This window comes from Myodes glareolus, chromosome 2 (assembly GCF_982192425.1).
Source record: "Myodes glareolus chromosome 2, mMyoGla1.1, whole genome shotgun sequence".
In the NCBI taxonomy this organism is placed as follows: domain Eukaryota; kingdom Metazoa; phylum Chordata; class Mammalia; order Rodentia; family Cricetidae; genus Myodes; species Myodes glareolus.
In genome coordinates, this window is record NC_142027.1 from 77,346,852 (window position 1) to 77,491,030 (window position 144,179).

Sequence of the window (144,179 nt, forward strand, 5' to 3'; positions counted from 1 at the left end):
CCTCCCAAGAGTCCCGAACTTCCCTGGGTCAATGCACATCTTCTCTCCAATTAGCCCAATCTGCAAAGGAGGAGAACACTGTTTCTAAGAGGAAGAACTTTACACTGTGAAAAGAGAATTGAATCTAACATTGGAGATCTGAACTGAAAAGTCAAACCTATAGCCAACCAATTGTTGGGTTTGTCTCTTTGGGATTCCAAGAAACGCCCTGTCTTGAAGTTAGGAATAGTAACAGCAGACATGGAAAAAATAGTTATGGGCACCTAGTGAAAGATGAAAACGGAAGAATTATTTGGGTAGTGAAATGCTAGATATTTTTAAGAGAAAAAATAAGGAGGATGAGATGTAGGTGAAGAAAAAAAGACCCACGGGGGTCCTGGGATATCGTAGGGAATTAGGACTGAGCCACTTACAGATACATAGGAACTTAGTGCGGGATAGTCATGTAACTCTTCTCCGATGTCTGTCCTTCCAGTCTCTGTCCTTCTGCCTTGCCAATCCTTTGTCTCCCTCACAGCTTCAGATCCTGTATTTCTGCCACAGTGAGCTGAAAGCATACATGTTGAGCACCAGTGCCTAAGATTTGGATTCTGGTTCTGAACTTCAGAACACACTTTCTTTCTCTTTGTACCACCTCCCTCACCTGAAAGCTAGAGTAACTGTAAGATCCCACATGGGCTCTTCTCTTCCCTCTTTCTCATTTTATTTCTGAGCCATCAAAATGATTTTATTATATGCATTCCCAATTCCCTTGCCTCTTAGCTCCCATGAGCCGTATTCACTTTGTAAGATTCAAAATCTCTTTAATCATGATTCCCCTGCCTCTGTGCTGCTCAGTGAGGCTTGGAAACAATTTACTACTTGAGGCAATTCGAATGAAAAATGTTTCATGGAGGCTCACATGTTTGAACCCTTGGCTCACTGCTGGGGCTCCTTCGTGGTAGGGTTATGATCCTTTAGGTGGTGCAGCCTTGACACAGAAAACAGGTCACTGGGATCGGGCTTTGAGAGGTTACAGCTCTGCTTCCAGATTACAGCCCAACCTCCCCATCCCCTGCTTTCCATGTGCCGTTGGGATGCTCAGCTTCTTGCTTCTGTTGCTATGCTTCCCCCACCATGACAGACTCTTCCCTGAAACCATAAGCCGATGCAGATTCTTCCTTCTGGAAGTTGCTTTGAGTCATGGTGTTTAGCACAATCGGAGAGTGACTAATTCAGCGCCGCTTGTTCTCCTCCATTGTAAGACCAAGTGACATGGGTGTGGCCTTCAGGCTGCCTTGTTGCTGTATTGCAATTCCTTAGCTTGCCTACCCTCTCAACAAGTAGAAACAATTCCACCCACCACTTCCCTCTCTCAGTCCGCCATTGCTCACACCATCTATTCAGGGCCTTGCTTTCCATAGCTCAAAGAAAATTGAAGCAATCTAAAGAGCATTTTTAGATCCTCTCACAAATACGTTCATAAACCTGCCTGTGTTTTCAAACAAATGCTTGGCCTTGCCCTCTGTTGCCAACGATGGACTGTCCACTTCTTATCAAAAGGCTGTCCCAAGAGGGGAAATATATTTTCACATAGGCACCTGGGGAAAAGGCACAGGAAGACGAAGGCTCAGACCCAAGGATGTGCCTAAAAGCCAAAGACTGCCACCAAGCTGCCGGGAGCTGGGGAGAGAAGCTGCTCTGGCTCACAGTTCTGGGAGAAACCATCGCTGCCGATGGCTTGATCTGGACCTCTGGTCTCCAGATGTTCACATTTAGGCTGCTCCGTGTGTTGCTTTTGTTTTGACAGCTTAACAGCTTCCACATAAGCAAACCCTTCCGTCCCCAGAAGAGGCTAGCCCCCAATGCTCCCATCAAGCTGCTCCTGTTCTCACAGCACCGCGCCCTCCTTTCTCCTACAGGGCAGGGCTGCTCCTCTCTGTGGCCCTCATCAGAATCCACATGGGTCATTGTGTGCCCGTCATATCACTTTTAGCTCTCGTCCACCCCGCTTTCTGCCCCAGACTTCCTCTTTTCTCTGCAATATTTGGCAGCAATGATTCTTATACTCACGGTCTCCAGTTCCTCTCTATTTGCCCTCTGTGTGAAATGAGTTTGCCTGTCTTTGCTCAACATATAGGGTTCTACACAAGATCACCCAAGGTCTTCAGTTCTCAGCCTTGCTCCTACCTGAGCCTCTGAAGACATTCAGCATGGCAGTTCACTGCTTCCTCCTTAGGTCCCTTTCTTCCCTTGGTATTTGAGGTCCTCAGATAGACTTTCTCTTTCTCTGACTGAGTCTCTTGTACTTTGGGTGGCAGTCTATCTTTTCTAAGATTGTGAAGTTTGAAATTCTAGGGTCTCGAACTTGGCTTTTTGTTCCTAGATAATTCCTTGTTGAATTCAGCCAGGCTCAAGGTTTGACCTATCATCTATGCATGGCCTATGACCCTTCTAATTCAGAACTTAGGCTATCATCCAAAGAAACTCCCACTTTCCTCCAAAAGCCTGCTCGCCAACATTCACCAGCTCAGAAAAGAGCAATCCCATCTTCGAGGTTTTCAAGCCAGAATCGGGTATCATTTTAAATTCTACTTTCCCATTGCCTTGGACTCTCTAAGTGAAGGAGTCCCATTAACACTCATGTAAACATCTCTGTAATCTAATCCTTTCTCTCCCTCTCTACTAAGCTACCATTACAGTAGCCTCCTAACCAGGGCCCTTTCTCTTCCCCAGCACCGTGCAGTGTAACCTTGGCACAGCAGTCAGACACCATAGAAAACACAAGCAGCATCCCCAGGTCCCTGGAGCATCCTCTAGCAGCCTCCTGCTTGTTCCTTCTTGGTGCAGAGAGAAAGCCTAGACTTAGAGAACCTCTTAGCACCACCCCCTCCCATCTCGAACCCTTCTGTCCCTCCTCTCACCTGGCTTTCTCCTTCTCCCTCCCCTCCAGCCACAGGGCCTCGCCACCATCCTAGAGCGTCCAGGTTGTCCTCAAAGGTCCTTGCGCTGTCTGATCCCTGTGCCCCAAACACTATGCCGCAGGTGTCTCACGACAACTGACCTCTCGCCTCCATGCACATATCTCTTTTTCAATAAGATCTAAGGAACCAGCTACAGCCTCTGCTCACAGACACTTTTCCCCCTGCACATATATGTGTTTGTCCTCTCTGTTTTCCAGTCACTGTCTCCATGTGCCAGAATCAAGCTCTGGGTTTCTGCTTTGTTTCTCTGAGGATAAAATAAGTACGTCACACACACACACACTCACACACACACACACACACACACACACACACACACACACACGGAGAGGGAGAGAGAGAGAGAGAGAGAGAGAGAGAGAGAAAGAGAACAGGTGAATGGCTGTATAAAAATGTTGAGAAAATAGTTCATCAAATGAGCAATAATCATCTCTATTACCCAAATGGCTAATAATCATTAGCCACCATCAACATTTCCTCCATTCCTCAGATCAAACTTTGCAATGCAAATATCGACAAACTTGGCTAGCAGAGTGCTCCTTGAGAGAAGGCCAGGGGTGAAGGAGGACAGCGGGGGACACTTGCAGTTTAATGAAGCTCAGTCAAGACTCATTTATTTCCAGTTGACTTTGCGGAGGCTCTCTGAGCTTTCACCCAACTACTCTCTTGTGCCAGCCTTGGATGAATCCCTTGAACCAATTCTGCCAGGGCTCTGCTAAAACCACTGCTCTGTGCTGCTTGGGAGAACCACGGGCCTAATTTAGCCTGCAGGAAATAAAAATTAATAACCTCAGAGAAACCTCAGCCTGGTTTTGCTATTGCCTCATTTCTAGGGTTTTTCAGTCATTAAGACCATATAAGAAAATTAATTCCAAACCTGAGAGCTGGAAGTGGTGATCGCTTCAGAACGAGGAGAAGCAGGCTCAGGATCCTGAGCTAAATGCTAAAAATTACAAATCATTTTTAATATTTTGGGGTGGAAAATTGGCCTAATGATACTGCTGTTTTACATAACGTTTCTGTCTTTAGTTTTAAATCTGGGTTTAGGGATCAAGGGTAAAAGCGAGGAGGACTAAAGAGCAATGACAGTCACCCCAGAGGGGAAGGTGACAGCGGAGGTGAGAAGTGGCTGAAGTCTAGGTCTACCTGGAAGTAGAGAGTCCACTGAGATTTTCTGGTGTGAGAGAAAGATGTTCACATACAACAACACAGTCTGGGACTGAGCTTCTGTGTGTGTGGGTCCTTCTCTTTATGTGTTGCTTTCATTCGTTAATGAATAAAGAAACTGCATTGGCCTTTTGATAGGGCAGAACTTAGGTAGGCTGGGAAAACAGAACTGAATGCTGGGAGAAAAAAGGGCAGAGTGAGAGGCACATGGATCCTCCGTCTGAGATGGACACCTGTTAGAATCTTTCCCCGTAAGCCACTGCCATGTGGCGATACACAGATTAATAGAAATGGGTTAAATTAAGATGTAAGAATTAGCCAATAAGAAACTAGAGCTAATGGGCCAAGCATTGATTTAAATAATACAATTTCTGTGTGATTATTTCAGGTATAAACTAGCCAGGCAGCCAGGACAAACAAGTGGCCTTCTCCCTTCCAACACTTCTGGGAAAACAGAATGGCACTTAGATTAGAAGGAAATGGCATTCACTTGGCCTTGGGACCCTGTTGTTGTTTGGCTCTTGTGTGACTGTGGTAACATAGGCTGTCCTATATAGTTTTGTACACAAGTATGCCCATTTTTATTGTGTGTCCTTTGTCTGATTTACTGAAGACAAGAAAGGATCCAACCTCAGAATCCTTAACCACTAACTCCTCCCTACCTTGCTGCTGCCTGTCTCCAAAGGAAATGACATTTCCAAACCATTTCTGCGAAACAAAATTGCCCAAATCAGTCACACACATAACTTCTGCGTGAACACAAACCTTAAACATGAGCTTTTCTGAAGATGTTGGTATCCACTTGACAGCCCACAGCAGGAGGGAGGAGACAGTCGAGTCACAGAAAACATTTACTGTGGGCAATGTTTTATGCTTCTAAACACTTGAGGTGCGAGTGGAGCCCTTCGGAACAGAGGGATCCTGATGATCAGCAGTGGACTAGCCACTGAGGCATGCCCAACTTTGTAATACAAAGAAAAGAAAGAAGAAAAAGAGAGGGGATCAATAATAGGAACTATTAATTCAGGGTCTCCCAGAGCCTGTTACTATTGTTTTATAAATTCACTTAATATCTATAACCCATGGTGATGGACATTCAGGAGTGAAAGGCACAGCATGATCCAAAGGAAATTTCACCTAGGTTGTGTGGGAACCTCGGGGGCTCAGCACACTATAGAAAGGAATGTACACTATAGCAATGAATGTGGCCACATGGCTGATGTCAGTGCCCAGGAGGCTCCAGACAGTTCAGTGATGCCCAGGACATAGACAGAGGCTCTATGTGACCTCAGCCAGTGTCTCAAGAATGATCCCATGGCCAGTCTTACTAGGGAGTGGTGCTACAGGTTTCAAACAGCTGGCTGTTGTCTCTAGCCAGGGGCAGTCAAGGCTGTTGCTTTACTATTGGCACCATCATCCCTTCCTGTTTGCCTTCTTAAAAGAACAAAATTCACATTTCAAGCTAGAAGAGTTGGTGACCTAGGAATATCTGTGAGTTTGTTGGACACACAGGCCTCAGTGGAATCATTAAGGACAGCTGTGTCCAAACCCAGGCATCCACCTGCCTCTCAGAACAAGAGCCATTTAGCTGTCTGTCTCCAGCACACTCACAGGAAGAATCGGGGATGGGAGCCATGGTGAAGCAACCTTTTCCTAGAGGTGGCACTGGGGAACCCTGTCATCCTTGGTTGAAAGCAGCAGGCGAAACAGCCCAAGAAGACGGCGTACTCCTAGGGAATCACCCCAGTCATTCTTGATGCTTGAGGAGAAGCATTTGAACCTCGGGATGTTCTTCAGTGAAGAGGGAGTAGCTACTGTCTATCGGGAACCATGGTGCGAGAATGTAGAACACTGACCAGCTAGACTGCCACGCAGGGAGAGAACCTCCTACAGAATTTTGAGATGCCTTTTTTTCAGTTTGGGGCTGACAGGGGCCACCACTGAGTCTTTGGGACAGGTCACATCCCCTTTCTACATCTCGGTCCCTTCAACTATAAATGGCGAGCGCATTCTTCAACCACTTCAGTTTATAATTCAGGTTATTCTCACAGCAGGGCAGGGATTTAAATGGAAGACTGTATCTTTCAGGATAGCAGATATGCTGCAGTGGGTGACCCATAAATTACCATTACTGCGGTCTGGAGATGATCTTGGAGTGTCGCTGTTACACCAGTGAGAACCTGCTGCAGAACAAGTGACCTTATAGCTGGCCATTTATTACTTTTTTTCCCTAAGACTCTGCCTCAGCTGGGTGATTCTGCTGAACTCTGCACTGTGCTTACTTCATGTGTGTAGTTGGTCGGTTAGCAGATTTCTGGGAACTCTAAGGTCAGCTCTCTTCCATGTGTCCCTCAGATCTGTCCAGCGGCCTTACCCAACGCTGTCGGTATCAGTAGGGGGGTGGGTAGCAAATGCTCTGAAAGCTTTAGCTGGGGCGGAGTTTGATAGTGATCTGCTCTAAGCCTCCCAGTCAAACCCCAAATCACAGGTGAAAGTTAAAAGCCAGAAAGACATGGAGGACAGAGAGCTAATGTAGAGTCTTCTGCACAGTGGTTCCTGGGGAGAAAATGGGTCTGAGAATTAACAAGAAGGGAAAAAAGTCGGGAACTGAACGCAGCAAAGACTCGACCTGGGCAAGAGCATTTCAAGAAAAGAAAATGTCAAGTCCTGAGAATGTTAGAAATTGGTCTTGAATAGGACCAGACAGCCTGGGCCCGGGGGACCAGAAAGCAGGAAAAGGACCTGTGACCTCACTGTGCAGTCAGGTATGGGACTCGTGTGGACGACGCAGAGACACCTGGGTGGGTGGGAGGAGGTGGGGGACTCAGAGTTCTTCCTGCGTTTCTGTTGCTCAAAAGTCTTTCGAAGTCACTCCCATAATGCATAGCTGATTTTTTTTCTTACTTCCCCCCCCCCCCCCGTTTAGGATTAAGTTCTCTTTCCCAGTGTCCTAATTAACCAATTGTGCTAAAGAATATGAAGAAACTGTGGGGTCGTTAAAAAGGAACCAAATAAGACAAAAAAAAATAAGTTATTATCCCCATTTCCTGTTTGAGGCCAATCCCAGTTAATAAATGGTGGCCAGGACCACACTGAGACTTCTAATTTGAAGGTCATTGCTAGTCCCTTTGTCTTCTGCTGATTCTGGCTGGGGTGCACAGAGCCCCTCAGGCATGACTGTGTGGAGCAGCTATATAAAACAGAGAAGCAGGCACGGTGCCTGGGGCTTCCTGGCACAGGCAGAGATTACAAGACGGAGACACAGATGCATAGCTGGCAAGAAGCTGTGTCCTTCCCGTGCAGCCTGGGCACTGTCCCAGTAGGCAGGTACTGGCTGGGGACTGAGTCTTTGCCTCTGCTGCAGCCCAGTTCCAAACTTCAGCATCTTTTCAGGGTCTAAGTGCACCTATGAAAGCTCAAATCCAGTCGGTGGCCTACAGGATACCTAACGGAGGAGCCAACACAAAGGTGCAGTTCTTCACATCCACGCTTTTCCTTAGTACAATCTAGTTTTGATGCAAATCAAGCGGTGAGACCATCAGCCAGTAGGTATTTAAGACTGACAGAAATCATACGTGACTCTAGATTGGGTCTCCGGAGCTCCTAAAAGAGCATTCTGGGTGGGAAGGCCTGTGACAGTCACCAGACTGTCAGAGGGGGTTCTCAGACTTAGATTTGTAATGGTCTGGTGTTGTCCTCTTTCTAAACTGTTTACTCCGTGCTTGTCTAAATCAACAAATGCAACTCAGGCCACTATCAGCAGCAGTTAGGCTACAAGAGGCACTGACTCCTCCAAGCTAGGAAGGGAACTTATCTAAATCTCTGTGCCCTCTAAAAAAGGCAAGATTCAAGGTTAAGGTAGAATTCTGCTCCTCGGAGAGTCTGAAAGCAAGCAGCTCCCCTCCTCTGCTTCCCTCCAGAAGCCCTTGTGCTTCTCCTGACACCTCCCTACCACTTCCTGTCAGCTAGTTGCTGACTCAACCTCCCGGCTGCAGGCGAATTTTATTTAATCAAACGCATCTTTGCATCATCAAACAAATGTTCCAGAGCATAAACAAAAGTAGCACATCTTAAAATAATATTCAACAACGTTCTAGAATTCCCTCTCCGCGTCCCACCTTTGCTCGAAGTTCAGGGCGCAGATCTCTGCCAACAACCTATGCAATTTCCTGTGGTCCATACCCATCCTCTTGAATGAGGGGTACGCAGGATTTCCCACTTGGATCAAGACAGATCATGTTCTTGTCTGTGTCCAGGCCTGAGCCAAAGCTGCTGGGAAAAGTATGGCGATAACCTCTAAATGCTTTGAGACTAGTGGAAAGGCGCTGATTTTTTTAGTGTGCACATTCAAAGGCAACTAATGAATGATTTCATTGCATCCTCCAAAATGAATATTTTCTCCAAATCTCAGAAATGCCTTCTTTAGAGAGTAGGTGTGACAGCCAGCATGACACTTAGGATGAGGACCATAGACGAACCCTCTTTGTGCTGAAGGAAATCCTCTAGTGTCACCTGGTGGCGAACACATGTTACTGCACCTTTCACAACCAAGTTTTATCAAGTTTTATCCTAACTTATCTTCACTTACCTGTGTGTTAGCCCTCAAAGACTTCTAATACGATGTTAGTGACAGAACCAGATCTTCCTTCTCATTACCCAACTCTCTCCAGTTCTGATTAATTGTCTCCACGTAACTTCCCTGCCACTCAACCCTCACCCCATGACAGAACATCCCATCCAATGTAGACACCGGGACAAATGTGCAACCTCCTCGCTGCCATTCTTCTGGGGGTTTCCCTCTAAACAGACCCCTTTACTCAAATTGGTCCTTCTTGACTTTCTGGCATCCTTTTCTCTATAACAGACTCGAGAGGTTCCTGTTCACACTGTACCCAGGGCCCATCCTACACCTGTTCTCTGGAGACTGGAGCAGCAGGCTGGGACCCTGTGAGCTGAGCTCACACTCCGACCTGAGGGGAAACACTGGGCTCAATACAGGCTCTGAGAGGTGGAGGTGTTCTTGCTCAATCATTTTTTCCAAATGAGATTATTGAGCTAATATCTCACTGTATGGTCTAGGTTAAACTGAAACTTTGTGGCATTTCTCCCATCTTAGCCTACTAAGTGCTGGGGTTACAAGCGTGCACCACCAAGCACCAGACATGAAGGTGAGCTTTAAAAAAGGCTTTGGTGCAGGGCATTAGTGATAGGAAACTGACATGCCCAAAAGTGTAAGCCAATGTGTGTGTCCAGGGTGCACCTCAGGTCACAGAGCACACTGAGTGTCAGGAGTCAGCGGCCAACCCGAGAACTACACAAGGGTCCAATCACAACAAACTATCTGTGCCAGGATATCGAAGGATGTCAGGGTCTTGAGAGAACAGCCAGTGACGGGTAGGTAGAGAGCAGTGGGGCAGATGGTGGGCTGGAAAGCATTGAAGGGCATGATTCAGAGAAATGACACAGGACCCCAGGAGGGGCCGTCCATAGCACAGATCTCTGACCTGTCAGTTCAGCCAAAAGCAAGCCCTTTGGGTACTTCAACTACACATGGTTCCTGAGGCACACTGAAGAACCCTAGGAGACAGTGAAGAAGAGAGACAGACAGAAGCAGTATGGTGGGGATGGGGATGGGGAGGGGGAGGGGGAGGGGGAGAGCTGCCGATGGAAACACAAACAACTAAAGGAACAGTGTTCTTAAAAACACCCACAAATGCAAAGCCAGCAAGATGGCTAAGTGGGGCATGAGCAAAGGAAAGGCTGACCGGACATAGGCACTTGAGGACCTTCCACGTGTCTGGGACAGAAGTCAGACAGCAGAGGGTACTCATGAGCTAAGGGAAAGCTATCAGCACTTGGAAGAGGGCCTCTGTTAACAGTAGTGGTTCTCAACCGTGGGTCACGACCCCTTTGGGGCAGATGACCTTTTCACAGGGGTCACCTAAGATCATTGGAAAACACAAATATTTACATGATGATTCATAACAGTAGCAAGATAACAGTTATGAAGTAGCATGGCAGTGGTTTTGTTTGGGGGCTCACCACGGCATGAGGAACTGTATTAAAAGGGTCACAGCATTAGAGAAGTTGAGACCCACTCGTCTAGAGGCTCCACTGAGAAAGAGAGTGGAGGAGGCTGGAGGACAGCTGGAAGGGGAAAGACAGAGACAGAAGGATGCTACTTTTATGGTGGGAAGACTGGAGTCTCTGTGCTGTGCCGATGAGTAGCCACAGCAGTGTCTGCATGTAAGCTGAAAGCTGCTTGCAAGTTTCCCGGCCTCCCAGAGCCAAAATAATTACACAGAAACTGTATTATTTGTAATATTGTTTGGCCAATAGCTTGAGCATATTTTTTGCGAGCTCTTACATCTTAAATTGATCAATTTTTATTATTTTATATTTTACCATGACGCTCATGGTTTACTGGTAAAGTTCTGGGGCACGTCTGTTTCCTGAGCAGCTATATGACTTTCCCCTGATTCTGTCTTCTTTCCTCCTCTATCTGCTTGGAATTTCTGCCTTACCCTATTCTGCTAAGCCACTGACCAAAACAGCTTTACTTACTAACCAATAAAAACAACACATATACAGAAGGACTTCCCACACCATTTCCCCTTTTCTGTCTAAATGAAAAGAAAGGTTTTAGCTTTAACATAGTAAAATTACATATAACAAAACAGTTATCAACCAAGAGTTACAATTACAACATTTATATCTTCTTTATCTTTTATTATAACTAAGGAAAGTTTTAACTATTTATTCTTCAACTCCATCAAAGACCCCAAAAGGATATATTACCTAAGTAAACAGAAAGTGCATTGTAAGCAACTTCCAAACTCTAGAATTGGACAGAAACATCTTGCTGTCTAGATAGTGACCCAAAGTTCTTTTGTACTGTTAGGGCATCCATCTTTAGCCTACAGACCCATAGTATCCAGCAGATTTTCATAAAGTAGGAAATTTAAAGATATATTTTGCCTTGTAATGGCAAAGTTTATTTGATGCTTTCTTCTTCTGTGTTCTTCAAAATATCTGGCAGACTCTTTTATAAAGCAGGAACTCTGAAGGGTTATCTCACCTTTAGGCAAGTTCAGCAGCCATTTTTCTGGGGTCCTGCATGTCCAGTTCATACAGCATGACATCAAGCAGTCCATACAAGAGCAGTTTCTTGCCCAAATGACTAGCAAACTCCATAAGGAACTTCTTCAATGCTCATCTTCCTCTTGAAGTGGATTGGTGCTGCCAGGAGCAGATGTGTCTCATTGTTATGAGAAGTCCTACATTCTTAAAACATTCTAAATGTCATATTCTGTAGGTCTTTGAAAGTTTTAAAGTTTAGTTATCTAACTGAAATATATCTCTATATATCTAGAAAACCTAACAACATGAGTACAAGCTTGACTATTATAGATGACTATCTATTAACCTGTATTTCTTAATTATACATTACATTTTTAAATGGGCTGCACAAATACAATATCTTAATCAAGAACAGAAATATACATATAACAAAATTGACCTTAAATTTGTATCACTAGATCAAGATCCATACCAATGCAAAGTATTCGTCCCTATAGCATATCCCTTTTTAAATGTAAACATTTATAAATAATATTTGGAAATTTGGGCATAGTTTTCTTCAAACTGCTTCCTGTTTTTTGTTGGGTTAAGTAATTTTCTTTTGGGGGATTCATGGAGACATTTTTTGGGGGTCTTGATCCATCAAACCACATTAATCTGGAAGGAATCCACAGGTTCCCATCCTCTGTGGAAACAAAAGCAGAACCTCTTTTCCAAAGCAACATATCCTTAGACCCAAATTTTGAAGTCAAGATACCTTTAAAATACATACGTTTGTTTAACTTAGTAACATGTACAATGAAATGTCTCTCTGTACTTAGCTCATTCACAGTCAAAAATTCAAAGAAACAAATAATATACATAATCCAGACTTTCTGTGTATTTTTATCTTTATGTGACTTATCTTTTTTACTCCTTTAATCTATGACTCTCTGTACTCTCTTATATTTACTTTTGTTGTCTCTTTAAAGACTTCACTTCTTTTTATTACTGTCTTACTCTTTTTTTTTCTCTCCCAAGCCTATATACATTTATTCAATACTGTGGCTCATTCAGAGGTCTTTTCTATCTGAATTTTTTTTATTGCATATCTGTAATCTTTTTCTGACCAGGACCACTTCTTAAAATGCTAAGTGGTGTGGCTAGGACTAAGGCTGTTTTCCCTATTGACTCCACCCAGTCCAACATAGAGGAGGTCTGTTCATTGCCTCCGAGACTGCTGGGTGGAAGCTGTCCTCACCTTCTCAACTCTGGGTAGCATTGTGCATCATATAAACCTTTTTTATCTGAGAAAAAGCTAAATCTGCCATGTAGTGCACTGCACAGCCTGGTAATATCTCTGCGTAAGACTATGGGAAACTGCTATGCTTTCTTGCCTGTGCACACCTAGAGGACCCAATCCGGTTGCTTGCTCAGACAGGGGTGCTGAGCAGCAGGCATGTGTCAGCTACTTTCCTCCTAACCCTGAGCAGGCATACAATTACCCAAACCCGAAGTATGTGGCTGGCCACATAGGTAAGTCCCAGTCATTTGGGCACCTATGTGTAAGCAGAAAGCAGCTTATTCATTTCCTAGCCATCCAGACCCAAAATAATCATACAAAAACTATAGTATTTACAATATTGTTTGGCCAGTAACTTAAGCGTATTTCTTGCTAGCTCCTACATCTTAAATTAACCCATTTTTATTATTTTATATTTTACCATGAGGCTCGTGGTTTACCCGTAGAGTTCCAGGACACACCCCCTGACTCCACCTTCTTTCCTCCTCTATCTGCTTGGAATTTCCACCTTGCTCTATTCTGCTAAGTTACTGGCCAAAAAGCTTTATTCATTAACCAATAAAAGCAACACAGTTACAAAAGGACTTCCTACACCAACTGCAGGATGCTGGGCCAGGGCTGGAGAAGGAAGATGCTCTGGACTGGTGCTGCAAGAAGAGCCCTGAACCCAATGAAGAAGGTTAAGCTGGTGCAGAAGATGAAAACTGGGCAAAAGCTCACCAAGTAAAATTCGCATTGAGACACATCTTGGAGAAGCCATGGCATTTAGTCAGTAACTGAGTGGAGATTCGAAAAGACACTGGGAGTCTAGAGCAGAGAGCCACACACTGGCTTCAGCTATATACAAGTAAGTTGTGCTGTTGGGTTCACAGTCCATATACAAGAGGGTTGACTTGGATTCATGAATAGGGCCAAATGACTGTGGCATCCATGAAAGACAGTCTTTGTTTTGGTTTGAACATGAAAGAACCCCCACAGGTTCATGTTCTGGGCTCTGGGCTCCCAGATTATGGCACCGTTTTTGAAGCCTTTGGGAACCTGTCTGACAACAAAGCAGTCCCTCGGGTGGACCTTTGTTGTCCTCTCCATGACCGCCCACCCCCACCCCATGCTGTCCATTTCCTGGTCCCTGCCAGCCTTCCCACCTTGATGGATTGAGATTTCTTTGAAATTATGAGCCAAAGTAAACCTTTCTTCCCTGAAGTTGCTTATGGATGAATATCATCACAGCAACGCAATAACAGGTACATTTTTCATTTTACTGAAAGGGACTGAGAGACTTTAAAAGCTGAGGAATTGAGATGATCAATATTGAGTCCCTGTATTTTAGGTTTCTACCCTACCACCTACTTTTGCACGGCTATGAAGTGAGTGCTGTGGTTATTGAAACAAGGTTCTATTCTCTGATAATGTATTTTTTTTCACGTATTTACAAGGAAATGGCATTGCAGTCATAGATTGGACCCCGTTCTTTGGGATTCACTCTCAAAACTGAATAACCAAAAGGGGCCGTTACAAATAAGACTCATAAATATCCCAGATAGTTTGTATGAATAAAGCACAAAGACTCCTGGTAACGTTTTCTTCTGTAGGTCTGGGATGAAAGTCAGAGGACTATCTTCATGGAACTGGAGCAAGGCCGGAGCAGCAGAACTGCTTAGCGACCCAGGGAACTGGACTGCACATAGCTAGTCCCCATCCCAAACCCCAAAGAGAAATGGTCTTTTCCATGCTTCCCATGTGTCGGGGACCAGCCTCGACAAAAATACCTTTCTTCCAGAGTGGAGGCATGGGAATTTAGGAACACGGTAAAGAATATAAAGACACAAACAAAAATAATAAAACACAGAGACACATAGGATAGTATCGGGAGGGAATCTCAGTGAGTACTGAAAATTCATCCCTGTTTAATATCCAACAGCTTACTATACCCCTGATTTCAAAAGGTAGGCATCGAACAAAAGGACTTCATTGACGTACAAATTGAAAGTCATGGGTTACATTCACCGCTCATGCCCTTGACTCATGCCCTAGACCAAACACTCTGTAGGCAAACCACTCTCTGGGTAGACTCCCAAGTTATTTCCATAAAGGAAACTGGAACCTAGTTGGAACCTTAGACTCTTGTTTTAGGTAGGAACCAACTACTTAGCTATTTCAGGAGCACGAGGTCTGACAATTAGCCATACCTGTTTACAGTAGCCTTCAGAGAGCAGAACTCTGACTTACAACTAGGTAAATAGTTGTTTATCTCTGAGTTAGAAGCACAATAATCTCGAACTAAAAACAAGTCTCAAACACTCTGACCTTTGGCCTCTTTGGGCCTCCACACTCATGTAGTCAGAACTAGCCGTAAATATGACAAACACGTGTGCTTGAAGCTGCAGCTTGTTAGAGTCTGTTCACGGTATTTGTTGGTTATTGTATATAAGCATGTAGACAGCTGGTGTCACAGTATCAGCTCCCCAGGAAGCGGGGAGCAGAAAGACCACTTGAACACAAGCATTCAAAGCTATCCTGGACAACGCGGTGAGAAATTGCCCTTGAAAACATTACAAAAATACAGAAACCAAATCTAACAGTTGCTTGGATTTAGAAAACCCCATTGCTTATAAAAAGAATTTCGCTCCTGAGGTAAATCTAAGCAGCGTCCACCTATGCATGCGTACAGTTTTCCATGAGCTGTTTATAAACCACACGCACTCTAATGATGCTGTGGCTGTGGTATGAGGAGGCAATAAAATCCCGAGAGGTTTAGTCTGGACCCAGCATGGCCGAAGAACATAGTGCAAATAAACAAATTTGACTATCGTCCCCCTTCAGGCTTAGTGTCGTCAGTCCCCAGGCCTCCCGCAGCCTCAACCGAGTGTTTATACACTGTCGCTGTACAGTGTCCTTGTATACTAAGTGTATGCAGAGATGCCGTCATCATTGGCTTCGGAGCCCTCTCCTTTCCCCACACAGCCCTCTCCTCTGTGCATTCCTTTAGCCCAGCAAACCTCTGGCCTGCTTTCTGTCTCTCTATTGTTTGGCTTTTCTAGAAATTTCATATAAATGAAGCCATACAATACTTGTCTTTGATGTTTAGCTTCTTCTTCACTTAAAATACTGTCTGCGAAATGGCCCCAGTTTTACAAGTGTGTATAATTCATTCTTTATCTTTAGATCTTCACTTAGGGGGCAAGCCACTTTAAACCAATTCTGTCTACCAGGTAAAGTGTGGAAGTTTCCAGATTTGTTATTGGTGGGCTTAGAATTCCTCCACTACAGCTTACATGGACTGTCCTTCCCCCCCTCGGAACCTTGCAGTCTCTACAATCTTCTGTGTTGATTTATCTGTTCTGTGAAGGGTAAGTGTTGGTTCCTGAAACTTCCCTTGCCATTGTTCAGTGTACACAGTACTGAATGACTGTGTAAAATGGATTTCTCATTAGGATTAGAGTCAAAATATTTCTTAGAAGACATTTATTTAGGCAGTGCCAACTAGTATTTATAATAAGTCACTAAAGACTCCTACAATAAATTAATAGTCTATTTGGGTCCATAAATCCTGGGATCTAGTAAGACACTCAGCAGAAGACAAGGATGACACCCTGGGGAGAAAGTTAGCTTTCATGGCTGAACAGGAAGCAAGGCTGATGCTGGCCTAGTAACCCCCATTTTCCTCTGCACCAGAAACCCCCCAGCTCTATTGAAGCTTCTTATTCTTTCCAACTTTCCCAGGTCCTGCCAGCAGGCTTGGCAGATTTAGTGTAGCTCACGACCTCTCCCACTTCTTGCTGGACACTACACTGCTCTGGCAGACACTGCCTGTGGACACTGCGCCCTTTGCTCTTGCTCACCATCCAGTAATGGACCAGCTGGCTTTTCTTCAGGGACTGGGCTCCAAATGCAATAAAGACAGCAACAGCATCAATATCCAGTGGCACAAACATATCTTGTTGAAAATCCTTGAAATCGTCCAAGAACACATGAATTGAATTTCTCCCAGCTCACATAAGAAGGACTTTAGTAAGTCAGGGCACCAAGGACAGGTTGCCACAGGATCCTGACAATCACAACACTTGAAAGGGTTGTCATTGCCCCTGTTGCAAAGTCTTACTCTGATGTACTCCATCGACAACCAGATTTTAGGAGTTCCTTCCCTTAACAAGGCCCACATCACTTGGCTGTGTATTTGACTGGCTGGTCCTGGCTATTCCTATGTCCAGGCAACCATGGCTTTGACTGTAGAGTACCACTGCAACATTACCTGGCTTGGGGTTCATTCCTTTGTCCACTTACTCAGCTGCTGAAGCGAGTGGCTGCTGGGAGGGGGAGGAAAGCAGGGACCAAGGGAGCACCGTCAGAGAGCGTCCTGATGTTCAGCCCAGTCAAGTCTGAGGACAGGGTGAGTTTTCAGCACCAGGCATTCTGCAGAAATGGACTCTGAGCTCCGGATCCCTCTCTAGGGCAGTCTCAGCAAACTTTCCTTTGCCTACAACCCTGCACCCGTGAACCTCCCATCCGCTATCACCTGAGCAGTGGACAGCAGGGCCTTCGAAAGTCTTTCAGAGAGGTTCAAGTGTCTCCTCAAAGAAGGTCTGAGAACATTGTCCTGAATGAGGGTGAGCCTAAATAAGAAAAGAGAAAGAAAATGCTCAAACAAATATATAAATTCTGCATATGATATTCCTGTTAAACAAAATGCCCTTAAGGATACAGGGAGTATCTGTGATATATTTCTTTTGACTGATTGCAAATCTACAATGACTCAGAATGCACCCTCCGTGGTCTTCAGGATGGTAAGGTAGAAAGGCAGGGACAAGAGTAAGAGAATGTAAGAGAATGCTACTCTTTTGACAACTTTTCTATACATTCAAAAACATTTTAACATGCAGAGTTCAAAACTTATTTTAAAATGCAAGCAACTGTTTATTGATAAGGCTTCAGCGCACGTCCCTGGGCATTGGCAGACGTTGACTTTCTGCATGATCTTGGGCAAGTCCTTTTGCTTTTATAGCCCTGAGTTAGTCCTTCTGTGGCATAATAATTCAATAAATGAGCTCTCCCCCTACGTTATGAAGAGTCTGTGTCCTCCGAGGTCCTGCATCAGCTCCACTCCCTCTGTTCTCTCTCTTCTCAAAGCACAACTCCATATTTCTGTATCTATACAGATGAATTCACTTACTTTAGAGGATGTTAAAATAAAGATTAAATGAAATACTGAGTGCCAAGTACACAGTCCAAAGTAAGTCCTCCGGAAATAGCGGACTGGCTGCCTCTTTAGTCCCCTTCTGTCCCACAGAGCAGGAGTTAGCTACTTAACTAGTCCTCTCCACAAGTCCCAGGCCCCAGGCTGTGGAGCCAGCATATACAGCCTTTGACAAAAAACTGAAGGGTCAGCACAGTGCTTGGCAAGAATCAAAGCAGAATGCTTGGGTTCTGCTTTCTTTCACTTTTTTTCCCCCCTTTTAAAACTGTAGTTTTCAAATCTTAACACACACTAGAATAGCCTGCAGAATCCCTAAGAGCACAAACTGCTTCTTCGGCCCCTCAACCCCAGAGAATTTGTGTTCCTGCCAACTTCTCAGATGGTAAAGAGGCTGCCTGAGCCCGGAGGACGACTACTTCCCCAGGTCCCTGGGCAATGGCAACTCCGTGGGAGCTTGGCCAGGGTGAGAGAAGCGGAGTGAAGGAGTCAAACCCTAGAGAGGAGATCAGCTGCATCTCCCAGAGAGGGTACCACTTTTTTCTTTTCTGACGCCAAGCGACGCTGCCCCGCCCCCACAGTCACCTGACACCCCAGGAGGCTCCGGAGGAGCCAGGAGGCTGGAACTCAGGTACAGGAAACTGTGGCAAGACAAAGGGATGAAAATGTTGCCTCCAAGGACAGAGGGAGGGAAGGGAGAATATAGAAAAGTCCACAACGCACAAGATGGGAGAGAAGTGACCGTGTAGTCCAGACTGGGTTGCTAGGAGTGTGTTCCTGGGTGGCTTGGGGAAGTGCGTAAACTGGAAGATGCCTGTGGCTGTGCTTGTCAACACCCTTGTGCTCCAGCGGAAAATGAGGTGGAAGATGAAGAATAGTCAGCTTTTATAAGTGTCGGTGCCTAGCCATGTGCTAAACCCTTGGCATATCCTATCTCCGTGAAGTAGATCCGGCTGCCATTCATTCGCAGTGAGTGTGTGTAGTGTCGGAATCCGGACCGTCTAAGGTCTGGCCGCAGACCCTTGCCCCAAGCCCTGAGCCTGCATTGCTTCATAGCTTCCTGGGCTTTGTCATTTCCTGTGGGCATTGGGACTTAAAGCAAACAAACGTCTTTGATTCTCAGTTCCTCTGCCAGTAAAAGGAGTTATAGCAAAGATTCCCAAAGGAATTGTGAGGCTCAAACAATAGCAAGGGGGAACTGGTACACAATACATAAGCTGATCTATGTGTCTCAACCACCAACCTAATGACCACACTAACGGCCACGGCGTCTGGGTAGCTTTTTGAAGACATTCACTGGTCCTGAGAGACACAGAGTTAACACTTCATCTTATTTTAAATAAAGTTATTTCCCACCAGTGTAACTAATGCTTCATTACTACTAATTCTGGAGCCATTGTAGCATGGAGCCTGAGTTTAAAAAGAATTTATTTGAAGGCCAAAACATACTTAGTAGCAAATCCCTACTTTATAAATAATTTCTATTCCACATTCCAAGTTGGTATAAAAAGTTATTTTTGTTGTATTTGATTTTTCAGTGTTCGGTCTAAAATGTTTGGACTGTGGCTCTGTGTAGAGTCCTCTAACACTCATAAAACCCCAATAAGCACTCATTACTTTTGTGCCCTGCCAAACATTAGACTGGAGAGGGACTAGGCTCCCTTATTACAGATTAAAGAAACAAGACAAGACAAGTTACAAGAAATGCTCAGATCATTTTGTAGGATGAGGGCTGTGGCCACTCTTCAGGTAGCCTGAGTTTAGGCCTGGGTCTCTGTCCTCCACCAGAGGATGATATCCACAGGACATCTGAGGACAAACACCATCAACTTTCCCATGCCCCACCGCTGTCTCTTTTCTCATGTAAGTGTGTATTGGTGAGAAACTGAGAAATCCCCCCTTGAAAATGAAGGTGGTATCTGGGCTGGGAGGGGCCCTGCAAATCACCTAGGGATCCAAGGCATAGATTTTTCTGAGAAGCCAAAGCACCCACCAAAACCCAGAAGGGATTGGGGTCCTGAGTACCTCTCCCAAGTTCTAACGAGAAGTCTGTGTCTAGCCACGGAATCTCGGGCAGAAGAGACTGGAGGACCAAAAGGAAGACAGTTGTCAAGGGTTGGGAGGGATTTCTGAAATGGGGAAAACTCTATAGAATTTTTCTGATCAGTGCCATGTTTAAATGATAGTTCTTCATCCCTTGAATTATAACCAGGTCCTAGAATTATCAACTATTAGAGCTGAATGTGACAGTGGTCATTTGCTATATGGAGAAGTATAGTTTAGAGACAAATGTGATTTGAGAAAACCCACCTACATTTCACTGTGACAAAAACAGAGAGTAAGTAGCATATAATGGTATGTAGTGCTGAACAGAGCCTAGGTACCGTGACAGACTTTCCTAAGCTATCTCCCATAAAGCTCACAGTAGGTGAGGGCTGGGTTCAGTGAGGGAAGACTCTTCCTGAAGGCCAAATAGCTAAAAATGATAGACTCTCGATTTCCAACCAGATATGTTGGGCTTCAGGCTCATGTCTCCAACCAGCACTATCAGTTATTACATCTCAATATGAACTTAAGAAGGATTGCTGGTGGGAATAGTAGACTTATTAGGTGAGAGCCTAGGAGCAAAAACAAACACACACATACACACACACAATCCAGCCAGTTCAGACATCCTCACAAGGTTCCAGATGCACGATGAAGACATCAGCCATGACAGTGGCAGAAACGGGGTTCGTGGAGACACTAGCACATGTGTCCCATCCTCAACTAAGACTTAGCCTGGAGGCTAACATGAAGGCAAATGCCACCAGCCACAGGACGTCCTTGGCGCCCAAAGTTTATCTTCTAAAGAGAAGCCAACTGTGTGGAGAATGTTTAAGGATGTTCAAATACCGCTGTGGGCCAGAGAGACTGAACCGTGGTAACATTGACAGCTGTTTCTAAAAGACCCAGGATAGGCAAAAGTCATGTCACCTGCCAAGGGCATTTCAGTAACAATCTTCACCCGGGTCCAAGCGGGTCTTTCTAAAATGCTCAAGCCGTTGATTTCCCCCAGACAGTACTCAATCAGAGCCTCTTTAGTGACACATCGATTGTGACAGGCTCCAGAGAAGGGCCAAATGTGTGAAGTAGTGTGAATGTCACCAGGGTCCAGCAATGAGATAGTTAGAGGTGCATCCTTCAAAGCGCTGACAGCTGAGCAGAAGGTATAAGGCATAGGCAGCAGTGACTGTCATAAAGGCGAACAGATGGATAACTTCAAGAGAAAAGGCAGGGTGGGTCTGAAACTTCAAAACAGATACATCTAGCTGGAAAGGCGGAGGAAGAAGGAGTCCGGAAGTCTTCCCGGAGGGGATAACAGGCCACAAGGTGGTCTAGAGAGTATTCAGGGATGTTCACTGCACAGATCAGTGGCAAAGCAGAAGCGCAGGTTGGAAGGGTACCGTTGTCATCCTACAAAGGGAAGGGCACTCACGCTCAGGACCTGATTTCATTTGTAAAGCTCACGGCAGCACAGAGAAGCAAAGACCTATGCCCAGATCTTCTGCTCCGCCTTGTTATTGGCTACCCGACAGTGTCTATAATAGGAGTAGAAAAGGTACTCTTCACAGTTATTGGGGTGAATTGAGGCTGAGGAGCACATGAGTGTATATTAAAACTACATCAGTGAAACCAAGTACAAGAACTTATCAGAAGCACTAGACCAAGAAAAGGATATAACTCCCTCCCCTAGGCCCCATAAGAAGTGGACACTCATAGCAGCAATGACAATGGCCCCATCATCTTGTCATCTGACTCCTGGTGTGTGCTTCAAAGACCAACTGGCTTTGAACTCTGTCCTGTCCCTGGGAATTGACTCCTGCGCAGTTCACACTATTGACTCGGCCTACTCATGCTGTCTGTCTGTCTGTCAGTCTTCTTGTTTACCCATCTAGAGCCTGCCCTCTCCATGCCTGAACCTAGGCCTGCACTTCTGCCTTTTACCTGGAATCTTCTCAGTGCCATGTCCTCAACCCTATGATCCACAGCCTGACTCTACAGTGGTGGTTTCTTTTCTGCAGGGGGCTTGGACCCCCCATAACTTACCAATGCAGATTCTATTTACATTTCTATAGACTACTTCTGAGACCTCTTAATATACTACTTAGCCTCTTTAATCTCTTGTATCCACCATTCTATTACACAAATATGTATACATATATATACACATACGTATACATATTTGTGTGTATATATAGACATATGTGTGTATGTATATATACATATATAGAGAGATTTACTAAGTGATATGTCTGTCATATGAAAGTTTCAATCTTAGTAATTAAGACTGAAAATTTTTAAAAATGCTTTTGCCTCAGCCAAATTACCAAGGAAAGTGAGGTAATTTGGCCTTTGAAACTGCCATTTTTGTGAATTTATTGTTCTTCAACAGTCTCTGACACTGTGGAAAGCACTTCTGTCTGTTTCTGATGTAGAACAACCCCTCACGACATAGTAGATCTTTGTTGATCTCATTCCAAATATATCTGGAGAAAATGGATGAAATCACCAGGGCTCCAAAGCTCCTGGGCCAGGCAGTGCATAGCCCTTGCCTGTGATTCCAGCCCTGGGGAACTTGACGCAGTCTGAGTTCAAGGCCAGCTTGAGCTTCAAAATGAGACTATGACAAAGGAAGAAAAGGGGAAAGAGAAAAGAAACAGATAAAATTCAAGAATGACTGTAAAATTGCTGATGTTTCCCTCAGATACTAGCATGAAACATTTGCCGCAGTATAGTGAACTTGGTGTCTAGCCTAACTCAATGTGCAATCATCTAGGAGAGACGGAGCGGATGTGCCTGAGGCATTTGCAAACTCGTTTCACTGAGGGAACATCCAACCTACAGACTGGTCCTGGACTGAATAAAAGGAGGCACAGGGAGGGGAAAGGGAGAGGGGAGGGAGAGATGAGAGAAGGGGGAGAGGAGATGGAGAGAGGAAGAGGAAGGGGAAAGGAAAGGAGGGAGAGAGGAAATAGGAGGAGAGGAATGGAGGGGAATAGGAGGGGGGGAGAGGACAGAGGGAGGGTAGACGTACAGAAATCTGCTAAGTAGGACCCACACTTCTCCCTCTGTCACCTCCCTCTCTCCTCTTCCCCCCTCTCTCTCCTCTCCTTCTCACTTCCTCCTTTCCCTCTCTTCTTCTCCCTCCCTTCCCCTCCCTCTCTTTCCCTTCCCCTTTCCTTCCCAACTGTGGCTCCCATGTGATCACATGGTATCTTACACTCCTGAGTCCTTGACTTTCTACCATGACGTACGGAATTCCCTCTTGAACCATGAGCCAAAACACTTGCAGTAGGTATTTGGTTACAGTGACCAGAAAAGTGAATAGTATGGACTCCATTGTTGCATCTTCTATCCAAGCAGACAAGGGGACATTGTGGTGACAGTTCTAGGCCGCATAACTGCACACATATTATTATTTGGTGGGTGGATAGCATTGCACAACAACCACAGTACCAATGATACTTAGGTTTAACATGTGTAAACTGTTATTTTAATCATGTCTTTCCTAGTCCTCAAAATTACACAGAATCTTTTGCTTCTTGTAAAAATACCTTGGAAAAAAAAGTAAAGACTTCTTTATGTATAAAATTTTTTTTAAAAAAAGTTGCCTACCAGTAAACCCATGTTAAAAGAAATATTCAAGAAAGTGATTCAGACAGAGGAAAAATGACCGAAGGAAATGCAGAGCCCACAGAAGTAAAGGCACCTAAGGGGTAAATATCGAAGATTGCCTTCATCATTATTTCTGTTTTTAAAAATATGGATGGCTGCTTACTTAAATAAAACCAGTAGGATGTGGCATTATAATGAATACTTAAAGATAGTTAATGACCACAGTAATAAAAAGATGTAGAACAGGAAAATGGAAAAAAAAAATTGAGGTTGGATATTTATTCAGTGGGTTATGGAAGGGAAAGGGAATAAGGAGCCAAGAGCAGAGAGAGGGGGAGGGGGGAGAAGTGGGGAGAGACAGAAGGTGCCTCTTTGAGAGGGAGATAGAAAAGAAGGAAAATGAAAATTATCAATGTTTTTTTATAACACACAGGAAGAATGTAACATCAGTTGAGCTATATAAATATAAGTTAAACTGTAAAACAAACAGCAAAGCAACAAACCAATTACAGCTATAGATAGAAAGAAATGGCAACGGCTATGCTATTTCTAATTTAAATTAATCTAAAAAGGTCAAGAAAAAGAAAAACCAGAACAAAGTGAACAAAGAATAGGGCAAACAGAGCAAAAGGAACTCTCTGACACATCCAATCCAATTGCAGTCATACTCATCTGAAGTGTAAATGTCTGGGTTGGCAAGATGGAAGAATCGGAAGCCCGCTGCTTGGATTCCTGGAACTCTAAGAATTTGATAATCACACACAGGTGCTGTATCTTAACCAGGAACATTGCAACCCACAGACCTAGCTGCAGATTCAACAACTGTGTGACTCAGTTCCACTCAGCTGATCCTTGTGACTACCCAATAAACCCAGCAAGGAGCCAACAGAAAAGAACCTTTGGTTGCTGAAATCAGTCTGCAAAGAGAGAGGATGTATTCATTCTTTTTTTGTTTGTTTGTTTTGTTTTGTTTTTTCGAGACTGGGTTTCTCTGTATTGCTTTGGAGCCTGTCCTGGAACTAGCTCTTGTAGACCAGGCTGGCTTTGAACTCACAGAGATCCCCCCCCCCCCGTCTGCTTCTGCCTCCCCCGAGTGCTGGGATTAAAGGTGTGCCTTCCACCACCCTGCCAGCTGTATTCATTCTTTGATTGACAGGTATAATTCAAGGCTGTCAGGGTACTAAGGGCCCAGGCAAGCAAGATGCTACAGACACTGAGTTCAGGCAAACAATCTATAAACAAAACCAGAAGTTAAATTTAAAGCTAGAAACCATAGAAAGCTGAGAGCCAAAGACCAGAAAAACAGAACTAAAAGGCACAGAGCAAAGTATCAGAGCTGAGAGCAAGACTGTGCAGAAGAAATAGAAGAACATTTTTCAAATGTGTTCAAACAATTTCAGATGCAATTTATGTATTTAGGAAACCAAAAATGAAAAGTGAAAAACTCATAATGTATCTATAGGATGAGATTAAATAAACTATTATATGAATTATAGGAGATTTTGAAAGAGAAGAGGAGAAAGAGGTACTGTGGTTATATTTTAATTTTAAAAAATAATAATTTAAATTATTTAAATAATAATTTTATTTAAAAAATAAAATAATTAAAAGGAAGAATAGATTAAAATTTCTACACTGTGATAAAAATGTATAACCAGATCCTTGAAGCTTAAGTCTCTAACAAAGAAAAGTCAAATAATAAAATCATGTGACACAGCCAAACCGTTGAAAGAGAAAAGAAGGTGTTTTGAAAGTAGAAAGAGAGAACTGGGCATACATGGGTCTTAACTGACTTATCAGCTAAAACTTTAAAAGAGATAATGGGATGATACATTCAAGGTACTGAAAACCAAATTGAAAAAAGTATCTCACAAGAATTCTATACCCAGTAAATCTATCCTTTGAAATGAATGAAAGATGGTGGTAAAGATATACAAGACATTCACAGACTAACAAAATCCGGGCGGGCACCTCGTCTTTCTGTGTGACCCACGAGAAACGTATCTGACTTGACAGAAATTCTAAATGGATTCTTAGAGCTGCAATGGGATGTAACTAAGGAACAATATGAGAACTTCTGGAAGTGCAGACCTCACTGAGAGGGTGAATTGGTACCGATCAGCATACTAAAAGACAAGGTTCTGGATTTCATGACCCCTCAGATACTAAATCTTGAGCCCCAACACTTCAAAGATAAAAATCCTGGGTCATGGGAGCTGGAGAGGTTAAGAGCACTGGCTCTTCTTCCAGAGGTCCTGAGTTCAACTCCCAGCACCCACATGGAGGCTCACAGCCATCTGTATATAATGACATCTTGAGCCTTCTTATGGCATACAAACATTCGTGCAGGGAGAACACTGTATACATAATAAATAAAATCAATCTTTTTTAAAAAGTCTGGGTCATAATAACAAAATATTTAATGTCCCAAATGCTGAAATTCTGAAAGTCTCCAGCCTGATAACTGCCATTTCCACGAAAAACTTAAATACTGTGTGAAAGGGATAGAAAGCTGAATGCTGGGAAAGAGCTAATGCTCTCTGTGGCTGTGCCCAGAGCAGTTGTCGAATTATTCAATCATGTATCGTCTGTGCCCCTTTCGTGCATAGCGTGTCAGGGAGAGAAGCGAATTTGGCTCAAAGACATTTGCTGGGTTGGTTCTCCTGCCATATTACAAAGGAAACTGGGTAGTGAGCAGTCTTGATTAGGGATTTGGCTGTTGAAAGAGACAGATTTCTTATACTAACCACTAAATGTAGCATAAACTACTACAGCTGACCATTGCCCTTTCAAACTCTTCCCACAGCACGAAAGTCAGATACGCCCAACGTGTGCCCCACCAGGGAAAACAATAGAACCTCGCCATTTGTTTCTGTATTATAAAGCGGAAGTGAGGCATCCTGGATGGTACTGGAATGCTTTGCAAACTTTGAATGAGAAAAGAAATTTCATCCGAATCTGTGGTTATAATGACACACATGGAATTGGATATGAACAAAGAGTCTAAAGGTGAATTTCAATGTGTTACCAATCGGGTTTGGTTTCTTCCCATTCGACCCAGGGCGTTTGGTGGAAAATTTCAATGAGTGAATTGGTCACATGATAGAGTAATGACAAAAATTTTTATGTCAAAATGCGTCATTTGTCTGCATTGACATTCCTTCCAGCTGATGAAAATCCAGGAGCTCTTAATGAATTCAAGCCACATTTGCAAGAAGCCAGCAGAGTTACTGGCCAGTTTGAAAATAATTATGTGCAGGGTAGGGCGAGAAGGCACTTACGCAATGGTGTTTGATCACCAACATTGTTTCCATAAAATCTGAGGTCTGTATGTGAGTAAATGGGAAATGGATTTCTCTGTTCCCAAAACAGCACAGAAGGGTGGTCCTAACCATAGAAAAATTACAAAGGGAATATACACACTGGAGGATTTCAGTTCACAAAAAATATCAAGGAGAACAGCAGGGCAGAGTAAGGGAGAGTGAATATGGTCTTCAACGACAGCCATGGCCTGCAAAACAGTCAGCTATTTGCCATGGCGTGGAACTTGAAAATGCGGTTAATGACTCTGAAAGGTGGCCGTGCTAGTAGAAAGAACCACTTTAGTGAGCGGCTCATCGTCTATGACTTGCCATCCTTCTTCAACAAACATTTCTTCCTAGTTCTTTGTCTTGTTCTATAGTTTTTCAATTATTCTAGACTGTTTTCAATTATCAGCATTTCTTACCTTTCTCTGCTATTTATTGCACCAATCCATTTTTCTAATATGGAGGCTAGAGATTATAAAGACTTCTTCTAGAGAGTTTTAATCTAATTAACTTCATGCCTTTTGTCTCGTTCTTTTTTCTTTTCTTCCTTTCTTTTTCCTCTCTCTCTCTCTCTCTCTCTCTCTCTCTCTCTCTTTCTCTCTCTCTCTCTTTCTCTCACTGGTTTAACTCCATAAAAGTTGGCTTGATGTGTAAGAATTCTGCATGTTTACAAAAACATTGAACTCTCTTTAATAGATACAGAAAGGTCCTTTTTGTATATCTACATTTGTGAACCATAAAATTTGTAGGATCACATTTTGCCTGAGTACACATTCGGTGGTGACCAACCATGCATTCATTTCGGAGACTGGGGTTCCTTTTATTAGTTCCAGGCGGTTCTGCGGAAGAACACAATTCTGTGGAAGTGCCAACAGCCAAGTGAAGTTGTGTGGGCCCACTCACATCTCCAAAATGTGGCTGAACACCATGCCAAAAGAAGGGCTGGAACACCATGCCAAAACCAAGAGATACTCCAGAGATGCTGCAAACCTCAACACAATGCCACACGGAGGCAAGAGGAGCCATGGTTCAGAGACAGCAGCGGAACACAGAAAAAACCAGTTCCTGGACCGAAGCCCAAGCTCCCTCCAACAGCCTTGAAGGCTGTTGATGGCCACCCATTACCATTATCGGTGCAAACCATCTTACCCCAACCGCCAGCTCCTTTGGCCTTCAATGCGGTAACATCTACACTGTGTCCCTTGACCTGGGGAAGGGTCTGAGTGGGGCTCAGTACTATCTCTGCTGTAACTGCTCTCCAGGTATGCAGCAGCGGGATTCTGGGGAGAAACGAGAGGCTTGGAGTCCAGAGTGGGCTATCTTTCTTTTCTCTGGGGTGCCTGTGATAAACGTTGGTTGGCTTTGTGATCAAGAATGACTGCTTTCAACTGATCTCCATTAACACGTCACCACAGGTGACTGCACATAAAAAGTTGGTGAACACAGTTATCAGCCATGGTGATCTGTGTTTATAGAGTTCACGCCTGAGCTATTTTCTGCATGACTGTGATTTCATGCTGGTGACCGTTAGGCTTGTGATACTGTACTTGAACATGACAATTGTAAAACCACATCTTTCCTTGTTGCCCGTTTTATTGTGTAAGCTGGTATGTTTTCAGGGCTTCTCGAATCTTCTTCTAAGATGTAAATGAATGTCTGCTAACAACTTTGAAGTCCTACTTGGAGGACTTTGATCTTTAGGGGATTCCAATATTCATGATCATTGTTTTCAGAACTGCATATTTTGAAATTATGGTTTAACCTCTAAGACAAACATAAAATCAAGTTGAAACATGGATACTCAACAACTTGCAATAGTTTGGCTTCTGACCTTAAACGTTATGGTTGCATAAATTAATATCCTGCCATTAGGATTAAAAAAAAAACCTAAAGGGAGAAATAGTGAAATATAATAATGGTAGGTGATTTCTTTGCCTCCTTCCTAACAACGGATAGGCCATCTAGACAGAAAAAGAAGCAATGGGACAAGTCACTTGACTAATACCAGCATGAAAATAGGGCAGGCAGTCATATATATATATATATATATATATATATATATATATATAAGATGCTTCATTAAGGAACAAAATATATATTTGATTCAAGTTATTATGTTATGTTCTCTAGTATATTATAGAACTTAGAGAAGAAATAACTTTTTTTTCCCCTTTTCATTTGTTTATGTGTTTGTTTGTTTGAGGGAGATTGGGGAGACTGAAGCTATGGCTGAGCAGCGAAGAGCACTTACTGCTCTTGCAGAGACCAGGAGCTTAGTTTCACCAGCATCCACATCGGGCAGTCGACAACTACCTGTAAACACAGCTCCAGTAGATCTGATGATGTCTTCTGGCTTCCAGTGGCACCTAGGCATATGTAGTACCTATAAACCCCTCTACACACACTCGCACACATGCACATGAACACACACATGTGCACACACGCACAAGCATACAACACACACGTCCACACACATGCGCACAGACGCACATGCATGCACACACACGTGCACACACGCATGCATACACACACATACACACGCGCACAACACACACGTGCTTGCACATACACAACACACACATGTGCACATGTACACACATACACAAACACAAATGAAAATAAAAGAAATACTTTTTAAAAGAAGAAAGACATTATTGTCAGGCATTTTTTTTCAAACACAAATGAAACTATAAATCATAGCAGAAGTAACTTTTAAAAATTCAAAACATGTGGAAATGAAGCAGTGCCATCCTAAAAAACTCAATGAGTCGAACAAACCCGCAGGGGAGAAACATAAACATACTTAAAAAGTGAAAATTAAATCAAACCATCCCAAAAGCTATGACAAGCAACAAAGACAATCATGAAATGGAAATTTAAAGCAATAAATGCTGACCTTCAGATAAATACTGGGTATAATCATGCCTGCTTGTGCCCCTGGCGCTCAAGAGACTGAAATCGGAGGCTTAAGAGTTGGAAGCTAGTCTGAGCTGTACAGGGAGACTCTATCTCAAGACACCATAACTAAACAAAAGGAAGGTAAAAAAAGATCTCAAACAGATTAATAATGACACCAAGGAACCAAACCAGAGCAACAGTCATGGCAATAACAGTAATTTCAATGTCATCAGAAGGCAAGAAAAAGTAAATGTTGTTTTTTCTTTCCTTACAGTGGCCATGCTTTAGACTACTAGCTGGTGAAGGGTCCAAGAATAAGAGCATAGAAATGCAGAGTCCAGAAATAAGAATGTAGAAATAAAGAAATGAAGTTGTAAGCCTAGGAGAATGAGAGCAGGCTGCCAGAGGCTTAAGGATTAACTATTAACAGTGGATTACTTTGCTTTACAACCAACCCAGAGCTCTGTCTGCAAACTGAGGGTCACTCTGCAAACTGAAGGTCAGCTCTTAGAAAACACCTGGCCACTCATGATCCATAATTAATGTGAGTTAACTTCTAAATGATGGGATGTACCTGACTTTTTGGTTGTGCATTTTCCCATACCCTTCCTTGCTACACAAAACTGGCAGTAACAGGGATGTGTAGAGTTTTGGTAAACACCATCAGCAAGTACCAGAGAGAAACAACGGGCTAAGTACATACACTAGTTTAACTTAAAAACAAACAAAAAATCATTAATAGAAATTGCAAAAAAAAAAAAAAGGGCAATTTATATTTGAGTTTTACCTCAAGATTTTAAAAATTCTTTTGTTCATGCCTAATGCTTGCTTCTTGCTATAAAGAGGGAAGTTTGGAAACAGCCCATTGCCACTCTTACAAGTCCATCTCTGGCAGGGGTCTCAGCTAGCTGATAAGTCTTTTGTGCCCATGGAGATTTTTTTTTCTAATTTTTTTCCTGGAATAACATTTGCTTCTAGTTTAATAGAGTTTGGTGGTCTGTACCCTATCGTTGTATGACCCCCAGGGACTCAACAGCTGGGAACCCAGACAATGGCTCTGTTGCTGCTGCTAAAGATAGTTCTAACTAAAACTCTACTGTTCTGATAGAACTCAAGATTCAAAGGCTAATATGGAAACCTGTGAGCTCAGAGAGTTAGAATAACATCTGTCTAACTTTCTCTTTGCGCTGGCAACCAGGAAGTCACTCCCTTCCACACTGTTCCAACTAAGAAAAACAAAAACAAAAAACAAAACAAAGCATGCTAAGCTCCTCCCTGCTACTTCCTGTCAACCAGTTTGCTAACCCGGCCTTTTTGAACCCGGGTGAATTTTATTTAACTAATACGAATGCAACACATCTTTACATAGTTAACAAATGCAGCATGAGCAAATGTGACACATTTTTGCTCGGTTAAACAAATATTCCCCAACAAATAAATGTTAAACTAGAATAATTAAAATAAAGAATAGAAAGACCATGTGAAAATTACAAAAAAAAAGGAACCTAAAACCAACAATTGTCTTTCTGAAAAGACAAGTGAATAACTCTGTAAGTATCTATCCAGAGGCAAAAAAACTTTAAATAAAAAAAAGTTAGATGACAGATTATATCTGATACTATAGAAACACAAAGGATCATAAGACACAGCTTTGAAAAACTGTATACCAACAATTAAATAACATGAAATAAATAGGTAAAAAAAAAACTTACCAAGATTTAATGTGAAGAAATAGAAAATCCGAACACACACCAATAATATATCAAGAGATTTAACATAATTAAAAATTAACTTGGTAGTGGTGGCAGCACACACCTTTAATTCCAGCACTTGGAAGGCAGAGATTAGGCAGGACTCTGTGTTTCTGAGGCTAGCCTGATCTACAGAGTGAGTTCCAGGACAGCTTGGGCTACACAGAGAAACCCCGTCTAGAAGCCCCCCCCAAAATAATTGAAAACTTTCCAACAAATAAAAATCCAAAGACAGTGATTTGCGATGAAAACACTAAAATCTGTATTTCTCATGCTCTTCTAAATAGTTAAAAGGAAGAAAAACATTCAGACTTATTTTGTAGAGCCAGCACTACTTGTGATCAAAGTCAGACAATGATACTATAAGAAAAGAAATCTATATGCCAATGAAAGACCTGGATAAATCCAGACCCCTGTAGCAGAAAAAAATATAGAACCAAAAATCTAAGCAGGGAGAGAAGAATCAAAAAGCTAGATTAACCGGTTCAGTGGCTTTGTTTCAGGAACTAGCTGAAGATAAAGCTAGATTATAATCTTGAGAAACAGGAAGTTACCCCCTTGTGATTATCACTGGAATTTTTAGAATTTTCCAGTGGCACCCTCCCTACCCCCTTTGGATGGTTTCTTCCCTTAAATACTCCTTCTCCCAGCTACTCGGGGTCAAACTATCTACCCATGCATGGGAAATGAGTTTCAGCCCCAGTGCCCTGGTTCCTGTCCTGTCAATAAACCTCGTGTGATTGCAGCAAGGACGGTCTCTCGTGAGTTCCTGGAGGTCGTGTTATCCTGAGACTTGAGTGACAGTTTCCCTGCTCCAGAGGTCTTCTACCAATATTATTGATAGACATAGGAACTGACTCCTGAACAGGACTCTAACAAGCTAAATTCAACTGTTTGTTTGTTTGTTTCCATTTTTCTTTTGAGAGATCATTTAGCATGACAAAATGGAATTTCCTATTGGAATGTGTGGGTGGTACCATTTGAATGTGAAATGCTGCCTTAGGCTCAGGTAATCTGAACACTTGGGTCCCCAACTGTTGGTGCAGTTTGGAAAACTGAGAAACACTGGGAGATGTAGCTTCACAGGAGAACGTGTGTCACTGGAGGTGGGCCTTAAGGTTCTATAGCCCAGATTCCCTTCCTATTCTCTGCTGCCTAGTTGCAGATATAATGTGACCAGCTACCTCAGATCCTATGTCCTTACCTTTCTTGCCTCCATGGCTGTAACCTTCAAATTGTAAGCCAAAGCAAACTCTTCATCCTTTAAATTACTTCTTATAAGGTATTTGGTCACAGCAACAAGAAAAGTAACTTGTATAGAAGTTGGTATCAGGAGTGGGGTTGCTGCTGTGATAGACCTGACCATATGACTCTCTGGCCTTTGGAAATGGTTTGGGATAGCCAGGAAGGGCTTGGAGCTTCAGGCTGGAGGAGCTCTAGGACACCAGAAAGCAGAGCTTAAGGCGCCATTCTGATAAACATTTGAGAGATAAAAATTCTGAGAGAATTGTTGACAGTGTACTGGCTCTTGAGGCTCCAAAGAAGAATCAGGGGTTAATACGGAACTGGGCTAGAGATCATTAAAAGCGTTATTGTGACAAAGAATCTGGGTTCTTTTTAACCATGTCCTAAGGACTTAAGTGGGGCAGAATCCAAAAGTCACAGCTTAATCTGCTGTACACAAGTCAGTCTCAGGCTGTGACATAGTTACCACCCACCACTTTCCTCCTAAGTGAAAAAGAGCAACAGGGGGGACAGAAAAAAAATATGCAAACCATGCAATTTTATTAAGAAACGAGCATGAGCAAAGTTAGCGTGGCTGACAAGGCCGGGGCTGAGAATCAGTGAAGCTGTTGAAGAGGTTAACACCATAAAGAAAGAAAAAAAGAGTTCTGTCCCAGAACAATAAGAAAAGTGCCCTGAGGGTATGACCGCATCCTTCATACATTCCATCCTAAGATGATGTAAATACAATTGAAAGGAAAGACCTTGAACTGAAAATACAGCTAATTAGTTCCCTAATCTAAAACACTTGCCTAAAAGTGTGTTTTCCTGACCCAGAAACCAATACATACAGAGGCCACTACAATTTCGCTATTTCTTTAATCTGACAGCAGAACTTGATAGTGTCATCCATGAGGGACCAGTTTTGCAGCAAAATAAAACCCACCTTGCAATACAGATCATAGGATATTGAAGATACCAAAATTCTAAGATGTCCGTCGAGAAAAGTTGCAGTATAGGATGGAGCTGGGCCTCAAGAGAGGGCACACTTGCAGCAGGTGGCAGAAGGAGAGCTGCTCACTGCTGTTGCATTCCAAGTGATTTCAGCATGAGATCCCTGTGTCAGACACAGAGACGCCAAGTTTGCCGTTTACCTTCGTCTTTCCTTGTTAAGCCCCGATTCTCCCCTGTGGAACAATAATGTTGACTTTAGGTCAGGTGTTGGAAGCGTATACCTTGTTGTGGTTTGGGGAATTTTGTTTGTTTGTTTGTTTGTTTTTAATGTAACAGGGACACTCGCAGTGAAGAGTCTCAAGACTTGACCTTGAATAATCTTTGGACTATTAAAGACTACAGGGAATTTTAAGAAGGAAAAAAGACATTTTGAAGCATGAGATTGCCACGTGTCTAGGAGGGCCAAAGAAGAAATGCTATGGTTTAACTATACAAAGTCCTCCAGAGTTTCCCGTGTTGAAGCACTTGAGCCTCAGCTAATGATCATGTTTTAGGAGGCAGACTCTTGCTGTAGGAAGCTGGCCGCTATGGGAGGATGGTTTTATGTCCTTGTCTCATTTCTTGCCTGCTGTCTACTGCCTGCTGCCTACTCCAGATGCTCTGTGAACAGCTGCCTCCTTCTGCTGCTGCCCTCTGCTCTACCATTATAAACCAGACTAAACTTGTTCCTTCTTTTTCTTCCTTTTTCATTTCTTTTTTTCTTTCTTTCTTTTTTTTTTTTTTTTTTTTTTTTCTTTTTGAGACAGGACAACCTTAGCCGTTTTAAAATTCACTCGGTAGCCCAGGCTGGCCTCGAACTCACAGAAGTACACCCGCCTCTGCCTCTTGAATGCTGGAATTAAAGAGGTATGTTATGACCTCCCAGCCTAAACTTGCTCCCTCTTAAATTGTTTCCCACGGGGTATTTAGTCACATAAAAGTAATACAAATGGCTTAATACATGACAATCAATAAACATTATGTTATAACAAAACAGACAAAAACTGCATGATCACTTCAGTAGATGAAGAAAGGAGATGACAAAGCTGAACATCCTTTCATGATATTAGCAAAGTACAGAAGTAATGCATCTTTTGTTGTTGTTGTTTGGTTTTGTTTGTTTTTCGTAACAGGGTTTCTCTGTATAGCCCGGGCTGTCCTGGTACTCACTCTGTAGACCAGGCTGACCTCAAACTCAGAGATTTGCCTGCTTTGGCCTGGGATCAAAGGTATCCACTGCCACCACCACCTGGCTAAGTAACATATGTTAACCTAACAAAGGGCACATACAACATGCTTATAGCAACATCATATTCAACTGCTAAAAACCATGGAACTTTTGTTTTCCTCTTGCATCAGAACAATACAAGAATGTTCATTTGTGCTGGTACTGCTCAACATAGAGTTAACACTAGACAGAATAATAAGAGAAAATTAAATAATTAAATCAAAGATAAACAGGTTATAAAAAAATGTTAAATTGACATGATCTTATATATAGAAAGCTTTAAAAGTCTATTAAAAAATTTTTAAAATTAATTTTAAAAACTCACCTCAGGATACAGAGTCAACCCACAACTATCTGTAGCATTTCTATACATTAACATCAAACAAATAGAAAAGAAACTATGAAAACAATTCATTCACAATACCATAAAATTTAAACATTTGGGAATTAATTTAACTAAGGTGATAAAATATCAATATCCTGGAAACTGATGAAAGAAAGCAAATAGAATATGAACAAATAGGTGTACATCCTTCATCATGGATTTGAGAACTGATGTTAAAATTTCTTGGCAAGCAGGATTGCCCAGTGGGTAAAGATGATTGTATTAATCTGTCCTGTCCCTTTAAGAGGCAAGTCTCATCCACTCCCTCCCCCATTCACTGTGGCAGGCAAATCTTCCTTCCTGCTTGCAGCCTTAGTCTCTTCCTTTTTGGTCTCCCTCTTGAAGAGGCAGTTTCTCTGCCTCTCTCTCTCTCTCTCTCTCTCTCTCTCTCTCTCTCTCTCTCTCCTCTTCCCCCTTGTCTCTTTCTCTTCCATAACTCACTAAATGAATATTCAACCTCATGCTGCATGGTGTGCCTTTCCATGTCTCAGTCCCTGCCCAGGACCCCCTGCCTTCAGAGACTTGCAATGTGGTCTCATGGTGTGCCCATCCGTCTGTCTCTCTTTGTGGCCTGCTGCAGCCGCTTGGGGAACTGTGCTGTCCCTGCCTGGCACTGGCTGTTCTCGGGACCCGCTATTTGCTGCCTACCCACCACATGATCCATTGCCAACTGCCACCACTCTGGGGACCTGCAGTGTTTCTGCCACTGCAGCTGCCAGAGTACCTACGACATTTTTTATTTAATCCATTTCATTGGTGCTGTGAGACTCAGGGGGTTCTCCCACCCCTAACCCCTCTCCTGGAGATGGGATCCAGAACCAGGTATTTTTTTTTTCCCACAACAACCACGGGTTCCAGGCCCACTACCTGCTGCCACTGCTCAAGGACCCTGCAGCATTTTTAATTAATCCATTACAGTGATTGCTGCCAAGACTGAAGATCTAACTTCAATCCTGGTAATTGCAACTATAGAAAGAGAGAATCAGCTCCCACAAGGTGTCCTCAGACTTCCACATGTGCTCCATGACACATCTGCCTGTATGTATACACACAAAAATGAATATAAAAATATAAGTAAAATAAAATACCTATACTGCCCAAAGTTATATATAGATGCAATGATGTTGCTCTCAAAATTCTAAGGCATTTTTCACAGAAGTAGAAAAATATAAAAAATTTTATAGAACCACAAAATATTCCAAATAACTTCAACAAAACTTTACATAAAAGAACAAAGTTAAAAATGACATAAGTCTTGATTTTACAATATAGTGAGAGTAACATTTTTATCTAAAATCTACAACACTTAAATCAAAATAACTTGATAGTGGCACAAAAATAGATATGTGGACTAATGGCACATAATAGAGACCTCCATAAATAAGGTAATGCAGATGCAGTCATCAAACCTTTGCCAAAGGCATCAAAAATACCCCTGGGGAAAGACAGTCTCTTCAATAACTAGTATTAAGAAAACTATTCATGAAATGAATTAAATAAAAAATGCTGCAGGTCCCTGAGTGGTGGCAGTGGGCGTTGGGGCACGTGGCGAGCAGGCAGCAAACAGTGGGTCCTGAGAGCAGTCAGTCCCAGGCAGGGATAGCGCAGTTCCCCTAGTAGCTGCAGCAGGCCACGAGGAGAGAGAGATGGATGGGCACACCATGAGACTACGCCACTGGTCTCTAAAGGCGCCTGGTCCCAGGCAGGGAGCCACGCAGCAGGCGAGAGACAGAGACATGGATAGGCACTCCATGCAGAGTGAGGATGGATATTTATTTAGTGGGTTATGGAAGGGGAGGGGTAGAAGAAGAAGAAGAAGAAGAAGAAGAAGAAGAAGAAGAAGAAGAAGAAGAAGAGAGAGAGAGAGAAGAGGAGAGGAGAGAAGAAGAGAGGAGAGAGACAGAAGGGAAGGGAGAGAAAGGAGAAACAGAAGCTACCTCTTTGAGAGGGAGATGGAAAAGGAAGAAACTCAGGCTGCAAGTAGGAAGGAAGATCGGCCTGCCTCGGCAGATAGGGGAGGGAGTGGGTGTGGCTTGTCTCTTAAAGGGACAGAACAGATCATTGCATTCCCATCTCCTTTTCATAATAAAAAGTCGGGATGTTAGGCACCACAGGTAAAAAGAATTGGGGGTGGCAGATTCTCAAGACTGCTTCCTGTTTATTTGTGGGCATCATCTTGGGAAGGTGGGAACTTGAGACAGCTGGGTGCTGTCACATCCTGGCATAGCTGGTCTTTCTGTTCCTTTCCGTTGTTTGTAGTATTGAAATGTCTGATGTCTCTTATACCTGTTTAAGGTACTGGCAGAACAGAGGAAAACGTTAAGTTTAGGAAATAAAATTAGGACCATGGAATTGAGAGGGGTGTATCTAACCTATTTAAGGTGGATCCTTGGATTCGGCTCCCTGGAACTCACAAGAATTCTTTGTTCTTGTGAAAACAGAAGCTTCAGACATATACATTATATAAACAGTAGCACATTCATGTCAGAATGACTGTGACATATATTTTTGCACAATGAAAAGTATCTTTAAGACTATGGAAGGCAGCAGGAGAGAGAAATTTGATAGCATGCACTTGTCCTCACACCTTTATAGCTCGTAGGTCTTATATTTGTATTTTACTGAAATTTATTTGGTGAGGTTGTCCTTTTAAACTGACAAACCCTCTCAGTTGTCAAACTGCATCAGAGATCTTTGAGAAGGATAAAATTTTACTTGAGTTACTGACTAAAAACGACAGAGAACTTACTTGGTTGGCACCTAGAGCTACTCCTCAGGGTCCTCTATGGTCACTGAAGATCATATTTGCCTTCTGCTATTTAGCACAGGGCCTATCAGGCTTCAGAAGATTCTGTGGCTAAGAAATCTGTAGGAAGACAAGCCTACCTTGACCAGAGCAGCTAAGCTATCGATTCCAGAGATTCTGTCCACATCTGGAGATCTTCAGTTTATATAAAAGGCAGTTTTTCCCAGTGATCAGTGGTTGGCAACTGAAGCGAATTGCAGATGGACATTATTCTGTGCCCATTTATCTGTTGTCTTCTTTGGTGGAAGTAGAGTGCTGCTAGAAGCCAAACTGTCTCTTTTTGTTATGAAAAGTTTTTTAATAATAAATATTTAAATGGCATATTCTCCAGATCTCTGAGCAGTTGAAGGCTGTTTATCAGGTAAAACTACAGCATAGAATCTGTCTGGAGAGCTGGGTCTGAGCTTGACTGTACTGGCTCATAACTTAACAGGTAAGATTTATACTTGTAAAAAAAACAGAAAGAAGAAAAAACTACTTGCAATAGAAGGTTAACGGCAGAACTGGCAATAGTAGAGAACAGCTTAATATATCTTAAATGAGGGGTGGATTAAATATAAAGGTTTTTGCAAGAGACTTGAAAGTACATACCAGTTTAAAACATGAGACTTATTGTTTTTGTAGTCTGAAATGAGATGCAGGGAACAGACAATTATAACAGTAAACATAGGTGCATTTAGGTTACATGTATGAACACACACACATAGAGTGAACAGGAATTGGGTGAAGTGGATGCTTTTGGTGGGCCCTACCAAAGGCATGCCACTGCACAAAACACACATGCAACAGAGTCAGCAAGAAGAATTTAGAGACAAAAGCATAAGTAAACTGGGGGACCAGGTAGAGTATACTTCATTAAAGATGGTGGGACTATCATCTGAGCTGGCTCTCAGTTAAGATGGTGGTGAAGTTACCTGACTTCAGTTAAGATGGCAGTAAGGTCACCTGACCTTAGTCAAAATGGCAGTAGTCACATGTTGTATGGAAAAGCCACTGAGTTAAGATGGCGGTGAAGTCAACTGACCTCAGATAAGATGGCAGTAAGGTCACCTGACCTCAGTCAAAACGGCATCAGTAACATGCTGTTTGGAAAAGCCACAAGTTTTGAGCTGCAGGGATTTTAAGCTTAATAATAAGAGAGACCTAGAGGCATGATCTGCCCTGTGGCTGATCTGACATGCCACAAGCCGCAGAGGGGAGCAAAAGACTGGAATTGAAAATAAAAAACCGCCTCATGAATCCGACCAATCTTGTTGGCAGCAGTAGTGTTGACAGGGACAGTTTGAGGAAACTGCTTCCATTTGCCTGTGCACTGACAGTAGTTAGTTAGAAAGCTCCTGCTGACAGTAGTTAGAAAGCTCCCATAAAAGTAGAGCCAACAAGACACTGGTGGAGTGAGAGTAGGAGCTAAAGAAGTAGGGAATTAAGGCCTGGGGTTTTAGTGCATCTAAAAGGTATCCATCCTGGGGTGGACAGACATGGATGACTTGCTACCCATACCTTAAACTGTGAAAACCCACAAAAAACGGCAGGACCACAAGGTGCACAGGGAAGACGTCTCTCTACTGTGGGCAGGGTGTGAATGAGCACGTCACCATCACAGGACCCATGGGAGAGTGTTCCCTGTCCATGAGTGGGGTGCTAAAGCCTGACTGGATTAGGTTGGGGTGACTTGGAAGCCAGAGAAGCCAGAGGCCACTCTGAGCAGCCTTTCATGGCAGGGGAAGAAAGAAAAGAAAGAAAAAAGAAAGAAAGAAAGAAAGAAAAGAGAAAGAAAAACTGAGGGGCCCTGGGCCCCCAGTTGAATGCACCACACAGAGTGTGCAGTGCTAGCATGGGAGGAATGACCCCAGCTCAGTCTGGTCACAATTTTAGTTAAGGGAAGCAATTCAGAGATGAATGTCAGTGAAATGCTCAACTATCTGTGGTTGGGGGCTCTCCCCCATTTCTAGGAACTCCAGAAGATTGCTGGGAGCTCACGGGTCAATTCCTTGTATTCAGTGAAATGGTTAAGCTGACCAGAATAGGGAAAACTCACTAACTAAAGCTGGTGGTGTGTGTAGAAATCACACTGTAAAAATCACGCTCAGGCATATGGAACATGTGGTTATTGTGGAACAAAATACCTGGTTCCAGATCCCAATCCCGGGAGAGGGACTCAGGGCAGGAGAGCCTCCCAAATCTCATGGCACCAATGAAATGGATTAAATAAAAAATTGCTGCAGGTTCCCAAGCAGTGGCAGTGGGCAGCAGGCCATGTGGCAGGCAGGCATCAAACAGCAGGTCCCGAGAGCAGCCAGTCCCAGGCAGGGATAGCGCAGTTCCCTGAGGGGCTGCAGCAGGTCACGAGGAGAGACAGACAGATGGGCATGCCACAAGACTATGCCGCACATCTCTGAGGATGGCTGATCCAGGACAGGGAGCCATGCAGCAGGCAAGAGACAGAGACATGGATAGGCACACCATGCAGAATGAGGTTGGATATTTATTTAGTAGGTTATGGAAGGGAAGGGGGAGAAGGAGAAGAAAAGAGAGTGAGAGAGAGAGAGAGAGAGAGAGAGAGAGAGAGAGAGAGAAGGGAGAGACAGAAGCTGCCTCTTCAAGAGGGAGACAAAAAAGGAAGAAACTCAGCCTGCAGGCAGGAAGGAAGATCTGCCTACCTCAGTGGATGGGGGAGGGAGTGGGCGTGGTTTGTCTGTTAAAGGGACAAAACAGATCATTACAAACCACATGGAAAAAAAAGAAAAGAAATTAGGGACTTAGCTAATATTAAACAACAATATAAAAATAATTTAAAATAAATTAAATACAAACATGTTAGAAGAAAACACACTTGTGTGCTTGTTTGTTATATGGCATTACTGTTCTGGGAGATGGTGACACATCAGGAAATGGGGTTTCCCTGGAGGATGAGGGTTGCTATGAGGGTGAACCTACAGGTTTAGAGGTAGCCCCTCTTCCCTGTGTATGGCCATGTCACACACAAGCTGCCACCACTACAAAGCACCACCTCCCATGTGCCCCGGGAAACCAGAAACTAATTTGTACCTATCAGATATGTTCTTCTAGAAGAGATATATATTAATTTGTTGAATCTATACATTTCTCTTTATACATCTATTTTAAATCATATTGCATATCATAAACATATGAATTGTTGTACTGTGATGTAACAATTAAAGGTGTTTAATTTTTCATGATGATGGACATTCTGACTGAGCTGAGATTGAATCTCAATGTAGTTTTAATATGAATTTCCTTGATGGCTGGGGAAGCTGAGCATCTTTTTTGTAACATGAAGGAGCCTGCTTGTTGGGGTTTCTGTCCTGCCCAGTTCCCTACAGCCGGCAAGGTCCCAAAGAAAATCACACATAGGTCTCCATAAATTATAAGCTGATTGGCCCATTAGCTCTAGCCTCTCACTGACTAACTCTCACATCTTGATTAACCCATTTTTCTGATCTATGTTAGCCATGTGCTCAGTACCTTTTTCAGTGGGGCAGATCACATCCTGCTGCTTCGGTGATCTGGGCAGGAGTAGGAGGAATCAGCTTCCTCCTTCCCAGAATTCTCCTGTTTATTTAAAACGTGTTTATTTAAAACATGATTGACAGAATACAGACAAATCTCCCATACCACTTTTTACTTACTCATTGACTGTTTGCACTTCATCCTCTCTGTGAACTGTCTATTCATTTCACTTATTACTGTAGTTTTTTGACATTAGAGTATTTAGGGGTTTTAGTCCTTTATATAGCCTAGGCGTTAAACTTCTGCCAGACATGTAGCTGGCAAAGATTCCCTCTTGTCCCCTCTGTTGTCTCTCCGCTAGATTATTTTCTTTGCTGAGCAGAATCCTTTCAACTTCAGACGATCATTTGTCCATTCTTGATTTTGTTTCCTTAGCTGCCCCAGTCCTTCTCAGAAAATCTTTCCCATACCTCTCTCTTGACACACCGTCCCTGTGTTCTGTTCTGACAGAGTTGGGGCTCCAGGGTTTACATAAATAAAGTTCCTTTGACAACTTTGTATTGATTTTTGTGCAGTGTGAGAGATGGGGATCTAGTTCTGTTCCCTTGGCACGGATACCTAGTTTTCCCAGCACTGCTGTCGAAGAGGCTTTCTTTTCTTCAATGTGTATTTTTCACATATTTGTAACAAACAATGTCTTTCATGAATAAAAAGCCCTAGGGAGTGTGTCAAAAAACAAACCCTAAGAACTGATAAACATGTACAGCAAAGTAGCATGATGCAAAATCAACCCATGAAAATCAGTACCTTTCCTATACACTAAAAAGTAATACACTGAGAAAGAAATCAAGAAAACAACCCCATTTATGATAATGATAATAATATAGATAGGAATCAGCCCAATGGAGGGAATGGAAATCTCTACAGTGAAAACTGTAAGACACCAAAGAAAGAAATAGAAGAAGAGGCTAGAAAACTGAAAGACTGCCCATGAGCATGGGCTGGCAGAATTAATATTGAGAAAATGGCTATACTATCAAGTTTGATCTGTAGATTCAATGGAATTCCTATCATAATCTCAATGATAGTCTTCACATAAAGAGAAAAGAAATCCTAAAACTCATAGAAGCAAAAAAGAGCCCAGATAAGCCAAAGCCACCCTGAGCAAAAGGAACTATGCTGAAGGAGCAAAGAAAAAATTACACCAGACTTCAAGTTATACTACAGAGCCATAGTGACAGAAATGGCGGAGTACTAGCAAAGAAACGTATGTATAGCTCAGCAGAATAGATGACCCAGAAACACGCCCAGACAACTACCGCCGCCTGGATTTTGACAAGGTTTGTGTTATATATATCCAACTTTCCATATATATGCGATTTCCTCTTTCTCTCTCTCTCTTTTTTAAAATCTGTAATGTCATGAATATTCAAATTCAAGGAGCAGTATCTAGTCTACTAAGGGAAAGAATGGTCCCTGAGATTGAGGTCAGGCAGGCCTGAACTCCAGATGTTAATCATCGGCTTGCGGGCACTCAGAATTTCTCTAAACCACCATGCTTGCATCTGTGAAAACATGTGACTATTCCCTGCAATAACACATAGGCATTTCCACAGAAGCCTAAAGAGATCATAAAATCTAAGAAGACCAAGGTGCCCTATGCTGTGTGCATCAAAAAAAAAAAAAATGGTACAATCATGCCAGGCGGGGTTTCATGATTTCACACTCAACAGCCACGTTGTGATGAAGTGATTTGGGTCTCCCAGGACAAAGCATGAGAATTCTTTTAACGTCCCACATTATTGTAAAGACCTGGAGGCTCAGATGCCATGGTATTTGGCATCCTGTTGGTCGATATGCCGCATGACCTAATGTTTATTTTTTGTTTTGACTCGGGTGTCACTATGCAGCCTAGAGTAGCATTGAACTCGCTGTCCTCCTGCCTCTCTCCTGAGGACGGGGATTGCAGCTAGGCTCCGTCACAGCTCCTTCCACGCTCTAATTCCAAACTGCACTCTGCAGTTCTTGGTTCGTTTTTCAGATATTGAGCAGGAAGCCTGGATTACAGGCTTTGTACCCTCCCCCTCTTCCCCCCACCCGTCCCCTGTCGTCCCCCCTCCGTACCACCACCACCCCCAGAAGAAAAGTCCATTGACCAAATTCTTTACATTTTCTGACACATTGGTAGAGTTCCAGAAACTTCCACTCGGCCGCTACAAAATAAATACTTGGGTAGAAAATGTAAACCCCTGTGCTCCAGAGGAGGAATGTTGTAGGACTCATCCCCTTAGAAGCTGCCTTCCTGATCGGGTTTCCTGACTGTAATGAGAGGGCTCTGAGCCCACCCCTCTGGCCCCCGTTTCTTTGCTCAGAACTGAAGAGCTTTCGGTTCCTTGCGTACATTTTAAGCCACCCTTGTTAAACTTTTAAGGATACTAATTGAATCTTTCCAAACATGATTTTTCTTAATATCTGTGATAGGGTTCTGGGTAATGAGTGGAGACACTGTCCAAACCACAGATGCAGCAAGCAGCGCTGTTGTGAGGGCTGCTCTGGCCCGTCTCTGCCCAGACAATCAGCCCACCATCAGTGCCTCTCTTCAGGCCCATGTCATGCTCCGTGCGCTCACACTCGAAGAGATGCCATCCCTAAGAAAGCAGGTGATTTGTCTGAGGCCCCAAGAACTGGGGCTACCGAACGGTAACCCCGTTCTCTGAACCCCAGAGCAGTGTGGGCATCCTCCCACACCCAGATCCCATGAGGACAGCTCAAGGAGTCTTCGGGAGGTGTGAGTCACACCTTGAGCCTTCCCTGCACCTCAGTGAGTGCCTCCACTCCCGCAGCCCCTGCTGAGCCTTGGCTGACTCCTGGAGAAGGCGCATACCAGATCTGCCTCACGGTGCCAGGACTTCAGCTCAGAATATCCTTCAAACGTCTCCCATTGATCACTGGCAGCCTTAAAAAAGCACGGGCAGGAAGCTATTCCCGGAGGCCTAATTGCTCTATGTGACACTTTACAAGGGACAGCTTATGGCTCTCCCTCCCAAGCCCTTTGCTCCGTGCCCAGATCCAGAATAACCGCCTTCGCTAGCCTGTATGCTGAATCCAGGGAGGGCGGGCTAGGCTGCAGGGAAAACTGCGAGACTCCTCTCCCGGGCAAGGCCGCTGTGCGCTGTGTATGGCTTGCCAAGTTCTTTCTCCTTTGGTTTGAAAACCCTTGTGTATTCCAAAAGAAATGCAACCCATGTGTTTCTGATTCGTTTATACTTAAATCATTAAAATGTTGTTTTGTGAGAGTTATTTGATGTCTAAAGAGCCTGACAGTCTGCTTAATGGGAAATTTACAGACTTTTCTTTTTATCTGGCCTGAGACAGTGAACACTTCTCTCAGACAATGCCTGAGTCCAGACTCCCCCCCCCCCCCGCCGCCCCGTCTTGCACCTGCATTATCAACCGCAGCCCTGTAGCCACCATGCCAAGCACACAAGAGCTAAAAATAGAGAAACTGGAGAGAAAACGGGCAAGAATTAATTATAGGGAACGTCGTCGTCATTGCTCCCCCAAATATGTCCAAGGAGTGCTGTCTAGGGGGCGGGAAATGTGTGTTTGTCACCTTGGATGACTGAGGGCACCTGCCACCATCACAATTTCACTTGATCAGAAATGGTGTGATACCCCAAGTGGTCCGTCAGGGTGGATGGGAAAGACAGATCACAGCTAAGTTCTGGACTGGTGTCTAAAGCGCTTCTCAAATGACTCAAAATTGAGCATCTTCTCTCGTGGGTGTGTGCATTACACAAAGGCCACATGGCTTAGAGTATCCTACAGAGAGCCAGGGTCATAGAACGGGTAAGAGAAGGAATTCGTCCTCCCTTTCGAGCTATGTGACCAACTTCTCCGGGTAGTACCCTCGTTGGAAAGTGGAGACAATGCCACCACTGACCTGAACAAAGGTGCTTGAAGGGATGAGTGTGAAACGTGCCTAGCACAGTGCCTGTTCTGAGTAACAGCTGGCTTGCAGAGGTGGTACCCTCGGGAGTGATAATGGGTATCTGAGGTCAAGGCCAGTTGTATAATCTTGGCAAGTCACCACTCCTTCACCTGTAAAGTTGGAGCACAGAGACCCTCAGAAGCTTGTGAAAGTGATCTGGCTAGCGTTAGTGCCTGGCACAGAAACCATGCTCAGGGAGTCCCGCTTCGACTCTCTCTTCAGCGTTGCTGCCATTTTGTGGAGGGGATTATTGGTGTGGAGGGGGTTATGTCACACAGAAAGGTCAGAGTGCAGAGGTCACTCTGTGGTAGGAGTTATAGTTTAGGGGTTAACTATAGAGAGACTTCCATGCAGAGAGAGTCCCCCTTACTACTTGGCTTGGCATGGGGCCTCTACACTGTTTCTCCACAGACCTAGGACACTAACTTTTCACAGACACAGGTCTTTCAATACCCACAGGTCACCTGGTTCTCTGTCTATGCTGAAGCCCTTTCCCAAATGGGTAGGTTAGACCTCTACACACCCGCAGTTAAACTGTACCACAAAGTCAAGTGGGGAAGAGAAAGTAGCCAGGAGCAGAAACTGGTGCTCCCTCAGACCGGGCCAAGTGCTCAGTTCTGAGGAAAACCTGCAGATGTCCACAAACAGTCCGAGGCTTGGGATCTGCATTATTTTTATTTTTTTTTTATAATCTCCTAGAACTGCCTTTTGAGTTGGCTGTTTCTGTTTAATTGTTCTTTTGCTGGGGTCCTGAAGTAGAACTATTATAGCCAACAGCAAGGGAGGCTAAAGAAGAGAAATTAACCTCTCTCTCTCTCTCTCTCTCTCTCTCTCTCTCTCTCTCACACACACACACACACACACACACCCACCACACACTCACACACCCACCACACACTCACACACCCACCACACACACACACACACACACACACACACTCTTACACACACACACACACACCTCTGAGTCTCTCAGATTTTTTTTTCTCCTCAAGGGCTGCAGTCCCTCCCAAGGAGGGGACTGGCCAGCAGATCTCCCAAGGAAACAGTTCTGTCAGGTCCCTCTGCATGTGCAGAAGCTCAGTCAGAGAGAGGAGAGGGAGAGCCAGAGGGAGAGGGGGAGAGGGGATCTGTTGCAGGCAGGGGAAGGCGTGACCTGAATGGAGAATGCCAGCCAATTCCAGAGACAAACAGGGACCTCAGAACAAAGATAAGGCATCGTTAACACCACACCGGGGACTGGGACAGACTCACAGACAAGTCCAGCAGACGGGACCAAGGCCAGGAGCAGACAAGGCAGGAAAATGAGGTGAGTGAGGTTCCCTCTCTAAGACCAAGTGTAGAGCAGCCCTCTGGGTTTGACCTTGTCTCTAGGCAGACTCACCTGCTTGCCCTCTGGGTGGCTGGGGATGGGGGATTCTCACCAATCCTCAGGGTCCCCGCAAAGGGCGCCCTGTCTCTGGGGCACCTTCCCAGAGACTCCCGGAGTCTTGCAACTTGAAACCAGATAGTTTGTACAAAGCCGGATCGTGGCGCGGCGCGGCTGAGGCTCAGATTTCTCCCTCTGCCAGTACAGGGTGCTGCCTACTGGCCAATGTGATCCTCCTCCTCCTCCTCTTGCCCACAAGGCTTATTCTTCATTTTCCTACTCAGCATAGAGCAATGCTTTCTTTCTCGCAACACTTTGAGAGTTAGATAATGTGTTTGTGTGTTTATTTCTTCTAAACAGAAAAGAAACCAGTTCCCCACGGCTAGGCTCAGGGGTTTCTTGAGCCTTCCGAAGTTTGCCCATTAAACCTCAATTTAGAAAACTAAAAACCTGTCCCCATTTTACAGTTCCCTATAAATTCTTCATTTCTCACTGAAATCAGGGGCAGCTGGTGACATGAATCAGGCTATGAAATGCACCAAATGGCTCTTAAAGAGACACCACAGTTTTTCAAAGGAGCGTTTGGAATTCTGAAACCTACCACTTTAAATTCTAACAGGCTTGAAACTCTTCAACCTTTCTTGCTTCTTGTATTGCTTGAGGTTCCTCGCCAGGCATTTCTTATGAGCTTTCCCAGAGTCTGAAGCCCCAACTATTGTAATTATTTTTTTTTATCACTTGTAAGTGTCAAAGTGTCAAACATCTAAAGGGAGCAAGAAAAACCGCTTGGTGGGTGTGTCAAGTCCCCTCCTGCCTATTTCCCTCATCACTTTCCTTTTCAATTGGCAGTTTCTGTGTTTCTCTTCTTCGCTCACCTAGCACCTTTACTGAGTCCAGGGCCAATAAGGGGTTTCAGTCTCCGTGACTTTGAATTCTATGTACCTATGGCTCAGAGGAAGAGCAATCTCTAAAAGTTCATTTCATCGACCTGATCTTTGTAAAGTCATTTTTTAACCTGCCAGAAAAATTCATTTTCCTTTCTTCTAAAACAATGGCTTTTCTCCCTTTGTATTCTGGATAATAATCTGCTTTACCTGTATCTCAGCCGTTTCAAAGCACGCCCTTGCCTAGGCTTGACCTGGAGTTAGAACAACTCTCACTCATTTCCCACCTAGACTGGACTGGACAGGCTCGCCAGTGCTTCCTGGGTCCTAATCTCCACCCACCTCCAACCCCAGACATGGCCCCTCTTCCTTTGTTCGCATCTCTGGCTGTATCTCTTACCATCTCTGGAATGGCTGCTTATTTAAATGTCCACTTCCCCTTCCAAGAGATGCGATCAATGTCTTCATCTTTGTAGACTGTCTGCATGGTCATGTGACCAGCACCTAACAGAATGCCCCTTTCCTAGTAGAAATCCAATAGATGTGCTTGAGTTGAATTCAATAACTGAATATCAAAAAGACGTGCCAGGGCACCATTCTCCTGGCTCACTCTGCAGGGTCTGGACTCACAAGCATACGACTCTTCAGAGTTTGCAGGAGACTTTCACGAGCATTGTCTCATCCCCTGGCTTCAGATTTTGTGTGACATAAGGATTAATGGATACATAAGATAAAAGCAGTTAAGCAACTTGCCCAGAGCTACGCTGATGATCTTGAAAAAGGCCCAAACTCATTCTTGTGTCTTTGGGCTCCAAGCATTTTCCTGCTGTATCCTACCGGGCTCTCGATCCCAGCTGCAGATTACAATGGTCTATGGTACTTTAGGAATGCCAGTCCCTAGGCAGTAGAACAGAATTTCAAGCATAGGGAGGCAGTGGGGGACGGTTCAAACATTAGTAATTTCTTTAAAAAAAAATTTCACATAAAGCTATGGGTTTTTTAAATTATTTTTCACAGGATTAATTGCTTTGGCCAGATGCCTGGGCATGATACGGGCATGGGTCCCAACTTCTTCTGTGAGCTTTTGTTATTCTTTTCTGCTGTTGAAGTTAATTCGCCATATGGTATTTGGCATGATGTGCCATCTCTTAGGGTATACTTTTCATCGTCTGTCAAGTGAGGGTGTTGGGTAAAGGAGCAGTGTTGTCTCTCCCAACCCTGGATCGTAGAAATGGAGTGTTGGTGGTGTGTACACTGAATAGAGGAGTGAATGGAGGCGCTCAGACATGCCACTCATCCCGCCATCTGACACACGCAACTTCCTTATACAGCCCCGCTAGCCCGCTCTCCCCACAGAGACTAGTACATCCCGGCTCTCTGTATCACTTTTTGACATTTTAAGCAAATGTAACCCAACTTTTTGATCAACTGGAGGATAGATAACAGGTGTCAGGAATTGTACAGCCGGTGCCTGGTGCCTACGAAGCCAAAACACGAGTGTGACGAGAAACGAGAGCTGCCACGCATATCCTTTGATTCACAGCCCCTAAGGCAGGCAAGCAAGCAAGCATATGCTTCAGCCTCTTACATGAATGGAGACAGCGGCTTCATGTGTCTTAGTCTGACAGACCCTTCGTGCACACTCACCACATACAGCCCTGGGGCCTGGGCTGAGGGTTCGGTCAACTGCCAGCCTCAGCAGAACTGGCCTGAGGAAGCTTTCTCCTCTGTGTGTTCTCGGGAGGGGGGTGGAGAGGGGAAGATGTGGATAAAAGCAACCTTTCAGCCTTGTGTAATCCAGTTGTCACTATTGCAGGGAAGTCAGGGCTGGGAGCCAAAGCTTCTACTGTCAGGAAGTGGCATGATGGGCCATCAGAGCAAGCCTTTACCTAGGGCTTGATATTAAAGCTTATCCCAGTGCTCCTGAGCAGAGCAACCCTGTGGGAAGTCATCATTATTGTCATATATGAGATGAACTAGATGGGGAACTCTCCCAACACTTCCCTGAAGTGAGCAGGAGAAGTAAAGTCAGGGCCTGGAGTTGAAGCTGCTCTTCCAAGTCAGGCACAGCTGAACCTGTGCTCTCAGCCCTGGTGACGGTGACAAAAGGCCTGGACACTAGCCTGTAATTCCAGACCTGGGGAGGCAAAGACGAGAAGATCCCTGAATCTCATTGGCTAGCCAGCCTAACCTAATCAGCTAGCCCCAAGTCCCAGTGAGAGATGCTGTCTCCAAAAGCAAGGTTGATGGCTCCAGAGGAATAACACCTGAGGTTTATTTCTAGCCTCCACACTCATGCACACATGCGTGCACACTCGTGCACACACACACACACGCGCGCACACACACACACAAACACACTCGGGTGTATGTATGTGCGTATGCATGTGCATGTGCAGACAACAATATCAGAAGTGAGTCCAGGAACCTATTAGGAGCGTAGCTAAGGAGTCATGCTTGCGATGTTTGAGTTCAAGGTCCTTGGGTCTTGCTGGGAAAGCGCTACACCGTGATCTGACCATTAGGACTATGATCAGCCTTAGTTACCCCGCTTCGGTATTGCGTCATCCATGTTTGATACCGTGTTGTCCCTACCCCCTTTCTTAGCAGCCCATTACTTTCATTTCCAGAAATGAATTAGAAACTTTCAATTCCCACAGAACCAAGTCACCAAGACTTATTTTGTTCATTCTATCTTTATCAAGATTTTTTTTATAGTTTGACTGGTATGTGATAAACAATCTCTTTCAGAATAGTAAATGTGTTCCGTGTCTGTAGATTCCCCTACTAAGTTTGGGTTTTATCGCAATATTAGCTATTATTACTTGTATATTTAAAACTACATAATTTATGGCTTCTAAATGAGGTACAATTGAAGAAGCAATACCAATGATCATTTAATTATAGTAGTTATGTTCCCAAGAGTAGGTGAACATGGACCAGGGTCCCAAATGTACTACTTTATAGAAAACTTGAGTATGCATACCAGATTTACTAAAGACCAAAGCTAAAACCATCTTAGAAATTGTCTAGTTACTTTCTCCAAATGTCCTGCAGACCTGGTAAGCAAGACCCCCAAGGAGAAAAGCAGTAAGCGCAGCTATTTAGCTTGGGGGACCTGTAATCACTGATGTAAGGCAAACCTCACTCATGTCTTTCAGGTTGCTCCTTCTCTACCATGGACTGTGCCTTGCCCTGTTGGAGGTTTCTGCCCATACCGTGGAGCTAAATGAAATGTTTGGCCAGATCCAGTCCCCTGGCTATCCAGATTCCTATCCAAGTGACTCCGAAGTGACTTGGAATATTACTGTCCCGGAGGGGTTCCGGATCAAGCTTTACTTTATGCACTTCAACTTGGAATCCTCCTATCTTTGTGAATATGACTACGTGAAGGTAGGACCACCAGTGTTCTCTAACTGGGCGTAGATCAGGTACCATTCTTACCTTGGGGGGATGCAGCTAGTGAGGGGGACACGCAAGGCAACAGTGCCATGAAAGATGTGATGGGAGTGGTATGCCAAGTTCAGGTCTATGAAAGCTGGAGGGTGATTTGGCTTTTGGCTCGATACATCTTTCTCCCTACTCGATTCTCAATGTATCCAGTAGCTTCTGCTCCAACATACCAATAAAGGGATAGATCCAAGAACAAGCAGTAATCACAGAGAATCCTCGTTCTGTCTGACACTGAGGTATTAGAAAGACTGCCAAATGCCTTATATAATGACTGGATGTTTGGAACTATAGGCTGTGCAGCAGTCAATAGGGAAGAGGCAAAGTCTGGATGGAAGGTTAGTGTGGGATTCTGAGGACCTTAAATACCATGTCAAAAAGTTTATATTTTTATTAGCCAAGAGTATGGCCAGGAAGGGAAGGGACTTTTACTGGCAAATATTAAAATGGTTAATATCAAAATATTAAACATGTAGAGAGAGCAGGTGAGCACCACAATTTACAGACAGCATTCTCTGGAATTGCCATGGGTGGGACATTCTGGTTTCAAAGTGGGGCTAAAATGGGCGGGCGCGCATGCCTGCAGCTCCAGGATGTAGAGGTTAGGAATAGGGCAATGGTGAGTTAGCCTTGGAACAAACTCAAATTGTGTCTTCAAAAACAAAACAAAACAAAATTTTAATAATAATAACATGGACCTGGAAAGATTCAGCGCATTCTAAGAGATCAAATTTACTCAGGTTGTACCTACTTCAAAAGTTCTGAAAACTAAAAACCAACTTTCTCTTTTTAATGTGTTTATTTATCTATTTTTGTGTCTGAGTATTTTGCCGGCATGTATATAAGGGCACTACATGAGTGCAGTGCCCACGGAGCCCCAGACAGAGCATTGGCCTCCCTAGAACTGGACTTACAGGTGGTTATGAAGCACTGTGGGGAGTGCTGGTCCCAGAGCTGCTGGGAGATCAGCCTATGCTCTTCGCCACTGAGCCATCTCTCTGGCCCAGGAAGCCCCTCCTAACTTCTCTCCGACTCTTGGGAAAAAGGTTCCCCCCAAAGCTCTTGAGCAGCTTTCTCTACTTAACCACAAATCTACTTTTATTTTCCCTTCCCACAGTAACACTTAACCTTGTACTAACCAGAATGTTTGATCGACGGCATAGTAGTGAATTTACCAGGACCCTTTATACTGATCATCTCGTTCAAATTTCATTAAAGTTGTGTTGGGCGTGAGGGCCTATCCCATTTCACAGCAAACCAAACCCAGAAAGGTTAGGTGACTCAAGGTAATCCATCGGGAAGATGGCGGATCAAGATCCCAACCCATGTCGTGGGAATCTGAACCCCATGCTTGTTTGGCCATACTGAAGAGCTCACAAGCTGTGCTCCCCTGAGTCCCAGTGTGCAAAACAACACAAGAGGTGTAGGAGGAAATGCTAAGTGGAGCTATGCACCCCTCCCACCCCTGGCTCATTTTATATTCAGAGCCTGACTGCGGCATCAGGGTTTACACAAATTCCACGGCAGGGTTCTCCATCTCAGCATTGTAGACGTCTAGAGCCAGGTAACTCCCTGTTGAAGAAAGAGGTCTTCAGGACTGAAGGATTGTTTTGGCAGATTCCCTGGCCTCTGTTAGATGTCAGTGGCCGTTCCACCAGGTTGTTAACAATGTCTACAGTGTTGACACTCTCTCAGAACCATTGCTGTATGGAATGCTGCCATTGTCCAGATGCCTCATGCTATGGACAATAGGACAATCAGATGCAAAATATCTGACTCCCCAGAAGAAAGGTGAGCCGAGAGAACATGAGCTCTGGACACTTCAAAGTGTTTTTGACGCAACTGGTAGAATGAACCGCTGATCTGAAGTCCCTGTGAGTTAGACACATCTGTCCAATTCCTACAGGGAAAGGCATTCATATGCGGGAAAGAGTTTACATGGCTGACTCTCTAGAACACCATCCTTGCATCAGCACTAGCTCCCAGAAGAGGTTCTAGCAGCCGTGAGACAGGAACCGGCCTCCCACATCTACTGGCAACTGGCGATCACAGAGATAGCTTGTGTGCTTGTCCACACACGAATAATAGAGTCTCCCTTCAAGAGTCAAGAGCTCATAGACATTAAGCTTCAAGGCCTGTAGAGATCCGCACACTCCCATTTTACAGGATTATGCTAAATGTTACTGCATCTTAAGTCTTTTCCCCCTGATGAATACGTTCTAAATCCTTCAGTTTGGGCCAAAACAGAAAAAGACAGACGTGGAACAGTCTGGATTTAAGTGAGCCCTAAAACTCCTCAACGTGCCCATTGCCCATGTTCACCCCACCGCACTGTTAGCTTCCGCAATTTTCTGTGGATACCCAGACCTAATCCAGGAGCGCGCTTTCCTGAACCAGGGCCACGAGAATGGACGATTGTCCTAAGGGTTTAAGTAGACAAAGACACAAGAGACCTGCTCGCTTGCCAGAGAGTAAAAAAGCCGCTGTTTATTCAACTCAGGTCGGGTATATATACCAGGAGGCAAGAGGGTTCAAAAGGGCATGGCCCCCTCCCATCAGGAGCAGTAGAATAGATTGATACATTCCCAGAACTCAGGCAGGGTCAGCTATGGGGGAGGCAGGCGCAGCTGCAACCTTGTTTACAGGTGAAATTACCATAACAAAACAGCCAAATTCTTTCTAAGCTACCCTCAAGCCAGTGCTCGTGCAGAATCTCCAGGGGCCAGAGGTCAAACAGCCCTGCGAAATGCCAAGGAATAAAAGGGAAAAAGACCTGGGTACCTACACCGCACTTTGAGGCCCAGTGCTTGAATTTGCAGCTCCAGTCCAGTTCTCATTGACTGGAAGACTGAAGATCAGAGTTCAAGGAGAAAACTAACACTCTGCCTCTGAACTCACAAAGTCAGAAGTCTCACAGAGTTGAACCCGCTCTTCGTTCATAGGTGCCCTCAAGCCCTGGGTCCCAGGATAGCTACTAGGTTTTGCTTTTAATGAGAATTTTTTTCTTGTTCAAGCTGAATCTGAGCACAAACATGCCATGCAGCTCCAGGATAAGTCAACACCACTCTTGTAGACTCTGTTTGTGCATCTGTTCAATGAGGGATTGCGTCACTTTTCCTGGGGAAACATGAACAAATGCCTGCTCTCCCTGCTAGGAGCCCACAAATGATCAGAGGAATAATTCTACCAAAGTCCAAGCTGGTGAACCACTGAGTTCATTGGGGTTACTTACAGGAGGTTGGACGAGGGGTTACTTACAATGACTCAAAGGCAGTTGAACTACCCAAAAGCTACCTCAGAGTGTAACAACTCATGAAAGCCACACATCTGGAGCCCTGTGTGGCTTGTAGACTGTTGGAGACAGGCTGGAGAGACTCTTGCAGGTAGCTCAAAAGGTGGGAGGTTCTCTTCTACCTAGCAAGGCCAAGTGAATCTTGTTAGTTTCAGTAACTTCCTGGATCTTGCATAAGTGCTTGCTTTCTAAATCTGAAGGAGCTTTCTCTAGGAGAGTATGTTATAGCATGGAGGAAATTGATGGAACAAAACGTGGGATGAGATGACCCCTAAAGCACCTTAAATTCCGGCCCCCTCCTTGCAATCGTACTTGTCAGAATTTTCCAAATGAGTCCTCCAGTTCTTCATTATCTTACTTAGCCCGTTCTCAAAGGTCCACAGCCATTAGCACATTAGCACTCTAAGTAGGACCTATACTCTTCAGGGGAACACCTTAGCGACACACTATTTAAGTCAAACTTGTAAATGTAGCACATCACTGCTGTTCTTTACCAAGTAACTTAAAATATCATTAGACATCCTGGACTATTTTGAGGATTTTTTTTTTCTCCTTAGCTGAATTTTCCTTGGCGCCAAGGGGGTAGGTTTAAAGGATCACCCAGCTCACAGGAACTGTTTTCAGTCCAAGCCACATCCATGATCCTCCCTTCCCACTCAAGCCCGTCAGGGTGACCATATGGGAACTGCTGACACGGAGTATCGTCAGCCCAAATCAAAACAGGACCTCAAAGCTGTGGACCGGATGCTCATTTATGGGAATTCCTTGTCAGCCGGCTTTCCCGCAGCCCTCGGTCTTCAAAACACGTGCACATCGGCACAGCAGCATCTGCTTCCTTGGAATGTGCTGTCATTGTGGAGTCCTGCAGGGCACAGATGAGGCGTGTGCATCACAGCTGGTGGGTGCTGCAGATGGAGGGCCCAGCACAGATGCTAGGCATGGGAGCTGCAAGCCTCCGTTCTGCTGCTCAGTCCATGCTGGCCTTAAGCAAAGTTGTTTCCTCTAGAAGAAACCTCTCCTTCTCCATCTTCCCTTCCCCTGGCAGGCAGCGAGTTGATTTACATGGTCTATAAGGTCCATCCAAGGGCCTTAGAAATCAAGGTCTACCTGTATCACTGTCTTGTCATTGGCTTAAGTCAGGCCTAGAGCAGAATTTACATTTGAAAAGAGCCAGTCTTGTCTGGAGGGATGGTGCAAACCTTTGATCCCACCACTCGGAGAGCTGGGGTGGGGGCAGGAGCAGGTGGATCTCTGAGTTTGAGGCCTGCCTTGTATAGTCAGTTCCTGGCCAGTCAGGATTTGTCAGAGAGACCCTTTTGGAAAAGAACATCTATTTCTTTCTTCTTTTAAATCAATTAAGCTGTAGGAGAGCCCCATCCTGTGAAGGTCTAGATTTTAAGTTGCAATCGGTAGCAAATGCTGTCTGTAGTCAAATTGTTAAAACTCTCTTTGATTTGAATGCTGCCATATAGCCAGGAAATGCAAGATTTCCCCAGACAATGAAACAAATGACATTTAACTGAACGTCAGATCAAATGGCTGCTATTTAGAGGAGTCAGGAGGTGAGGGGTGTGGAAATACGGACCTCCAGGCACAGAAGTTCACACCTCCCATTTCAGGTTCACTTCATGCTATCTGCTTGTTCAAAAGAAGCATGCAACATTTCAGTTCATTAGCTCCTCTCTCACACCCACCCCGTTTCTCTCCCCATTGCTCTTCCTCTCGACTCCTGCCCCCGAAGCTCAGCTAGTACCTAGTAAGTGTCCAGAGGATATAGTGCCGCTGTTCTGTCAATCCCGCATCCCTTAGATAATGAACAATTCTCATAGAATTTCCACCATGAGCCCTTTAGCTCTGGTCCATAGTCAGCCAGCCTAATACATTGCATGACGGCCAGATACCAGCCTCTCACTATATATCCACCCTTTGTAGAACTGCCGAGGGATCATCTTCTAATAGCTCTTTGTTTGTGTTGTCCTCATAATCTTTCAAAAACCTGCCCACTTCCTAACGATGCCCAAGAATTCTGTAAGTAAGCTATCCTAAGATGAACACTACCCAAACTGGGTCCTCAAAGACAAACCAAAGACAAACATTACCATCCTGCCCTCTAGGAATTCACAATTTCAAAGAATACAAAAAGACGATTAAATAATTAAAATGTTAAAAAACTTACACAAGAAACATAAGTCAGTACACACACACACACACACACACACACACACACACACGTGTGAGTGGTCACTTCTGGGTGGTCGGAAAAGGCTTTGGGAAGTCCTTAGTGTTTGAGATAGTTCTTTAAGGGTGAGTGGAAGCCCAGCATTGCAGTTTCTGGAATGGAATGTGTCGGCACATAACCACGGTGTGAAGATTGAAAAGGACCCAGTGATGAGAGCAGAGAATAGTTAGGGTTGACATGTCTTAGGGAGGTACACGAAAAATGCCCAGAACAATTAACGTAGGGAGCGACTAAGAAAACGTCTAGTAAATTTGGGTTTGCAAATGGCATCCAAAGTGACAGACAAGTGATCGACTGGTTGAATTGATTTGGGGACTTAAGAGCGTATACCCATAATCATAAACAAGTGATCAGTAGATTCAATCAATTCTTCAATATATTTTGTTCACCAGTTTTATACGCACTTACTCTGTTTTAAAAAAGAAAATTAGTAACAATGACCAGGAAAAAAAAAACCAATAATATCAACACAAAACCTCTGATCTCACACAAAATCCTCATTTCCTTTAGAAAACCTGGCAGTACTGGGAGACAAACAGCTGGTACCCAGTAAAATTGACCATGTAGCTAGGGCTCCCCCACACTCCACGGACCCCTCCTCAGCCTAATGCCAAAGGTTTCTCACATCTTGCATCGTTGCTTCCCTTGTAGTGAGGAATGTGAAACTTTCCCCTTCAGTGTGTCTACCAAAATAGGAAACAGGAACGTGCCTCAGAAGGCGTATACTTCAAGGAAAATTATTTGAAAACATTCTTTGTGGAATGAAGCATCTCTGTCTGCATTTAATGTGTAAAATATGTTTCTGTCTAAAGAAAAGCCCCCTGCTTCAGTCCTTTATGCTGTCGGTGTGGCATCATGTGGCATTTGAGTCTAGGATTTCCAATGGGAAGAGGACATGGAGGTGGCACACTCAGTAGCAAGTTTGAGTAAGTTTGATCTTGACATTTAAATACAGGAGTTAGGCACAGAACATGACGGGAACTTATTGACTAGATTGAGTGTACATGGGCTGGTTGGCTAGGACACGTGTCTGGAGGAAGCTCACGGATCCCTGCAGCAAGCACAGACAGAGCACCACAGGAAACAGGTGTACAGGGGAGAGAGAGCATGAGAGCTTCCAGCCCAGGTTCCGAAAGCCGGGTCACTACTTTTCACATATGGAGATTGGGAGTAGGCAGCGACCAACAGGTTTAGAACGGGATGTGTGGAAGAGCGCTGAGCCTGGAACACAACCGGAAGCGCTAATCCAGATTTTAGGATGGAGCTTAAAGGGAAACAAGGATCAAATTAACTGAGTCACTCTGTATGAGACCCCTTGGCCAAGCTGCTTCATCATCTCCCTTAGCTTGGGCTTGTTGTCAGCTTTGTAAAACTCCAGAAGGGGCACAGTGTCTTTCTCACGGCTTGAGGCAGCGTAGTCTGCTGTGGAGTGCGCTGGAAACCGTAGTCGGATTCAGCGGTTTGGAAACTTTGAGACCTAAGGTCAGGTCCTGCAGCCGCCTCTCACGGGAGCAGCGCTTCCGCCTTGGTGTCCTTATAAAATGGAGAAAACAGAACCCCTTTCTCACGGGTTCATTGTGGATGTAAATGATGGGAAATGCTTGAAATACCTAGGTCCGATGCAGATCAGCTAAGAAAGGCCACTTGGCATGGTGCGAGCTGGAAAGCAAACCACTTGCCTGGCATCACCAGCCGGTCTGTGAGTGCCCACGGCCTCCTCTGTTCCCCCTCTCCTTGCTGAGTCACTCAGTGGTTTCAGGTAATTCCTACTAAGCGCTTTGAGAGGACTGTTTCAGGGCAGGAGGCAGTGTGTCCGGCATCACAGATTTTATGGCAGTTTCTAATCTGCTGCCACAGGCAACTCTTCTCATGGAACAGGAAACACCGGTATTATTATACTTACCGTACAGAGAAGGAAATTGAGGCACAGAGAGAACTGCCCAAGTCCCTCTGGAAAGACAGATCTCAATCTCTAGTCTTTGCAAAACCAAGACGAGATTCCATTTCCCCATGGTGCCCCTTCCATGCCAGTTCTAGTCTGGAAAGGTCCTTGAATTGTTTCTTAGCCAATGTACTTTTTTCTAAAGCAACAGTACGCCTGTCATGGTATTTTAGTGAAATTTGTAAAATGACTTGAAGGGTTTTGAGGGTTCCTGTTTTGTCTAGATTCTGCTAAGCAGCTTTCTCTTTTATCCTGACTTTGGGAGAAAACTTGTTTTAAAAATAATAAGGAATGAAACCTGATCCAAAGGTTGGGACATGCTCAACTGATACGTTTGCGATGCAAACGTTCCAAGTGACTCCCACTAGACTGCCAACCCCGGGAATCCAAGGCTGTGTCTGTGTTTTCTCTGGTAACAGGCACAAGCCTGGGTGGGACAGAAAGAGGCGCCATCCAGGCAGCTGTGCAGAAGAAAGAACACCATGCTTAGAAATCAGCCATTGGCTGAGGATGAGACCTCGGGCATGTCACCAGTGCCTTTTGGGCCGCAGTTTTCTCAGTGAGGGAAGTTCACTAGTGGGTTTTTCCAGGTCCAGTTTTCGTTGGTCTGAGATCCAGTCCAACGCCCTTTCCCCCACGCCACATGGGTTAGTCTGTATCCTGCTGCATAATTAAGATAGAAGTCTTCTGACCTCAACGCCTGATTCCATTACAGCTCTCTGTTTACTTAAGTCATACCCACGACCTTCAGGCCCTGCTGGCCCCAGCTACGGCAGTGGCTCTGCTCATTCTCTAGGAGGGGACAGGAGATCGTGACCTCAGAAGGAAATGAGAACTAGATGAAGGTTTTTCTCGAATGGGTAATTGTAGTCCTAGCACGATTCTTCCCTCTGGGATGCTGGGTCCCAAATACCAATTGCCACTAACTGAAGAGAGCGAGGAGGTGACAATGAGCTTCAGAAAAGTGTGACCAAGTCTTATTTTAAGCAGGAAATGCAAGCAGCACAGGCTCTGGAGTGATGAGAAGCAGAAGGAAGCGTTTCATGCTGGGGCCAGGAAAGTAAGCTAAAGTGGGGATGGACGAGCATGAGACAGATTTGCTCTGTGGGGTGTGGGTGTACAGTGGACACAGCTGTGCACTTCTGTAGCTGTGCACCTACAGAAAACTTCTGGGTCAATAGCAGAGCTGGAACTTACTGTCCTTACCGAAGAGAAGAGAAAGGGGGAAAGGTGTTCCTTCAAGACGTACCGTGTAGCTACAGTGTTGAAGGTACAGCCGCTAGGCCACATTGCAATGAGTAAGCAGGCAATACACAAGAATAATCACCATTGTATCTAGCGAGTAGAGAGCAGAAGACAGAGCCAGCATAGGGTCCTGTGGAAGCGGGGCCTGTGCTGTGGTTTGAATACGGCGCCCAGGGATGTCTTGCCGAGTTGGGAATATTTGAGCAAAGGAAACGATGAGGGTCTTAGTTGTGTGCTTCCTGGAGAAAAGGCACTCAGATAGGACAGCACATGGACCCTCAGGCAGAGAAAGGGCTGGTGTGTCTGAAGAAGGAAGTTAGAGATGGGGAATGGCAAGTTGAGACAGATCAGACCAGGGAGGGAGGCTGGGGAACAGGGCTCCTGCAAGGTGCTGCAGGGGATGCAGATCTTTTGGACAGTTGATCGCCTGGACACCTGATCCTTTGCCCTGGCTCCAGGTTGTATGCTTGGAAAGCTGAGGCCTAGAGACAGCGATATGTGCATTCAGAAAAGAAGGAAAGGAGAGAGCATAGGATGGGCAAGAGATGAATCTTCGTACATCATTCTTTGTTTGAATTCAAAAGACAATAAAGCCCCAGGAACAATAGTAGAACAATGCTAAAATAATTTAGAAATGATGAGTTTTCATAGAATTCATTTATTTCTAATATGGCTTGCTTAGTTGGTTATTTTTCTTTTTTTAAAAAAACTTAAGCTTTAAGGATTGCTGTAATAAATAAAAGCAAAACCCCAGAAAATTTGATAGCTGAGTCTTGGAAGCTAATACGCATTTTCAGATTCAACATAACACAACATGGCAGAATTAAAGTAACAAAAGTGTGACAGGGGTTATGGCAAGGACCCAGGGCCCCTGGCTCCATATCTCCAGCACCCCTGAGGATTTCTATGCAAAGATCTGAGGATATAAGGATGAGGTTTGGGAGGACAGGGTTCAGAGCTGTGGCAGTGCACACAATAGCTCACACATTCCTGGGCTGATCACTGTCTCCTCTCAGTCCAGACTGTGACATACCTTGAGTCTGGCAGCCCTGCTAGGGAACACAACCACCCTTTGTTTTTTTTCCTGTCCCCAAGCTATTTTCCTGCCCTGAGTTGTGGGGCCCAGGCTCCCAACACTAAAGGGATTTGCATGTGAATGAGCAGCCCCCAATCCTCGAAGAGGTGAGATGGAGAAGCCCAAGCCATTCATTCATTCACAGCTAGAGAGACTGTAAATCCACCCTGGCGCCCCTCCCCAGCTACAGTACCAGGAGCTCCCTTGCTGCCCCACTGCAGCCAGCTCCAGTTGAGAGTGGGGCACTGCTGGTTCCCACCTGCGGGATGCCTGGATGCCAATCCCCAGGCTCGGGGCCAGCCCCTCCCTTCCCTGTCAGTCCTTTCTTCTCTTTCTGCAAATGCTGATCTTTTCTGTTCACTATCCTTCCTGGCACCAGTGCTACCCACAGACTCTCAGGCCCCCTTGTTCTTTATGATTTCTGCCCTTTGCACAGAGGCAGGACCTTCCTAGGGTACTGTCAACCTCCATTAAGAGGTTTTCCTGTGATTAGCTAAACAAACAAACAAACAAACAAAAACAAAGCGACACCACTGTCCTGGGAAGATCGGCACACCTGGGCCATCATGATGTGACTTTGAGCAGGATTCAGCTTCCCTACCTAAGAAATAGAAGGTGTACACGTTTAAGGTCCTTGGCTATTTTTTCCAACTCTGACCATCTATAGAATTTTCTGATTCTAATTATTTGACCAGAGTTGGAAGTCAAGACGTGTGAATTTGATCTAGGTTTCCTATTCACAGGCTGTGTGGCCCTGGGAAATTCATACAACCTCTCTGGGCACTAAATTGTGATGTGTGCCTGAGGCACAGTCATCATGTGATCATTAGGAGAAAATAAAACAGAGATAAAGATGCCCCACTGGAATGAGGATGAATCAGCATCGGCATCTCATTTGCTGGCTGATTGATTGATTGGTTGAGACAGGGTCTTACTGTGTAGCTCTCATGGTCCTGGAACTCACAGAGATTTACCTGCATGAGCTACCCCTTCTGGATATTCATCATTTATTTTTTAAGGCCACATGATGTGGGCCAGGACTGAAGCATCAACCTCCCAGCACATCTATCTGGAGTCAACTGAAATCTTCCATCTGCCAGCTGGGTCAATTCACAGGCATGGCTTTCAAGAGTCTTTTCAATGTACTACTCATGCGGCAGCCTGCTACAATCTACCTCCTCTTTCTCCAGGCCCAGGTTCTTGTCTGGGGTCTGGTACTCTTCATCTGCTTCTACCCAGGCTCTTTGAATGAAATTTAAAGTCACAGACTAGAGTAGCAAGACCGGACTGTCAGCACTGGCCTGGCCGCTGAAGGTGAGGGTGGTCCCCTCCTTTTTAGCAAATACCCCTATTATACTTCTGTATATGTTAGGTTTTCTTTTTTAAAATCAAGATTCTGCATGTTAAGGAAAAATATTGAATAGTTGCCATTCAAGTTTGGCTTATTAGAGTGATGTGTTTTTAAGCTCAAGATTCTTTTTAAATCTAAAAACAAAGAACAACCTGTAGTTTGGCATTGATTCCTTCTACTTGGTGCTCCCAAAGCATGTGCTCAGTGTGTGTGTGATCGCATCATGTTAGATAGTCTCCCTTGTTAAGACTTTTCTAAGACTATTTCCTGGTCAGTCTACATTCTCCGTTAATGTGACCTCTTAATGGGAATTTGTACACACACATGTATTCACACACACACACAGCATGTTTATTATGTTTGAATCTTTCCCCCGAGGTTAAATTCCCATGGAAATTTGTAGACACACACACACACACACACACACACACACACACACATGTTTACTACATTTGACTCTTTCTCCCAAGGTTACATTCCCATGGGAATTTATAGAGACACACACACTCATACATACATATTACACACACATATCATATTTACCACGTTTGACTCTTCCTCCCAAGATTAGATTCCCATGGTAAGACCAGGGATAACTTTGCAAGTGTAATCCCAAATGGCCTGATCAGTCTTGAAAGGTACCAAGTTTCTCACTTCCTCGGATGCTAGTGTAGAGGTGGTAATTGCTCTTCTGGTTAAGGGTGTAGTAGGAAAAGCTCAGGACAAAGACCAGGAGATTTTTAAGACTCCAAGAACCCATCAAATTGTCATAATACAAATGTCCACTCACAAATATCAGACTCCCTCACTCTCCCCAAACACTTCTTTCACAAGTCTGTCTCCACAAGTTCTCTTCCACTGTGTGATGAATCCCTCCAGCCCATTATAGCTACACAGCATCGTGCTGCTTGTTCAAAATGCTATAGTTGGGAGGTTGACCTGGGACTGGTGGAATGGTCCTTTGGTGGGTTAGCTTAAAGTCAGCTGAGTGCTGACAATGGTCAGAGATTCACTGAAGCTCACAGCTGCCAAATGACCTCACATGCCCATCTGGTGGTTAAAGGTGAGGGTCAGTTGGATGGTCTAGAGACCCCATGTAGACAACGCTCTCTGTCCTTCATCACTCTGTACTCCAACAGGCCTCCGCAGACTTCTTCTCCTGGGGACTTCAGAATAGCAATCTACGTGTAAAACAGTGTTAAAGGGAAAGAGTTAATTATCAAACAAAACTGTGCAACAACATTAAAAGGCCAGCGTGCAAGCTGTACTTAACATCACTCCCGTCTAAGGACAGCAACAGCGGGATCTCCTCTCACTAAGACTTAGCTAGGACTATTTCCAGATCATTGCAACTTCTCCATTAACGTGACAGCTAACGGGTCCCTAGTGTTCACTGTTAGTACGAATTAACTATTGCTTATGGTTCTATTAGTACAGTCTGTGGTCCCTGTTCAAATACAGCCCAGGAAGGCAGGAATTCACAGAGTAGAAAAACAGTTCGTAGGAAACATTGGAGTTAACAGGTGTCACGGCTAAACTGATCTAACAAGCTACTTGGTGACATACCTGGGTGCTCAAACATCACCCTAGGAGTAGTGGATGCTGGGGAAACTTATCAGATACCTAGGGGGATGGGGCGGAGTCCTTTCAAGACTGCCCTAGCGGGGCTCCTTGCTAATAATCATGGGTGTGATTTTACACCCATGAGCCTAACAGAAAACTCGGAATCTTTACTAAAGCTGAGACAAGCAAGGAATCTTTGTCAATAGCTAGGACTGTGTGGCCTAAGCTCAGAGAAGCCACGCCGCCTGGGACACACAGCGTGCTTTTGTCAGCACAAGCTATCAGCTCAGTCCAGGAGCAGCAAGGTCACATAGCAGAGGGGCTATGGTCAGGAAGGAAAGAGACAGGTGCAGGTGCTTTCGGAAACACTATACCACACTCTCTGAAGGCGATCACTCATGCCCGCTCCACACACTGAACACAATTATTACCCTGGTACCTAATTTCATTAGGAGACTGGATTTGAAGTACAGGCCCCTCACAGACCCAACCCGGTACAGATGAAACCCTCACAGCAGACTCTTGAGTGCAGTTTCTTTTTGCCATACATCTCTGAACTGCAGGGACAATTATTTGACCCCCGCCACATGCCCAGGGTCTGATTCTCTTTGTGGTGTAAGAAGAGGAGGATCACAGGAGAGCCCTCACTGAAAAGTGGGGAAGGATGGAAATACCACAGCAATTACCTCTCCATAGTCATGACGAGATTCTTGGGTGGCCTTCTCAAGAACTTAGGCATGTTCTCTGGCTAGATCCCAGTCCACTGCTCTCTGTGGCTCTGGACTACTGACTTAATTCCGCTTCCAGCTTCATAACTTCATCTCCAGAGATGAAGACCAAGGCCCTGTTTGCAGTTAAGTGCTAGCGACCCATTCTCTGTACATGAAGCTTTGAACCCAAGACCCCATCTCTTTTGGAATTGTCTTGTCATTTCCAGTTGAGGGTGGCATGTGCCCTTGAAGTTCCTTTTGGGTCTTCTAAATGTGAGAATATAGTTCTTCATACAAAAGAACAACAGATAATAACTACAGCCAGAGTTCCTTTCTGGGTTGGCTTCTGTGCTTAGGAGAGCACTTCAGAGCCCCCAAGATTCATAGCTCACCTCTGGTTTGGATGATAAGGAGCTCCAGGCACCACCTTGAGGCCTCAGAGCTTAACACACAGGTCTCAACACTGTGCCTTTAACCTCATCCTTACCTTACAGCTCCTTTCTAGAGAAAGAACTGATTCCTGGCCTCGTCCTGACCTCTCAGAAGTGTAACTTCTCCCACTTCTGATTGCTCAGTGAACATTGCTTCTTCTTCTTGGTGGCTGTGTGGTGTATGGGTAGTGGCATGTCCCCACACGCAGTGCTCTGTCTGGATGTCTCCTGAGCCAGAACCAACAGCCAGCTGTGACGACGCCAGCTTCTAAGCCACCTCAGCTGGTTTCCCAATTAATTCACTACTAAAGAGCTCACGTGGTTTGCATGAGTGTGTGTGTGTGTGTGTGTGTATGAGGAAGAGAGAGAGAGAAAGAGACAGAGAGAGAAAGAGACAGAGAGAGAGAGAGAGATACTCCTATAGTGGTTTACTTAGAGTCTATTTGTGAGCCAATCCCTAACCACAAGCAATGGAAATAGTTTCCTGACACGCTAGTATTCTACTTCAGTCACATTAGGTCAGGAGAATTGAAACAGAGACCGAGCATTGGGAGATCACGAATGTTAGCGCTCATGCCACTGTAGGAAGAACTAGGGGAGTGAACGTTGGAAACAGAAAGTTAGAGGACCACAGCAGAAGCTACCAGGCAATTCTCCTGAAGGCTTGACTCCTGTGGAAAAGTTGACACCTACAAAGGAATCTATTAAAAAGGCCTTGAAGAACTCTTGGCTCAAAGAAGGCAGCACCTTTATGGGTCCACATTCCAGTATCGATGGTAGGCATGGACCATGGCTGGCCCTCAGAGCCTGGTGTGGAAGGGAGGACCAAGTGTATAGAGGAATAAGAAGAGAAGTTAGAACATACCAGGCTTTCTCCCATCTTTCCAAAACCACCTTGACAGAGTAATGGTTACTGCCTTCCAGATTTGCACAAGCTCTTTGGGCCAACCCTAGAATTACACAGGAAGGAAACCCTAGGGGCTCAGATCGGCTAAACTCTTAGTAAGGTATTCCAGCATTGATGCTGATGTCTGCCTACAGTAGGTTTGAAAAGTTATTCATGGGCCCAGAGTAGGTTTCAGAAGGGCCCTAGTAGAGCTTGGGAGTGTTGACGAGCCAAGTACAAGCGTCAGGACTTTGGGAAAGGCTTTCTCTGTCTACTGTTACTGTTCTCAAAGCAGCTCCAGCTTGGGGAATGAGCAATCCCAAGGGAGTCTGGAGAACTCAAGAGGAGTCAGAAGCATGTAGGAGAACCGTCACGTTATAATTCTGGGCCCGGACCCTGTGGCTCCCAACATTCATCTAACGCTAGAGCGTGCTTCACTCGCTGGTTCTTATTTGTGTTGCCCAATCCACGAAGCTTGTCCGCACATCACTTTCGTCTTTTGTGGAGCAAGAACCGTGTCTCCAGAGTTGCTGTCTCCAAGTGTTCTGAATGAAGCTAGTGTGATACATCCACACACATGTGAGCCCTAGCTGTCTTACCACAGTGATTCACCCGGCTTCCTGGTACCCACCTCAGCTTTTCCTGCAAGGTTTATGTCTAGAAAAGAATTATGGAAAACAAAAACTAGCTTCTCTCCAGAGACATGCTGTCCAGTTCCCTGTACAGCAGAGCCTCTCCTGGTACAGTAGGTGGCTGGGGTGTGAAGGTGTACACTTGATGGAGGCTCTACACACCCTAAGTCTTCACTCTGCCCTCCCTCACCTCTCTCAACTGCCCAAATCCTACTCACCTGCTGTTCGTTGGTTCTAAGGATAATCTCTTTCTTCTTGGGTGTTTTCTTTCTTTCTCTTCCTTTTTCTTTTTTTTTGGTGGTACAAGGGTATCAATCTCAGGGCCTTTCACAAGCTGGGCAAGTGCTCTACAACTATGAACTATGTCTCTAGCTCCCACACATTTTCTGGACCCTCTCAGCTGGAGATATTTGTTTTCCCTCTTAAAGCCCAAGGGGGCCTATCTTTCAAGGCAGTTACCTTAGCACACACATTTGAGCATTTCTATTATTCTTCTACTAAATTTCACTTCTCCAGAGGCAGGGGGCCATGCCTCTTAGCTCATGTCACAGAATAGTAATTTTGGACATCCTTCATGTTGTAGTCCAGACAGAATTCAGTCCATAAGTGTCTACTCAATGGAGTAAAAAGAAAGCAAACTGACGGCATGGAACCACACGCCGGTGGCCCACATAACAATAGCTTACAGCAATGTGGTTGCCGCCATCGGAGATGGGGAATGCAGAGTGTGTGACCCTCAGTCCCATGAGCCTCTAGTTATGAATTCCACGCTTGCACTCGACCACATTGATATGTTAACTCCAGATACAAGGGCAGTCAGGACAGAAGCCACAGCTCGATCTTGCGACACACAGAGGCAAACAGTCTTTGCAGGACTTTCTAATCCTGCCACGGAATAGAAATGTTTACCAGGGTCACTGAGCCTTCTATTTAGGTTCTGGCTGGAGCTGTCACTGAGCCACATTCTCTCTGGGAGAAAAATCCATGAACTTCAGATAAGGTTTCAAGAGGTTCTTGAGCCAGGGAGATTGTTTGACCAAGTGTCTGTCCTTTGTCACACTCTGTGTTTTACTTGCTGGGTTGGCGGCTTCTCCCCAGGTCACTGAATTGTTCCAAAAACACAGCTGATATCAGAGGAGCTCCTGTTATCTCTTTGTTCTTCTGGAAGGCACTTCCCGCTCAGGTCTTCAGCTTCCTCTGGAAGAAGGGAGATTAAATCTCTTGCAGGTCCCTCTCAACAGCAGGGTGCTCAGCTTCTATTCTGGGCCACGGGTTGAATTCTTTGGGTCTCAGACTGTCTCTTGTCTACTTCTAAAAGAGTCTATGACTCAGTTTTCTTGGCTCTCAGCTAGAGCGTGCATCCCTGTTCTCTAGACTGGTGTGGCTTGGTAGGTGATGGCCACTGAATCAGCACGAAAAGCTCCTCCATCCCAGAAGTAGCGAGATTGAGGATGATCATTAGAGGCGCTCAGTAGATCCTTCCCAGTGTTCTGTGGTTGATTTTCCATGAACAAGCCTGTGCTTCCCACACTGCAAAAACCAAGAGAGAGTGAGGCTGCCAGGCTATAGGAAGATTTCCATGCCCGAGCCCTTCTTGCTTAAGGTCTGACAGTTCATGGGTATAGTCAAATGTGTCAATGTGGTTCTTGAATGAGCTCAACTTCACCAGGTTGCCTAGATCTGTGTGATGAGATGGCTGCTCACCACTTTGCAGTGCATGCCTTCAGTGTTTGGAAGTGATGACATTTTCGGACAGCAGTTCTCATACCGATCAGCAAGTTAAAACACCTTCTCTACAGGTGAAGCATCACAAGGTGGAGATAGGGGAGCCGGAGCCGGAATAGGAAGCCTGGGTGAGGTCTGTGGTCCACACATCTTACAGCACTCCAAACCATGAACACTAAGCCAGAACACTGGCTTTGCAGTTACCTGTTGAATCTCTTCCCTAGTCCTTCTCCTCAATCTATTAAGTCTCCTTTCTGTTAAATTCCAACAAGAGCACTCTAAGTAGGTTCTAATTTAGTTTACAATATGTTAAAAATAAGCAGACAGAAACACATAGCCACTACACTGATTGAAAGATACAAAATAGAACACTTCATAATGAAGGCATAAAAGACTGCAAAGGCTGAGCAATGTGCCAGGCAGGCAGGGCAAACAGTGCTTGACTCAGTATCCCCGATGGTCCCACTTTAATGTAGTGTCGTGACATTTGACATTTGTGATGTTTGAGCTCAACAAGGAAAGCTTTGTGTGTTTAACTTCAGAAAATAGTGATTCAGATAAAATACTCCTTTGAAAGAAAGCACTCCGCTTAATAGAAAAGGCTTTTAAGGATTACTGATAGAAAGCCTTCAGTTATCTGGAACACCCCATTAACTGCAATAGTAAGGCAGCTGGGAGGCAGAGGAGTGGGGCTGGAGCTGGGTGAGGAAAGGCATAGTCTGCTGTCAGAGGCTGTGGGAGATCGCAACTCTCTGCAGAGAGAACAAATAGCAAAGCCATGAGCTCATCTCCTGTTTACACTTCAGTTTCCAACATTAGTGATTAATTGTCCCTGTGTTTTGTTGCCAGGGCAAATTGCTTTCCTTCTTATTTTAAATAAATAAACCATTAGTCTCAAAACAGAAGTGTCAAATGTCAAGATATTCTGCCATACTGTGCTAAGGATCAGAACAATGGGCTTATTAAAAGCCACTCGAGACAGACAGTCTTTGAGACCTTCCCTTTAGTGGCAGAAACCGCTCTCTGTAGGACTTTCTCCTGTAGCTTGGTTAAAACACCAATGCAGATGTTACAAACAGAAGCACAGGCTTAAAGGAATCAAGTGAACTTTCAAGCCACAGAACAGGAGTAAGGAAGTAGGTTAAATGTGCATAGTCAATGAACTACACCAACCAGCTGTTTCCCTGAACAAGACACAAAGTCTTGTTAAGCAACCAATAGATTACCTCTGCTTTGGTTTCCAAATATGCACAGGGTCCCTGGCTCTTCCAAAGGAAGGAATTCTTTAATCAAGTAGGGAAATTTTGCATCTGATCCCAACACATGTACATGCATGCAATTTCCGGATGCCTCCAAAAGACCGTTGTTAGCTTTTTTCAGGACTCCCTATTAAATATCATTACGAGTACATGAATTCTCATTTCAAAGTTTTCAGCGTCTTCCGTTCACAGCATTGACGTCATCAAAGGCCAACCACAACGAGCTGCAGTATCCTTCCCAGCACAGCGGCCTGCTCCAGTTTTCACTAACCCCCTGGCTCCTCACGGGCCTCACACTGTGTCTCGAAGCTTTAGTCCCTGTTAGCAAATATCGATTGGATAAACAACTATGTGCCAGGTTCTATTCCATGTGACGGTGAACCGGCTACTAAAACCCAAACACCCCTAAAACCCTGTAGCTTGTGTTTCACAGGGAACCCTTCACCGGCAACTGTTTCTGTGAATTCTCTTGTCACACTGTCACGGCTCCACGCGTGTCTGTTGGTCTGAACGCCGCCATCCCGTGAATAACACTGAGCCTTGTTCTCCTCTCATCGCCCCATCTCGCCGCGCCTCGTTCCGTGGCAGGCACACACTGGATGCTCTGTGAATGACCTTTTGTGTGTTGCTTCCTTTCCCTGGAAATGTGGTTAAATTCCTGCTGAGTATAGAACCCGTCTGTGAGGTTGTCTAGCTCTTTTTTTTTTTTTTAATTCTCATTGAATTGTTTCCAGTGAGCAACTCACCTGGCTGGCAATAACGACAAATGCCCCCATAGTTATTGCCAGCCAGGTGAGTTGAACTAACTGGAGCAGAGGAAGGCGATCAGATGGCCACATTCACTTACCCAAGCCCCATGTCTGCCTCCCATCCCAGAGTCTCTTGTTTCCCCTCTTTAATTTCCCAGCAGCTCAGCCCTCTGTCTTCTTGGAGATCTGGAGAGAGGCTGACATGGGAAGGATTCATCTTGTTCCTGTCCCCTTTGACCCCAAAGGTAGAAACAGAAGATCAGGTGCTGGCAACCTTCTGTGGCCGGGAGACCACTGACACGGAGCAGACCCCCGGCCAGGAAGAGGTTCTTTCCCCTGGCTCCTTCATGTCTGTCACTTTCCGCTCGGATTTCTCCAATGAGGAGCGATTCACCGGCTTTGATGCCCACTACATGGCTGTAGGTAAGTCGCCTCATCCTCATGTCTGCCTTCATCCCTGGAGATGGAAACTGCCTCGTGCTCGCTCCTCGACCGACACCTGTGCTCCCACCCCGTGATTTCTTGCTGCATTTATTCCCTGGACCACAGATCCATTCATCTAGCCACCATTCATTCAACAATTTACCTTTTTGGAGACATTCCAGGGTAGTGACAGGCATCACTATACCGCTTCCTAGTTCAATGCCTGCTAGCAATGTTTTGTTTGGCTGTAGAATGCACATATGATAAATTTACACATCTTAGCATGCATTTAACACACATTAACTTCACTATCTGCCAGAAAGTTCCTCGTGTTCTTGTCCAGTTAAACTCCTCGCCCCCAGATCCCTCACAGGAGACAATGGTCCTGACTTTCTACTTCTGTACATTAGTTTGGCCTCCAAAATGTTACATAAGTAAACACACAGAAAATATAGTGGGAACAAGATTGTCCCTTTGCTCAGCATAATATTTCTAAGATTCATTTATTTTGAGTTAGCTCCCTGACAGAACTGTGTTCCAATGTGTGAATACACTGTAATGTTTTGGGGTTTTTTTTTTTGGGCGGTGGGGGGGGGGATGACCATTTTCCCATTGAGAGACACATGGGTTTCACTTTGTTTTTTCACTCCTTAATAAAGGTTCCTTCAACCTTTTTATGAACATATGCTTTCCTATTTATTGGTTAACATCTAGACACAGAATTGCCAGTTTGAGCACAGCTGTGTTTAGTCTTCCAAGAAATTGTCAGATTTTCTCCAAATAATTATGTAATTTGTAAAACAGTGTGTGACATTTCTGATGGCTCCATGTCCTCCACGTTAAATGTTGTCAATCTTTTTTCTCTCATTTTTATTTACCCTTGTGAATATGTGTGGGTTAAACTGTAGCTCCTGGTGGCTAATAATGGCAGACATCTATTTGTATACGTATTGGCCATTTGTATGTTTCTATAGAAGAAATAGATGTGCAAGCCTCTAGGATAGGACTTGATCTATACGGGGACAGAGGATGTGGGGATGCGGTGGTGAGCCAAGCTCTCCAGGTCCCGAGTTTTCTGTCTCAGTTTCTTCATCAAGAGGATGGGGGTGGTAAGACTGGCATGGAGTGTGACAATTGTTGTAACCAACCTGTGGTGATCACCTCTACCAAGGCTGAGATGGCCTAGGTTCAGACCTAGCTCTCCGTGAACTTAGAAGTTGCCTAACTTCTCTGGATTCTGCTTACCTCATTTGACAAAGGGAGATAGACAATGGCCACCTCTGGGCTTTACACAGGATCAAATGAAAGACAAGCATGACCCTCCACAAACAACCAATGCCTTTAAGTGCTTTGTAAGTGTGGCTTCATTGTCACGTGTGCAGTGACTGATAAGAGGCTCTGCCTGCCCCACAGATGTGGACGAGTGTAAGGAGAGAGAGGATGAAGAACTTTCCTGCGACCACTACTGTCACAACTATATCGGCGGCTACTACTGCTCCTGCCGCTTTGGCTACATCCTCCACACAGACAACAGGACCTGCCGAGGTAGGGCCGAGTGTGATTCTGTGCTTTGCCATGATGTGTCACATGTTCCAGGAAGATCAGCTGAGATACAGACCCATAGTGCATACAATGAAAAAATAAGTCAGGGCTGGGGTGATGGCTCGGTGGGTAAAGAGCTTGCTGCGCACGCATGAAAACTTGCATTCAGAACCCCAGCACTCATTTGGAAGCTGGCCTTGGTGATGCATGCGTGTAGTCCGGTGTTCACGAGTAGATCTGAAGAGCTTGCTGGCCAGCTGGTCTAACAGAGATGAAACAGTGAGCTCCAGGTTCAGTGAGAGACATGCCCCCAAACTTAGGTGGAGCACCCCAGGAAGATCCCTGACGTTGAACTCTGGTATCTGGATCATATGCTTGGGTATTTACACATAGACACATACAACCAAAACCAGACACAGCCAGAGAGAGTCAGAGAGACAGAGAAACAGAGACAGAGAGAGTGACTGAGAAGAGAGAGAACACTAAAAAAATAAAGTCAGAGATACACACACACATACCACATGGCTATATGCTGAGGTGCTCACTCCACTAGGAGTCTGGGGTCTATTGTCAGAGGAGCATACAAGCAACTCTGAAGTCAGGCTGACCTTCCTGGGCACAAAGTCTGCTCCACGGGTTTCTGTTTTCTCTCCTACTACAAGTAACCAACCTGACCAAGCCATGGGAAACCTGGGTTTTCCAGTCCTTTCCCTATGAGCCATAAATTCAATTAAAGGTTCCATTTTCTCTTTGCTCTGGTAGCCCCTCTGTCACTCTCTGACAGGGCTTAAAGCCTCGGGTCGAACGACAAGAGAGGAAAGAGGGTAAAGATAGCACGGAAGTGACTCATTCCTACATTGCTGAATCATCATCGACCACCATGGCTTCTGTTTTACCGCTTCAGGTTGGGGCAGAGAGGGTGAGCGAGGAGTAGTCCCCAGGCTCTCTGGGCAACAGCTGCACACAGACACTCTGGTGTTTAGATAAAGTCAATGCTACACTTGCCATGCTTGCGTAAAGGAAGCATGGTCACAGCATCCCCAGACTTGCGCTGGCCTGGAAATGTGACAGCTGTGTCCCTTGACAGAAGTGAAGGAATATGGAGAAGTTCAGCCACACAGGGAGAACAGATTCTAGAATCATTTGGAGGTGCAGTAGAACTTAGAACAGTTTGGGAATTGCCTGTGAGTTAGTATGGCCCAAGGTAGGATCCCACTTGAAAAGAGCTCAGGGAAGGAAGCCAAACCTGGAGACAGGCATACTTCTTCCTTCAAAACTTGCTGAATAAACTGCCTCCTACATAAAATCATTAACAAAAGGCAATATTTTTCAAAAGCAATTTTCTCAAAGAGAATTATGAAATCTCAGGGTCAAGGTTTCTCACTTCTTTTCACCCTGACCCCGGGAACCTTTTAGAGAAAATACCACAGATACGCTGTCCACCTGTTAACAAACCACATGCCTACCTGTGCGCTGGGAATACAAAGAGAAAGATTTCCCCTCCTCCAAACCATCCCTAGTCCTCCCAGGGCTGAGACTGACCCATGAAGATGCGGGAGGGAGAAAGTGAAAACAGATGCGGACTGGGGAGGCCTCTTTCTGCCGCTCTTGTTGGAACTTTACGTTAGTCATGCTTGCCGTTCTGGGCTACTGTTTTCTCATTAGCAAAATGAGCACAAAGAACAAAGACTTACAAAGCACAGACATGCCAAGCCTGGGAGGGGCCGGCCCAAGGGGCCAAGGTTCAGCAGGCCTATAATGGGCTAAGTCATGGCGAGGCTCCCAGGGAGCTGGATGTTGGATAGCAGAAACAAACAAACAAACAAAAATCAAAATCCTGGGGATCACAGGACTCAGTTTAGTGGGCGGTGGGAGAGAGTAACTGAGTGTGTGACATGATGTCATCGAGTGTGTGATGTCAGAGAGGACAGACTGGGCAGTCAACAAAAGGAGGACAGGGACTGGACAGTGAGGGTGTGTTGTGGGAGGGGGAGGGGCTTTTCTTAGGTGAGGACCAAGAATGGCTTTGAGCAGAGACCCAAGAGACAGACAGGCAAAGGAGGGGGCACAAGCCAAAGAGGTCGAGATGCAGCACCCGCCCCTCCATCTCAAAGCCCTTCTTTCTCAGAGTAGCTGCCTGTCCCTGCCAGAGGATCCCATGGCAAGGGGCATCATCCAGGGAAGCCCCATCTAGAGAGAGACTTAGAAAGTCTACAGTTGAGTCCTTTTCCACAGGGGGCGGAGGAGGGACCATCACCCTCCGCAGAATTTCAGTTTCTCAGTAAAATGAGGATTCCTTCTTTGCCTACTTCCTGAGAACACCGTAAAGATTACACAGTGGCAGATGATAAAGGGCTGGCTGTGTCTGTGCCAATGGAGTGCCGTTTTCTCTGTTCTGTTTTCTACAGTGGAATGCAGTGGCAATCTCTTTACCCAGAGGACCGGCACCATCACTAGCCCTGATTACCCCAACCCTTACCCCAAGAGCTCTGAATGCTCTTATACCATTGATCTGGAGGACGGCTTCATGGTCAGCCTGCAGTTTGAGGACATTTTTGACATCGAGGACCATCCTGAGGTGCCCTGTCCATATGACTACATTAAGGTAACCCTGGCTCAATTGGGTGAAAAAAAACCCCAAAAATAAAAAGCAATGTTCTGGGCTTTTGGCTTTTCATCTTCCCTTTGGATAGGGAGCTGAGTCACTAGCTTCCCAGCATGTCATTGTTTAAAACATTATTTTGGCTTCGTCACCTCCAGGTTGGGGTCTCCTCTGATTCCAAACTGGCACCCTGGTCACTAGGGTGATAGGAGGTAGAGAATTACAAAGTCAAATCTATACTTTAGGAAGCCTGATTCAGCATTATGGAGTGCACCCTGTAGAGATGCATGGGGTTTTACACTCAGAAAGAACTCATGCTTGGTTTAATGCACTGTAGACACCTTGAGCTTCTTAATATATCCCGAACAAGGTGCTCGTACTTTTTGTTTGTGCTAGATCCCACACGTTATGACGGTGGTTCTGTTTGAGGGAAGAGACAATTACAAAGGCAATAATGAGGGAAGAAAATGTCCAAGGCCAATAGCTACTCCATTTGAGGTTATTCTATTCTATGTTATAAGTCTAATACAAGGTAACCGAATTTTGAACTTTGGCTGGTATAGTGGGAGGAATAGGTCTCAGATATGTAGGGGTTAAAATCAGAAGTACCTACAGTACTGTGTAAAGCATCTGAGTGAAGCCAAATATTGGGCTCTGATTTCAGCAGAGGTGCTGAGCCTGAGAAATAAAGGTGCCACCAAGTATATACACAGATGCTAATCTAAGCCATGAGAATACATGAGGATTCAACAAAACAAAAGCAGTAGGAACTGGAGCCCATGGCTTCTGAAAGCTATGCAGAGGGAGCAGGGCTCTCAATGAGCTCAGAAAGTAAAGTCTGAAAGAGAGATACCAGCAGCAACAAAGCCCAGAAGCCCAGGACCACCTGTGAGAAAGCACAAGAACTTCAAGCCTGGCTTGCCCCCTAGTGAGTCAGAAGCTAAGAGAGAGCTTGGCTGCAGGTGACACAGCAGGCATGTTTGTGACACAGGGCATGTTTGTGTTGCTGTGGAGTAAGTTGCTCCCAACACAATGGCTTGCAACAACTAGTATCACATATTGGGTAGACCAGAAGTCCCTAAGGGCTCTATTGGCTCTCTGCTTAGAATCTCAGGAGATTGAAACCAAGGTGTCCGTTTGATGAGGCTCTTACCTTTGGGCTCCTGGGGAATAAACCACTTCCAAGCTTGTCTAAGCTGGTGGCAGAATTTTATTCCTAACGTTTGCAGGACTTAAGTTCCACTGGTAAAAGAGCTGTCCTCACTTTCCTCCATATTGGTCCCTGAGGGGTCCCTCTTGTCCGTCTTCTGAAACCCAAAAGCTTCTGTACAGTAAAGGAAACCACAGATCTAGTAAAGAGGCCGCAACAGTATGAGAACAAATGCAATGCTGCTGCATGTCTGACCCAGGATTAATGTCTGGAATATACAAAGAACTATAAAAGCCAAACATAAAGGAAAGCAACAGCCCAACTTTTTAAAACTGGACCAGAACAGAGAACTCTGAAAGGAAAAAATACAAATGACTGAAACAAAATTTTTAAGTGTTCAACACCCTTAGCCGTTTGAGAAACACCAATTAAAATTACTTTGAGATTCTATCTTCCCACAGCCAGAAAGGCTAAGATCCAGAAAACAAATGGCAAAAAATTCTGTGAAGCTGTGAGGAAAGAGGAGCCCTTGTTCACTGTGGTGGGAATGTAAATCGATGCAGTCATTATGGAGATCAGCATAGAGGCTCCCCAAAAGCTAGACACCGAATGACTATAGGACCCAGCTATATCGCTCACTGGTATCTGTTCAAAGGATTCTATGTCCTGCTGTAGAGATAACTGCTCATCCATGAAACCCATGGATGCTGCTCTATTCACAACAGCTGGGAGGGACATGGGAAAAAGCCTAGATGTCCATCACCTGAAGAATGGATAATGAAAATGTGGTGCATATGTACCATGGAATTCTATTCAGCTCTAAAGAAAGATGAAATTATTGAATGGTAATGGATGGAACTGGGGAAAACCATTGAGTGAAGTAACCCAGGTCCTAGAAAGACAAGTATTACATGCTGTCTCTCAGATGGTGATGCTAACTTGAATCTTTAGATATGTGTGGTTCATTTGGAGTAACTATAGAGGCCAGGAAATTAGAAAGAAGCCATACCAGAGTGAGAAATAAGATCTTAAGGAAGGGTAGCTAGTAAAGGACAGACAGTATGGGGATTAAAGGAGATACTGGGAAGAAAGGTTAGGGTGGGAGAAAGGTTTAAGTGATTTAGTAGAGCAAGGCAGAGGAGGGATGGGGTGTGTGCTAGTTAATCTCATGTCAACTTGACACAGGATAGAGTCATCTGCAGGGAGGAAACCCCACCTGAGAAAATGCCTCCACTAAGATTGGGCGCTAGACAAGCCTGTAGAGCATTTTCTTAATTAGCGATCAATGGAGGAGGGCCCAGTCCATTGTGGGCGGTGCCATCCCTGGGCTGGTGGTCCTAGGTCATATAAGAAAGCAGGCTGAGCAAGCCCTGGGAGCAAGCCAGTAAGCAGCACCCCTCCGTGGCCTCTGCATCAGCTCCTGCCTCCAGGATCCTGCCCTGTTGGAATTCCTGTCCTGACTCTCTCTAAAGATGAACAGTGATGTGGCAGTGTAAGCCGAATAAAAACTTTCCTCTCTGGTTTATTGTTGTTTGTGGTGTTTCATCACCACATAATAACCCTAACTAAGACAGGAGGGGTAACTAACTAAAGATGCTTGGAAAAGCCATACGGAGACACACTAATTTAGAAACTTCATATTATCTGTCTGTCTGTCTGTCTACCCACCCACCCACCCATCCATCCATCCATCCATCCATCCATCTATCTATCTATCTATCTATCTGTTATATGCACAAGAGTTGAAATGAAATTACATAATATAGGGGAATAACACTCCTCCCAGAAGCCGTAGCTATCAAACAAAGAGCCCAATGGCAGGTGTAGGATGCCACCCTTCAGGCTGTTGGTCCAGAGAGATCCCATAGAACCCTGATGAACAAAACAGGCTACTTTCATTTGCTCTTCGCTCTCCATCAGAACTAAATGATAAGGCCCTGTTGCTGAAGACACCATAGACTTGTGTCACAAGGCATGGATAAGTCAAGTTGGTCCTGACCTAGAACTTTCTTCCTTGCTAGCTAGCTTTCATGGTGCCTATGGTGTCATCGAGGCTGCTGAGGAAGAATAGTTACCTACAGTCATACCCAAGCATGAGTTGTGTGAACTATGATGATAGCATGGCAAGATATGTCCTTGGGTGCAATAGTGGCATTAATGTTAGTGGGGTGGTCGATGGCTTTACGGTTGACTTTAAGACCCACACTACAGAACAGTCTTCATGCCTGGCCCTCTAAATTTGGCAAAGAGTCTATCACTCCCGGGAGACCTATGTGTGGTCAAGCCAGTCAAAAGCTCAGCACAGACAAAGGAGGGGTTCACAAAGCCCCATACCTTGCTGAAGAGCTTGGTCAGTTGAAGGTTACTAAGATAAAATGCATTTTCTTTAGGGAAGTGGCCCCTGGTAGGTTGCCTTTGCTCCAGCGGATGACCCCACTCCCATGTGCATAGGGACAGTACTGATTAGACTCAGTGGATTATGGAAAGAGGACATTCATTATGTTGGAAGGGAGATGTGGCGGTGGGCTCTGGGTAGAGTTGGTGGGGATGTGAGGGGCAAATATGATCAAAACACATTGTAAATATAGGAAATTCTCAAAGAATGAATAAGCCACTGTGTTTCAAGTGCTTCTGATCACAAAGGAACACACAGGGAGAAGGTCGTGCAGACCATGTGGCTTAACAATCACCGTGTCCCAGGAGCTCAGCCTGGGATCCACATGCAGATAGTCAATGTCTTCAAGTGTCACTTCTTCTGTCCTCAGCAACATGATGACATCACCCAGGAGTACAGACATTACCAAAAGCTAACAACGGAGTCCTGGTTCTCAGAGACAGGGGGAAAGGGTTACGTGCACTGGACTGGGACCTGGGGGGGGGGGGAGTCTGAATCAGCCAATGGCATTTAAGGCCACTTCTCTTCTTCTGCGGCCTCCAAATATAGTCCACACCCCATCACTTCTGCCCTTCTCATCTGCTGCTTCCCCAACTGATGTTCTTGCTTCATTCTTGCTCCTGCATCATCCCTTTTCCCACAGCATAGAGGGTTACAGCAAGGAGATAAAACCAAGGTTATGCATGAAATTAAGCTAAACTCCTCAACAAAATAAGACCCCTGTCAGTCTGTCCATCCTCGCCTCCTACCACTCCCCTGTTCCAACTTCTCCTGCTCTTCACACCTGCCAAGATCTTTCCCACCTGTGACCTTGATTTTTTACATTTTTTTTTTTGGTGCCTGGAAAATATGCTGTTTTTCTGCTTTCTTTTACTCATCCCATGTGTCAAACCTAATGTCATTTCATCATTGGGACTGCCTTATTTGTTACTATGCTTCTGTTACACAAATGGTGACATCTAGAAATTTTATATGCTCTAATACTGGAATTATAAAATATGGCAATGTTCCTATTACATATATATGTATATTTATACACACAATTATTTTGTTTAATTATCATTAGTCACTGTAGTAGACTACAGATTCCTTGAGAATGGGACCCTCCCCTATGCTGTGTACTGTACAAGACTGCCCACAAGATGTTCATTGGTAGTCACAGCAGCACTGACTTGCTTTGTTAACTCCAAAGGCCACTAAAATTACGACAGAAATGGACATAAAGCCATCTGGTAATTGCAAAGTCTACAAACAAGAGTGTATACTATGGATTTGCATTAGACTTTCCAGAAAATTCCAGCACTATTCTGCCTGAAGCATTCAGATATGATTTCCCTCTCTCTCTCTCTCTCTCTCTCTCTCTCTCTCTCTCTCTCTCTCATAGATTAAAGCTGGTTCAAAAGTCTGGGGGCCCTTCTGTGGAGAGACAGCCCCAGAGCCAATCAGCACCCAGAGTCACAGTGTCCAGATCCTATTCCGCAGCGACAACTCAGGAGAGAACAGAGGTTGGAGGCTCGCCTACAGAGCAGCAGGTAACCTTCCTCCTTTCCCAGGTCACCCCGAGCCACTGTGCTTCCTGCTTACAAAGAGGGTTCTTGAGGGAGGAGGGATGTAGTTCAAGCTAGAGGCCCACTCCTCTGAGGACTTTGAGAAACTGGGAACCGAGGCACAGGCTACCTCCTGGCTAAGCATCCCACCTACGAGTGGGGGATGGGCACTGGGAGAATGAGGTTATTCTCAAGACTGGTTACCCTTGAGTCCCCCAAGAGAGACTGAAAACACCACTTCTCTTTTCCCTCATGTGGAGATTCATCAAGCTGAGAGGACTTCCCAACCCTGGCCGTCTGTCTCCAAGTCGGGCACAGGAGTCTGTGGACCCGGAGCTCTGTAGAGATCGGGTTCTTTGTGGGTCCCTGGCTGGCACGGCCTGTAGCCCCGGTCCCTAGTGCTCCACAGCAGCTAGTCCTGATACAAGCCCGGAGGGAGGTCTGTGACTCACTAAGTCTGTAATAACTGAAGAAAAAGAGGGTAGACCCCAAGGAGGAGTAACTAATAACCACCATCATTGAACTATGGTCATCCTGAGTAGCTAGTAGTGAAAAAGGCCAGGACACAAATTTCAAACAAATAGGAAGCCCTTGCTTATTTAACCTGAGGTATCCATGGAGTACAGGCCTCAGGGGTGAGCTCCCTATTGCTATGGGACAATGGCCTTTAATGTTCCTCAGATCTCTGAGTGTCGATGAAATTGTTTGGTTGACTCCTTCACTTTACAAATGAAGAAATGAAAGACCGCCTTAGAGAGTGACTCACTCCTGCTTTCCAAAGTTTTGTCTCTAGACGTCCAATCCTGTCCTCTCTGCTTTCTTCAGGCCTTGCTTCCCAGGTGCTGGCCCTTGGCCGTCATTTTCCCTCATTTCTCACCTGATGTCTCTTCATTTGCTTCCTGCCAGGAAACGAGTGCCCAAAGCTACAGCCTCCCCTGTTCGGGAAAATCGAGCCCTCGCAAGCCGTGTACTCCTTCAAAGACCAAGTGCTCATCAGCTGTGACACGGGCTACAAAGTGCTGAAGGTGCAGAACCCTGCCTGGGAGGAGGAGTGAGCAGGCTGGAGAGTTCTCCGGAGCCCCCCATGGTGTAGGAGCTGCCATATGGCCAGCTCAGCTTGTCCTAGAATCCTACTGAGCTTCTCAAAACTCCAGAAATTCAAAACGATACATTCTAGCCACCTCTCGCTTCGGGAAACGGCACAAAAGTTGTACATTGGGGCATGAGTTGTCCTGTTTTTTTTTTTTTTTTTTTTTTTTTTAAAAATATGGGACCATATGGCTCTATATTTAGGGACAACAACATTAACAAATGTCATCAGAGGTGGAGGGGGTTGGTGCTGAAGGAGGAGCATGGGTTGTAAAGGTGGCCTTTGGGGACTCCTCTAATTCCTACCATCCAGCGTGGTGGTGCAGCTACCCTCCTTCCAGAACAACAGGAGTAAGGAAGAACAGTCCCGGTGTACAGAGGCTGGGGACTGGAGCCAGTGGTTGGGATCTTTGTGTTCCCCATGTGAGTTCACTGTACAGCCAGGCTAGAGGCCCACTGCTCTGGAGGAATCGCCCTCAGGAAGGGGCTGGATCAGTGGCGGCGGCGGCAGCAGCAGCAGCAGCAGCAGCAGCAGCCCCTAGGAGCTTGTTAGAACCGTGACTCCTTGGGTAGGTCAGCCAGACAGAAGTGGAATTTTGGTGGCAAGAAGCAGCAGTTTGCCTCCGCTGCCCCTCTCTAGGTGACGCTGTCTGCTAGCTCTAGCTGGAGAAGCATTGCTCTCAACCTAGAGTCAAAATTATAGCTTCTTCTCTAGTGGCAATTGCCTGTGCCCTGAGTATAAATGGGGGTGATAAGAAGAGCGACCATCTCTTAGGTTATAGGCAAGTTTGCCTTTGGGGCCCCCGGGTAGAATTCCCAGTTGAAGGTTTGAGGTCGGAGTTATCTTTGCTAGGAAATGTGTTCTAATCCACTCCTTCCTGCTTCCCATTCCCTTCTGGGTTTCTTTTCAGGACAGTGAGATAATGGATACGTTCCAGATTGAATGTCTGAAGGACGGAACATGGAGTAACAAGATCCCCACCTGTAAAAGTAAGAAAATTAAGCAGATGGGCTACAATGATGCATTGCCTTGTGGTGGGGTCAGAGTCATGACCATGCAGGATTGTAAGCCTTGCCAAGGCTCTCTAGGAAGGGTGTCATATAACAGCAGGACAAAGGAATGTGAGAGCCTATTTCAGAAATAAGATTTCAGACACACACACACACACACACACACACACACACACACACACACACAGGCTTTTTGAATGGTCTGCCTTACTTTCCAAACACAAAATTTCCTCCCCACCCGCAGACAGGGTACTGAATGCGGGGAAGGACTGTATTCTTCGAGGTCTGAAATGAGCCTGAGCTCGGGAATTGCTGATTAGAGAAACTAGTTTGGCTCCCATGTGCGGTGTCGGTCAAGAAATGACAAAAGTCTCCATGCCGGCCACTCCCCCTCTAAGTCTTCTGGGTCAGCTGGTGATGTAGGGCTGCCTAGGGAAGGCTGTGGCGTGAGCACAGAGGACCTGTATGAAGTAGAGGACACTTGCTCTGGTGACCCAGACTTCTGGCCTTGTGGCCCCCCTAACGTATTACATGACCATGAGCAAGCTCTTTTGCTGTAAGAGGGCTCAGACTTGCTCTGTTTCAGACTTGCTTTCATTCTAGAACATGTGCCAATGGGTCTAGAGAGGAATGATCCCTGTAAATTGTCTATTGAGTTTTAAAAAAGAATATAAATTTCTAATTACTACTCTGTTACTCCCATACCCTTGGGATTTCAAATGCGAAAGTTTGGACCATGATTTTTGCAACTATGTATAACTGTATGGCAGTCTGGGTGTGGGGAGAAAGCTTGGTACTTGCTTTAGAGGAAGAATGAGAAGTCCAGATATTATAGTCGGTCATATCGGTGCCCGTTTCACGACCTTCGGCTCTTTCCCCTTTCCTTTCTCCTAAAGAGCTGGCATTCAGACAGATCCCTTTCTTCTGTGCCCAAGGAATCCTGGCAGGAGGACTCCCTTGAGGGAAACCCCAGGCAGCACCTTAAAACCTGAATGGGCTTGTTTCCCTTTTCATGTGGTAAAGGGTGGTGGCCGGGCCCTATGAAGGGAAAAACCTGTCCTTTTATAATAAGGTCAGCACCTACTGAATGCCAATGCAGACTTCTCTAGAGAATTCAGGTGAAAAGGACAGGGTCCAGTCTGAGGACCTCAGATGCTCCTCCAGTAGGTGGCCCAGTGCATAGTATGACTGTGTTCTGAGCTAGGTCCCCAGCAGAGCAAAAGCAAGGATCATTCTAAAGATCAGTGGAGTGTCTGGTGCTCAGGACAGAACCGCACCCTGTAGTCAGGAAGTCGTGACTTTAAATGTAGATTCTAGCAGCTTTGGGTGGGCCTAGGTAATTTACTCTTACTCTTTTGGCCCCATCCTCCCTGACCAAGACTGAGGTGAGAACTAGCAAGGTTACCACACACACCACGCCTGTAGAGAGCCAGAAATACATTCAAATGCGAAGAGCACTTGGTTATATACACACCCCACCACCACTGGCAGGCAGGGGTTTCGTATTTCTGTCTCATATTTTTGGAAAGCAGAAAGTTCTATTAGTATGTTTCCCTGGCAGAACACATGGGTTACTAAGGTCATATCTGATACATCATTTTCTGTGACTTATGCTAGAAAGCCACGGAACATCCTATCATTTTATACATAAGAGTTGACTCAATTCATTCATGTTAAGCTACGTTAGCACTGTTACAGCTCTTGTTAGCACACAGTCAGAATCTTTGAGCATCTGAGGGTACCTTGTACTCTGCTAAGACCCAGGGAAGATGTACAGGTATGACAGGCGGGTTGAATCATTGGGAACGTGCAGGGAGAAGTTGGAGACAGACCAGAAGTACACATGGTGTGACCAAGGAGTGTGTAGCAGAGATACTGGGTATGTAGCTCAGGTGATAGCATGCTCGCCTAGGATGCACGGGGTGCTGGATCCATTCCCCAGCCTCCGCCAAGCATGGCAGCACATGCTTGCAACTCCAGCGCTCCAGAGATGGAGAATGGAGGCTGAAAGCTAGGACTGTAAGGTCATCTTCAGCTATATAGTGAGTTCAAGGCCAACCTAGGCCTCATGATATTCCGTCTAAAAGATAAAAAAGGAAAAATGATAAAAATGTACAGAAGAACAGGAAGTGGGAATTATGGGCTGTTGTCTTGGCCCTGCCTCCACTTTGTGCTGACAAGTCCCGCTCTCCTCCGAATGCCATCTGTCAAATAAGCATTGTGGCCAGATGAATGCAAAGCTCCCAGCCAGGGGCAGAATTTCATCTTCATCAGGAGCCAGGATGTAAGACTATGCAAATTCTCAGAGTGATACAAATTCAGCAATCCCAAACTGTCCTTCACACTGGCTGTGCCTAAACTGCATTCTTTATGTTCTGCTAGAGTGGTTTCTGTATTTCCTGCATGAACTATTTCTGCTTTGCTCGCTAACTTTTCTCTCTCTTCCTTTTCTCTCTCTCTTTCTCCCCTCTCTCTATGCTTTCCTCCCTTTGTCTCCTGATCCTACTATGACTTCACCATGGTGACAGAGAGCGAGATCGATTTGGAGAACGAATCCGAGTCAGAGCCAGTGACAGAGTGAATGACAATGACGGGAACCCCACACAGTGCAGACATCAAGGAATGGATTATTTACCAAGACCCCCTCCCAAAATCCCAGAGCTACCCCACCCAGCCTCACCCACTGACACTCCATTGCCCACTTCAGTGTGGATTAGAAGGGATGCTGAACATGGCAGCTGTGCCTCAGCAGAGGAAAGTGCACCTGCCTGAGAACAAATTCTCTCTTGATGATTTCCTCACCATTCAGACGAACTCCAAAAAGCAATGGAAAGACTTTGTTTTAATCTCTAAGAAAACTGTACTTGTCTCAACGGAAAATATGTCCTTGTGTCAAGAAACACAAATTTAATATACAATCATGTGTCCAAGATCAACATGGACCCTGGCTGCTGATCAACTCCTTACTATAAGTTTAAATGGGTCAGGATGCCCAACTACTTGATGACTTTCAAGTTTTGGGGTTCTACTATTGTCTTAACAACCACACATTTATAAAATCAATAATAACACCGAATGTGGATTTTTGAGAATCTGGATGTTTTCTCATTCAGAATATATATTTCCCATCCACACTGTTTCGGGCTGAAATTCTACTCTCTGAGGCTCTTTACTATTGGGGCTTACAGGTTTTGTGTTTCTTAAAGCTCGTTGATTAAAAACCTTAAAGAATGAGCATCAGTCGCATCTGGAGGCAGTGGTCCTCGGCTTGGGGTGATGGCCGTAGCTAGGACGTAAGCAGCAATGAAGGAACAGCAGAAGCACATAGCATGCATGCTGGGATCCACAAGGCAATGTCTGCCTGAGCGCACATATCAGAGAGGCCCTGCTTCTTCATCTATGACTACCCAATCTAATGATTAGACGGTCACGCAATGAGGGCAGGATTCTGCAAGTGTGGATGATGAGCAGTCTGGAGAGTGAGGTGCTGTCTTAGGGTAGAGGTGTCCTTGATAGAAGAGATGGGTTGGACTCTAAAGACAAGTGCCATCTGGGCAAATGTTTGCCAGGCCACAAAGTCTCGACAATCCTTATGTAAGAGAATGATTTGATATGTGTCCAAGTAATTGCAATAACAAACATGAGATGTGTTTCACATGAGAGATGTGAGTGATGATTTCAAGGACACAAGAACGTGACCTGTTCAGTTAGAAAGGCTACAATCCTTTTCGGAAGAAGCAGTGGTGGTATGGAAACCCAGTGCCCAGGTATCAGGAGTGGCACAGGCAATGCCTGTAATGAGGATATGGAATGCTGGAGAGTCTGAGGACACTGGAGCATAGGGTACTGAGGGAAAGAGATGAGGCTAGGAAGGTCGTACAGGGTCAGACGCTTATATAGGGTTTCTCTAAGAAGCCCGTGAACTACAGAAAAGCATATTTAGAGTTCAAGCCAAGAAAGATGTGTTGGAAGAAACATAATGGCAGCAAGAAACAATCAGAGAGACAAGATGTGAGACAACGCAGCTCATACCAAAGTGGTGAGCAAGGCAGGCTAAGGAAGAGGAGGAGAGAAGAATATTCTGACTCCCGTGTGTAGAAGTGGCCAAAGACAAAGAGAGGGTGTGTTCGTTTCCATAGCAAACAAGCTACCACAAAGATGGCGGCTAACACTGGTGTGCACTGACTGCTCCGGAAGTTAGGAGTCTCGATATCCCAGAGATTTGATCATTATCTCCAGGTTACATTGTAGCCTGTCAGGAATTGTGTCCTCTGGAGCTCAAGGCCCTCTGGAAAGTCCTCAGAGTGAGGACAGAGGCAAACACAGAACCAGGAGAAACCCTTATTAATCTTCTGGGGACGCTGTTTCACACACACACACACACACACACACACACACACACACACACACACACACACACACTGACTATGTCGGGCAAGAAGCCTTTGTGCTCTTGCGATGTTTGCCTCCTCTCAAAGACACAACACTTTCTCCCTGCCATGCTGCACTTGAGTAGAAGGCTGCTCCGTCATCCCTGACTACAGTCGAGCTGATATGGCCCTCTCTTTTCTGTTTGCCGTCCGCTCTCTCAGGCAGCTGCATCAGTGGGCAGAGTTACATACCTGGGGAAACATGAAAGGATGCCCTCTCCTCAGAAAATAACTCCTACTAATACCAACCACTCAAGCCAAGCACTCAGTTCCCCCATTAGGGACAGGAGAGTTGAACTTCCAGAAGGCTCAGGGAGGCAGCAGTAATATCAGGATCCAGGTACCAGCCTAAGGGATTTCCTAAAGGTAGAAGTTTGGCTTCAAGTCTCATCAGGAAAGTAAATTTTAATCTACTTAGGGTTTCAAATAGCAGTTTCTATCTCTTGCTATCCCGGTGCTAACCTTCATATGCTTACCTCACGAACTGCAAGAGCGTCTGGATTCCGGGTTATCAATGCAGAGGAAGTCATTTGTTTGGGGGGCTTGAAGGCCAGGACCCCTTTGGGTAAGAAATACCCACGTGAACTTCCTTCCCTCATTCCCTTTTATGGAATCTGGAAGGCCCTGTAATCAGACACATTGTAACTTAGGTAACTCCAGTCAATCTAAAAGTGAGTTCAAGTTTTACGGTTAAAACCCACAATGTCTGACTGACACTGTCTGACTGGTGCTCAGAGGTCAGCTGCCTCTCCCCAGTGGGTCAACTTGAGGGGGAGGTGGAATTTTGGAGATTCTTCCAGAACTCTGGCACTATTGACAGGTAATGTCCACATCAGCCAGCTCATGTTTGCTATTTAACTGAAAAGCAGATGTCCAGGAACAGCTAGTACCGCTCACTGGAACAACACCGAATCCAAGGGCAGGGCTAGTTCTCACTCCAATAATAATGGCCTCAGTGACTCTCCTTATCTCTAACACAAAGAGGAAGTTCTACGCGGTCTGCCTCAGTTCCTTTTCCAGCCGTGGAATCCCATGTTTTCCCAACTCTGACGAAGCCTATTATATGTAGAATTAGGGCTTCCTTAAAAACAGGCAGCATTCCCTAGATTGGGTCCTCAGACTCTGACGCAACCATGAAAAGATGCCCTGACCAGGCTGACTCATGCTGGGTTCCATCCATGTTAGCAACTCACCTAAAACGTGGCTAGACAAGCAAGCTTGCTAAAGACCATCCGGAGGTGGTCAAGTTCTATACTAAGAGGATAGCCAGCCCCAGTATCCAACCGCTATCAGAGGAGACAGCAAACAGGTGGAGATGGGAAGTTCATCCATCAGGACTCTCCCTGCGTTCTGTGACAGGAAGTCAGCAGGGTGGAGCTGTACATTCACATAGGAACTGGGTTTTTCTGTTTGTTTGTTTGGTTGGTTGGCTTTGTTATTTTAATACTAAGTTCCAATGTGAGCACATTAAATGTTCTTCTTCGGCCTGTGGTTGGGACTGGAAAAAAGGAAGATGACTTGGTCTAGGTCAGCCAGAATTTTCTCATTGAGCTGTGGGCTTCGTGCCTGGGCAATGGAAGCAGAGAAGATTGCAAAACAAACTGAAAGTCAATGAGGATATGGTGAGGGAGAATCTCTGGTCTCCATAAATCTCCACAGGCCTGCTCCTGCCCTCAAATTGACACCAGGGCAGGCGAGTTGACCGTAGATTAGGGCTGTAATGGAGAGATACCCAAAGTGGAGATGCCAGCTATATGGACGGTATACGGCACAGGTGCAGGGGTACCAGTCGGATAGGATACAATATTTCTCCCTGGAGATGGGTGTAATGTATAACCTGAATGTCTAGGGATGATAGATAGATGCCCTGGTGGCCCTGAGAGGAAGAACAAACAGCAGCTAAGGGGGGTCACACTTCTTCTCTCTCAGTTGTAGACTGTGGAGTCCCAGCAGGGTTGAAACATGGACTGGTGACCTTCTCCACAAGAAACAACCTCACGACGTACAAATCTGAGATAAGATACTCCTGCCAGCAGCCCTATTACAAGATGCTTCACAATGTCACCGGTAAGTCCTCCACACCGACAGTACCTCATTCTTTTTGGGCCTCAAGCTGAGGGTGAAACAGCTCTAGGAGGAATGGCTGCCGAGACGTGTGCAACGCCTTGAGATACAAAGTGTCCTGTCCCATAAGGCCTAGCATTTGGCCCTTGCTCCCCAGATGGTCAAGGTGGTAGGTCCATTTAGACACGCTTAAGTCATCCCAAGACCAAAGCCAAGGTGATTTTTTTTCTTTCACCTTGAAAGTCTTAAAATATTCTAGTATAAAATATGGAGCCTATGGGAGGAGCATGAAAGATGTATACATCACAAAACCCAGAACAGAGTTGGGCCTCTCAAGGAAGTCTGGACTTCCTGAATTAATTCCCTCATGTGTCTGAGCTAGAGCTAGACTATCTAAAAAATGGCCACTGTGGCTGACCCCACTGTTCTCTGCCTCCTTTTTGGATTGAGCAGACCAAAGCCACCCAGTAAAGCTGTAGTGCCCCTGTAGGGCTTCCTTCAGAGACATCCTGTTACGTCTCGCACAGAGGTCAGATGGACTGAGGGAATGAGAAGCAGTCGGTCCTTTTCAGCAGGAAATCCAATGTGTACCAGACCAGGACCCAAACACAGCCACAGTTGTTACTGTCCAGGTCTCTGCATGGTTTCTGGCCAAGGTTCTTGTATCCTCCTACCCTCCCACCCCCAGAGTCAGGAGGTAGCACATAGGCCAAAGGTCAAGGGTTAGCAGCAGCCAGTCCGTTAGTCACAGTGAAGGTGTGGGAGGATATAGAAGAAGAAATAATTAGACGCAGGCCCCACTTCTCTCGAGAGTGAGGTCTTGTGGACTCAAACCATCAATACCCTCAGAATCACTCGTGGGTCTCCACAGGGGAACAACCCTCATGGAGACGAGAAAGTCTGCCATCTGCGTGGGATTACTGAGGAAGCAGTCCCTTAGTTCCTCTACATCTCCAATGCTCACCTTTAAATCAGGGAGTGAGCCATAGCTCACAGAGTAATTGTCAGGCCCCAATTGAACAGTGCACATGGATACAGCTTATTAAAGAGCTTAAAGAAAGGCGAGAGAGACATGTGTGCAGCATTGAACTTGGTGAGCAGAGGTTCTGTGACCCATGAGATGGACACACGTGCCAGGGCCAGGAGCACGGAGGAGGGCACAGGCTACCCTCAGGTAGGCGGGGTTAGACCGTTAGAGCCTGTGGAGCCATGCTGAAGAGTGTGGTGTTTAATTCTGAGGGCAGTCATTCAGAGAGAAAGTTTCTTCACGGGGTGAAGGGGTGCAGAGATGTCCAGCTGCAGTGATCCACATTAGAGCAATTGAGAGAGCCCAGACCTATTTCCTGGACATTATGCTTAATTATTTTTCTCTCTCCGCTCTCACCTTTTCACCCACAAAGGTGTCTATACGTGTTCTGCACACGGCGCCTGGACAAACGAAGTACTCAAGAGAAGCCTCCCCACCTGCCTTCCAGGTACCTCCTCCACTGAGTTCTCGGTCTCATGGTTTCCTACGCCAGGTCTGTGAATGTGAAGCTGAGAAGGAAATGCTTTGGTTTTGAGGTGATGCCATCAGAAGGTTAAAGGTCAGAAAAATCTAGCCCCACCTCTTTTCAAACCAACCGGTGTCCGTATTCAGCCGACTTTAAAATCCCTCCTATCTCTTTGTTGTTCAACTCCAATCCTTTCCCACTAGGTGTTTTATCCAAAGCAATTCATGTGTGCACCCAGTGTGGCACCAGGGAACTGAAGAGAATGGACACTCTGTCCTTAGGCGTACACCAGGCCCCAAAGGAGATAATGAGAATGTGCTCTTGAACCCCCAAAGAGTCATATGCACAAATTATTCTGATTCTGTCTCCTTTGTGTTTCATCTAATGGCCCCACCTTAAAGTGGAAAGAGGGTTTCGAGGTAGCAAGAGGTGCCAGGATGAAGACAGATGTTGGGGAATTTGCTTTGGCATTAGAAGTATAGATGATTACTACCTTTGCATCACGCCTCACAATGCATCCATGCGCAATTAGAAAATTATAGCCCAAGATTACAACGCCATAGGGCTAAACACAACCCCCAGAAACTGACTTCAGTCTATGCAATGCTGTAACTTAGGCATTTTTAATTTCTAAAATTCAAGAACCACAGCAATTAAATGATAAGTGCTTAAGAAGGACACTGAGGAACGCTGGAAGGTCATTGTCCTTCCCAGCTCTGTGTGCACATTTCCGTGAACAGCAGCTTCGCCTCTGGTGGCCTCCATGGTTTACTGAAGGGAAATTTTGGGCAAGCTGAGATAGTGTACTGCACGGATGGCACAGGCTAGCAGCCCTTGGTGCTCAGTTAGTAGGTGTCTAAATATTGGGTTACCCATGAAAACAACAGGCTAGGGAGTTTTCTGAGATGAACCCTCATGACAGGAAGAGAACAGCAGCATTTGAGTCTGTTCCATCGCCGGGACACTGGACTCCTAAGAAGGGGAAGTAAAGGTCTATACTTGTGCAGGAATCTCCAGAGGGGAAAACACCAGGAAGGGACTGACGTCAGTTCCACTCACCTCAAGTTGTCTTGCATGCACATTCAAGGACTCAAAGTGGGGATGACTTTAAAAAGAGCAGAATAGTGGGTCTGTGGAAAGCCGGAGGTTCAGATGCTCCTAAAAGATTATGTGGCCAAGAAAACTAAGTTCACATACTAGAAAGCCACTGTGCGATGTCTAGTTGGGGAATACATACCGGGCTGGGTGCATGGCCACTGCAGCAGCTTCCCAGTGCGGGCTTTGGTAAGAAATCATGTTGTCTGGGACTGGAATTCCATACCTCAGAAATGAGTGACCAAGACCAAGAAATGGCTCACATTTTATGGTTCTCAGTGGTCATCGGCCTCACCCTTTAAAGAGCGCCTTGGATACACTGAGTCATGAAATTTTTTAACACGCAGAGTTTGGCAGAACCATAATGTATCATTGTACCATGCTAGAACTTTCCAAATTCTTTCCTTCTGAAAGCCTGGGTAGCAAGCCAGAACAGACAAAACCATTTCAGCCAGTGCCACAGCATCTACCCTTTTGGGGGTGGAGGGTCATAAACAGTCGGGAGTCACATTTTTTTTTCTGACATGAAAACTGAGGATCAGAAGGGTGTGGTGACTTTTGCAAGGCTACCTTTGGAGTTGGGGATGAACTACAGGATAACTCAGAACATTGTTGTCTACATAGGCAGGGCTGTGCTTTCCTTGATGGGTCATAGGTGCTTCATCCAAAGGAATTCAGAATCGCAGAGCATCACCTTTCTGTTTTAAGGAACCTGCTTCCTTTGGTACCCACTATTTTTATTTTCTGTTTCAATCTGACCTCAGCATCACCAAAGCTTTGAACATTCCAAGAACGTTCTCTGCCCAAGGGAAGACTTAGAAAGCCGAAGCAAAAGCAATAGAGGAGAAGGATGGGGAGGAGGAGGAGGGTCCTGTTTCAGTAAACTCCCCCTACAAATGACCTGTTGCATTATTTAACCCCTTAAACAAAGAATCAAAGGTACATCAGAAGTAAAACATTATAACGGGCAAATGAAGCTAGTCCCCCGGGACCCAGGTTGCATTTCCTTTTCTTAACACAATGACTCTCAGTAAACAATAACCTTTTCTGAAACTTTTTTTCTCTCTATATAAATTAGCTGTTCTCTAACACTCTTTGAGTTGTGGCCTTCTGTGACCTTGGGAAGGATTTGCACTTTGGTTTGGGAGAGGAACCCGTTCATTGCTGGTCATGAGTTCTGTTGTGACATGGACTGAGACCTCACCAGATTTTAGCCTTTGTCTGGTAGATGAGTTTTTAAGGCACAGCATGCCACAGACCTGCCTTGTAATATCACCTTGTTGTCTGCTGTTTGCGATGAGAGACTGGCCCTCAACCTCAAAGCCCAGGCCAGAAAAGCTTAGAAGGTCTGTTCACATTTGGCTCGGAATAAAAGACAGGATGGTCCAGGATTGTGGACGAAGCATTTGGCACTGGGAAGAAGAGCATCCGAAAAGCATTAGCCTGTTGAAAGTTTACCCTCCCAAAGTCACAAGAGAACCCAAATATTCCTCTGTCTCTAAAGAATTGTTAGAAGTGCTCAGGGCCAAAGAGGGTAGCTTGACCATTGCGACAGGAAGTGCACACCCACACCAGCCTCAAACACCCTTCCTGAAACGCCCATGTGCATCTGTTCATGGCCAGTGAGGGTTTGTTACTGTGCAGACCCTCTGCTCATAAGCCAGAAACGTTTGGCTGTGGGGCACTGGTGTGCGCACTCGGGGTGCGGCTCAGAGGAACGACGTTTTCTCTCTTAAAGGTACTAAAGGGCCCCTGGGGGCAATGATGGGTGGCCCTGAGCAGGGTTCACCCATCATTGCTTGTGGATTATGCCACCTCATCCTTACCCTGTGTGCACAGAGCCTGAATGCACAAACATCAGTGAGTTCTTTAGGCCAGAGAAATGATGAAGCCTATGACCATGGTCTTGATATTACTAAAGCAGTATAGGACACAGATGTAACCCGATCTGAGAGCCGTGTCACCCTGAGCTAACCTTGACCTCTAGAAAATGGCATTCGTGTATAGATTGCGGACACAGTAAACAAAGGAAAAAAATCCAAGAAATTTAAAATTGGAGATCGTCTTTCAGATGTTGAAATCCGGAGGTGACTCAGTTCATTTGGAAAGTGGACAAGTGGAGTCAAGAACCCATGCATCCCAGTCTGGCATGGTGAAATCTACGAAATTCTCACGGAACTGAGTAGTTGTTCCATACGCTGCAAAAGTCTTAAAATAAGAGCTAGTAACACACCCGTGCTACGGATGAGGGAACTGAGCTTCTGGAAGTTACACGACTTGCCTATAGCTCATAAAAAGGAGTTATGGAGTTAGAAGCTTGTCAGCTGATGACTGTAGTCTGATAGACGGCCATTTAGGCTCCCTCCGTTTCTCTGTGGACATCTTGAGAAAACACCAGGAGGTTCTCTGAGTACCTGCAGTGCAAATGGCTTCTGGGAGAGAAGGCATCTTTCTAGAGAAGAAGAGGTATAAGTGCCCCCCGCTAATGATGGCCTGCTTAAATATGGCCCAGTCCAAAAGTGGTTTGACAGAAGAGGCACAGGTTGGGCAAGGCCAAAGCATAAAGTGATCTGGTACGCGAATGGTTCTGGTTTTGGAGGTCCGCACTAGACATAGGCTAAACTCAGAGAGATTTAGCTAAGGCTGAATCACAGCTGAATCCTCCATATCTCGCAGAACTCAGGGAAGTGAGGGCTCCATGGCGGCATAATCCACAGTGGTTGAAATGCGAATTTCTCTTGATTCTTTTCACGTGGTTGACTCTGTCCCTGACTCTCGTTTCCCCTCCCTCCTTCTTACAGTGTGTGGGCAACCCTCCCGCCCCCTGCCAAACCTGGTCAAGAGGATAATCGGCGGTCGGAACGCTGAGCTTGGCCTCTTCCCGTGGCAGGCCCTGATTGTGGTGGAAGACACGTCGAGGGTACCGAATGACAAGTGGTTCGGGAGTGGGGCGCTGCTCTCCGAATCTTGGATACTCACAGCAGCCCACGTGCTACGCTCCCAGCGCAGAGACAACACGGTCATCCCTGTCTCCAAGGAACACGTCACCGTCTACTTGGGTCTACACGATGTGCGAGACAAATCAGGAGCTGTCAACAGCTCTGCTGCCCGGGTGGTACTGCATCCAGACTTCAACATCCAGAACTACAACCACGACATAGCTCTGGTACAGCTGCAGGAACCTGTGCCCTTGGGAGCCCACGTCATGCCCATCTGTCTGCCGAGACCTGAGCCTGAAGGTCCAGCCCCTCACATGTTAGGACTGGTGGCTGGCTGGGGCATCTCGAATCCTAACGTGACCGTGGATGAGATCATCAACAGTGGCACGCGGACCCTGTCAGATGTTCTCCAGTATGTCAAATTGCCCGTGGTGTCACACGCTGAATGCAAAGCCAGCTATGAGTCTCGGTCAGGCAACTACAGCGTCACAGAGAACATGTTCTGTGCTGGCTACTATGAGGGTGGCAAGGACACATGCCTCGGGGATAGCGGTGGTGCCTTTGTCATCTTCGATGAGCTGAGCCAGCACTGGGTAGCCCAAGGCCTGGTGTCCTGGGGAGGACCCGAAGAATGCGGCAGCAAGCAAGTATATGGCGTCTACACGAAGGTCTCCAACTATGTGGACTGGGTGTGGGAGGAGATGAACTCCCCGACGGCTGCGGGGGAGCTCCAGGTGGAACGGTGAAAGGGCTTACTTCCCCAGGGCCTGCCTCCCCTGCTCCAGATCGAGTGAGGTTACACTACACAATGCCAACAGCGTACTCCATGTTGCTTACCAGACCAAATAAACTGCCTCACACTGACTCCCCTCTGAGATAGTCGTCCACCCCCCGCCCCAGACCGGGGTTAGTGTGGTGCAGGGACAGCCTCTAGTCAAGAGAACTCAGCCCAAAGCTTCGAGCAGCCTCTTCCTCCCTCTTAGCCTCGCCTCTCCAGCAGTGCAGGGGAAGTTGTTCCAGAAGGCCTCAGTCCTAAGTGTCAATCACTCCTAATCCCTTGTTAGTCTTGCTTTCCGCTTGGACCTGATCATTAGGAACAGAGTCCTTCAACTCGAGTCTGTATGTGTGTGTTTGCCCAACTCTGGTTTCTGGGCCTGCCCTAGGCCTAGATCTTCATGTAGAAAAGAACTGTTCTGGATAGGGGGAGCAAGAGCAGAGCCCAAGTTAGCTCTCAGAGAATAGGACCTTGGAGAACTTTTCTTCCTGGAATTTCTCCGGAAAGCTTCCCGCAGTGCAAGGCTTACATGCTGTGCTCTCAGAGTTTCTAACGGCCGAGAGTATACTGCGAGGATTGTACTGACTAAGGGCAGGGAAGAGAAACAGCTCTCGTGAACCCCTTCAAACGCCTGCTGTCCACTCAGGATGCATTGGACATGTGTGTCACTCAAATACCAGCTGGCACCATAAGGCATCAACACCTGCCACTCCACACCAACACAAAGCAATCTTCCAGCTCTGGAATGTTGCGCCTAGAGATTCCCTGCCCCCAGGCACATGTATGGAGACCTGGCGACTGTTCGGAGAAAGAGAAGCCTGTGCCCCTGCTGTGCCCCATTGCTTCTCGGCAGGAAAACAGAAGAAAATATGGACTCGAGACGTGATAAATCACTCCAGTACTATCTATACTCAACCCTGAGCTCACTGGAGAAACTATCAAGTAGCACACTCCAAACCATCTACTCCTTGGTGGTCCAGGAACCGAGGTCAGGGAAGCAAAAGCTCACTCACTGGAAAGAGATGGTGAGCCCTGAGTCCTGGACTCTGTCTCTAGCTCTGCCTTCAACAGCCCCTGTGACCCTTGACATTGTTTTCTTCTCTGAGCCTCGTCCTCAGGAGGATGAAGACAGAAGATCCCTTAGGGTCTGTCCAGCACTCACAGTGACCACCTGCCTGATTGCTAGCGGCATCCCCGGCTCTCAGGGCTGAATTCTCTCCTTTCCCCGAGTTCACAATCCCAGGAACCTCCATCAGACAAAGGCAGCTGGAAAGGCCCGGAGAGGGGTGTGGAGAGAACTGGGAAAGATCAATCAAAACACACTCCTATATCTAAGAATAGCACGTGTAAAGGAAACTATATTTTGTATATTTAATACCACAGGCTTTGCTGCTCTCTGGGGGGCCTCTGCCCTCTGTTTCTCTTGTCAGGGGTCTGCAGTGGCAATAAATCTGTGGATAACCAATAGCCTTGGTTTGAGAGCTTGTTGTGAAATGTGTTCGTTTTGATCTTGTAAAAAATAAATTTGCCTTCATTAAGCTCCCACCCGCTTTGTCGGCCCAGCTACTGGCAACTGAGCACCATCTAAGATGAGGTAGTGAGGAAAGGGGGACGCTTATTGGTCATTGACGTACTTCTTTCTCAGAAGTAAGGCTGTAACTGCCTACAGTTGCAGCCATGGCTTCAAAGAGCTCACACTGGCAGACAAGACAGGGCTATGGGCGTTAGGCATTAACACAAGCAAAGGGAGCTAACTTTCACCAAAGGAATAAGATTGAAGTATTGTGGAAATGTGATTAAAAGACAGTGTGGCTGCATAATTACAGGGACCCAGAATGGTTTAGCAAGGGCTGCAAAGACTCGAGGAGACAGGAGGGGCACAGTAGGAAAGAGTGAAAAAACTGGACAGCAGGCCTGAGCTGGAGACAGAACAGAGGACGCTGACAGACAGACAGACAGACAGACAGACAGTCTTATAAGTCCTGGCCTGCGCCGTTTTCTACTCAGAGATTCTCTAAGTGCATCTTGTTTGATTCATGTTAGGGTACTTGCCGAACATTGCAAGTTGCTGAGTCTCACCCTTGGAAAGTCTGCATTCAACAGGGTCTGAGAATAGCTAGCATGGGAGGGGAAATGGCAAGGAAGGATTGTGCTATTGAATGTGTACGGTGAGATATGGGGGACCTCCTCCCCACCAGGCATGTTACTACAGATAAGGCAGTTTGGGCCCACTTAAATGGCGCATCAGCAAATCTTGGGCCATAGGCATCTCCTGAGGCACAATACAAATGAGGGGACAAGTGCAGAATCGGCTACTGTGAGAGCAGGGCTGCTTCATGGGACACACACATGGTTTGCTTCTCTGGGGGTTTGTATCATACTTTCGGGGTGTGTCATGCTTTATATGCTGTTGAGAACTAAAACAATCCTAAATTAGCCTTTGAAAGCCTTACACACTGCGGTTTCAAAGCCTCTCATGGCTTGAAGTTGACAATATTTCTGATTTGTATTTTCCACTGACTACATTGACTTCGGATTGTGGCACGCGGATTATTTGGAGCATGCTGTGCTATGGAATGGGGAGATATATTATCCTATGTCTGGTAACTTTCTGCCTGCCTAGTGACTGAGAAGAAGTAGAAGTGTAAGAAAAAGGAGGCAACAAGTGTGCTGTCAGTTCAGACGTCAGAGGTCTGGGATAGCCGAGGGAGGGAAGGTGGCTGGTGGCAGAAGAGGCCGAGGGCTCAGCTTTGCTAGGTTTGACAAATTCACAAGCAGCACAACTAGAAATGTACATTACCAGTCCAGACTCAGGGACTTCAGAAGAGAAAGCACTTTCTTTTTTTTTTAAGCTTATTATTTCTTTTTTTTTTAAGATTTATTTATTTATTTTTATTATACATACAACATTCTGTTGTATTTATTTATTTATTTATTTTTATTGTGCATACAACATTCTGCCTCCATGTATGCCTGCACGCCCAGAAGAGGGCGCCAGATCTCATTTCGGATCGTTGTGAGCCACCATGTGATTGCTGGGAATTGAACTCAGGACCTCTGGAAGAGCAGCCTGTGCTCTTAACCACTGAGCCCTCCAGCCCCGAGAAAGCACTTTTAAGACAGGAGTTGATACTTACCAACAATAGGTAGAATTAGGCCTGGGGATAGAAGGTATTGTCTGGTGGAAATTTACAGAAAACAAAGGAAGCCAATGACATTAAACACCAAGACAGAGGATTAAAGGCAAGAAAACAATGTGCTTGCATCACTAAGGAGTGAGACTGGATAGTGGTAAAGTGGTCACCTGTCCAGTGTGGACTGCGGGTCTGAGTGGACATTCATCAAGATAGGACCCAAGCAGCTATAGTCTTTTCTGAGGGCGGTCAGGGTGCAAGCTGTCCGTGTTTGAACTGCCTATCACCATCTCCCTCTACCCTCCCTCTCCCTCCTAGGCAGCACCTTCTTCCCTTGGGCCTTTCCCCTACCTGAGAAGGCCTTTCAACTCTCCCCAAGAGGCAGGAAGCTGCAGTATTGTTGTCCCATCTCTGTGGCACCCAGTAAAAGTTATGCTCAGTTTCCAGCCTTTGCTTCCTTCAAACACATACCTCTTTTATTCTTACCACAGTGCCTAGTTTCAAACAAAAGCCTTTCTTCCCCTCCCTCGATTTCTGCTTTGTTCTTTGAAGTTGAAGTCTATCTCTCCTATACTTAAAAGGATGGCCAACTTCAATGACTGGGGAGCCACTGGACAAGGAAAAGTTGTAAGAACGGAGAAAACACATTGGACACAATTTCAAAGCCAGGGTTCTCTCCTACATGTATATATCACTGTTGAAGTTCCATTTAGGCCCCACGCTGCCTAGGTACAGGTCGATTCCAAGGACGGCCTTATTTCCAAGTGTGATCAGGAAATAGCACCTTACTCTAAATCCAGGTTCAATAAGGGGGAGAATGGGAAGGGTGCCTGTTCTGTCTTCTTGGGAGAGGCTTCATTGCAAGGGGAGAGGAGAGACTGTGACATGAGAGGAAGTAGGGAAAGGGGAGGTGTGTGTGCATGTGCGTGTGTATGTGTGTGTGTGTGTGTGTGTGTGTGGCCTTCACCATGTTTTATAAAAGAAGGAGAGATGAAAACTACGGAAAAGCAGCAATCCCCAGGGCCCCCAGTATCTGCTGGAAATGGGGTAGGGCGCTGGCTTGGGCCACTGCCTTTGAGCAACAACGCTGGGAGATGTTACAGTTGGAATCAAGGGTGCAGCACATTTGTCTGGGATTCAGCCCAGTCTTTGCTTTGAAAGTGGGGTAAGACATCCTGGATCCAGAGAGCTCTGTGGGACCTGGAAGCCACATTGTTGAAGTTAGTGATTCTGGTTGGAGTGGAACAAGTCCAGAGTTGGGGTTAGGTGACCCAGAATTATCGTCTTGCCATTTCCTGATTGAATAACTTTTAACAAATCACATACTTTCTCTAGATTTTGACTGTTGTTGTTGTTTTGAGAAACAGTTTCTCTGTGTCCCACTATTTTGTAGACCAGGTTGATCTCGAACGCGCAGAGATCGGGATGCCTCTGCCTCCTGAGTGTTGGAATTAAAGGCGGGTGCCACCGCCAGCCAACAGACTCTCTCTTCATGAGGTGTCTGAGCAGACTCTCTCTTCATAAGATGGACACAGGGGTGATTTCTAAGAGGGTTCAGCTGTGGTTTTGTCTGTGGTTCCACACCAAGGAAGGCAGAGGAGGAGGCAATAGGGCAGAACTCCACAGACTCTGTGGAAGACTTTCTCTGGGGACAAGGTCCCTGCTGATGATGCAGAAAGTTTTTTTATTAGGAATCTGACCTTTCTGAGTCACAGAAAACCAACATCAAGAGGAGGAGGAAGAGGCAAGAAGAAAGAAAGGGGGGAGCTCTATGGGGTCCGAAAGGGGGGAGATCTACGGGGTCACATAACTGAAAAGATCATTTCCTCACTCTTTCACATGACTCCCTGTCAGAGCCTGGCGCTGGGATATGGCCCCGCCTCGACCCTTATCTTTCCAGTCCACTTTCCTTGATGTTTGGCCGCACTGTTCTCCTGTCCCCAGCATGTTCTCCACAAGACACGAGCTGGCAGATCAAACAACAGCTCAGCAATTCTGGCAGAGAGAATCTTACTCTTTTTTTCTAATGTTGAGTGAAATCTTCAACCCAGATTTTAATTGGCTGTCCAAGAACACATCTCATTTTAAAGATACTGCTACGGCTCAGGATGCAGACCTTTAATGAGTCACATTCCTACTCCTGAAACCAGGACTGAGGCCAATCACACTCAGGCTACCTATGCCATGAATGGGGAAACTACACACACACACACACACACACACACACACACACACACACACACAAATGAAAACAAAACAAAACTTCAACAGTAACTCTGTTAGAAGGGTCAGTAGGTGGCGGGTGATGTAGTGGTAACAGATGTTCCTAACAGAATGATAATCTGGTAACCCTAGTGGGTAAAGCGGAATATAGAATGTGACCTTCCCTCCCTCCTTTGGCTGCAGTGTGTGGTCTCCCCAAGTTCTCCCGGAAGCAGATCTCCAGGATCTTCAATGGACGCCCAGCCCAGAAGGGAACCACTCCATGGATTGCCATGCTATCTCACCTGAATGGGCAGCCCTTCTGTGGGGGTAGCCTTTTAGGTAAGGAGAGGGAGAAGGGGTGAAGGACCTAGGGCTGGGGACAGGGTGAGAACTAAGGACCAACCTTCCCTTGAAAACTGGCCACTTCTTCCTTGAGAATTACTGCCCCAGAAAGAGTGTGGACGAGCTGAAAAGCGAGCCTTCGGCTGGAACCAGGACAAGCATACCCCTGTGCTAATTCCGTGAGCTGTGGAGCACTTCCTGAATTCTGATCAGTCTCCTGGTTGGTGGTTAGACATGGATCGTGACCCATGGCCTATACATGTGGCACAGAGATGGGACGGTCCAGAGCTGCTACATCAACCCCCATGCTGTACCTGCTCAATGTATTTGGTAATGAAGGAACCAGGGGAACCGACTGCTGAACTGAACTCTTCTGTACACTCCGCTCTGTCTTATCAAGCAGATTGATACAGTCTGTATCACTAATTCAATTAGTCACTTTCATACCGACTACTTTCTGCAAATTAAATTTGTTTCCCATGGGGAAAAAGGTGATGAATGACAAGGATCAAAGAGACTTGTGGTGCCTAAGACACCCAAGGGAGAGGACAAGATCAGGAAAGAAGAAAGGGCGGTAGGAGCCCCATGCAAGAAACAGAAGAGGCAGAGAGATGGAGAGGAAGAGTCAAAGGCAGTGGAGGGAAAGGGGTTGTTTGTCAGGTTTACAACTTTGTTAGGAAAAATGAAAGATGGACGTCACCCATTGCTTTCAGACTTTGGAGTAGTTTTATTTATTTATTTTTTTAAACATCAAGTCTTCCATCAATAATATTCATCTTGTGTTGAAACTGGTTAAATGTTGATGTTTGGAAGCTGAAATTCATTTTACCATCAGCCCAGCTAAAAGTCCCTTCACACTTGGCCCTCTCCACAGCCCTGCAAATCTGTAATCCCTGCTTCTGCTAATCCTATAGTGGAAGAGGGTGGATAGGACAGCGCAGAGAGACCATAACGAATCTAAAAGACAGAGGAAGAGAGAGAACACTGTCTCTGTGTCCATACTGAAGTTCAGTGGGGAGGTTGGGGGCAATGGTAGAGTTCAAAGGTGACATCAATCTCTAGGCAGGCTAGAGCATACAACTAGACTCATCCAGAGAGCCCTTCTCTGAGGCAGGATTTTCTAACTGGGTATCTCAGACCACCTTACCCACCACCCCAATAAGCCCTGGTTGTGGGCAGGTTCCAGAGGCACCTCATACGAAAAGAGTGTTCCGTGCTGAGATTTGTTCAGAACCAGGAACCAGGAAGCAGAACATGTGCCCCTTCCGAGAGGAACAGGTAGAGTCTGGAAGCTGCTCTAGAAACACCCTCCGCCTTTGACTCTGAGCTGTAGCCTAGACCACTGAGGCTTACCCTCCCACACCCTCGTCAGCCCTGCCTACAGGGATGTTTTTCTGCTTGGCTCTGGCTGGGGGTGTCCAGGCCGCAGCTATTCGTCGACTTGCCTTTAGCTCCATTGAAAGGAAGGCCAAAAGTTTGACTCTGCATTAAGTGAACATGAAGACCATGCTCATCCCGGGGAAAGTGACATCCAAGAAGGACACTAGGTCACTAACAAGAGACCTGGTAGCCCTAGCTTTCTGTCACTTTAACCACACTTTAGCCGTTCTGAAGGTTTGTAGTCATAAATGACAGGGCTGGTTATGGACAGCAGTCCTCCACCCTGATTGCAAGTCAAATTACAGGAGAGCCTTTCATATATGGCTGCTGGGCCTAACCCTTTAACTCCAGTAGGCTGGATATGGATCATGATTCTGATGCCTTTCCTAATTCCTAAGGTGATGACAATGCATAGTCACCATGCCAGCTATTAACCATCTGCCTCAGTACCTGCCAAGCTTCCATGTGCACAGGAACAACTTGGGGGTCTTGCTAAAGAGAAGTCTGAGGAACCCCCAGGTGCTACTAATCTGACAGCAGAACTCCACCAAACAAGAAAAGCTGGGAAGGAAGGCAATGCTCCCTGGATCTTTGAGGACCCACTCTGGGCTAGCTGGTATTCATCTAAGTCAAGAAAACCTTTTTAAAATGTCCAGCCTGGCCTATGTTGAAATAGGGATTTAGAATTGCAGTTTTAATTCCTCATCTTCCAATGGGGACATCTGAGTATCTGACCTGGGGCAATGAACACAGTGGAGGCATGTTTGGGCATTTGCAGGGCCTGGGGTAGTGCTCTTGAGTAGCATTAAGGCCCTTAGTTCGACACAGTCAGAGGCAGGATAGGCCAATGCAGGACACAGAATGTGTGTGCTCTATTCTTCAGGTACCAACTGGGTTTTGACAGCAGCTCACTGCCTCCACCATTCACTTGATCCAGAAGATCCAACCCTACACAGCTCAGACTTGCTCAGCCCTTCTGACTTCAAAATTGTTATGGGTGAGTAGGAGGCCAAGACTTCCAAAGCCAATTGTGGTTCGTGGAACAGAGTTTCCCTGCTACCATTTTCAAGGCTCTTCCTATTGAAATAAAGACCACCCGCTGGCTCAGTTCAGTTCAACACTGAGCCACAATCTAATTAAAAACTAGTGCCAGCCCATGGCAGCCTATAAACGTTATAAAAACAAGATCAGCATCTATTGGGAGAGCGGAAGCTGGAAGTTTTGAGTCAGGGGAGGATGTAGGGTAGTATCTTTTTTGATGCACATCAAGATTTTTTAGTAATCAGAATTTTGTTTGGGGAATTTTTTTAAAAAGTCCTTTTAGAGCTAACTTGCATTACAAATTAGTCTCAGAAGATCAAAAGATGGCTCCAAAGTTGAGAGCACCTGCTCTTGCAGAGGGCCAGACTTCCTTTCCCACATCAGCAACCCAAACCACCTGTAACCCCAGCTTCAGAAGACCTGACCCCCTCTTCTGACCTCAGCAAGTACCCCGTGCATGTGCATAGCACACATGCACATGCATGCACACATGCACACATGCACACACACACATGCACACACAGGCGTGCATGCACTAAAATAAAATAAAAATCTTCTGAAACACCAAAAACATCGCATCGGGAATGAATGACTCAGAAGTACTTTCAATTTCTTAGGTATTATTTATTTTTCAGAATTAGTTTACAAAGTAGTATTTCCATATGAGGTTTACTTACATACGTTTCATTTTGGTTGGTTCTCCCCCACCCCACCCCTCTCACCTCTCATCTCCCTACCCCGCTTCCCTGCTGTCCCTTTTTGCTCACCTGTTTCAGTTTCCTCTACTGTCTTCCCTACCCTCACCCACTTAGAGAATCATTTCTTTTTGTCTGGTCACATGGGTCCCACTCCGGGCCTTCACTCACATTTTCTCCTACCTACACATGCATATTTAATAGAGACAAGGATATACATGCGAGAGAGAGAGAGAGAATGTACCGCATTTGCCTTTCTCAGCCTGGGCTATCACATAGGAAAAACCTCTAATTCAGCAGACGGCCTATGCTGCAGACAGTAAAGGGCGACTATGATCAACTGGGCAGTGGCAAGGCACATCAGATGGAACATTCTCAGCCCCTGTGATCGTCAGAGGTGGAGCCAGGAGAATGTGCAGGATGGCTGAGGGGGTGAGGACAGAGAGGGGAGGGATTAAGGCAGGAACAGGTACCAGATGGAACTTGGGGCAGTAGCGAGCAAGGATCCACCTTTCCCCCCACTCTGCTCTGTCTTACACACTTTCCGTGGTCCAGGAAAGCACTGGAGGCGCCGCTCAGACGAAGACGAACAGCATCTGAGTGTGAGGCACGTTGTCCTGCACCCCTCGTACAACCCCAGCACATTTGAGAACGACCTGGGTCTGGTGGAGCTGTCGGAGAGCCCAAGGCTAAACGAATTCGTGATGCCCATCTGCCTGCCTGAGCATCCCTCCACTGAAGGTACCTGTCTTCGCTAGGGTTTCTGTTGCTGTGATGAGACACCAGGACCAAAGCATCCTGGGAGGAAAGGGTTTAATTGTCTTACACTTCCATATCACTGTTCATCACTGAAGGAAGCCAGGACTGGAACTCATATAGGGCATGAACCTGGAGGCAGAACTGATTCAGAGGCCATGGAGGAGTGCTGTTTACTGGCTTGCTCCACATGGCTTGTTCAGCTTGCTTTTTTATAGCAGCCAGGACCACCAGCTCAGAGATGGCACCACCCATAACGGTCTGAGCCCTCCACATCAATCACTAATTTAACAAATGCTGTACAGACTTGCGTACAGCCAGAACTGACAGCGGCAATCTCTCGATCGAGACTCCCTCTTCTCAGGTAACTCTAGCTGGTGTCAAGCTGACATAACAACCAGTCAGCATAGCATCTCCCTGGCTACTCTTCTGTAGTGTGGCTGTGGCTACAGCAAGGCGTTCTTCTTCAGCACAGATGAGGCTCTATAAAACCGCTCATCTCACAATGTGCGCTTCCCCTAACACAACCACATAAGAACTAACTCCACGGAGGCACAAGTAGCATTAGGCACGAAGTAAACCGGCACTTGTTTTTCCATATAGGAACCCCCAAATCACCCAAGTGGTTATAATAGAAAATTTAACAAAGTATATGAACTATAAGTAAAGGGGGTCTGGGATGCACACAGGAAGAGCCTGGGGCAGGGTTGGGGGGAGTTAGTAGTCTGCATTGTGGAGGCTGGAAGAGTAGAAAGTGCCTCCCTTTTCTGGAAATCCCATCAGTCAAGAAAACCTGCCATTCCATGCAGTCACCCCCAGCATCACCATGCAGTACACAGCAGGATGGCTAGGGGTGTGGCTCAGGCTGAAGAGAGCTCTGCAATAGTGTGTGTGCCTTGTCCGCACCAGGCCCTAGGTTCAATTCCCAGCATGACACAGCCAACGAGCAGTGGGAGGGCAGATCCAATGCAGACGCTGACTTTCCTGCTGAGTCACCTTGAGGATGCTGCCAGCCTCATGATGCCTAGGTCCCCCGCCTCTAAACTGGACGGGAAACCCCACCAGGCTGCCTATGTTATTAAAGTGAACTATCGTGAACAGAATATAGTCAACGGAGAGCAGGAGGCCAGCCCAGGCCAGCTGGCCTCTTCTTCTGTGGAATTTAGTGTGTCATATCCTCACTCATTTCCTGAAGCTTAAAGATGGTGCAGAAGAAATTGCTGGAATCTGAGACATGTTTAAGAGAAGTGAGCCGACAGGAAATGTGTAGGTAAGGCTGGCCGGCTCACCAGGCACTGTGGACTTCGAAGGTACCAGCTGCCTGGCACCCACTAGCTTACCTTACTCCTCCTGGAAGCCTTGTACATGTTGGTGTGACTGATCACTATGCCCATAGATTACTGCACCTCTCAACTCACACGGAAAAGCTTCTTTCTTCAGTAGATAGAGATTAACACAGAGACCCACAGCTAATCAAGTTACAGAGATTAAGAGGCTGTGGTGTTCCCAGCCCCAAATTATATAAATGATATCTATATCATACCCCTCCTCCAAGGGCTCAGGGATCACTGTGGAAGGGGTGGGCAGAAAGGATGTAAGAGGCAAAGGTGCCGAATGCCTACAGTGAGACTGTTTTGTGGACACGGCAGGGCAGTTCCGTGTGAATTCATAGCAGTTGTGTGACAGCACAAACAAGCCCCGAGCTGGACAAAATCCCAGCATGCAGAAGGGCGCTCAGCACAAAGTCCCACTCCTACCTGAGGAGATAGGGCGATTGGTGGCTCCTGGGAAGGGGAGAGTCAGTTTTCTTTATAGGTGTGGCCTCTGGTGGGTCAGCCACACTCCGGTGTAAGGACACACAGCCAAATACAGACTGCACAGATCAGATTTGTCAGAAAAAAAAAAAAAAAACAGAGCAAGGAGGAGATGTGGGTAGGGAAGGAGGGTAGATCTAGGAGGGGCTGGGGAGAAAGGGGTGAAGATGATCAACATACATTGTACAAATTTATCAAAGAACTAATAAAATGTAAAAGAGAGAGAGGAAGGAAGCAAGTGAGGAGGAAGAAAAAGAAAGAGAAGAGGAGGCTCATCAGCATCATTAGAAGCAGATGTGGGAGAAGAGGTGCGGTCCTCTGAATTTAAACACAGCACTGTTTTCAGTATCCAAGGCTTCTTATTAACCGAGAATGCAATTGCCCTCGCTGCCCTCAATCCATTTCCATGTTATCCCCACATCTGTGACTTCATAAGCTTATGGACTTCATAAGACTTAGCTTGTGGGTTTGCCAAGTCCAGCATATTCATTTTAGGGATGTGGCGTCTGAACGTGAGGCCTGACTTATAACTGACTACACTGGGCTCTGTGTCCAGAGTCCTTGACCAGGGACCTCCTTCCTACGGCCTAACATTTCTGTAGACTTGAGGGTGCAACAGGGAACAAGATGGGCGAAACGACAGCTCTCACAGAGCCTCAGGTCCTTGCTGGCTGCCAGAAAGGCTAGGTAAATAAAGGAGCCAGGTAATAAATCAAGGAGCAAATGCCATCTGACTCAGCAGCCATCTCGCCCTCTCCCTTCGCTGTAGCTGCCTTTCTCTGAGTAGTAACTTCAGCCCTTTCCCTTCTGGCAGAACATGGTGCAGTTGGCAGGGCCAATCTTCAGCATATGCCACACAGTGTAGAAGGAGATGGCTCGTCCATTCCCAGCTGCCCAGACACAAATAATCACACAGAAACTATATTAATTACAACACTGTTGGGCCAATAATTTAGGCATATTCCTAGCTAGCTCTTACATCCTAGACGGACCCATTTCTATTCATCTGTGTATCACCATGAGGCTGTGGCCTACCAGTAAGGCTACATGGTGTCTTTGTGACTCTGCCTTCTTTCTCTCTATATCTTTGTTTGGATTTTCTGCCTAGCTATATTCTGCACTGCCATAGGCCATAACAATTTCTTTATTAACCAATGGTAATAAAACACATTCACAGCATACAGAGGGGCATCCCACATCACACAGATTTCTCCTCACAGTCTCTTCTCTCCTCTAGGAACCATGGTCATTGTCAGCGGCTGGGGGAAGCAGTTCTTGCAGAGGCTTCCAGAGAACCTGATGGAGGTGTGGTTCAATTTATATCCTACAAACAGCGATGCCGTGGTTGTGCGTCCAGCCCTCCTGCTGGGTTTTGGAGGCTTGGAGAAGGGAAATGATAAGAGACAAAGCAGGGGCCAGACAACTCCAAAATTTAACAGGACTCAGAGTCCCAGAAATTTGGAAGTGTTTGTTGATCTGGACTTGGGCTCCAGTCTCTAAATGCCATTCTATGTCCCTGACAACTGGTAAACAGGTCAGAAAATGGAAATCCTTCCAGAACATGGCAAGTGTGGGTACCCAGCAGGTTCATGCATCATCTGTACACCATGAAGGCTGCATAGCAAATTAGCAAGAAGGGGCCAGGCTCTGAGAAACGCAGTTCGTTCCGACGGGAACTTGACCACAGCATTCAAAAGTCATACCGCCGTGAATTCAGACAAGAGTGCTAGACTTGACCTAAGGAGCCATGGCTTCCAATCTGGGACCCTCGTGACTTCTTTAGCCACCTGAAATAAGTTATTTTGGTCTTCTACAGGGGATAGAGGATAGTATCAGACTTACTAGATCTCCTCTAGTCTCCGCCTGGTTCTGACATGACTGGGTTCTATTATCGGGCTGGGCTCTAAATCCTCAAACATTTAAGTCCCTGACCGTGTGACAAGTTTGTCACAGTCTAAAGGTTTCAGATGTGTGCAATCACCCATTGCTTCATTCATGAACTCTCGGATGGTTACCCGCTGACCCCTGCAATCTAGCTACTAGGTGCACCGGGGAGAAGAGCAGGCAAGCGGTGCTCTAGCTCCCGGGCTCCTTGTGCTTCTGGTCAAGTGTGACAGACAGGAAGTAGTTATGGGTATGATGAAGGTGATGAAGAAATATAAGGTGCTCTAGGATGTACACGGGAGGTCTGGCTCAGCCTTAGGGACTAAAGATGGCTTCCCAAAGAACGATGCTCTCAAATGGTGCCTGAACGATGAATAATAAATTAGGGACTCCAGCAGATACCGAAACAGCATCCTTGTGACACGGCTTCCTGTCCCCACTTCCCTAGGATGGCCATAGCCCAAGGAGAATCTGCACAGATTATAGTTCTTGTGTAACAAGAGCACACTGAGGGTGCGTGCTTGGAGCACACGGTCCACTGGGTTCTTGCAGTGAGGGAAAATGAGAAGTGAGAGTTAGCTACAAAGCAAGTGTGATAAGCTGTCAGAGACCTAGTATCTGAGGGGTGGACAGATGAATCAGCAGTTAAAATCACTGACCCAGGTTCAATTCTCAGTACTCACATGTTGACTCACAACTATTTGTACCTACAGTTTCAAAGAATCTCATGTCCTCTTCTCTCTTCCAAAGGCACCAAGTAGGCATGCAGCACACAAACATACAGGCAGGCAAAACCCCATATGCATTGAAAAGAATAATTTTTAAATTGTAATTTAAAAAAATATCCAGCATCTACATATAGTACTAAATATCTATACACTGTCAAAGCCCTTGATCATTCATTTCCTTTGTGAATCTGCATGCGATTAGCAATTAATATTACTACTGTGAGGATCTTCTTGAAGATTAGGTGTGAGAGCCTCAGTGGTCTAAGGAGAGATAAAACCACATGCACCAGGTTCGAGGGCAGGGATGGAGGAAGTTGTCTGCAAACTGACATGGGTTTCTATATGTTGTCATATTTGAAGCTGATATGTATACTAGGCAAGGATTATTGTCTCCATATTACAGATAAGATAACTGAGTCGCAAATAGGCAAAGATACTCGACCAAGGCCACAGAGCAAGTCTGTAGCTGATGAGTCCCCAGTTCTCCACTCCCTTGTGCCTTTACCTGTACCACGCAGCAGTTCCTGAAACCGAGTATAGGTAGCTGGAGGCCTGGTCAAAGCTGTCAGACAGCAAGGTCCTTTCAGCCAGGAGTGGACACCAACAATAGCCTTATGTTCCAGATTGAAATCCCAATTGTCAACTACGACACCTGCCAGGAGGCCTACGCCCCATTGAAGAAGAAAGTGACCAAGGACATGATCTGTGCTGGAGAAAAGGAAGGTAAGAAGCTGACTAAAATATCGGTGCTGAGAACCTGGGATGGGGGCGGGGACGGGGGACGGGGAAGGGGCGTGGGGGGCGAGGGAAAGAAAGACACTTCTTGGCATCCCTTCCTGAAGCAGCGAGGCTTTGTATCCAATGGTCTGCTGCACCCTCTAGTGCCCGATTGCCTGAACTACACGTCGAACTCAGATTCGCACTGGGAAAGGGGCACACTGTATTTCATCTGTACCTCCCTTTCATCTAGGGGGAAAAGACGCCTGTGCCGGTGACTCTGGAGGCCCCATGATGACCAAAGATCAAGAAACAAACCAGTGGTACCTGGTGGGCGTAGTGTCCTGGGGCGTGGATTGTGGGAAGAAAGATCGCTATGGAGTATATTCTTACATCTATCCCAACAAGGACTGGATCCAGGGAGTCAGTGGGGTGAGGAACTGAGTACCGCTCCCCGGCCAAGCACCCACTGGTCAGTCGTCAGCGGAAGATCATCAATGGATGCGAGCAACATTTCCTCTTCTGGCCCTCAATCTTCACACCCATTCCTGGATGATAATGGGATTCCTTCAGCCCCTTCTCCCTGCTCTTGATGGCATCAAAGCAGCAGAGTGGTCTGAGTGAAAGGCTGGATCCGGGATCCAGCACTTACCACTTTTGTAATGATGGACAGCTGACCACCTCTTTAAGCCTGTTTCTTCAACCATGGGGCACAATGTGGCTATACCTGATCTACCTCACAGAAGCATGATGAGGAGAAAATTAATATATGCATAGGACTTAATTCCGTGTATGAACTACACCATGTGTTCCATACATGTCCACTAGGCAGGTGAAATTCTTTATAAACTCCTGCTTGGGTCTCAGGGATGATTAGCAACACGGCCCCTCCTCCCACCTGCCACCATTTTCTCAGTCTGCCCCCTAAATTCTAAGCTTCTTTGCCAAAGACAGTCCCCCAATCCCAGCCCCAATCTCCCATAATAATGTAAAAGAAATGAAGTTCTTAGCCCTATGGCATGACACTGCTCACACACTCAGCAATGTAAGTAGACACTTGAGCTAAGTTCCAAATGGTAAGAGTGACTCAGGGAAGTAGGGACTGGAAGCGAACAGTGGATTGTGAAGCCAGACACCCACCTCCATCTTTCATGTGTCCCTCAACAGGCCCTTTTTTCTCCTTTGAAGGACCTTTCAAGCACTGACATTCTAGAATCCAACAAGGCCATGTTTTCAATGATGGCTTAGACTCAAAGTAACCCCAAAGGAAAATGTTCATTAGACTCGAGTGGCAAAACTCTCCCGCTGCCCCCGCAATACCCACCTTAATCCACCACACCCAGGCCCCGAAGGACATAACCAAGGCCAAGTGCAGCCAAGGATCTTCCCCTGATTCCTAATAGAGTAGCTTCCCTGAGCCACACCCCCTTCTCCCCCCAAGCAACCTGGGCTGTCCAAGGCAGGCCCTGGCAGGCTCGCTCTCATGCACCTGCTCTCTCCCTCCCCACATCCTAGCTGGCCTTAAGCAGCCATTGCTCTAGTTCCTGCCCCTTTGTCTTCACATCTGAGAACCTTCCTCTTTGGAGAACCTTCTAGAAACCTCACCCAAGACAGACTATTCCAACAAACAGAGACCCAGCCTTGTGTTTCTGTGTGTGAGAATTGTTCTTCATAGAAGGATATGATCCTTGAGCTATGCTGCTGCTGCTGCTGCTGCTGCTGCTGCTGCTGCTGCTGCTGCTGCTGCTGCTGCTGCTGCTGCTGCTGGAGCCTAGGTGAATCTCTGGTGAGAGAGGAAAGCAGTGGGGGATGAGGACTTGAGGGTGCTAAGCCCAGGGCTGCACACTCGGGGACAATTCACCGCCTGCTTCTATTTCTCTGAGCAAGTCATTCTGCCTCTACGGGGTTTGCTCTTGATTCTGTAAGTACATGCCACTTGGACCCAATGATCAGACACCACTCAAGCAAGCTGGTACACTATTGTACTGGCTGGTTTTGTGTGTCAACCGCACAAGCTAGAGTCATCAGAAAGGACAGAGCCTCAGTTGAGGAAATTCCTCCAAGAGACCCAGCTGTAAGACATTTTCTCAATTAGTGATCAATAGAGGACCAGGTCAAGGTGGGTGGTGCCATCCCTGGGCTGGTGTTCCTGGATTCTATAAGAAAGCAGGCTGAGCAAGCCAGGGGAAGCAAGCCAGTGAGCAGCACTCTTTCATGGCCTCTGCATCAGCTCCTGCCTCCAGGATCCTGCCTTGTTTGAGTTCCTGTCCTGACTTCCTCCAGTGATTGACTATAATCTGAACGTGTAAGCCAAATAAACCCTTTCCTCCCCAACTTGCTTTTTGGTCATGGTGATTCATCACAGCAATAGAAACCCTAAGACATCTATTTAAGTTCCTGATGAAGACTTTTGATGCAGTTTTGAAACAGCTTTGAGGCAATGAGCCTCCCCACTGAGCAGTGTGCTGGTCCAGGTCATGCTGATGACAGCATCAGGACCGAGGCAGTGAGGAGAACACAAGCCCTATCTTCACGAAGCTCCTACTGACACATATGTGACTACCATATGGACATGGCCTCTGACGAGTGTAGGGGAAGAAGACCTTCAGAGAGTGTGCACTCCACAAGCGAGGCCAAGAGGACTCTGGGAGAATGAGCAGGGATCCCTGTCCACTCAAGCTTTCCCCAATAACCCCAGCTCCTCCCACAAAAATCATATTTCCAGGAAACCAGCTTTTAAGCATGAGAATCAACTTCTAAATGGGCCTCTCTCCTTAGAATACTTAACAACGCTCTAAAAAGCATTGAGATTTCTGTGCAGATACCAATTTCTGGCTGGGCCCAGTTTATCCTGCATATCCTCCAAATTGTAACTTCATCCTTATCTTGCAAAAATAACTAATAGGCCCATGGAACTTCAACCTTGTCCAATAAGCATCAGTTAGATGATGTGGTGGTTTGAACATAAATGGCCCCCATAGGCTCATGTATCTGAAGGCTCGTTCATCAGGCCGAGTGGCACTATTTGAGAAGAATTAGGAGGTGTGACCTTGTTAGAGTAGGCACGGCCTTGTTAGAGGAAGTGTGCCACTTTGGGTGGACTTTAAGGTTGTCATAACTCCAAGCTAGGACCAGGGGCTCTCTCTTCCTACTGCCTGTGGATCCAGATGTAAGACTCTCAGCTTCTTCTCAACCTGTGTGCCATCATGCACCCTGCCATGGTGAAAATGGACTAGACCGCTGAAGCTGTAAGCAAGTCACAATTAAATGCTTTCTTTTTATAAGAGTTGCCATGGTCATGGAGTCTCTTCAAAGCAGTAGAACACTGACTAAAAAGTCTCCTAACCCTTGTTGTGGTCCAAGAAACCTGATCTCCTAGAAGCACAGAAACAGAAAGATGGTGTAGCCAAGAAGACCACTGTGTCTAAGTTCATAACCTAATGCTAGCAAATTCACTACCTTCAAAGCCAGCTGTTTTCTAAACAATTCTGCCAGTAAAAAGACCTGGCTTCCAGGCAACTGGAATCTACCTCCTGAGAAATTAATTTGTATAACGAAAGCTGTGATTTCATACTCTGAGCACTGTTACTAACAACGATGATCATGCCTGGGATCCATTAGTCAAAGAAGCCGTTGTTCTTATGGGAAACTACACATTCATTCCAAAAAACATCTGTGTTGAGTCAAAGAGCCCTGCTTGGCTTGTGTGCGTCTTCATGCACCAATGAGTCTGGTAAGTTGTTTACATGCTGCAAAAATGTGTTCTATTCGATTAGGATCTCTGTAGCATGAAGAGAGAGAGACTTGGGGGAAGGTTGAGTTATAGATACAAAAACATGTCTCGGGCTTTATTGATTCATTCTGTCTGAAAACCCTACACTATTGTCCCTGCAAATTATCAAGATACCATAAAGACAATGGCTCAGCACACAAATTATATTATTTGAATTCTCCCTGCATCTAGATTAGAAAGGTTTTTTTTTTTTAATTTTTAGTTTGTACGTTCAATGTCCTCTTCAGAAACTATCATAGCATGTTGACACTGGTGCATTCAAGGTTGGAATATGTGCTTTCTTTCTGGCCGAAGTTAATCTTTTCTGCAAAGGCATGGTTGAAAAAAAAATACCTAAGATGCTCTTCGAGCAAGAGGGAGGTAAGGTGCAGGGAGAGGAAATCAGGGTCGCTGACATACAGATGCACAGGGAATCTCGGTCAAGAATGGGTCTTGAAAGCAAGAGGTGAGATCTGAAATGGCGACAGTCACTTCAGTCTGTTCATTAAAAGAAACAAACAAACAAAAAACATTGCTTGCTTTCTCTTGGTTGCGATTATTGAATCTATGAATTGGCGGATAAGAAAACAATTGAGAAACTATAAACTTAGACCAAATATACTAAAGCTTTCACATACACATTCTCTGCTTGAGCCTCAACAATAACCTGTGATGAAATTACTCCTCTAATTCCCATTTTGCAGTGAGCCAACTGAAGCACCATAAAGGTACTGCAACTGAACCTGGAAAGAGAAGCTCCCCAGCTACCAACACCCCAGAGGCCCAGATCTTGGTGTATCATAGAATTCTCCAATGCCCCATTGAAAGAGGACCCATTGAAGTTGATTCTAAAAATGGGATATGAAATATAAGATGAGCCTGGAGCATCTGGTTGTTAGTGCCAAAGAGTAAGGAACCATTCAAAAACCTCCTCAACGGTGGAGACATCTCCAGAAGGCAGGGAGCCAACAGAAAGAGCCCCAGTGAACAAAGCTGGAACAATTTGAGCACAAAACAAAGTTGTATTGAATAATAATTTAAAATATAAAACAAGTAACCACAAGTACATATTTTATAGATAAATTGCTTAATGAATGCATAACTTATGAGGGTAGACAAGGCAAGAAATTTGCCTATCCCTTCAGGGTGAACAGGACATAACCGTTTTCTTCCAGAAAGCATAGTATGGGGCTGGGTGTAGCTCAGTGGAAAACCACTTGCCTTACGTGCACAAGGCATCAGGTTAAATCCCCACCATTCACATGAATGAAAATGCACAGTATGGGAGACGGGAAAGAGTAACTCCACAGTGCAGACAGCAGCTGACTTACCTCGGCCAGGAAGTGAGGGTTACTATAAACAACAAGAAGCCACAGTGAGACTGCACACAGACTGTATCTCCCTACTCTGCTCCACAGACTCTACAACTCCTGCCTAGCTGTGAGACGCATACAGACTTAGTGCAGTTGGAGAGTATTTTTAAAAGTCTCTGACCAATGCTCCACCAACTATTCAGATAATCATCAAAAAGAGGAGAGGATGTCATTAAAAGAAAAAAAAGGTCATAATTAACAGAAACTCAGAATGGGTTATATTGTGCCTCCCGACACGACGTTGATACTCTAAACCCCAGAACTTCTACATATGAATTATTGAGAAATAGCGTCATTACCGGTAGGATTAATTAAGAGGTCATCCTAGAGCCAGTGGATCTTTTATCCAGGACAACTGTTATCCTCCTAAGAGAAGAAGAGAAGGCATGAATTCACAGGGAGAGAGCACCATGCTGGTAGGTACAGAATCCTACAGCTACACATCGGGGAGTGTCAAGGGTTGCCACAAGATTCCAAGGGGCAGGAACACGTAAGGGAGACCTCAGGACAACACCTCTGGCTTCCTGACCATACCTCAAAGGCTCGTCACTTTAAACACTTAGTTTGGGACATTAATATAGGAGACCTCACAAGCAACTGCTTCCTGTGTGGGATCCTGGAATGGCTGGGGGTGGGGATGAGGGATGGAATCAGGCAAACACTAAGGAGATTCAAACAAACTATGGACTTGATTGCTACTGATGTATCCATGCCAGTTCATTGATTATGGCAAAAGCAGCGCTCGTGTAAACTGCTATAAAGCACCTCTGGAAGAGATACAACTAGTGTAGGGTGTATTGTAACTATCTATGCCAACATCGCGACCTTTGTACATGAAAACTGGTCTGAAATGGAGACTTTAAAAACTACGTGACTTTAAAAATATTAGAAGAAACGGGATTTAAAACAGTTTTCTGATGGGCTCTGGGGCCTAATTCCGGTGCAAACACACCAACTTTTGAGAAACGAGGCTACACACAGGAGTTAAATTGGGAGACTACTGGGTCCTTCTTCTGTCTGGAGTAAGATCTGAGCATTGCTACTTCTTAGAAGACCCCCAGATGATTTAACAGATGTCCAGTCTGAGAATTGCTGTTCTAAGCCATCCTGCCCATATGGCATGCCCCTTCTGGGAGAGTCTGAGAGCCACTGTTTTCCAGACTTCAGCCTTCGACTGGATTTATTCAGCCGATAGGAGACAGGTTGGGTAAGGTGCCCTGCTGTTCTAGCCCATGATCCAGAACTCTCCTGTGACTCGGTTGCAATACCATCCCTAGGACATTCTTGCTTTAATGTTTGCCTAAACAGAACTCCTTTACTTCCAAGTAATAAACCCAGGGAAACAAAGCACCCCAGAAACTGGGAGCAGCTTACTAGGGAGCAGGAAGATGAAATGACCCTGTGAATCTAGGGGAAGTCGGGTGACATGGTGTCCCTGGAGAGACAGACGGTTAGAGGAAAAAACAACACACCATCTGGGGACATTGGGGTCTACAGGGTTCTGAACAGTCCTAGAATCCGTGGGTTGGAGGATGGGGAAACTTGAGATGTGTGATTGGTTTATCTTTCAAGTGAGATGTCAATGCAAAGAGTGAACTCAGGGAGACCCAAGATGGCTTCAGGACATCAGGCAAGAGACCTAGTGTTCTTCAGAGAGGCTGAGCCCATGGGGAGGAGAGCTCTGTGAATCTGGAACTCTGAAAATCTAGGACCAGGCCTGAAGAAAATGTCTTTAGCTCATCTTCCCCTCTGTGAATACTTAGGAGAGAATTAGCAAAAGTAGAAATGGAACAGGGACCGAAACACAAAGGGAGAGATGTTTTTCCAGGTCCCTGGTCTTTCTCTGCCTGCTGGCAACATGCTAAGAAGGAAGCATGGGTTACTCTGAGCTTGAGACATTGAGACAGGGAGACAAACAGGGCCTTCGAAGTGCTCGCCTGCATCTGGTACACATTGGTTCTTTTTTTTTCCCCCAAAGAGATCAAGAAAATGTCATTTGGACGCAAAAACATGGCCTCAATTCCCAGCAATGAGCTTCTGCTCACAGAGACGAAGAGCCAGGACCCTTTCAACATCACAGCAGGATCAAACAGCCTCCAAGGAAGTCCCCAGAGGAATGGGGACAAAGCAATGTCACGACAAACAGAAGGTGTGTCTAGTCCAAATGGTGCCCAGGGCATCCATGCACGATGAACGACAAACAGGTCAGAACCAGCAGGAATGCCCCTCGCTGGCAGCTTCTGCTAAGTCCTGTGGTGGCCCCTACAAAGTGAGATGTCTCTATGGTATGAATATGGGTGGAATCCCCTGCGTATATGTCAAGGGGTGACTGGCATAAGGCCTGAATGAACACTGGTTTTTGAAGATCTCCACATGGTTCTAATGAACATTGTTTGAGAGCCACTGTTCTAGACTGTTCTGCCAGGACGCAGCCTCTGAAGAATGTGGGAGCCTGTTTTTCTCAGACTTCGGACTTGGATTGAGGTCACTCAGTAAGAAAAAGAGACAGGAAGAGACACCAGTGTAGCGCTGTTCGGAAGTGGGAGAATTTTAAGGTAGGGCATAATGAGAGGATGCTTTGGTCAGTGGGGCTGTGCCCTTAAAAGATTGTGGTGATCCATTTGCTCCCTCTCTCTGCTTGCTTCTTGGCTTAAAATATTAATGCTTAGTCTAAACACATGCTCTACCATTGCCATCCACTGCTTTCATGAGAATTGGGCCAAAAGAAACTGTATGCCCTTGAGCCTCTAGAACCCTTAGCCAAAGCAGGCTTCTCTTTTCTTAAGTATCTTGCACCAGGTGTTTTGTTACAGTAATATGCCAGTGATTGATGCAGAGGTCATGACCTTCCAGTCTATAGTAATAAACCAGAGTTAGTCCTGGGGTCCTCAGCTTCCATATAGACACAGCCCAGGCCCAAGGTCTCAGAAGCTGCTGACCCAGTTAGAAAATGAGGGCTTTTATCTTTCCTTGTGTTGTTTATCACGTGACATTATCTTTTCCAACTCCTACAACTATGTGGCTTGTTTAAGCCGTGCCCATTAAATGCCATACACACCCAAGGCCTGCCAATGGGACCCATGACAACTGAATTTGTTCCTCTAAACAGCTCCACAATGGCTCTGTTTTGGTGTGACCCTGTGTGTTCCTAATTGGCAGTCTAGGCCTCCCACTAAGTCATTTGTATTTTAGTGCATTTTAAATTATGAAATACTTCAAACACACTGGAAAAAATTAGACACAATTCATGTCCAGACGTGATAAAGCAGCACTCTGAGGAATTCCAACAGGATTCCAGCCCGAGTCGTGAGATGGTGTCAGGAGAGGATGGTGTCAGGAGAGGAGGGCAATGGCTTGGGCCTCTGAAGGGAGTTCTGACATGGACTGTGACGCCCTCGAGCCCAGTCCTAGCTCTCTTTCTAAACCCCAAATCTCTATCACTTCTGTTCTCTGGGCTTCCATGTTCACAGTCACCCCCAGTGACTTTCTCTTGTCTTTCCAGCCTCTTCCTGAGGAGAGCCCCGAGTTCCAGCCTTCAAGACCCTTCTCTTCTGCTGCCATTCCTGGATCGTGTCACTTGATCTCTGGACATTTAATGTCATCTAAACACAGATGACTCCCTGTTTTTCTCTAACTTGGGCCTTCCTTCCAATCTATGGATATCTTTTTTTTCTTTCTTTTTTAATATTTATTTATTTATTTATTTATCATGCATACAATGTTCTGCCTGTATGCCTGCCTGCAGGCCAGAAGAGGGCACCAGATCTCATTATGGGTGTTTGTGAACCACCATATGGTTGCTGGGAATTGAACTCAGGACCTCTGGAAGAGCAGCCACTGCTCTTAATCACTGAGCCATCTTTCCAGCCCTAATCTATGGATATCTTGCCATTTCTTCTTTCCTTCTTTCCTTCTTTCCTTCTTTCCTTCTTTCCTTCTTTCCTTCCTTCCTTCCTTCCTTCCTTCTTTCTTTCTTTCTTTTTCTTTCCATTCTTTCTCTCTTTCTTTTTTTTTGTTTATTTGTTTTGTTTTTTGAGACAGTTTCTCTATGTAATAGTTCTGACTGTCCTGGAACTCACCTTGTAGACCAGGCTGGCCTCAAACTCACAGAGATCCACCTGCTTCTGTCTCCTGAGTGCTGGGAATAAAGGCGTGCACCACCACACCCGGCCCTCACTATTTCTTATATTAAGTGTCCAAAAGAATGTCTAAAGAAAATCCGAAGCATCACATCCCAAACCATTCCCCCGATATTGCCCCCTAAATCATTCCTTGTGGTAGTCCCCATCTTAGGAAGTAACGACCCCATTCTTCCAGTTACTTAGGTCAACCCCTAGGACCTTACACCTCTCCCCCTTACACAGCTCTCTAAGTCATAAGAAGGTCCTCTTCACACACTTGCTGCCATCCCGGATCCAGCCTCCACTCTACACAGGCCCCATTGCCTCGTGCAGGACCACCACCAATAGTCTTCCCTTTTTCAGTCTTGTCCCTCAGCAACCTATAAGCACAGTGTCAGTAAATTCAATGGCATTACTTACCCACTAAAGGTGGTCTGAATGAGCAACGCCTCTCATAGTCTCTGGCATTTAAATACTTGCTTCCTAGTTGGGGCTGTTTGTGGAGGCTTAGGGGATGTGGCCTTGCTGAAGGAAGTTTGTAACTGAAAGCGGACTTTAAAAGTTTAAAAGACTCGTGCCGTTTAGTGTTCACTCCCTCTGCTTCCCGTGGTTTGATGCAAGCTCTCGGCTGCTCTGTTGGTGCTGGCTGCTTACTGCCACACTTCACTGTTTGGTGTTGATGAACCCTCTGGAACCAGAAGCCTAAAGTAAATCCTTCCTTCTATAAGTTGCCTTGGTTTCATCACAGCAATACAGAAGCAGCTGATACAGAAGTTGATGTTGGGAAGTGGGTCAGAGCTGTGACTGATCTGACCGTATTGGTTTTGAAGGAATGAGGAAGGCTCTGGGGATTTGGACTAGAAAAGTGGTTGAACATTGTAGAAGAAGCTTATTGGCAGATCCTCGCAGTAACCTGGGAGATAGTAGTGCCGAAGGCCTAGATGAAGAAACTTCAGGGGACAATATTAGCCCCTGGGCTGGGGGCCATTCTTGTGATCTTTTGGGAAAGAATGTGACTGTTTTCTGTCCTTATCCTAAGAACTTGCCTAAGGCAAATTCTTATTTTTACTTTTACTTTTTTTAAAAAAAAAATCCATATTTTTATTTTTAAAAAAATTTAAAAATAAGGATAAAGTAGTGGACTAATTTCTATGGCAGAGGAGATTTAAAAACAGCCTAATATTGACCCTGTCAAGTTGTCTACTAGTGATCACTCTTATGCAGACTTAACGTTACAGTCAAAGCTTTCAGTAAACGAAATGAGCTTGTTGCCATTAAGAAGGTGCCAAATCTGCAGTGGGGTGAAGGGAAGGGTGCCTTTAAGGCAAGACCCTGTCTAGCTGAGTTCCCACTTTGTGAACGGAAAATACCTAAGAACAGTCTGCTTCTGGAAAGGAAGAGCAAACAAAAGCCACAGCAAACGGGAATCAAGGCGTCAGGGTTCATCCTAGGCGGAGAGCAAACTCGGCAATATTGTCCACCTGGCACTGGCGTTAGGGTCATGAAGAATATCTGAGTAAAGGGGTCGTGGCTTCTTCCCCTGTGGACTCAGAGAGCCACTGAGGCTAGACATGGGCAGGGGTGTCCCTGCATGGAGGCCCCGAGAAGCTGTGTTGTTTAACTGTGAAAGTAAAGTTAGGGCTACCCTGGAGACACCAAGATGTTGGAGATGCCAAAGAGTCATGAGAATCTGCCAGGGGGCGGGGCTGCACACAGGGAGTGGCACCAGCCCAAAAGAGAGAAGCAGGTTGCAGGCAGCCAAGTTGGAAGGGCAGAGGCATCTAAGTCCTCTGATATCAGACATAAAGCTACAGGATTTAGAGTTTGCTCTGCTGGGTTTTGGTCTCTCTTTGATCTGTATTTACTCAATATGCCCTCATTTCTTCCTTTCTGGAATGGTAATAGATGTTCTGTGACATTATATTTTGGAAGTGCAAGATTTGCTTTTTGGTATTACAGGGGATTACAATGAAGAGATTGCCTTTAATTTCAGAAGAGACCCTGGACTTTGGCATTTTAAACAGTATCATGACTAAAAGACCACAGATTTTAGAAGTTTGACTAAATTCATTTTGTATTACAGCATGGCTGCATCCACACTGGCTGGAGTGGTTGGAACAAGAAGGGCCCCATAGTCTCCGGCATTTGAATATTTGGTTTCCAGTTGGAGCTTGCTGGCGACATTTAGGAGGCGTGGTCTTGCTGGAGAATACATGTCTGGTGGTGGACTCTGAGAGTTTAAAGATTCAGGCCATTTCGAGTTCACGCCCTCTGTGTTCTGCTTGAAACTTGAGATGTGCGCTCTCAGCTCTTCCTGCTGTGGATGCCTGGTACCCGCTCTCATGCTTCTCCACCAGGATGGTGATAGCCCCATCCTTCTGGAACCGGAAGCCCTCAATCAACCCTTTCTTCTGTAAGTTTCCTCGGTCATGGTGTTTTATCACAGCAATAGAAAAGTAACTAACACCTCCATTGCTCAACCCCAGTGACTTCCTGTCTAATTCATGTTAAAAAAAAAACAAACCAACAAGTCAACAGTGACTTAGGTATGTGATCTGTGGTTTAAATGTGCAGAACTCCACTTCCAGCTCTTTTACCCAGGCACAGTGAACACTTCCGGTTGCTCCTATTTCAAGGCCTTGACACAAGCCACTCTTTTTAGCTCCTTCCATCTTTCTCTCAAATGCTGCTTTACTATTGAGAACCCCACCAGCTGTCTAACCTAAATGTGTAACTCCATCCCCTTCTCTTTCTGTTCATACTCCTTAATTTATTCTTCTTTTCTTAAAACACGATTTAACATGCCATCCGTTTTATTGCTAGCCTGCTATCAGCAGGGGCCAGTTAGTCTCTTAGTCCTCTGATATGTGCTGCGTGCCTGGAAAAATGTGCAGCTCATTAAAATATGCACACAATAGACATTTGTGAAGTGAATAAATCCTGCATATAACAAATATCTTATTACATCTGGAACTACTTCTGCATCCGCCGAAAAGCCAAAGTCAAGAATGGCCAGGCTTATTTTTAAAACGAGGCGATAAAACTGCCACTCCTCCAAAGCAGCATACCTCCTAACTTCATTCCAAATGCTTAGCCTCCTTCCCTCAGCCAAGTGCCGCTCTCGCCCCTCATCAGAGAAGTTCCCTTTTTCAGTGGACAGAGACCATTGCAGAAATCCCCAAGTGATCAAATCGCAGAGAACAACTGAGCAGGCGATGCCCAGCTCAGCTGATCCATCTGCGTCACAATCACTCACCCAAGGTTCAGGTACCACTGCAGAAGAGGCTGTACAAAGCCGCAGAAGAGCAGCATGCCTGCTGGGAGTTAGCATCTTCTGTGTAAGACAGGGAAGCTGCACCCGCGAAATGTCAGCAATATGGTCACCTGCACAAGGCAATGACAACAGTGGTGGACAAGGCAGCATAGGGGTGGGCAATCTTACAAGGTCCTTCCCCCGCGTGAAGAGCTCTAGGCAATCAAGGGCTGTTGAGAGAGGGAGAATCATTCTTCTCCAGGGATGAGCTCCCTGAAAGGTTATCCATTCGCCAGCAGCCCTAATCAAATACACATAGGAACCGCATCAAATGGACTCATCAAGCTATATCTATATATACATATGTGTGTATAACAATAATTGAATAAGAGAGGGAGAACTTGAGAGGGAGTGGGGAGGACACGGCCAGTGTGTATGTGGGAGGGGGGAGTTGGGAATAGGAGGAGGGTGGAAATGATATAAATACTGTATTGTCTATAAAATTCTGAATTGTTCTTAATGGCCTAAATAAAAAAGAAATGAGAGAATAAAACACAAGCTGGAACTTCATCATTACCATCTGGGTCTTTATTTTATTTTATTTATTTTTGCTTTTTTGAGAGAGGGTTTCTCTGTGTAACAGTCCTGGCTGTCGTGGAACCCACTTTATAGACCAGCCTGGCCTCAGACTCACTGAGACCCACCTGCATCTGCTTCCCAAGTTCTTGGAATAAATGTGTGCACCATCACCACCTGGCCCAGCACGCGTGTCTTTGCCCAAGGCCAGGTCTTTCAAAGTAACTGTCTTTCAAAATAAGCATCCTTAGAGAAAGGCAAGAGAATTAGATGGAGGTAAGATTGTTTCAAAAGAATAAAGAGAAGAAAGGTGCTAAGAATTTATCAGGTCAGAAGGACAAACTCCAAGCTGTCAAAGGCAGGTGGAAATCCTGGGGTATATAGCCCATTGAGAGGATCAGCGTCAAGAAGTCCCTGAAAATGACCAAGGACAGAGATAGCTGAACAGGATGGAAGCAAGGTCAACATGTGGAGGACCCTCCTGCTGCTCTGCCTTTTGCTCTACAAACACAGAAACCGAGACTTTATGCAGGAGAAAACCCAGGTCACCTGAGGCCAGTATCCCAGGTCATGGTGAGCCAGCACTAGAACAAAGGTGTCTGACTCGCAGGCCGAGGAGATTTCTACAGCCGAGACACACATCCACCTGCCTTCTCAGGGAAAATCAGACAGCCTTCATTTCCCTAGCACATTCGTGCCAGGACTCAAACAGCGCCAGAAATGACTCCAAAGGAAATTCCTTAGCTGGGAGTCCTGCAGAGAGACAGAAGGAGACTTGGAAAAGAATTAAATTCTTCTTGGGGTGTTGTAGCCAGTAGGAATGAGGCCCAAAAACCACTGGTGTTTTCTGTTTAAGATTTTTAAAATAGACGTCTTTGAAGAATGACGTGTGGTCACCAGGCTCCTGGAAACGTGAAGTCACTACTGTGACATAAATAGGAAGGCGAGAAAAGAAATCTCTGTGGACTGCGTGAAAAGAAGCCAGCTCTTTGCCTGGGCTGGGAAACTGATCCCCGGGCCTTCCCTTTTCCTTAAGCCTTGGCCAGCAGCATTTTACTGAAGTCTCGGGGCAGAAAGAGTCTATCAGGCCTCAAAGGAGAAGAGACTAATTAAAGGGAGAGAGGCATGAGCATTCGGTAAGCATGCACTGTGTGGCAGGCGTGGCCACAAACAGTACTGTATGTTATAACATTATCCCTATTTTAATGGATGGATGAGACTCAAAGTGCTCAGATAACTTACCTAAGGTGTGGACTGGTAAGAAGCGGGACTAGGCCTTAACAGGTTCCCAAGCCCACGCTTCCTGACCTTTTTTGAACCCTTGATGCACTGCGCTGGTCAGGATCTTGATTTATCTAGGCTCCAGGTATCTTTAAGATACGAGTCCTGTATCTTTATTTTACAGGTGCCTTAATTGTCTTCCTGTTAAAGTTTCTTGGTTCTTAGGACTTAAGGGATTTCTCCAAAAGGCTAACACCCTGTCTCAGTGGGTTTGGGGGACACAATCAAAGCAGTACTTCTTGCTGACCCTGCACCAAGGAGTCCAGCCCCCCTGGAGCTACATGTGGTGTCTGAAGGTTTCTTGGTGTGAAGATCAAAATCAGTGTGCAGACACTCGAGTGGGAGAAGGGCCAGGTTTCTGGAATGTCCCCTGAGGAGTGTATTTATAACACAGAGTACATCTAACAAGTTCATCATGTTGCGTGTGGCATGTGGACCCATCCTAGAGAATTCTGCAAAGACAAAGAGCCCACAAGCAAGCCTGGAATTCCCCATCCGTCACAAGTCTAGCAGACAACAGGAAAGACAGGTGAGGGCAGAATAAGAAAACCAGAAGCGTGCCCCTGGCATGACGGGAAGAGCCCTGGGAAAGCTGCAGGCGGAATCTACAGGTAAGGGTTGGGATCTGTTGTATAGTAGTTTTGTCCTAAGTTAAATATTTTCATTCTAAGTTGAGGCCCCTTAAAACTCTGAAAATAAATGAAGCGTACAAGCTTGGAAAATAGACAAAGCTCACAAATCTCAGGAAAATTCTAAAACTCCCAAGATGCACAAGGCTCCTCCCCAAGGTGACAATGGCTGGGGAGAGGCCCACCTGCCAAAGGGCTTCTAGACTGTGCAGGGAGCTCCAGGGTCACCACTTCTGAGAGTCCTCACCCGCACTTGGCTGAGGACAGACTCTCAGTGTTGCAGATGTCTTCGCAATCCCCATATTTCTGTAAGTAACCCCAGTATATTCAGCACTAAGCTAGTTTTGGACAGACTTATTTCTTTGTTTTGGTGTCAGAGCTTTACCTGGGGTGAACAGATACTTGTCTGGGTGTCTCTCCAGGAAAAGACACAGCAGGCTCCTTGCTCTGCATCTCCTCACCTGTTCGGGGACAAGACACTGCTACACTCTGATCATAATTTTTCATCTGGGTGTTAAAGTGATTGAGTCTCTAATGGGTCTTCCAGCTCTCATATCCATGGCTTTGCAAACGTGTTCCTAAATGTAGAAGGCACACAGGTCCTTATGCTCACAGAGAAGCACTAGGGGAAACAGGAATGTTAAACACACAGGACTGTCTCTTTAAAAGGAGAGGCGTATAACCTATTTCCCACCCAGAAGGCTGGGAAAGGATGTACTAAGTAGCCTGGGGACTTTTGCTCTATCCTGTGGCCGAGACCACACCAGATCCTCCCCCCACACCCTTATCCTGAGCTTGTTTTCCCAACTGGTCTATAGAACCTATCTTTACAGAAGATATCCCATGTGCGTTACAAAGAATTTCAATGTAGTCATGTCTTAAGCTTTGTTGTGCACTTGGGATTGAGTTAATAATCACCAGGAAACTTTTTTTTCCAAATTGTGCTGTGCATAACTATGCCTAAAGTAAACTACGAGGGATCAGACTCTTGAAGTTTGACCCAACACTAGTTACTGAGTTGTGCTGAACCAAACTGCCTTCTTGCTTCTCAGGGATCATTACTCTGTTTGCCATGGTGTTTGCAGAGATTCCCCCTCCCCTAGATAGCCTTTAAAAAAAAGAGAGCCTATGAGATCCAAAACAGAGGGGGCAACAAGCATTCTCAGCAGAAACACTGGGTTCATCCTCACATTAATGAAATAGAAAGGAAGTAAATTAGAGACTATTGGAATTCACCTGATGGAGAGAAAGGAGGAACAGATGGAGCCATAAGAAGAAATGTGCCCAACATCCGTGCAGAGGCTGGGTTCCTGGCAGCGTCCCCACCGCCCTGTGTAGAGGCTGGGTCCCTGGCAGCGTCCTCACCGCCCTGTGCGGAGGCCAGGTCCAAAAAAACCAAGAGAAGCACTTAAAGTCATTTCAGAAAAATGGTATACTAGGGAGCGTCAAGCCTGTGTTCCCCCACAGAAACATAAAATGACCTGAAGATTGTTAGCTTCCGCACTTTTCTGTGAATACCCAGACCTCGAAACAGGCGCACACTTTTCTGACTCGAGTCCACGAGAATGGACGACTGCCCTAAGGGTTTAAACACACAGACACAAAGAGACCTGCTCATTCACCAAAGAGCAAATGGCAACTTTATTAAACTCAAGTCGGGTATTTATATTAGTGGGCAAAGGGGGCAAAAGGGAAAGGCCCCCTCCCATCAGGAGCAGTGGGAGAAGATGACAGGTGCCCGGCACCTCAGGCCAGAATCAGCTGCGGGAGGCAGGCGTGGCAGGCATATAGGGCCCACAGCTGGAACCTTGTTCACAGGTGGAATTACCATAACAAAAGAGAGCCAAGTTCTTTCTAAGCTATACCCTCAGGCTGGTGCTAGTGCAGGAGAGCCAGGGAGCCAGAGGTCAAACAGCCCTGCAAATCGCCATGAAGAAAAGGGAAAAAGACCTGGGTACCTACAGAAGATGAGTAAAACCTTTCAGGATTATTATATAACCCTAGAGCCCAGTCAAACACATGGAATCACTAGAGATTTTTTTCTTCTCACCTCAGTTCATGCCTCTCCCAGACGAAGTGAAAGGGACCGTACTCTCAAAGTCCAGACTTTATTTGCAATGTTCCCATCATTGGACTCCCCTTTAGGCAGTCCTAAAGCTGCCAAGAGGACTGGCCTCTGTCTTTCTAGGGTCTCGGCAGGAGGACCGCTCGTAAGTCTGAAGAGAAACCAGACACCTCCACAAACTTACAACAAGATATAACTGATAGAACCACATAACAGAACAGACAAGACTTAAACATGTTGGGAAGTGAAGAGATTCAGCAGCTGCTGCGTATTGGAAGGATTGGAAGGGCCATGAGCCCAGGCAAACAATGCCCAGGGAAGTCTCAGGGAGACTCAGCTTTTACTTCTCGCATGCTCACTTAGGGGAAAACTTCTGTGGCCCAAAGATAGTCTGTGAAGACTGGGAGAGCTGATTATTTTTCTAAATGCTGTTCTTTGGTGAAGGAGAATTGTCTGTATTCTGTCAATCATGTTTTAAATAAAAGCTGATTGGCCAGGCAGGAAGTATAGGTGGGTCAACCAGACAGGAAGTAGAGGCGGGGCAATGAGAACAGGAGTATTCTGGGAAGCAGGAAGCTCCCTCCACACTCCTTCCCAGACATCAAAGAAGCAGGATGTGACCTGCTGTGCTGGAAAAGGTACTGAGATAAGAATAATGGGTTAATATAAGTTACAAGAGCTAATAAGAAGCCTGAGCTAATGGGCCAATCAGTTTTATAACTTATGGAGATCTCTGTGTGATTTTCTTTGGGGCTTGCCGGCTGTGGGGTACTGAGCGAGACAGATACCCCAACAAGCAGGCCCCTTCAGGTTACATTTCTTTACTTTGTTTGTTTAGTTAGTTAGTTAGCTAGTTAGCTGGTTGGTTAGTTGGTTAGTGGGTGTATGGGTATATGTTAATGTATACACACATGCCACGGTGCATATGTGGCAGTCTCTCCTAGTTTTCTCTCTATGGCTGTGGAAAACACCAGGCCCAAAAGCAACTTGCAGGTTGAGGTGGTATTAACGAATCAATCCCACACCAGTTATGTTTTAAGGGGTTATTTATTTGGCGGGGGGTAAAACTTACATACACCATAAACCGTCAGGAAGGGAGCCTAGTCGCTGGAGCAGGAGCTGGGAGCAGCAGCCGAGACCGAGCACCGGAACCAAGAGCCGGAACCAAGAGGGCCTATTCCAGATATGCTTCTCTTTTTAAAAGAGAAATATACCACGCCCCAGTGGGCTGGTATTTCAGCAGCTATTGGCTGACGGAGCGGAAGTCGCTCCCCGCTGCACTGTGGGCTCGTATTTCAGCGACTATTGATTGAGGCAGCGGAAGTTACTCCCACAACACCTCCCCCTTTTGTTTAAGTAAGAGAGTTCTAAGCCTACTACGAAATTATATACAGTAAGTACAAACCTACACAATTATATACAATAAATACAAATATCCTATTCTAACTAGCTTAAGTCTTGTATAAGAAATAACTTGGCCACGTCATGAAAAGAAAGTAACTGCGTTTATATAATCTTCAATCCCATCAAAGATCTGAGAAGGGAAATAATGTTACCTGAGTAATTAGGAAGTGCAATCAAACTTCCAGAACATGTAACAAATCACATAGACAACTGGCTACCTGGGCAAACACCCAAAATCACGTTTGCAGCGTTGAAGCAACCAACTTTGGCCTAACGTAACTGACATACCATTTTCAAAGGCAAGGAACTTTTCAAAACTATCTTATCCTGTCTTGGCAGGATATGACAGTCCTGTTTTATCCATTTACGGATACTCTGTAACTCTGTCAGTAGTTGAGGTATGGGCATTTCTTTACCCAAAGGCCAGTTCTGCCAAGAAGAAAGGCTCCAGGTGGAGTGTCTTTGGTGCTCAACATTCTCTCGGGAATAGATCAGTGTTGCCAGGAGCGATTGTGTCTCCCTACCACAGAACTCTGAGTTAGATTAAAGGCCATTTTCTACAGCTCTTTGAAGAGGTTGAAGATTATCTATCTATACTGAATATAATGTCTATATATCTAAAGAACCTGATTAGTCTAATTATAAATGACAAACTTAGATGACTATTGATCTATATTATTCTCAATATCTATCTAACTTAAAGACTGAAATAGTAAACAACTGTGCAATAAATGGGGACAATATAACCTCCAAGTATAAACAATGTGCAAGTATACATTGCAATATGGTAAATATATATATCAATACATAAACAATATATAAGTATCTTAATCAGAGGTAGAAGTGTACAATGCAATATGGTAAAATATACATATATCAATACAATATATATATGTCAATACATAAAAATGTTTTAAACAGAGGTAGAAGCATGCATGCCTAAAATAGTCAACATAATTTAAGTTTGTATCAATATATAAGAATCAATACCAATATATTTGTCTAAAAACAATAACTCACAAGTACAAAGCTATTATCCCATAATCCACTTATCCCTCTTTTTTTTTTTTTTTGGATTCCTGCGCTTATAAAATTTCTCCCCCAACCCTCAACCCTATACTAATTATAACCAACCCCTAAATGATGTCCCTAAACCCAAGGACAAACTTTACTGGGAGAGGGGACGTCGTTCTCTAGAATTACTTCCAGCTGTCATGGGGGCGACGTTCTTTCTGGGGGATCCTGTGAAAGTAAAATGATGGTTAAATTTCAAGATCAATGTCTTTTAAAATTGCAAATAGTCTCTGAGTATTTTGTGGAGGTCTGGCCAGAATGTTGTACAAGATGTGCATCATTTCAGCTAACCACGTTGGCATCGTCTTGTGCATCTGGTACCCAAAACAGGTCTTGTAGTAGTGCTATCAGTATCATGATGTCATCTCAACCAGGTGGAGTTGTTGTTATGGGGCCCCATCTTCTTCCTGGAAACTTCAAATGTCACTGCAGGAAAAACTTATTGTTCATTGTGGAAAAATTAAACATTAATCATATATATTAATCATATATTAATATCATATATTATATGATTATAATAACATATAATCGTATATTAATCATATAGACATATACAGACATACATATATTCAATGAAAGACATGATAGATATATTCACTGAAAGGTATGATAGATATGAAGAAAAGTAAAAATGTTTTCTAAACTCATATTTCTTTCTGTCCCATATCATGGCTCTTGACATGAGACAGAAACTCCAGAAATTCTGGGTTTTTCTTTTAACAACAGGCTTGGAATTAGAGAGGGACTGAGCCAGAGTCCAACTCTAAAACCAGCTCTATAAATTTAGAAATATGATTTAGTATATTTTACTTACAGAACTTATTCAGTTTTCTTGATAGTCCTTATTGTGCCATTATTTTCCATCTGTCAGTATTCAGATATCCAGGGTCCCTTGAACTTTTCAAAAATCAGTGTTTTCCTGTGGAGATAAGAACAGAACCCTGCCCCCATTCTATATGTTTTTCTTACCAACTGTATGAATATCATCATTGTGGATGAGCTGTCATTTCTCCTTTCCAAGAGGTTTCTCCTCTTCAAATCGAACCTTTATTAATTTTGATGGTATCCACAATTTTTCTTCTCCTGTGGAAACAAGAGCAAAACCCCTTCCCCAACGTAGCACATCTCCTGGCCTCCATTGAGAGGTCAGCACGTCTTTGAAATAAACAGGTTGGTTTAGTTCAGAAGTTTTTTCCATTATCCAATGCCTCTCTGCTGCTGTTGTTCCTTTCTCATTAGCATTAAGAAAATTCAAGGTTAATAAAGCATTATGCAATCTATTTCTGGGGGTATCTTTCATCCCTTTCTGTTTGTTTAGCATATCCTTTATAGTACGATTTGATCTTTCTATAACTGCTTGACCTGTAGGATTGTATGGTATACCTGTAACATGCTTAATATTATAATAAGCAAAAAATCGTTTCATTTTCCTAGATACATAAGCTGGACCATTATCTGTTTTTATTTGTGAAGGTATACCCATAATGGCCATAACTTCTAATAAATGTGTGATTACTGAGTCAGCTTTTTCTGAGCTTAAAGCGGTTGCCCACTGAAAGCCTGAATATGTGTCAATGGTGTGATGTACATATTTTAACTTGCCAAATTCTGGAAAGTGAAACACATCCATCTGCCAAATTTCATTCCTTTTAATACCCTTTGGATTAGTCCCTGCAGGCAATGGTGTTTGGTTATAAAAAGAGCAAGTAGGGCATTTCTTTACAATCTCCTTAGCTTGTTGCCATGTAATAGAAAACTCTTTTTTCAAGCCTTTGCTATTGACGTGATGTTTTTTATGAAATTCAGATGCCTCCAGCACACTACCAATTAATAATTGATCAATATCTGCATTACCTTGTGCTAGAGGACCTGGCAGACCTGTATGGGATCGGATATGCGTTATATACATAGGGCAGAGCCTGTTTCTGATCATGTCTTGTACCTGGATAAACAATGAGGTCAGTTCTGTATCATCAGGTATAAATTCAGCAGTTTCAATATGCAAAATAACTCTTTCTGCATATTGTGAGTCAGTAATTATATTAAGAGGTTCTTTAAAATCCCTAAGCACCATAAGGATGGCATATAATTCTGCTTTCTGGACAGAATCATAAGGACTTTGTTCCACTTTACTCAATTCTTCTGATTTGTAACCTGCTTTCCCTGATTTATTAGCATCGGTATAAAATGTATGGGCTCCGGTTATTGGAGCATCACGGACAATTCGAGGGAGGATCCAAGAAGTTCTCTTTATAAAGTTAAGTCTCTTGCTTTTTGGGTAATTGTTATTGATTTCTCCCAAAAAATTAGCACAAGCTCTTTGCCATGGTTCATTGTCTTCCCACAACTTTTTTATCTCATCAGCAGTGAAAGGCACTATAATTTCTGATGGGTCTATACCTGCTAATTGACGAAGTCTCAATTTTCCTTTTATAATCAATTCAGAGACTTTTTCCACATAAGTTTTCAATTTTTTACTTGGTTTGTGTGGTAAAAAAATCCATTCTAAAATAGTGTCTTCCCTCTGCATTAAAATTCCTGTAGGAGAAATTCTGGAAGGCAATATAACTAGAACGCAACTAAAATTTGGATCCACCCTATCTACATGTGCCTCCTGTAATTTTTCCTCAACCATCATCAGTTCCTTTTCTGCTTCAGCTGTTAACTCTCTGGGACTATTCAAATCTTTGTCACCATCTAAGGTTTTGTTTAAATGAATTATTAGATCAGGTGTTATCCCAACAGCTGGTCGTAGACTGGAAATGTCTCCTAATAATCTTTGAAAGTCGTTAAGCGTTCGTAACCGGTCTCTCCTGATTTGTGCCTTTTGAGTCTTAATTCTTTGTAAGCCTATTTTATAACCTAAATAATTAACAGAATCTCCTCTCTGAATTTTTTCAGGAGCAATTTGCAATCCCCATTTAGGTAATACTAGTTTTACTTCTTCAAACAGCCTTTCTAAGGTATCTTTGTTTTGATCAGATATCAGGATATCATCCATATAGTGGTATATTATGGACTTAGGAAATTGTTTGCGTATAATTTTCAATGGTTGGCTTACAAAATATTGGCACAGGGTGGGAGAGTTCAACATTCCCTGTGGGAGGACGGTCCACTGGTACCTCCTTGCAGGCTGAGAGTTATTATAGGTAGGCACTGTGAAGGCAAACTTTTCTCTATCTTTTTCTTGTAATGGTATAGTGAAGAAACAATCTTTCAGATCAATAACTATAAGAGGCCATCCCTTTGGTAACAGGGAGGGCAGAGGAATTCCAGATTGCAGAGGGCCCATAGGTTGAATAACCTTGTTGATAGCTCTAAGATCTGTCACCATTCTCCATTTACCAGATTTTTTCTTAACAACAAACACAGGAGAGTTCCAAGGGCTGGTAGATTCTTCTATATGTCCAGCATCTAATTGCTCTTGTACCAGCTGTTCTAAAGCCTGTAACTTTTCCTCAGCTAAAGGCCACTGTTTAGTCCATATTGGTTTCTCAGTCAACCATTGTAGAGGCATGGCTGTTGGTACCTCTGAAGAGCCATCAATTGTGTTGTGTTCTTGTATAGCTCTAATGGCTGGTTTCCGCCATCTGTAATATCTTGTAATATTGTCCTCAGAAATATGGGCTCTGGAAGCAGCAGGAATGTTAATTTGGGTATTCCATTGCTGCAATAGGTCACGGCCCCATAAATTCACTGCAATATTTGCTACATATGGCCTTAGTTTTCCTATTTGTCCGTCTGGACCTATACAATTGACCCATCTCGTGCTTTGTCTTACTCGAGATAGGGTTCCAATTCCTAAGAACTGAATATCTACCTCCTGAAGAGGCCAATGCGGATGCCAAGACTCTGGTGTAATGATACTTACATCCGCACCTGTGTCCAGTAAGCCAGTAATAAGTTTGCCATTTACACGCACTCTTAGCTGTGGCCTTTGTTCATTTATAGAAGTCTGCCAGAATATTCGTTTACTTTGTCCTCTTAGATTTCTTGATTCATTCACCACATTTAACTCATCCTTCAGGCCGTTATTGCTTTTAACAGCAGGCATGGGGCATTCTAATTTCCCTGAAGAGGCATGTTCTCTGCAGTGATCGGAAATGACTGGACCACATTTGCCATGGGGGCCTTCGAGAGGCCCCCTATTGAGTTTCCCGATGGCAACGGGTTGCCCTGTTTATCTCTTGTTGACCTACACTCATTCGTCCAATGCCTGCCCTTTCCACATCTCCTACATAAACCTGAAGGCTGAGTCCTCCTATTCCTGTTATTCCTAGAAGAGGCATTATTCCTGGACTTCCATTGTCTGCAGTCCCTTTTCATGTGTCCCATTTTGCCACAATGAAAGCATTTTGTAATCTGATGTCTCCTTTTACCTTTGGAAATTGCTTCTTGTACCCATGTTTCATTGCCATAATCAAATGTATCAACATTCATTGTATGTAAAACCCATTCGTCCAAAGGCGCTGATCTGAGCTTTAAAGGCCCCAGGATCCTTTTGCATTCTACATTGGCATTCTCATAAGCCAAAGACTCAATTACTATATTTCTTGCTTCTGGATCAGGTATCCCTATTTGTACAGCCTTAGTTAGTCGTTGCAAAAAATCACTAAAGGGTTCTCTCTGACCCTGTTTGACCCTGACATACGATTCTACTCTCTGACCTGAGTCTTGAACCCTGTCCCAGGCCCTTAGAGCTGCTGTAGCACATATGGATAAAATGTTTTCATCATAAAGAGCTTGTTCCTGAGGATCAGAGTAAGGTCCTTCCCCTAGAATTTGATCTAGAGAAACCTCAATTCCTTTCGCTGATTCTTGTTGTTGTAAAAGTCTGGCCTCTTGTTTGAATAGGCATTTGAAATGCCATAAAGGTCCGTTCTCAAGGACAGCTGATGTGAGCTGGTTCCAATCTTTAGGGGTGGCCCTGTTGCTCAGAGCCCAGGATTTTAACATCTCCCTAACAAAGGATGAATGTAGTCCATAATTCACAATTGCTTGTTTAAATTCTTTCAGATCATTCATACGTATAGGCTCCCATGTATGTTCTTTAACGACCTTAGGGTTTTTGGAGCCAGTTATCTTTTCTGATGTTATTACTGGAAAGGCAGGTATAACTCTATGTAGACTGAGAGTTTTTTGAGGTGAAGGTTGCCTTTCTACCTTTTGCTCCTGTTCATCAGAGTCTATGATTTCCTCAATCTTATTAAATCTGCTCACCATTGCCTTCTGTAAGTCCTGAATCTCCTGTCCAGTATTATGCTCCAAAGCCTTCATTAACGATTCTAAGGCATGGAGCTTGTCCGTCAGAGACACGATATCCTCCTTGGACATAATCCTCATGGCATGTACTGTGCCTTCTTGTATGGAAATCCTGTCAATTAATCTATCATACCCTTTTGATAAAGTCCGATTTTCACATTCAATGGTTATAATCCTCTCAGCTAATGTTTCAGCACTTACAGTCATGGACTGGAGGTTATGCGTCATTTTGGTTGTCCCCTCCTCCAGGGCAGTGACGCTTCCTTCTAAAGAAGCAATATCAGACTGTACCTTCTTGATATTTTGGCCAGTTGACCGAGTCATATCAAACAAAGATCTATTCTCCTCCTTGAGAACTCCAAACTCTGATCTAGTTTCCTCCTTGAAATCTCCAAACTCTTTTTTGAGGAGGTTGGTATCAGTCTGAATTGTTCTTAAGGTTTTAATCTCTGCCCTCAGCATTGTAGATTCAGTCTGTAAGGACTGTATCTTTCTTATAAAATAGCCAAACACCAGAAAAGCAACAGATCCCAGGAATAACAAAGTAAGAGGAATATCTGAGATATCCTTCAGAATATCCTCCATAGCGCAACTGAAAAAACCATTGAACTTTTGGATAGTAATATTTTCCGACATTTTCAATCAAAGGAAATTGTACTTGTATGTATGTATGTATTTATTTTCAACCAAAAAGAAAAATCTTACCTGTAATGACCGTTGCCTGCCAGTAGGAGGTGGGGCGCACCTGAATCCACGTGGCAGTGGTATTGATTGAGGAAGTAAACTCTAGAATATATACACTCAAATCCAGAGGTTAAATCCACAGATCACAAAAGGTCAGAGAGCTTCTAGTGGCCAATAAACAAGGCAATAAACAAGGCCCTGCTGCTCTGTTCAACCGGATGCAGAGGGTCGTGACACAGCCACTGCGCTGTTGCTAAAGAGGCCTAGTGCTTTGGGCCCCGTGTCCCTGTGCTGGGATTAAGGGTCAAGCTGCTTTCAGCACTCCTAATCAGTTATGGGTTTCAAACAGCTTGCTGGAACTTCAAAGGGAGCTTGCGCTGTGAGCTCTTTGACTCACGTTGCAAGGAGAAATTTAAAAATCCGTGCCGAACAGGGCAAAGTAAGCCGGCAGAGACTGTCCGGACCTGTGTATCCTGGGAGGCCGAGCTGGGGGTGGGGGGGTGGGGCGGTTCTTAAACCAAACGCTGGGCGCCAATTATTAACGAATCAATCCCACACCAGTTATGTTTTAAGGGGTTATTTATTTGGCGGGGGGTAAAACTTACATACACCATAAACCGTCAGGAAGGGAGCCTAGTCGCTGGAGCAGGAGCCGGGAGCAGCAGCCGAGACCGAGCACCGGAACCAAGAGCCGGAACCAAGAGGGCCTATTCCAGATATGCTTCTCTTTTTAAAAGAGAAATATACCACGCCCCAGTGGGCTGGTATTTCAGCAGCTATTGGCTGACGGAGCGGAAGTCGCTCCCCGCTGCACTGTGGGCTCGTATTTCAGCGACTATTGATTGAGGCAGCGGAAGTTACTCCCACAACAAGGTGGCTTATTCATCCCAGGTCACAGTGTATCCATCACCAAGGAACTCTAGCAGGAGCAGAAGCAGAGGTCATGAAGGAACGCTGCTGCTTACTGGCTTGCTCTCCATGGGTCACTCAGAACCACCAACCCAGGGGCAGCATCACTCACATGGGCTAGGCCCTCCCTCATTAACTGTCAGTCAACAAATGCCCCATAGACTTACCTCCAGGCCAATCTGATGGAGGCATTTTCTCCGATGAGGTTTCATCTTCCCAGGAGACCGTAACTTGTATCAAATAAATAAAAATGACTAACCAGCACAAGGTCAGAGGTCAGTTCTCTCCCTCTACCACTTGAGTTCTGGCCCTCAAACTCAGGGGGCAGGCCCATTCACCCACTGAGTTGTTTTGCCATCTGTAGGTGCTCCATTTTAAACAAAGGACACCACCGAAAGAACCAAAGAGAGGATGCAAGCCTACATCTGTGCATCACAACTCACAGTAGTGCTATTCATGATAACAACAGACAGAAGCAAGGCATTATCCTTCCAGGAATAAATGGATAATCAAAAACTGTGGTGTGGCCATGGGCACCTGGACTTGAGTCTTCTCTGCTCTCTCCCTGGATTTTCACCTCCTGTTTCTCTTACTTGCCCTGTGCCACCCATCCAGGGTCAGTTTTTCTCCTTTCTTTCATGACCAAGTGTTTCAAGAATTTCTGGACATTTTCACCCCCCTCCCCATGAATGCTAAAGGCTGCTTTCCGTCCCACACCTCTACAGACCAGCTCTCTCCCAGTTCACAAGCAGCCATCTCATGGCTACACATAACACCTTCTTCTAAGCCTTGTCTTTGTAAACCTGCAAAGGGTTCAGCGCTAAGGACCAACTCTGGTCACTAGTTTCCCAGATACATGGTTCTTGATTTGCCTTATCTTTTCTCATTCCTTCTTTCTGTTCTCTAGAGGTTTCCTGCTTCTGTCTGAATCCTGTATGTGGGTGCTCTGTGGGTCCCCTCTCTAGTGGGTGCTCTGTGGGTCCCCTCTCTAGTGGGTGCTCTGTGGGTCCCCTCTCTAGTGGGTGCTCGGCAGGGTCACTTCTTGTGTTTCCTTCTGTTTTCCCCTCTTTCATTTGTCTGTGTCTCCTGGCTGATCTCACCTCTTCTAAGATCTTCATTTCTTTTGGGAAACCTGTGTGGTGAGACCTGCCTGGGCTCTTACACTGATGTTTCTCGTGTTTTCCATCTCCATCGGACAGTTTCACACACACTTTAGGGTCAACAGATCTTAATTTACAAATTTGTTTCCTTTTCTGGAAGTCTGTAAAGTTTATCATCCGAATCACTTTAAGTTGTACAGTTTAGTGGTGTTAAGTACAGTGATGTTACCATGTAATCCTCATCCCTCTCTATTCCTAGAACTTTCCAATCATCCCAAACTGAAACTCTGTTCTCAATAAATGCTCTTTGCTGTGGGCCTTTTTCAGACATGACACAGCTTTCCTCTGGGGGAAAGCCTGGAGCCCTGGTGCCCTCTTGTGACTGACAGAGGCAGCAGCTGATCTAAGGATAAAGGGGAATGTGTTCAGAAAATATGAGAAGGGGTGTTCATCAAATTAAACACACACACACACACACACACACGGTGCTGGACATGTGACTAAAAGGAATTTGAAACCCTGCTGGGAGGTCACCACTGGAATGAATATGCTCCATTTTTCAGGTTTTGGGTTGTTTGTTTTGTTTTGTTTTAATCACTTTGGCTGTCACTGGATTTCCAAGAACTGTCTGTTCACGTTGCCCTCGGTTGAAAGACAAAGATACGAACGACCCTTTCCCAGGGGTTACCCATCCGATATTGCGCATGCCAGATACTTACATGACCATTTCATAACAGTAGCAAAATTACAGTTAGGAAGCAGGTTGGGGGTCACTGCAACACGAGGTGCAGAATGAAAGGGTTGCAGAAAGTTGAAGACCCCTGAACTGGAACAAGCTGTTTACTGATGCTGGTCCTTAAGGGGCCCTGATTGCTGTTCTTCTCAATTGTATGGGGCCAAGTGACCAGGGATCCAATCCTCTGAAACTATAAGGAAAAACAGATAGTTTCTCCCTTAGGGTTTTCTCTGAGACAGTCTAATCAGGGTGTTAAGAAAGTAACTAACAGAGAAGCAGGTACAGGACTGAGGTCACATGACCACACCTGACCCTGTAGTGTGGGATTAAGCCTTTGGAATTCTTGTTTGAAGAGTTTAAAGAAGCAAATCAGAAAGGGTTTCAAATTCTGCTGAGCAAACTTGCTAGGTGATTCCGGTCAGCACCCAGGTGACCAGAGTCACTGGGAGGTGGACACTAAGGGCCACATAGGGTTTCATATTGAAGGAGGACCCTGTTGAAAATTTAACTAGAGGTCATTCACGTTATATTTGGGGCTAAAAAGCCATGGTCTAGTGTGGTAGTTTGCATATAAATGGCCCCATAATCTCATAGGAAGCGGCACTAGTAAGAGGTGCAGCTTTGTTGGGGTTGGTGTGGCCTTGTTAGAGGAAGTGCATCACTGTGGGGCAGACTTTGAGGTCTCCTCTGCTCAGGATGCTTCCCGGTTGGCTCAGTCAATTTCCTGCTGCCTGCCAGAGGTAGGACTCTCAGCTATACCCCCAGCACCGTGTCTGCCTGCGTGCCACTATGCTCCCTGCCATGATGATAATGGACTGAGCCTCTGAAACGGTAAACAAGCCCCCTCGATTACATTTTTTTAATAAGAGTTGCCAAGGTCATGATGTCTTTTCATGGCAATAAAAACCCCAAGACATTCACATTCTCAATGTTAGACAAAAACACAAATTTTTTTTGTGAGATGATATGATCCTTTGGGGTCTCGGGGTGGAATACTATGATTTGAATAAGAACTGTTCTCCACAGGACATGGGAAACACCTGCTCTCTTCCTGATGAAACCATTCAGGAAAGTTCTAGAAGCTTCCAGGAGTAGGGCCTACCTGGAATGAGTAGGTCACTGGGAGTAGGCTCGTGGCAGGTCTGTTGTCCACAGCCCCTCCTTTCCACATTCTGTCTTTATCTACTGTGAGGACGTCCCTTCTGCTGCCACAGGTTCCTGCCACCATGCTGTTCTGTCTGAGCATGTGGAGTGAAGCACCATAGAGTGAGAGCCCTCAAAGCTACGAGCCCAAACCAATCTTTCCTCGCTGACTTTGTATTCTTGGGTATTTTGGTCACAGTTACAGGAAGCAATGGATACGGAGACTGAGCAAAGAAATATCAGTTTAGGCTGCTGATTTAATAACAGCGCCTTCTGTTGCCTTTTTCCCCTAGCCTCCTGTACTGCTTAGTTTGTTTTGTTGTTGTTTTTTATTTTTGGTTTTGTTTGTTTATTGTCAAGTTGGCACAAGCTAGAGTTACCTGGGAAAAGAAACCTCACTTGAGACAACTCCTCTATCAGATTTCCTGCAAACAAGACTCCGAGGCATTCTCTTGATTAGCAATCATGTGGGAGAGCGTAGGCCACTGAGAGCAGTGTCACCCCTTGGCATGTGGTCCTGGGTTCTGTAAGACAGTAGGCTGAGCAAGCCAAGGAAAACCAATAAGCCACACCCCCTCTACAGGCGTGGCTTCAGCTCTGGCATCCAAGTTTCTGTCCTGCTTGAATTCCTAGCCTGACTTCCCTTGGTGATCCTGTGGAACTGTAGGAGAACCCTTTCCTCTCCAAGATGTTTTTGGCCATGGTGTTTATCACGTGGTGGTTACAGAAGGCAAACTAAAACACTTGCTTAGCTCCACCCTTCCTGAGTCCTGTTTCCTTGGGTCATGGTCCTTGATCAAACATTAACACATAAGCCCTTATCTTAGACCTGGAGTTCTAGGGATCCAGACAGAAGTACAGACACAGGAGATCAGGAATAGAGTGTGGGATGGGCATGCTGGTTATGGCATAAAATAGCATGTCAAAGGAGGCCTGACTGAGTATGAAGCTCTAAAGGCCTGGAGGGAGGCCAGAGAGTGAGCCAGAGCCTTTCTAGAGACCATTCCTGGCAAAGGGAACAGGGCAGATGGGCCCTAGGGGAGAGCATGTCATACATGTGTGTGAAACAGCACATACACCAGGGTAGCTGCAGAAGGGAGCGGGTGCTAAACGCTGTAATAGGATGAATAGAGTGATATCAGGCTTTTACAGGACGGGGAAGGTGCGGAGGAATGGCAGGGCCTGACTCTGGTTAAGAGGATCCTCTTGCTGGAGTGTTGAAAAGAGACCCAGGTTAAAGAGAGCAGAAAGGAGCCTCTCCATGCCCATTCCACTTGAGAACTAGTAACGGCAAACACACAAATCCTTTCAGTGGAGGTCCCAAAAGAAAAAGACTTCTCTACAGGACAGAGCTAGCCAAAGAGGGCATGAGCTGCCTTGACCAATGATGACCTCCCTGCCATCTGAGAAACAGGCTGGGTAACCTGGCACTGGGACATGCGAGGAAGCAGATGCATGCAACTGAGTCCAGGATGGGAGCGGGGAAAAAAACCTCAAAATTGTTTTTAACCCCAAGACACGGCACCTGAGCCAGAGAGAAAATGAGCAGCTTCAAATCCAGGGGGGGAAATAGTCCAGAATTAAAGCAGAACTTACAGCTTCCAGCGCTGGGAGAGTTTATCATCACTTGTCTAATCCCAGGCTACCATCTGAAACAAACAAACTCTATCCTCCAAATGCTTTGGTTGAAATATTTTATTTGGGGCATATGAGTACAAGATCTAGGAAAACAAGTGGTGGTACAAAAGAGGACCGCACACACTGTCATACACTGCAGAAGCAAAGTATGGCTGTAGATGGCCCTGCTCATCGGTTTATGTCGTCATTCAGCACAGTTTTACTGAGCTCTTGTTATGTGCTAACAGAGGAAAACACAATGCCTTCAGTCTGTGCCATTTGGAACCTGAAGTCTAATGGGGAGTACATCTGAGAATGAGAGATCACCACCGGTCTGATTGGGGTTCCAGTGAGAAAGAAAGACTCAGTAATGGAGACCAAGGGGAGGACAATGTCACTATAGCAACAGATTGTCAGGTTTAAATGATGAGGGAGGATGGCGTTCAAGGACACAGAGAAAAATAACGAGGCAGCTGAGGAGGGACGTGGAGCCCAAGTTATGGAGAAGCCAGGAAGGCTCATGAGAGGAGGCCACCAGGCATAGTTTATAAACTGGACACAAATGAAGCTGCCACTCACTTAGAGGCATGATACCAGACCTCAGCAGCAGGGCGCCGAGAGCTGTCCTAACTCAGGTATTTCAATGTACTGCTGTTAAAGCTCCCCAGGGTTCCTAACACACAGCCAGGCTTGAGAATCCCTGAAGTGACCAGAGGTCTCTGATAGACTGAGCCTGACCCAAGCTGCCTACTGCTGTACCCAGAAGCCAAATGAGAACTTGCTAGAGGGGAGGTGCCCAGGATATTTCACTAAAGAAATTAATACTGTGGAGGAAGACATCACAGCTGGTTTCCACCATTGGAGCGAGGACTTAACCTTGGACTGATCTTCCACATCACTCCTGACTATAGACATGATTGACCCAGAGTAGTAACTGGATAGTCTCAGTAAGAGAGAAGACAAGATACCAACGGGGATACTAATGGCCCAATGGAGATAAAGGACCATGAGGGGAATCTCAAAGGTGCACTAATGATGCCCCAAAGGTCTTTATGTAAGTGACCCTTCTGTCTCCCCAACTACAGGCGTTGTGACTTTCTATAATAGAGAAATGGTAGGACAGGAAGTTGGTTACTAAAAGAGAGGGTGAACAAGGACCTCCAAGGCTCAGGGTGGGTAGCACCCCACTTCCAGCTTTTCGCCTCTCCCCCACCAGCCTTACTCTACACTCTATTACCAGAGGGCGTCTGATCCTGTGACTGTAAACATGTTGCACCCCATTTTGAGGAGATGTGAGATTCTGGGTACTCTCTACCAACAAGGGTTTATTTTTTGTATCTTTAATTTACTCTTTCTTGCTGAGGTGCCCTATCCCTGTGGTCCAGCAGGAGAACCTCTTTGGGAAAAAAAAAAGCAAATGTGGAAAAGCCAGTCAATGATTGTTTCAGATTGTTTGAGCAAAATCACGGGCAACCAGGCTGTTCCCTATTCTGGTCATCAGCACAGCCAAGGATCCGAACCCTGAAAACCCTCCACATAATGGAAAGTCACTATATGCAGCATTCTTCCACAGCTCTCTCAGTTCCGGCCCAGTTCACTATGACCATACCCCAGCAGCCAGTCCTCTGTCAGGCAGGCAGATCATGGGACCACCTGAAGGACAAGGTGCTAGCAGCTTCAAGACGGGGAAGATAAACAAAGTACAGTGGAGCCCACAGCCCAGCGCCCCACCTCTCTGCTTCAGGGGAAACTACTGTGCAAGCCTGAGGCAGAGCTGTGGATCAGGCTCATCTTAAAGGCAAAGAGGTTCCTTTAAGTTGTAACTAGATGCTATGGGAATGATGAGGACACAGCAAGAGGCTAACAAGAGAGTGAAGTCCAGTTCATTGCTTTAAGACCTTTTGAGATGGCCTAGTCCTGTAATTTCCAAGCTGGTTTTTCTTTTTAAGCAACTAAGCATATATATATATGCATATACACACATATATACACATATATATGTATGTGTGTATATATATGTGTATATATGTTTTATTACACATATATATTCATCCTTACATGGAAGTACTTCTGATTGCAGCAAGGGAGAAGACAGAAGTTGAAAGTTGGAAGGAGCTGTTGGATGAGGAGAAAGCAGCTCATTCACTCTACCTCCCAAATCAAACGTCCCTGGGGTACCTAAGAAGGACTTTGGAACCTTAGTTTTCTTGAAAAACCAACCGCCTTAATTTTACAGATGGAAAAATTGGGTAGGTTGTCCGTGGTTCCCACTGAATCAATGACTGCCTTAGAACGTGCCCCATTTTCCCAAGCCAGGTCTCACCTCACCCCTTCCCAACAGCTGGCTCCCAGGCCCCCCCCTCCCCAGCCTCAAACCCACGCGGGAATCTTAGAAAGAACTACGGAAGGAGAATTGCAGGTAGATTATGAGCAGCAGGACGGTAGCCCAAAATAAGCACCAGGGGATGGAGCAGAAGTTGCAGCCTGAGCCGGCTTCGGCCTGTGGCTTGGTGGGGCTGGGCGCACGGGAGAAGGTGTAGGTGTTCGCCTCCTCCTCCAGCAGCTTCTCGCTGGGCTTCCAGTGCACGATGCCTTCCTGGCAGGCCTCGCAGAACTCGCCACGGTGTCGCCGGTTGTCCTGGCGGCTGGCCACGTGGATGCGATAGTGGCCCCCGCGCTCCCCGTAGCACTGCTCGCGTAGGCTGGTGATGAGGTTGTCCACCAGGCTTTCGATGTTCTCCTCCAGCATGCTGGACTCGTCCAGCCGTGCTGTGCCGCACTCGTAGCACAGCTGCTTGAACACGCGCATGCGCACAGAACCAGCCCGCTGGGCACGGTCCAGGTACATGTGGAAGAGGATGACTACATGGGGCGACTGCCAGGTGTGCCAGCACCAGGAGCAGTGGAACCTGCCAGTGAGGGAAAGAGAAAGAGAGGATCATGTGGAGGGATGAAAACAGGCCAGGAAGGGGTAAGGGGATGTGGAAGCTGTCAGAGGCGGGGCCGTGTGCTGACAGTCCCCAGGGTTCATTAGCTTCCCCAGGAGGCCACCCTTCTTGTTCTATGTGAGTGTCTAAGGGACAAAAGCAGTTTCCCAGACTTGGCACGGGAAATCTAGCAGTGGTCTGCTCCCTGGTTACCATCCAGAGACCTTGTCTCCCTTCAGCCGTGTTTCCTCAGGCCTTGCCCCTTCTCCCAGTTCGAAGGAACTCATTCTTTATCTATAAAATGTTCTAGGTATATTGAGTCTCTGTCCACACTGTCAGTGGAAGTCTGCCAGCAAAGCTGAATCTTTCCGGCTAGGAGATAGACAAGTCTATCTGTCAACACTGACCGAACAGACTGGGCCTAAATCAGCAGACCATGAACTATTAACACCATCAACTATTAGTGCAGGCCAGAGATAATGCATTCCCAAGTCCTGGAAGTGGAGACGCCGTGAGTGAAGATGATCCCCCCACACAAAGGCCAGAGTTTCCCACGCTGACCCCAGTCAGCCGGAAACCACAGTTCAGCTACAAGCTCTGAGTTAGCCACAAAGTCCTCCACTCTGCCCCACAAGAACCTCCAGGAAGTAGCACCCTACTAACGTCTGATAGAGGGGTGCCCACATTTTCACTTTAGTCTTTTTGCTTATTCATATCTTTAGCAACTATTTCTCTCACTCAGACTACAATTGATTTTTTTTTTAAAAAAAAAAAGTCAGAATTGAAGGGATCACAGAAAGTAAC

At 45.4% G+C, this 144,179-nt stretch overlaps 2 protein-coding genes and 1 long non-coding RNA gene across 6 annotated transcripts in view; 1 reads left to right on the forward strand and 2 right to left on the reverse strand.

The window, feature by feature from the left end:
- Positions 1-14,348: 14,348 nt before the first annotated feature.
- On the reverse strand, positions 14,349-47,352 carry LOC125412941 (uncharacterized). The gene is made up of 3 exons (XR_007235753.3): positions 46,781-47,352; positions 33,469-33,709; positions 14,349-17,105 (listed from the first exon to the last, which is right to left on the reverse strand). It is a non-coding gene; the product is annotated as an uncharacterized LOC125412941 (long non-coding RNA).
- On the forward strand, positions 46,451-111,783 carry Masp1 (MBL associated serine protease 1). Of its 4 annotated transcripts, XM_048453881.3 has the most exons (15): positions 50,800-51,042; positions 70,444-70,621; positions 72,035-72,166; positions 74,572-74,768; positions 79,695-79,842; positions 80,764-80,882; positions 81,858-81,936; positions 88,317-88,454; positions 89,852-89,926; positions 100,294-100,431; positions 102,698-102,811; positions 104,106-104,291; positions 107,358-107,425; positions 109,356-109,455; positions 109,703-111,783. In XM_048453881.3, the coding sequence occupies exons 1-15, from the start codon at positions 50,800-50,802 to the stop codon at positions 109,891-109,893; spliced, it is 2,106 nt and encodes a 701-aa protein (XP_048309838.3). In that variant the 3' UTR covers positions 109,894-111,783. The 4 variants fall into 4 exon arrangements, with proteins under 4 accessions (XP_048309837.3, XP_048309838.3, XP_087758029.1 ...); XM_048453880.3 differs by lacking the exons at positions 100,294-100,431; positions 102,698-102,811; positions 104,106-104,291; ... (1 more) ...; positions 109,356-109,455; positions 109,703-111,783 and adding exons at positions 46,451-46,705; positions 93,841-96,220 and having other exon boundaries at positions 50,811-51,042; XM_087901903.1 differs by lacking the exons at positions 100,294-100,431; positions 102,698-102,811; positions 104,106-104,291; ... (1 more) ...; positions 109,356-109,455; positions 109,703-111,783 and adding an exon at positions 93,841-96,220.
- Positions 111,784-142,837: 31,054 nt separating this feature from the next.
- The window catches only part of Rtp1 (receptor transporter protein 1), a 2,729-nt gene continuing 1,387 nt past the window's right edge, over positions 142,838-144,179 (reverse strand). The window contains exon 2 of the mRNA XM_048454419.3: positions 142,838-143,357. Coding sequence (XP_048310376.3) covers positions 142,838-143,357 — 520 coding nt within the window. The remainder of the gene's footprint in view (positions 143,358-144,179) is intronic.

Excerpts from the sequence above, each read along its gene's own strand:
- Masp1 (XM_087901903.1), top strand. The coding sequence starts at position 50,800 with ATGTCTTTCAGGTTGCTCCTTCTCTACCATGGACTGTGCCTTGCCCTG. Across the intron at positions 88,455-89,851 it reads GATGCTTCACAATGTCACCG|GTGTCTATACGTGTTCTGCA; the intron begins GTAAGTCCTCCA and ends TCACCCACAAAG. Across the intron at positions 89,927-93,840 it reads CCTCCCCACCTGCCTTCCAG|TGTGTGGGCAACCCTCCCGC; the intron begins GTACCTCCTCCA and ends TCCTTCTTACAG.